At 47.4% G+C, this 125,858-nt stretch overlaps 1 protein-coding gene and 1 long non-coding RNA gene across 9 annotated transcripts; one reads left to right on the top strand and one right to left on the bottom strand.

Annotated features, from left to right (window-relative positions):
• Window positions 1-4,206: 4,206 nt before the first annotated feature.
• LOC140426828 (uncharacterized) lies at window positions 4,207-30,916 on the bottom strand. Its single transcript, XR_011948300.1, has 3 exons — window positions 30,825-30,916; window positions 30,176-30,302; window positions 4,207-6,050 (listed from the first exon to the last, which is right to left on the bottom strand). It is a non-coding gene; the product is annotated as an uncharacterized lncRNA (long non-coding RNA).
• On the top strand, window positions 6,579-122,115 carry LOC140426826 (lateral signaling target protein 2 homolog). 8 transcript variants are annotated; one of them, XM_072512052.1, is made up of 14 exons: window positions 6,579-6,669; window positions 83,985-84,123; window positions 84,823-84,963; window positions 92,672-92,809; window positions 99,325-99,527; window positions 104,353-104,442; window positions 105,454-105,543; window positions 108,737-108,838; window positions 110,626-111,492; window positions 112,966-113,117; window positions 115,617-115,736; window positions 116,672-116,779; window positions 117,587-117,690; window positions 119,175-122,115. In XM_072512052.1, the coding sequence occupies exons 2-14, from the start codon at window positions 84,112-84,114 to the stop codon at window positions 119,304-119,306; spliced, it is 2,259 nt and encodes a 752-aa protein (XP_072368153.1). In that variant the 5' UTR covers window positions 6,579-6,669; window positions 83,985-84,111; the 3' UTR covers window positions 119,307-122,115. The 8 variants fall into 8 exon arrangements, with proteins under 8 accessions (XP_072368153.1, XP_072368152.1, XP_072368157.1 ...); XM_072512051.1 differs by having other exon boundaries at window positions 6,579-6,691; XM_072512050.1 differs by lacking the exon at window positions 6,579-6,669 and adding an exon at window positions 31,057-31,697.
• The last annotated feature ends 3,743 nt before the right edge of the window (window positions 122,116-125,858 follow it).

Genomic DNA, 125,858 nt, shown 5'->3' with positions numbered 1-125,858 from the left:
GATTGCAATCTCTCATCATATCCTGGGAGCATTCCTCTCAGAAATACTTGGAGTAGACCCATCCTCAGACAGGAGCTCAATCACAGCAGGTGGCAATACCTTTTAGTATTTCTTGTGTACCACAGACTAGGATTTCCTCATTCATGGGATATGGGCATTGCTGGCTGGGCCAGAATTTATTGCCCATCAACTAAGTGGCCTGCGAGCGAGGCCATTTAAGAGTCTGCCACATTGCTGTGGATCTGGAGTCACAGTAGTGAACTGTGGTAGTACCAGGTATTGCGGTACCTGAGAGGCTGATGACCATTGGTTAGACCCAGGAGTCTACCATTGGCTGTATTACGTAGCTCCAGCCTGAAGGCAGGGTATACGAGATGGTGTCGTTCCTGCAGCCTTCACTTTCTGTATCGAAGCTGCTGGGGAAAGGTTCTAGCAGGTTAAAGCCTTCAGTTATGGAATCACTTCGTCTTGAGTGTAATTGATTGCGCATCAGGAACCAAATGAGTTTTTATGGCTATAAAAGCTCAGGAGGTCCAAGAAGATAAATCCAAAAGAAGTTCAATTTGACAACAAAAGTGAAGGCGCAACATGGCTTACAGTCCCAAGAGCGCAATCAGGGCTACTGCTCTCACCGATCCCAGTCTGGGCTGGCTTTTATGAGGCCATTTTATGAGCCACAGCTGATGGGTCTCCACCCACGAGCGGGGAGCTCGTATTCCACTCGTCCCACAGGGAGATCAATTGGGGTGCCCCCGTGGGTCTCGTGAGGGTTATTACATCCCTCTCCCCCAAAGTTCGAAGTTCCACCAGTAACCAGTTGCAAAAGGGATTTCCTTCACCATTATGCCCGTAAATGTGCTTCTTGCAACTGTAGGGTCAGGTCAGTGGGGGGGGGGGGGGGGGGGGGGGGGGGGGGGGGAGTGTATCATTTTGGGGAGCATCTTTTTTGTGCCAAAAGCCGAGGGCCCTGTCGGAGTCCGTCTCTAACCACAAAGTCCTCCGAGAGTACTGAGGAGTCTGTGGCCAGGTGACACGGAGGTTCCCGGTGGGAAGTGCACCTTGCATGCAGAATGGGGGGAGTGGGGAGGAGAGGTATCATTCATCCGGTGTTGCTCTCCCTGGGGCGGGCTCCATACCTTTGAGGTAGCTCACGTGCTTTCACGCTGTCTGTTCTTCAGTTTTGACCATGTAGGGGATTGGCTCCGTTCTCTCCACTACAGTCCCTGAAAACCACTGGGTGCCGTCCCCAAAATTTCGAAAGTGGACTGCGACCCCCAGGTTTAAAGCCTCTGACATGCGTTCGATGATCGTGATACCTCTTCTGGAGATCCTGCTTCTTTTCCACCTTCCCTGCCAAGGTACGGAAACGTCAAACTAAGGCCGGGTCCAGAGGCGTCGGCCCATCAGCAACTCTGCCAGCGTAGTCTGGTAAGTAAATTGGAACCACGCCAACTTTGTACCAACTGACCCTGCAGTCTGTTTTCTCATGCCCCGTTTAAATGGCTGGACTGTCCATTCCGTCAGCCACTTTGAAGATGGGTAAGATGGGGCAGTTTGGTGCATTTCACCCCATCAGTGCGCATAAATCCTTGAAATTCCTCATTGGTAAATGGGGTACTATTATCAGTGACAAGCAGCTCTGGAATCCCTTGGGTGCTGAAGGACGGGCGCAACTTCTCCACACTGCACGTCCAGGGGTTGGTTTGGCTCACTGGGCTAAATCGCTGGCTTTTAAAGCAGACCCAGGCAGGCCAGCAGCACGGTTCAATTCCCGTACCAGCCTCCTCGAACAGGCGCCGGAATGTGGCGACTAGGGGCTTTTCACAGGAACTTCATTGAAGCCTACTCGTGACAATAAGGGATTTTCATTTCATTTCCATTTCATCCGCTTTGAGTGGCCGTCGATCAGCAGCAGAAACATTGATCCGAAGAAGGGCCTGGCAAAGTCTGCATGCAAACGCACCCAGGGGCATCCCAGTCACTCCCACTGGTGGAGCGAGGCTGATGGAGGGAGCTTCTGGTGTTCCTGGCAAGCCACACACTGCTGCGCCATTTGCTCGATGTCGCCGACGAGCCCTGGCCACCACACGCAACTCCTAGTGAGCATCTTCATTTTGGAAACCCCATGTGTCCGCTAGGCAAGGTCTGCAATATGGTTCGCTGACCTGGCCATAGGATAACCATTGGGTTCTCCACAGGATGATGTTGCCCTCCACGCTGAGCTCCTGCGGTTTTGTCATGTAGGCCCGCTGTTCCTCTGGGAGTTGCCCCTGCAATCCACCATGTAGAGCAACGTGGTGCAGTTTTGCCAATGTAGGATCCTTTTGGGTCCACATGCAGATTTGTGTGTTCGTGATGGTTATTGTGTCCATAAAGTTTAATGCCAAAATGCTTCATCTGCTACTTGCGGGGGCAGAGCCTACAGACAGCGCGAGTCGACTAAGGGCATCCACAAGACGTGTGCCTGGATGATATTCAAATGTATATTCATACGTCGCCAACATTAAAGCCCATCAAATTCTGGCTGAAGCTATCGGCGGTATCATTTTATATTCCTTGAACAGGCCAAATAAGGGCTCATCATCCATAATTACTGTAAAAATGACGCCGGTAGACGTACTGGTGAAATTTCTTAACTGCAAAAATAACAGCCAGTGCTTCCTTTTCAAATTAAGCATAGCGGCGCTCCGCGTTGGTCAGAATTCTGGCGCATCGGCTATTGGCCTTTCATCCCATCATCCCACCGATGGGACAACATTGCCCCAATGCCATACTGAGAGGCATCACACATGAGGACGAGTGATTTAGACGGGTCGTAATGTGCCAACAGTTTTGAAGACGGCAGTTGCTGCTTTCACCCCGGCAAATGCTTCCACTTGCGGTGCTTCCATGCCCATTTCTGGTTCTTTTTGGCTAAGGGTCGTAATGATTCTCAATAAGTTAACGAGTTCGCTAAAGGATCTGGAGTTCGGGACGACCAGGTAGGTGAGGCTCTTGGTTACGCTGAATGTCAGGGCCCTACAGGTGGTCAAGAGTATTACCTTTTGCCAGTCATCTCCCAACAATACCATTTGCCTGGAAGAAATATCACATCCGTTCAGTATACTAGGCCCAATATTCTACGCCTTCTGAAAAGTGACATTTTAAAAGTCTCGCTGACCTTATTCTAGAGCTGGGGAATACTGGTGCAGTCAGGCTGTCCAGGATCACAGCCGTGGTTTTCCTCATCACCAGTATAAAAGCTCAGGAGGACGGGAAGGTAAATCCATAATTTGACAACTAAAGTAAAGGCCGCAAAGCGGGTTAGTCCCAAAGTCCCAATCTGGACTACTGGTCTCGCCAGACACAGTCTGGGCCGGCTTTTGCAAGACAATTTTTATGAGTCCCAGCTGATGAGCTTCCGCCCACTAGTGAGGGAGCTCAAATTCCACGGGTCCCACAGGGAGATCAATTGTGGTGTGCCCATGGGTTTCATGAGGGTTATTACAACAACAATCCACTATGGTTTCATGGTCATCCAGATTTTTATTGAATTCAAATTTCACCATCTTCCTACCTGGGATTCGAACCCGGGTGTCTGGACTACTAGTCCAATGACACCACTGTCTTACATAGAACTTTACCTTACAGAAATAGGCCATTCAACCCAATAGGTCCATGAATGTCTTTATGGGCCTCTCAAGCCTTCTCCCACCCTTCTCTCTGTACAGATGTTTGCAAAAGTAGTGTTTTTGTTATGGTGGTACAAATTATATGCTTGTGTTTTACTTCCAGATGGTCTAATCTTATCTGCGAATATAAGTGTATTAAATTAGAAGTGGATCACAGCAAATTCAGCATAGCAGTAGTGATAAAGGGTAATTTGTTTATAGGCTGGAAGGTCTTTCAATAAATAAAGAGCTCGGTATGCATTCTAATAATGGACACTGTAGCTGGGATACAACTAGCACATGAACTCGGCTTTCATTTTAATCAATCAAAAATCTTCAGTGGTTAAGAATCATATTTATTTTACCAACAAAATAAATATTATTGCCTTAAATGGAACTTTTTATTATGGCAGAGAATTCATAAATCAGGGAATATAAATTATACCTTTCATCTAACGTGTTCTGGAATACATAACCACGGGACTTATTGAAATAGAATGGGGAGAGAGTGTATTTGTGTGGAATATGTAGCAAAATCATAACTATTTATAAAGAATAGTTTTATAACTTTATTACATCAAATGTATAGAAGGCAAATTGCCCCCTGCAGCTAAATGGAATCAGTCTGTCAAAATGTTAGTTGGGCCAAATGACTTATTCCTGGACCTAAATATTATGTTCTAGAATGTAATAAAAAAGATTATACCACTGGTCCTTCAGTTCCTCCGTTCGTCTTAGTAGCAGCAAGAATTATATGCAATCATTAGTTTTCAACATATTTAATCATTGAAGAAATGCACTTGGGTATAAGGTTAATGCTAGAAATTAGTCACAAGGTTAAATTGAAACTAGCTAATAAAATATTACCCCTGCACAGAACTACAATCAAAGTTCTGTACAAACATGGTAATTTGTTAGATGTGGAATATGTTTTCCAGCTGGTTGCCAAAATTGACATATGTATGCACAAAATAATTTCTAGTGGAGATTTTATCCTTCAGCTTTTTTATATTAATGAACAAAGTAAGAGATTCATTATACATGACTTCCATTTCGTCTCTTTACTTCTTTGATAGGCCTTGTTTGACTATCTCTAATGCTTTCTAATACACATTGATGTGAATTCACGTTGGCTCTTCGTCACCTATTTCCATCTTGATTGATGGACTGGTCAGCTTTATGGTTCATTATTTTACATGCACAGTTTATCAAGCCATGCAACTTATTTTTTCCGCCCTGTTTTTCTGCATTTATTCTGTTTTTATCCTCTTTCTTCTGACTTTCATTGGTGTGTGCTGTTTTCACTTTTAGGTTCTATCATGTTATTGGTCTGCTCATTCCATTTTCTTTCCAGTTTTTGTCAGACTTTATTTTCACTAATGTCACCTCAACTAACTTCTCTAACCTCTGCCCCCTCCATTCACATTGTCCCCCTTTGCTAGTTACAGGTGTGAAAATTCCAAAGCGCCCAGTGGCAAGCTCTCTAAACAGTAGCCGTTCATAGCAATCACTTGCATTTTGCTTCCTTTGTTACTTTTCAATTTCTTTATTCCCACTGCTATATATTTATTTCATTCATCAACCTTCATTTATATATTTAGTTGTTAGTGAATTCATTCTTTCTGACTTATAATTGCACCCCTCTACATTATCTTAATTATATGTTACTGGTTAATAGCCATCAAAATTTAATATACATTCTACACATACTGAGGCCAATTACAACTTGCCGTAATCGGTGACAGTGAGGCAGAAATAAAACAATGTCCTGGCTGCCACTAATCTTACAGGGATCTACTGCTGGGCAGCCGAAAATGTTGCCTATTTCAGTCAGTAGGCCTCTTTGAATATGCAAATCAAGGTCATACAATGTGCATAGGGCCGTTATTGCCATTTTATGACAACTTCTCCAACCAATTTTAACCTGTGAAAGAGGTGAAAAGACTAAATGTTACCTTATTTTTAAAGGGGCGAGGAGGAGGAATGCTTTCCTGGACTCCACAAAAATGATCTGTGTTACTGCCACACCAAGATTCTCCCCTCTGATCTTGACCACCAAGCACATTTCCTTTCTGACTCCAGACCACCCAATATTGCACCAGGCCGAATCCAGCTGTGTGCGCTTCACTGGTTCTAGCAAGCCCAGATGTCAAAGGTCTCTTTGCTGCTGGATCAGGCTGCCAAAGTCCGCAGATCAAAAGTTAAACTCTTCCTCAACCCTTGAAAACGCTCACCAGACTTGAGTTTCCACCTTCAAGCTTTCAACAGTGAAAGGTGGCACTGCACTCTCATTCAAGCTCCACCCATTCTTAGGATAGTCATTCGGCTACTCCTTCGGGTGTGGGGTTGAACATAATCTTTTTCCTCCGCAGTTTTTCAGACAATATCATGTCTTTAGTCCTGGAAGTTCAGTTCAGATGTCAAAAAATGTTTAATTCTGGTACAAGGATTTGTTAAATTTAATCTAGTTCTGAAAATTACTGCCCTTTTAAAAAGGTCTCTGTTCCCCACCCCACCCCTCCAATGCTTTTAATTTCTGGTCATAAAATTGTGATTTTCTTGATCTATTTTCCACATTTTTTTATTCAGTAAGTACAATGGTTTAAACATTGAGAGAATTTGGGAGATGTGTTTTTGGCAATGATTTGCATTCTGCTTTTTTAACCATTTAACTTACAATACAACACAGCTAGACAGTGGAAGAGAGCCACTGGAAGATGATGGTGTGGTTGACTGTCAAATTGGTGAAGGATTAATGTTAAATATGTAAATAAAATTTACATCATCAGTGATGCAAGATAATATGACAATAAAGGTAAGTTAAAGTTGCCATAGTCCCAGATGACCATAGGCTGCTTTCCTCTTTGAGGGAGAGAGCTGACTGGAGGGAGAGAGCTGACTGGTGGTGATTTAATGTGAGGATCCCCACACCTCAAGTAAGGGGCAAGGTTGAGCCAGTACAGGAATTGAACCCACGCTGCTGGCCTTGCTCTGCATCCCGAACCAGCTGTTGAGCCAAGTGAGCTAAACCAGCCCCAACTGTGCGTTAACTATAGCTGGTTATTCAATTTGGATGTTGTTTGGGGAACAGGGGAAGTCTTACAGAGTCCAGGTATCATAGATGTATTTTGTAACAAGGGACATGTTCTGTTTAAACGGTGTGTGATAGTAATTCATACATCCTGATTGCATGAGTGTAGAGTAGTCCTGTTGTGTGTATTTGTCCTTACTTCTATAAATAGTCTTTAATAATTGTTACATGGTTTCATTCCTTGGGTGTAGGGTATTTGTGACTTTTGAATGCAAGGAGAATGAGAAACAAGTAAGAACTTGTTATAATAAGTAAGAAGGCTACAGAAAATGGCTCTTGATCCAGCTCGATCTTACCTGGGAGTAGACAATGTAACTGTAGCAAGTTTGGAAAGTGTGTTTAAAACCAAATTAATGGAATTGGCAGATAAATTGGAAGTAGCTTCATCTACAGGAGCCATGGCTGAAATGATTGAAAGCCTAGCAACACATTTAAATATACGTGAGGGTTTAGCAGGATCCAAAATTACAAAGAGACATAGAAATTAAGAAGTTAAAGATGCAGGAAAAAGAGAGGGAGAGAGCGTTTCAACGAGAACGAGAAGAGAGGGAGTTTAAACAGGAAATGGAGAAAGCTGCAGGGACTTTGCACACAGGCAGCAGCAACTCAAAGGTTAGAGCAGACGGCGGAGGAAGGTGGTTCGAGAAGGAAACCTAATGGGGAGATGTTCCAATATGTACAAGCTCCACCGAAATTCAATGAGAGAGATAGCAAAACATTCTTTTGTGCTTTTGAGAAAATAGCTGAACAGTTGAGATTGTCACAAGATTGTTTGACCCTTCTCTTACAGGCTAAACTTATGGGTAGGGCTTATGAAGTGTATTTGTCCTTATCAGAGGAAAGGTCTGGAGATTATGAGACAGTGAGGAAAGCTAAATTTGGGGCATAGGAGTTAGTATAGGAGTTAAAACCCCAGGGCGGCACAGTAATTAGCACTGCTGCCTATGGCACTGAGGACCCGGGTTCGAATCCCAGCCCTGGTCACTGCCGTGGAGAGTTTGCACATTCGTCCCGTGTCTTCATGGGTTTCACCCCCACAACCCAAAGATGTGCAGGTTACGTGAATTGGCCCTGTTAAATTGCCCCTTAATTGGAAAAAAAATTGGGTACTCTAAATTCATGAGGAACTAAATAAGTACTTTGCGTCAGTCTTCACAGTAGAAGACATGAGTAATATCCCAACAATTCAGGAGAGTCAGGGGGCAGAGTTGAATATGGTAGCCATCACAAAGGAGAAAGTGCTAGAGAAACTAAGAGGTCTAAAAATTGATAAATCTCCGGGCCCAGATGGGCTACATCCTAGAGTTCTAAAGGAGATAGCTGAAGAAAGAGTGGAGGCGTTAGTTATGATCTTTCAAAAGTGACTGGAGTCAGGGAAAGTTCCAGAGGATTGGAAAATCGCTGTTGTAACCTCCCTGTTCAAGAAGGGAACAAGAAAAAAGATGGAAAATTATAGGCCAATTAGCCTAACCTCGGTTGTTGGCAAGATTCTAGAATCAATCGTTAAGGATGAGGTTTCTAAATTCTTGGAAGTGCAGGGTCGGATTAGGACAAGTCAGCATGGATTTAGTAAGGGGAGGTCTTGCCTGACAAACCTGTTAGACTTCTTTGAAGAGATAACAAATAGGTTAGACCAAGGAGAGCCAATGGATGTTATCTATCTTGACTTCCAAAAGGCCTTTGATAAGGTGCCTCACGGGAGACTGCGGAGTAAAATAAGGGCCCATGGTATTCGAGGCAAGGTACGAACATGGATTGACGATTGGCTGTCAGGCAGAAGGCAGAGAGTTGGGATAAAAGGTTCTTTTTCAGAATGGCAACCGGTGACGAGTGGTGTCCCGCAGGGTTCAGTGTTGGGGCCACAGCTGTTCTCTTTATATATTAACGATCTAGATGACGGGACTGGGGGCATTCTGGCTAAGTTGCCGATGATACAAAGATAAGTGGAGGGGCAGGTAGTATTGAGGAGGTGGGGAGGCTGCAGAAAGATTTAGACAGTTTAGGAGAGTGGCCCAAGAAATGACTGATGAAATTCAACGTGGGCAAGTGCGAGGTCTTGCACTTTGGAAAAAAGAATAGAGGCATGGAATATTTTCTAAACGGTGACAAAATTCATAATGCTGAAGTGCAAAGGGTCTTGGGAGTCCTAGTCCAGGATTCTCTAAAGATAAACTTGCAGGTTGAGTCCGTAATTAAGAAAGCAAATGCAATTTTGTCATTTATCTCAAGAGGCTTGGAATATAAAAGCAGGGATGTACTTCTGAAGCTTTATAAAGCATTAGTTAGGCCCCATTTAGAATACTGTGAGCAATTTTGGGCCCCACACCTCAGGAAGGACATACTGGCACTGGAGCGGGTCCAGCGGAGATTCACACGGATGATCCCAGGAATGGTAGGCCTAACATACGATGAACGTCTGAGGATCCTGGGATTATATTCATTGGAGTTTAGGAGGTTGAGGGGAGATCTAATAGAAACTTACAAGATAAAGAATGGCTTCGATAGGGTGGACGTAGGGAAGTTGTTTCCATTAGCAGGGGAGACTAGGATATTGGGAAGGTGCAAGAGAGGACAGGTCAGCAACATCAGGGTGATTTCACCACAAAATACAAGAGTCTGTTGGAGGGGTGAGAGATAGGAAAAAGGTCAGATGTTTTGACTGTAAAAAACTGAGCCACCCAAAATCATTATGCTGGAGATTAAGGGGCCGGCTGGTTGGGGTTATCAATCGTAAACAAGAAAAAAGGAGCTTACACACTGAAGAACAAGAAAACCCAGCCTAATTGGAACCCCAAGAACAAGAGCAGACAACAGGGAGGAACGGGTGTATCCTTTGCGCAGGGACAGGTTGATCAGCAGGTGGCGGATGTGTTTAAAGATTCTGCGTGCACAGACTGTTGCCATGTGGCCAGGATAACCTGGAAAAAAATTGAGATACAGATGCAGGTCAACACCTAATGTTGCGGGGCAACAAAATTTGTTGTCCAGCAGGGATATTAACTGAAAAAGGTTCTAGTCAGCAGCATTCAAGGTGAAATGAAAGAAATTCCTTTAGTAAAAATAAGCTTACAGAGTGGTTTGAAGACAGGGGATGCAGTGGTGGGCTGGTAGAACCTTGCCAACTGCAGGCATTCAATTAATTCTAGGGAATGATATAGTAGGATCCCAGATGATAGTGATACCTACTGTAGTCGAACAGCCGATAGAAAATCCAGCCACCGAGAAATTACAAATATATCACTCTGGAATATTTCCAGATGATATAGTGACACAATCGCAGGCTCACAAGTTACGACAAAAGAGGGAGGAGTTGCGAGGTCAAGTTATCTGATACCATCTTTAGAAAGCTAAATGCTAGTAAGCCAGACTTCGAGAGTGAGACCAATGAGTGTTCAATTCAAAGAGGTTGATTGAATTGCAAAAGGGTGATTCAAAACTACAACAGCTTTATCAGGCAGCATACTCCACAGCGGAAGCTGAATGCATTCCTGAGCGTTACTATATACAGGAGAACATCTTAATCAGAAAGTGGCGACCTCCACATGTTAGTACAGAAAAATGAGCCAAGATACATCAAATTGTATTACCTTCCAAGTACAGGAAAGAGAATCTGAGGATAGCTCACGAGATTCCAATAATAATAATAATAATAATAATAGTCTTTGTCACAAGTAGGCATACATTAAGATTGCAATGTGAAAAGCCCCTAGTCGCCACATTCCGGCACCTGTCACAGGAACACTGAAATTATTTCCGGAAACGTTATTAACCATGAAGCCAGACGCTACCCTTCAATTTTCAGGGAACGATTGAATGGACCCTGTGAGGTGCCGAAAAGATATTTAAAGAGAGTCGAGCATGGAATGAAAACAAGGGCTGACAGGAAAGAAAGTGCTAGTGTTATTACCAGTGTCAGGCGAACCCGGAAAGCTAGATTCAGTGCGCTGTACCACATTGAAAGGAAATTGAGTGAGGTAAACTATCTGGTACACACCCAGATAGACTGTAAATTGCAAAAAGTGTGTCATGTGAACATGTTAAAAAAGTATTGGGTTAGAGGAGCTGAGAGTCAGCAGAAGATCTTGTTAGTAATGAAGCAGAGGGAAGACAAGTGGTCAAATTCTGACAGTGACTTCCTTCTAATTCATTTGGGCAATGAAGAAGAAGTACTGAAAAATTTAAACCAATGCTCAAGTCATCTCCCAGATGAGAGCCGGAGCAAACGGAGAGCTACTGCAGTCCTATTTGCGGAAATGCACTAGGTAGAACGGGGTTACCGACACCTGATGTCGATGTGGGGACGCCATTCCCATCAAACAACATCCACGCAAGTTAAATTCAGCTAAATTGTCGCAAGTACAGAAGGAAATTGAGTATATGCTCAAGAATAACATTATTGAATTGAGTTCTAGTCATTGGAGCTCCCCTATCGTCAAGGTGCCCAAACCAGGTGGAACCAGAGACTGTGTGTGAACTTTAGGCAGGTGAATGCTGTAGCCAAGTGGGATTTGTTTCCTATTTCAGGTTTGGAAGACTGCATTGAAAGCATCATAATGCACTTGCTAAAGGGTTATTGGCAAGTACCTTTGACTGAGAGGACAAAGGATATCTCCGCTTTTGGGATGCCACAAAAACTTGCCATTCCAGATTAATAACGCCTCCACAACTTTTCAAGAGGCTCATGAACAGAGTATCTCGTGGATTGAGTCACTGCACCAGATACATTGATGACTTGGTGGTGTTCAGCCAGAGTCGGGAACAGCACTTACCTAAAGAAACTCTTTGACCACTTAGAAGAAGCCAATCTAAAGAAGAACCTAATAAAAAGCAAATGTTGGGACAGATAGTGAAACTTCCCAGAACCCACCACCAGAAAAGCGATTTTAAGATTTCTAGGCATGAACGGGTTCTGCCGTAAGCTCGTACCAAACTCTAGCTGTGCGATAGCCCCACTCAGAGATCTTAAAGAAAAAGAAGCACTTCAACTGGACGGAGAACTGCCAAACGACATTCAACCATTTAAAAACCGCGTTGACCACAAATCACGTGTTGTGACGAGCAGTCTAAACTGGAGTGAATGCTAGTGACATTAGGGTAGGAGCTGTGTTATTGTCTTGTCTTGGCCTTGAGAAGCCACTGGGATATTACTCAAGGAAATTAAAATCGGCACCAGCAAAAGTATTCAACCATTGAGAAAGAGAAGTTAAGCCTGGTACCAGCATTACAACATTGAGATTTATGTTGTCAGCAACCCAGCAGAGACAATCCTATGCAAAGACATGTGTGTGGAGTTTGCACCTTCTCCCAGTGCCTGCATGGAATTCCTGGAAAACAGATTTTTGGGAGCAGTGGAAGATTTTCTGGTATATTTTTCTCTGTTAATGCATTCTTTAAAACTTTGTAATATTTAATAAGATGGAACTAAAAACAGGACGGTTTAAAAATGAAGCGTCTCTCAAATTAACACATATCATTTTTAAAATGGGGGAACCATGTCATGAGTCTGCCTAGAAACCCAGTAGTAAACAGTATTCAAAGAGACTCAATTGGTATGCATCTCTCCCGGTAACAAGTTTAAAATGGCAGTTTAGATAATAATCAAGTGTGAATAGTGAGTGCCTCCCGAAGGTGATAGGTGAAGATCAGATGAGGTTCGTGAAAGGGAGGTAGCTCTTTTCAAACATTAGAAGGGTATTGAATGTCGTTATGACACCGGCAGAGGGGAAGGAAACAGAGGTGGTTGTGGCATTGGATGCTGAGAAGGCGTTCAACCGGGTAGAATGGGGGTACTTGATGGCAGTTCTGGAGCAGTTTGGGATTAGACCAAGATTTGTGAACTGGGTAAAGCTACTATACAAGGCGCCGAGGGAGAGTGGTCCGCACAAACCACATCAGCTCGAGATACTTTTCTCTCCACCGTGGGACTAGGCAGGATGTCCTATTTCCCCCTGCTGTTTGCACTTGCGATTGAGCCGTTGGCCATCGCATTAAGAGGTTCGGGGATATGGAAAGGAATAGTGGGGGGGAGGATAGAGCATAGGGTGTCCTTGTATGCAGATGACTTGCTGTTATACGTGTCGGAACCGAGTGTGTCGATAGGGGGAAACATTGGAGCTGCTTTGAGTGTTTGGGTCTTTCTCGGGGTACAAACTAAATCGAGACAAGAGTGAGTATTTTGTGGTGTCTCGGATGGGGGTGGGGGCAGGGCTGCCATTCCGTAGGGCAGGGACTCACTTTAGGTACCTGGGGGTGCACGTTGCCCGGGGACTGGGGGGGGGGGGCTCCGCAGGTACAACATTTCTAGTTTGGTGGGGAGAGTGAAAGCTGATCTCGTGGGGTGGTCTCTCTCTGTCACTGGCTGGTCGGGTACAGGCGGTTAAAATGAATGTGTTGCCGCGATTTCTGTTAATTTTGCAATGCCTGCGAATTTCCTGCCAAAGGCTTTTTTCAGAGAGATTGAGGGAAGGATTACGTTGTTCATATGGGGAGGGAAGGTGGCCAGAGTTAGAAAGGTGCTACTACAGAGGGGAAGGCAGGCAGGGGGTTTGGGTCCTCCGTCATGCGAGAGTACCTTTAGGAAATGGATGTTTAAGCAATGTACCTTTAAGAAATGGAGCTGATCATATTACTGAAGTGATGTCAGAGGGTGGGGGGAGCTGAGCTCACTTCTGCTTTTTGAGTTTCAGTTTGAGAACGCAGCTGGGAGTGTCTGTGTTTTGCTGTGAGCTGCAGGAACAGAGCTGGTCTGTTGATTTCTGCAATCCAAAGACTATAAATATATTGAATGTAACCCAATGTGCTCCTATTTTTGAAGGTTTAAAGTCTTTTGGATGTTTAAAGGAACAGTCTGAAGGATTATTTAGTGTTGTAGTCTTTTGGGGTTATCTTTGAAGTAATGGGTGTTAAGATATTCAATGGTTGTTTTTAAAACGTTAACTTGAGTTCATAGAATAAACATTGTTAGGTTTTAAAAACCACTTGTCCATTTCTGCTGTATCACACCTGGAGAGTACGCCGTGTGCTTCCCGCACCACAATCTATTAAAAGTTGTGGGTTGGTTGAACTCCCATGAAACACTTTGGGGTTCTGTAAACCCAGACCCATAACACTTCCGAACCCGATGTATTACTACTGGGCGGCGAATGTGGAGAAGGTACGGAGCTGGGTAAGAGGGGTTGATTCCCAGTGGGTAAGAATGGAGGAAGGTTGGTGCAGGGGGTCGGGATTAAAAGGACTAGCAACAGCGCCGCACCTGATAGCCCCGGGGAAGTACTCAGGGAGTCCGGTAATAATAGCTTCATTGAGAATTTGGAGGCAGTTTCGCCAACACTTCGGGTTGGGGGCAGGGTCAAGGGAAATGCCAATTCGGGGAAACCACAGATTTGAGCCAGAGAGATGGGATGGAAATTTTTGGAAATGGGAGAAGGGGATTAAGACACTGAAAGATTTGTTTCTTAGGGGTCGGTTTGCAGGATTGAAGGAGCTGGAAGCGAAGTATGAGTTAGAGCAGGGGGAAATGTTTAGATACATGCAGGTTTGAGATTTTGCCAGAAAGGAGATACAGAATGCAACGGAGGAGCCGGCCTCCACATTGCTGGAGGAGGTGCTGACGACAGGGGGATAGTGTTGTACCATCAATTCACTGCAAGACGATGAGAAAGAGTGAACAGAGGTTTTATTAACCAAGAATTTGCCTGCCTGTGAGTTCAGTAACAAGTGCCGCCCACGGGTGGCCATGTCTATATACAGCCCCAGGGGAGGGGGGGGGGGGCGAGCCAGAGGCGGAGCCCACTGGGGCTCCTGTACAATACATGGTGGTAGATCGTATTACTATTTCCTGGTCATAGGCCACAGTACTAAACAGACAGTTTATACTATGGTGAATACATTCACCACATTCACCCCGTTAAAAAAATGAAGTCCGACGGGGGTGAAGTGAGGTCATCATATATTCAGTCTGTCTGGAGGCCGGATTGTTCTTTTGGACCTCCTCAGCTCTGGCGGTGCTTCGGGTGCGGGCGTTGCAGTTGATGACTCCGAGAGCGTGTTGTCTGGAGCTTCAGTCCGGCATGTCAGTGTCGGTTGAGGGGAGGGGTGGTGGATGGCGGCAATGTAGGCGCGGGACAGTACAGGAGCCCCAGGGGGGCGCAAAGATGGTGGGGGGTGGCGGTAGGTGGCGGGGGCCCGTTGGCCGGGGAACCTGCGGGCGCCAGGTCCCGTAGGGAGACCGTATCTTGCCGTCCGTCTTGGTGCGCGGCGTGGGCGTATCGGGGTTGGCGTGCAGCAGCTGGACCCTCTCGACCGGGGGGTCAGTCTTATGGCTCCTCGTATGCTTCCGGAGAAGGACGGGCCCTGGAGTTGTCAGCCAAGATGGAAGCGAGACCCTGGAGATGAACTTCCTAGGGAAGACAAACACACGGTCGTGAGGGGTCTCATTCGTGGCTGTGCAGAGGAGCGACCTAATGGAGTGGAGCGTGTCGGGAAGGACCTCTTGCCAGCGGGGAATTGGGAGACTTCTAGACCGGAGGGCTAGAAGAACGGCCTTCCATACCATCGCGTTCTCCCTCTCCACCTGCCCGTTTCCCTGCGGGTTGTAGCTCGTAGTCCTGCTCGAGGCGATGCACTTACTGAGCAGGTACTGACGCAGCTCATCGCTCATAAACGATGTATCCCGGTCACTGTGGATGTACGCAGGGAAACCGAACAGGGTGAAGATGCTGGGCAGTGCCTTTATAACAGTGGCCGAGGTCATTTCAGGACATGGGATAGCGAAGGGGAAACAGGAGTACTCGTCAATGACGGTCAGGAAGTATATATTGCGGTTGGTGGACGGGAGGGGCCCTTTGAAGTCAATACTGAGACACTCAAAGGGCCGGGAGGCCTTTACCAGTTGAGCCTTGTCTGGCCGATAGAAGTGCGGTTTCCACTCTGCGCAGACGTGGCAGTCCCTGGTCATGGCCCTGACCTCCTCGGTGGAGTAGGGTAGGTTGCGGGCCTTAATAAAGTGGGTAGGCCGGGTGACAGAGGTCATCGTGGATAGCCCGAAGTCAGTCATCTTGCGCACTGGCGCATGTGCCGCGGGCAGGGAATCTGGGGGCTCATTGAGCTCCCCAGGATGATACTTGATATCGTAATTGTAGGTGGAGAGTTCGATCCTCCACCTCAAGATTGTCATTTTTAATTTTGCCCCGTTGTGCGTTGTCAAAGATAAAGGCTACCGACCGTTGGTCTGTGGCAAGGGTAAACCTCGTACCGGCTAGGTCGTGCCTCCAATGCCGCACAGCTTCCACGATGGCTTGAGCTTCCTTCTCGACAGAGGAGTGTCGGATCTTGGAGGCGTTTAGGGTTCGGGAAAAGAAGGCTACTCGCCTGGTTGAGGGTGGCGGCCAGGGTGACATCGGACGCATCGCTCTCTACCTGGAAGGGGACGGACTCATCCACCGCGTGCATAGCGGCCTTGGTGATGTCAGCCTTGATGCGGCTGAAGGCAGAGCAGGCCTCAGCCATCAGGGGGCATACCGTGGCTTTAATAAGTGGGCAGGCTCTGTCCGCATAGTTGGGGATCCACTATGCCCCAGGTATCGTTTGAGGGCCTTGAGGCTGTGGGGGAGGGGGAAGTTCCGTGAGGGGGCGCATGCGGTCGGGGTCGGGCCCTAGGACTCCGTTTTCCACAACACAGCCGAGGATGGCTAACCAGGTTGTGCGGAAAATGCATTTCTCCTTGTTATATGTGAGGTTATATGCGAGGTTGAGGGATTGGGAGGAACCTCTGAAGGTTGGCGTCGTGGTCCTGCTGATCACGGCCGCAGATGGTGGCATTGTTCAAGTACGGGTATGTAGCCCGCAGCCCGTACTGGTCCACCATTCGGTTCATCGTTCTCTGGAAGACCGGGACCCCATTAGTGACGCCGAAAGGGATCCTGAGGAAGTGGGAGAGTCGGCCAGCTGCTTCAAAAGCCATGTAATGGCGATCTTCCGGGCGGATCGGGAGCTGGTGGTAGGCAGACTTCAGATCTACCGTGGAGAAAACCCAGTATTGCACGATTTGGTTGACCATATCTGCAATGCGGGGGAGGGGGTACGCATTCAGTTTACGGTTTGGCTGTAGTCCACAACCATCCGATTCTTTTCCCTGGTCCTGACAACTACCACTTGTGCTCTCCAGGGGCTGTTGCTGGCCTCGATGACCCCCTCCCTCAAGAGTCGCTGGACCTCTGACTTGATAAAAGTCATGTCTTGTGCACTGCACCGTCTGCTCCTGGTGGCGATGGGTTTACAGTCGGGGGTGAGGTTCGCAAAGAGCAGGGTGGGGATGAACTGAAGGGTCGCGAGGCTCCATACTACGAGAGGGAGTTGGGGTCCACCGAACTTTAGCGCAGGCTTCGGTGATGGCATTAGAAGTCTAGTCCAAGCAGTAGTGGGGCGCAGAGGTGAGGGAGGATATACAATTTAAATTGGATGTACTCGGAGCCCTGTATCGCGAGGTTTGCGATACAGTACCCCCAGATCTGCACCGAATGGGATCCGGAGGGAAGGGAGATTGTCTGGGACGCGGGGTAGATGTGGAGGGAGCAGCGCCTTACCTCGTCGGGGTGGACGAAGCTCTCGGTGCTCTCGGAGTCGAAAAGACAGGGGATCTCGTGCCCGTTGACCCGGACGGCCATCACTGAATTTTTCAGGTGCTTTGGCTGCGACTGGTCGAGGGTGACGGAGCCGAGCTGTGGGTAGTCTGCGTGGTCGGAGGTATCGGAGTCACAAGATGGTGAACCCCACAAGTCACACGTGTCGGGCTGAGTTGAAGATGGCTGCCCCCATGAGTCGCACGCATCAGGCTGCGTGAAAGATCTCCTCTCCCCCCCCCTCCCCCCCCCCCCCCCCCCCCGAGTTGCACAAACGCGTCTGAAGGGGGCTTTCCCGGCCAACATGCAGCCACATTGCGGGGTCTGTGGGCCTGTGAGTCCGTGGATCGGGCCTGGTACGCTTTAGACTTCGGGGCTTTATGTCAGGCCAGGCAGACTCTGGTGAAAATGTCCGTTTTTGCCGCAGTCGCTGCATGTTGCGGTGCGGGCTGGGCAACGCTGCCGGGGGTGTTGGCCCAGACCACAAAAGTAGCATGGCGGACCCCCGGTCTGGACGGGCAGCTGCGCGGCACAAGCCTGTGACGTAGTGAGGGCCGCGTCGGTGGTGCCCACGAGGGGTTCGCTGGGTCTGTGGGGAACGCGCTGAGGCTCTGGTAGGCCACCTCTAATGAGGTGGCTAGTTTTACCGTGTCCTGCAGGTCCGTGGCCCCTTTTTCCAGCAGTCGCTGCCTGACGTAGTTAGACCGGGCCCCAGCCACGTAGGTGTCCCTGATCTGCAGCTTCATGTACTCCTCGGCCTTCACATCCTGGTAGTTGCAGTTTCTGGCGAGTAAGCTCAGGTTCTCCAGGTACTCGTCCAGCGATTTCCCCGGCGCGTTTACGGCAGGTAGTGAGAAGGTGCCACGTGAACATCGCGTTGACAGGCTTCACGAAACGCTCCTTCAGCATCGCGACAGCCACATCGTACATGTCGGCTTTCTCAATCATCACGGAGATTCGATGGCTCACCCGGGCGTGGAGGAGGGGCAGCTTGAGGGCGTCGGAGGGAGGCGTTTCAGAAGAGTAGAGGTAGGCCTCGGAACAGCGGAGCCAGTGGGAGAAGATCTACTTAGCTTCTGTTGCTCGTGCGTTGAAGTCGAGTTTATCAGGCTTTAGAGCGGCTTCCATAGTGATGTCTTCGGTTAATAAATTGTTGTACCATCAATTCACTGCAAGACGATGAGAATGAGTGAACAGAGGCTTTAATAACCGAGAACTTGCCTGCCTGTGAGTTCAGTAACAATGAGTGCCACCCACAGGTTGCCAGGTCTATATACAGCCCCTGGGGGGGACGGAGCCAGAGCCCACCGGGGCTCCTGTACAATACATGGTGGTAGATCGTATTGCTATTTCCTGGTCATAGGCCACAGTACGATGCCTTTACCAGGTGGGCCTTATCTGGTCGATAGAAGTGCGGCAGTCCCTGGTCATAGCTCTGACCTCCTTGGTGGAGTAGGGCAGGTTCTGAACCTTGATGTAGTGGATAAGCCGGGTGACCCCCGGGTGGCAGAGGTCATCGTCGATAGCCCGTAGTCGGTCATCTTGCATGCTGGCGCATGTGCCGTGGGACAGGGCATCTGGGGGCTCGTTGAGCTTCCCAGGACTATATACCATATCGTAGTTATAGGTAGAGAGTTCGATCTTCCACCTCAAGATCCTATCGTTCTTGATTTTGCCCCGCTATGTATTGTCGAACATAAAGGCTACCGATCGTTGGTTGGTGACGAGGGTAAACCTCCTACCAGCGCCGTATGGCTTGGGCTTCTATTTCGACCGAGGACTGTCGAATTTCAGAGGAGGGGAGGGTGCGCGAAAAAAACGCCACCGGTCTGCCTGCTTGATTGAGGGTAGCGGCAAGAGCGACCTCGGATGAGTCGCTCTCCACCTGGAAGGGGACGGACACATCCACCGCGCGCATCGCAGCTTTGGCTATGTCCGTCTTGATGCAGCTTAAGGCCTGGCGGGCCTCAGTTGCCAGTGGGAAGATGGTGGCCTTGATTAGTGGGCGGGCTTTGTCCGCGTAGTTGGGGACCCACTGGGCATAATATGAAAAGAACCCGAGGCACCTCTTCAGGGCCTTGTGGCAGTGAGGGAGAGGGAGTTGCAGGAGGGGGCGCATACGGTCAGGGTCGGGCCCTAGGACCCTGTTCTCCACGACGTAGCCGAGGATGGCTAGTCTGATCGTGCAGAAAACACATTTCTCCTTGTTGTAGGTGAGATTGAGGGTTTGGAGAAATCCGTGGAGGTTGGCGTTGTGGTCCTGCTGATCATGGCCACAGATGGTGACATTGTTCAAGTACGGAAATGTGGCCCGCAGCCTGTACTGGTCGACCATTCAGTCCATCGCTCATTGGAACACCAAAACCCCGTTCGTGACGCCAAAGGGGACCCAGAGGAAGTGGAAAAGGCGGCCGTCTGCCTCAAAAGCCATGTAGTAGCGATCCTCCGGGCGGATTGGGAGCTGATGGTATGCAGACTTCAGATCCACCGTGGGGAACACCCGGTAGTGTGCGATATGGTTTACCATGTCTGCAATCCGGGGAAGGGGGTACGCATCGAATTGCGTATACCTGTTTATGGTTTGGCTGTAATCTACAACCATCCGGAACTTTTCCCCGGTCTTGACGACCACCACCTGAGCTCTCCAGGGGCTATTGCTGGCCTCGATTACTCCCTCCCGCAAGAGACGCTGGACCTCGGACCTGATAAAAGTCCTGTCCTGCATGCTATACTGCCTACTTCTGGTGGTGACTGGTTTGCAGTCGGCGGTGAGGTTTGCGAAGAGCGAGGGAGGGTCGACTTTTAGGGTCGCGAGGCTGCATATGGTGAGTGGGGGGCAGGGGCCCCCTGAACTTCAGGGTTAGGCTCCTGAGGTTGCATTGGAAATCTAGTCCCAATAGGAGAGGAGCGCAGAGGTCTGGGAGCACATATGATTCAAAGTTTGCGTACTTGGCGCCCTCTATTGCTAGGGTTGCGGTAGTGCACCCTTGGATTTGCACAGAGTGCGACCCAGAGGCGAGGGAGACGGTTTGGTGCGCCGGGAAAATTTGGAGCGAGCAGCGTCTTACCATGTCCGGGTGAATGAAGCACTCTGTGCTCCCGGAGTCAAAGAGGCAAGGGGTCTCGTGCCCGCTTACCCGGACTGACATCATGGAGCTCCGGAGGTGCTTGGGTCGCGACTGGTCCAGGGTGACCGCACTGAGTTGCGGGTAGCCGGCGTGGTCGGAGGTGCTGGGGCGTCTCGGCGATGGCTGCCCATGTCGATCGTACGCGTCGAGCGGCGTAACAGATGGCGGCCCCCGTTGGTCGAGAGTGGCAGGCGGCGAGGAAGATGGCGTCAAAGATGGCAGCCCCCATGGATCGCACGTGGCCGGCCGCGTGGGGGAAGGATGGCCAAGATGGCGGCCCCCGTGAGTCCCACGTGCTGCGAGGACTGGAAGATGGCTGCTTCCACGGATAGCACGAGGCTGATGAGGGGCGCGGAGTCGGCAGACACGCTGTTTGGAACTCTGTGAGTCGGAGGATCAGGTCTGTGAGTTAGAGTTCTTAGACCTGGCCACGCAGACTTTGGCGAAATGTCCTTTTTACTCCCGCAGCTGCTGCAGTTCACTTTACGGGCCGGGCAGTGCTGCCGGGGGTGTTGGGACTGGCCGCACAAATAGCAGGGCAGCCCCCCCGTGATGGGCTGGCGGCCGCGCGGCACTGGACTGGACTGGGGTAGTCGGTGGTCGAGGGTCCACAAGGTCAGCCGGGAATGCGGTAAGGCTCGAGAACGCTACTTCCAGAGAGGAGGCTAACTTTACCGTCTCATCCAGGTCCAGGGCCCCCTTTTCGAGTAGGCGCTGTCTCACGTAGTTAGACCGGACTCCCGCCATGTAGACGCCTCGGATGGGGAGTTCCATACGCTGGGTGGCCGTAAGGGCCTGGTAATTGCAGTTGCATGAGAGGGCATTGAGGTCGCGTAGGTAGTCATCTAGCGACTCCCCAGGACGCTGGCGGCGAGAGATGATTATGTGTCGCACGTAGACCTCGTTCACGTGCCGCACATAAGAGGCCTTCGAGCTTCGCGAGGGCATCTGCGTTGGAGGCCTCGTCGAGTTGAACAGAAATTCGATGGCTCACCCATGCGTGGAGGAGGCTCAGCTTCTGTTCGTCAGTGGCGGAAGGCGTGGAGGCGGCTGTGAGATAAGCCTTGCAGCATCGAAACCAGTGAGAAAAAATTTATTTCCCCTCCACGGCCTGCGGATCGAGTTCCAGTCGGTCAGGTTTGAGGGCCGATTCCATAGTTGTGTTTAAGTTGATTAAATTGATGCGACCATCAATTCACTCGAGACAAGAGTAAAAGTAAACCGTGGCTTTAATCAACTTAGAACAGTGCCTGCCTGCGATTGAAACAATACTGTGCGCCGCCTACAGGTTGACTGCTCTTTATACCCCCCTTAAGGGGAGGAGCCATGGGCTGAGCCCATACATGTCCAAACATGTTCCCCTATGGATGATGCCATACAATGGCCCATAGGTGGAGCTCACAAGGGCAACAACATAGCATAGATGCAAATACAAAGGCAAAGCATGGTACTGATACAATGGTGGATTATTGGTGTAATACATTCACCACAACCAGGGAAAAGACTTCCCAGATTTGAGTATCAATGTGTGGTAACTATAGCTGGTTATCCAATTTGGATGTTGTTTGGGAACAGGGGAAGTTTTACAGATTTCAGGTATCTAGATATACAAAGAAAACAGCACAGGAACAGGCGCTTCGGCCCTTCAAGCCTGCGCCGATCATATGATCCTCAACCTGGAAACGGCCTCAACGGACCGGAGTGACAGAACCGTCACCCTGGAGGCGGAGGTAAAAAGGTTGGTGGCAGCCCAGGGGAACCGGAGGGGAAAAGTCAAGGACCACAAGAACAGGTCCCGAAAACACAACATCAGGATCATGGGCCTGCCAGAATGCATTGAGGCAAAGACCAGAAGGACTACATCGCCCAAATTCTGTGCAGCTATGGTTCGGAGAGACAGCTTCCCCAACCCCCATGAGCTTCTACCATGGACAACCTGACCAAAGACCCACAACCATAATGAAAGAGTCAAGAAAGATGAGGAAGGATATACCACCATGGCCACAGTTACAAGAATGTCATTTGTGACTGATCAGGGCTGTTTCAGTATGGTGGTAGGGGAAGAAATTTGATTGGGCAAGTTCACCAAAGTTCGACCAGAGATTGGCACAGGTTTGGGAGGCAACAATATGTTCAAGGACTTTTGGAGAGGTTGGATATGGGACAACAATCAGTGAGGACAGAAGAGTCAGTGGTAGAAATGTTAAGAATTCAGGACATGGATGGGAGCCTTGAAGGAGAGAGGAACAGTACCCGAGGAGAGAGGAAACCATTTACAATGCCAACTAACATGAAAATCACAAATGTAAGTTTGGTGGTCAGCAATTATTCAAAATTGAGTCAAGAGAGCTGCAGGTGCTGGGGCTTAAGGAGATCAGACTGAAATGTTCGGTGTTTCAGAACTTCCCTATCTTTGTCGCCTTATAAGTCTTTTTTCGGAAAGTCAATGGGCCGATCTCTGGGTTGGTGTGTGTGGGTAAGGCCCTGAGGGTGCGGCAGACTTTTTTTTTTTCTTTTCTTTTTTAAAAAAAAATATATTTTATTAAAGTTTTTCGATCAAACAAAAACTAAAATGTCCCATTTTACAACTTTGTAATAATATATACATTGATCGTTTTTGAAATAAATAATATGCTAACTAACGGCAACTGCCAACAACAAAATAAGAAACAACAGAAATAGTAACTTTGTAAAATCTAATATAAATAACTAATATATAAACACACACATAAAAACCCCCGAGGACCCAAATGAGTCCTCCCCTCCCCCCTGGGTTGCTGCTGCTACCGTTCCTATTTTCCCTTATCGCTCTGCGAGATAGTCGAGGAACGGTTGCCACCGCCTGGTGAACCCTTGAGCCGAACCTCTTAGTGCGTACTTTATCCGCTCCAATTTTATGAACCCTGCCATGTCGTTTATCCAGGCCTCCACGCCCGGGGGTTTAGCTTCTTTCCACATAAGTAGAATCCTTCGCCGGGCTACTAGGGACGCAAAGGCCAAAACATCGGCCTCTCTCGCCTCCTGCACTCCCGGCTCATCTGCAACCCCAAATATAGCCAACCCCCAGCCTGGTTCGACCCGGACCCCCACCACCTTTGAAATCACTTTTGCCACACCCACCCAGAACCCATGCAATACCGGACATGACCAAAACATGTGGGTGTGGTTCGCCTGGCTTCCCGCGCATCTCCCGCACCTATCTTCCACTCCAAAAAATCTACTCAGCCTTGCTCCAGTCATATGCGCCCTGTGTAGAACCTTGAATGCACCGTGTAGAACCTTGAATTGTATCAGGCTGAGCCTGGCACAAGAGGACGAAGAGTTTACCGTACTTAGGGCATCTGCCCACAGCCCCTCCTCAATCTCTTCCCCCAGCTCCTCCTCCGATTTTCCGTTCAGCTCCTCTACCATCGTCTCCCCCTCGTCTCTCATTTCCCTATATATATATATATCGGACACCCTACCATCACCCACCCATGCCCCCAAAATCACTGTCCTGGATCTCCTGCGCCGGGAGCTGCGGAAATGCACTCACTTGCATATAGCGAAATGCATTCCCAGGTGGCAACCCATATTTTTCTGTCAGTGCTCCCAGACTCGCGAATGTCCCGTCTAAGAACAAGTCCTTCAATTTTGCAATTCCTGCTCGCTGCCAAGATTTAAATCCCCCATCTATCCTTCCTGGGACGAACCTATGGTTGTTCCTTATCGGGGACCACACTGAGGCACCCGTCACTCCCTTATGTCGTCTCCACTGCCCCCAAATTTTCAGAGTTGCCACCACCACTGGGTTTGTGGTGTATTTTCTCGGGGAGAACGGCAACGGCGCCGTCGCCAGTGCTTTTAGGCTAGTTCCCCTACAGGACACCATCTCCAGTATTTCCACACCGCTCCTTCCCCTTCCCTCATCCACTTACATATCATTGACACGTTGGCGGCCCAATAATAATCACTTAGACTCGGCAGTGCCAGTCCCCCTCTGTCCCTACTGCGCTGCAGGAACCCCCCTCTTTACTCTTGGGGTCTTTCCAGCCCACACAAAGCTCATAATACTCTTGTCCACCTTCTTAAAAAAGGCCTTTGTAATTAGTACAGGGAGGCACTGGAACACAAAAAGAAACCTCGGAAGGACCACCATTTTAACCGCCTGCACCCTGCCCGCCAATGACAGGGGCGCCATGCCCACCTCCTAAAGTCCTCGTCCATCTGCTCTACCAGTCGTGCCAAGTTAAGCTTATGCAAGGTTCCCCAGTTCCTGGCCACCTGGATCCCTAAATACCGGAAATCCCTTGTTACCCTCCTCAATGGTAAATCGTCTATTCCCCTGCCCTGTTCCCCGGGCTGCATCACAAACAGTTCACTCTTCCCCATATTCAATTTATATCCTGAAAATTCTCCAAACTCCCTAAGTGTCTGCATTATCTCAGGCATCCCCTCCACTGGGTCCGCGACATACAACAACAAATCATCTGCGTATAATGACACCCAATGCTCTTCTCCTCCTCCAAGTACCCCCCTCCACTTCCTAGAGCCCCTCAGCACTATGGCCAGTGGCTCAATTGCCAACGCAAACAGTAACGGGGACAGGGGACATCCCGGTCATGTACCCCTATATAGTCGGAAGTGGTCAGATCGTTGCCTATTTGTAATCACACTTGCCACCGGGGCCCTGTACAGGAGCTGAACCCATCTAATGAACCCCTCTCCAAATCCAAATCTCCTCAGTACTTCCCACAGGTAGTCCCACTCCACTCTATCAAATGCTTTCTCTGCATCCATCGCCACCACTATCTCCGCCTCCCCCTCCGGTGGGGGCATCATCATCACCCCCAGCAGCCTCCGTATATTAGCATTCAATTGCCTCCCTTTAACAAACCCCGTTTGATCATCATGCACCATCCCAGGGACACAGTCCTCTATCCTCGTCGCCATCACCTTGGCCAAAAGCTTGGCATCTATGTTCAAGAGGGAAATAGGCCTGTATGACCCGCACTGCAGCGGGTCTTTGTCTCTTTTCAGGATCAGCGATATCGTTGCCTCCGACATCGTCGGGGGTAATGCCCCCCTGTCCCTAGCCTCATTAAAGGTTCTCGTCAGAAGTGGGGCCAGCAGGTCCACGTATTTCCTATAGAACTCCACCGGGAAACCATCCGGTCCCGGGGCCTTCCCTGCCTGCATGTTCCCAATTCCTTTTACCACCTCCTCCACCTCAATCTGCGCTCCCAGTCCTGTCATCTCCTGTTCCTCAACCTTCGGGAACTCCAGCTAGTCTAGGAAACGCATCATTCCCTCTTTCCCTTCCGGGGGTTTAGCCTTATATAGCCTCTCGTAAAATACCTTAAACACCCCGTTCACCCTCTCCGCTCCCCGTTCCATCTTTCCCTCCTCGTCTCTAATCCCTCCGATCTCTCTCGCCGCCCCCCTCTTCCTAGGTTGTTGGGCCAGCAGCCGGCTCGCCTTCTCTCCATATTCATACTGCACTCCCTGTGCCTTCCTCCATTGTGCCTCCGCCTTACCCGTGGTCAACAAATCAAAGTCCGTGTGCAATCTCCGTCTTTCCCTGTGTAGCCCTTCATCTGGAGCCTCCGCATATTGCCTATCCACCCTCAATCTCCTCACAACTCTCTCCCTTTCTTTACCCTCTTGTTTCCCCTTATGGAGATCAGCTCCCCTCTAACCACCGCCTTCAGCGCCTCCCAGACCACTCCAACTGGACCTCTCCATCTTCATTAATCTCTAGGTACCTTTCAATACATCCCCTCACCCTTACACATACCCCTCGTCCGCCAACAGTCCCATATCTAAATCTCCAGAGTGGGCGCTATTCCCTTTCCTCTCCTGCTTCCAGATCTACCCAATGTGGGGCATGATCTGAAATGGCTATAGCCGAATACTCCGTTCCTGCCACCTTCGGGATCAGCGCCCTTCCCAGGACAAAGAAGTCTATCCGGGAGTATACTTTGTGGACTGGGAGAAGAAGGAAAACTCTTTACTCCTTGGCCTAGTAAATCTCCAGGGATCCACTCCTCCCATCTGCTCTATAAAGCCCTTAAGCACCTTGGCCGCTGCCATCCTCCTCCCGGTCCTAGATCTGGACCGGTCCAGCCCTGGGTCCAGCACCGTGTGTGAAGTCCCCCCCCCCCCCCCCCCATTACCAACTTTCCCATCTCCAGGTCCGGATGCGCCCCAACATACGCTTCATAAAGTTTGCGTCATCCCAGTTCGGGGCATATACATTCACCAGCACCACCGCCTCACCTTGCAATCTGCCACTCACCATCACATATCTACCCCCACTGTCCGCCACTATGGTCTTCGCCTCAAACAATACCCGTTCCCACCAGTATTGCCACCCCTCTATTTTTCGCATCCAAGCCCGAGTGGAATACCTGTCCCACCCATCCTTTTCTTAATCTGACCTGATCCGCCAGTTTCAGGTGCATCTCCTGAAGCATGACCACGTCTGCCTTTAGCTTCTTTAGGTGCGCAAGTACCCTTGCCCTCTTAATCGGCCCATTCAACCCTCTCACGTTCCACGTGATCAACCGGGTTGGGGGGGCTCTTTACCACCCCCCCCCTCGTCGACTAGCCATCCCCTTTTTTAGACCAGCTCCTCACCTGGTTCCCACGCACCCGCTTATCCCTCCGACGCGCCCGCTCCGTCCCGACCATCCCATAACAGCTCCCCCTTCCCCTTAGCAGCAGCAACCCGGTTAACCCCCCCCCCCCCCCCCCCCCCCCCCCCGCGCCCCGCCAGATCCCTCTCTAGCTTAGTTGCTCCCCCCATATTGCTTCCGGAAGTCAGCAAACTCTGCTGACCTCTGCGTCCCCCGTTTATCCTTAGCCTCCCATCATCAGTGAGGCCCCCTCCTTTCCTGCGCCCCCTTTTCGCCCTCCACAATTTCCATAGCACGGGAACAAAGCCCGCGGCTTCCCTCTCGGCCCCACCCCTGATGGCGCAGCTCCCTCTCTCCTTCCCCCTCCCCTTCCCCACCGGCGCCCACATTTCTTCGTGTATGTCCCCTTCGAGGGGAAAGAAAATTTTTCCCCCATCTGATTCACAGTCCCTTGCCACCCACCTCACTACTTCATTTCAAACACTCTTCTCCAATCTAGTCCAACTTCTCCTCTGTCAATAAATGTCCACGCCTCTTCTACCGTCTCAAGTAGTGGTGTTTACCCTGGTGTGTAACCCACAGTCTTGCCGGTTGCAACATTCTGAACTTCACTTTCCTCTTGTGGAGCACCGCCTTGGCCCGATTGAAACTCGCCCTCCTTCTCGCCACCTCCGCACTCCAATCCTGATACATGCGGATCACCGCGTTCTACCACCTGCTGCTCCGTGTCTTTTTCGCCCATCTCAGGACCATCTCCCTGTCCTTGTAGCGGTGGAACCTCACCACTATTGCTCGAGGTATTTCTCCTGCCTTTGGTCTTCTCACGAGGACTCGAAACGCTCCCTCCACTTCCAGGGGGGCCCGTCGGGGCCTCAGCTCCCATTAAGGTATGGAGCATCGTGCTCACATACGCCCCCAACATCCGCTCCCTCTGCCCCTTCGGGAAGACCCAAGATTCTTAAGTTCTTCCTCCTCGAGCTATTTTCCAGGGCTTCCAGACTCTCCATACACCTCTTATGCAGTACCGTCGTGCGCACCACCAAGCCCTGTACCTCGTCCTCATTTTCGGCAGCTTTTGCCTTCACTCCACGGAGCTCCTTCTCTTGGGTCTTCTGCGCCTCCTTTAACCCCTCATCGCCTGCAGCATCGGCGCCAGCACCTCCTTCTTGAGCTCCTCCACACATCGCCGGAGGAACTCCTGCTGTTCCAGGCCCCATACCAACTGGCCTCCCTCCGCCGCCATCTTGCTTCTCACTTCCCTTCTTTGCCGCTGCTCCAGAGGATCCTCCGCAATCTGGCCACTATTATCTCTTCTGTCCATTCACATCCGGGGGGACTCCCCCCTATGTCGCCTCACAGTGGGTTTAGCCTTCGAAAATTGCCGTTGGGAATCCCGATAAGAGCTCAAAAGTCCGTTAAAACGGGAGGTGCCGAAACGTGCGACTTAGCTGGTCATCGCCGCACCCGGAAGTCTTTTTTTGAATGGGGGGGGGGGGGTGAGGAGCTGGCGTTGCCAGATTTGATAAATTAGTATTGGGGGGGGGGGGGGGGGGAACTAGCGTTGCCGGATTTGATCAATTAGTTTTGGGTGGCCAATATTGTGATGGTGAGGAAGTGGGCTGTGGAGGATAGGTTGGTCTGTGGGTGGGTGGAGGCAGCGTTGTGTAGGGGAATGGGTTTGGAGGGCACTTTTGTTGTTGCCTTTGCCATTACCGCCGACCAGGTACTCTGAAAGCCCAGTGGTGGTGTCGGCTTCAAAGATGTGGGGGCAGTGTAGGCAGCATTTTGGGCTGGAGGATACGTCGTTGTGGGAGCCGACCTGTGACAATCATAGGTTTGGGCCAATGGGGCTGGATATGAGGATTCAGGGGTGGCAGCAGGTGGGGATTCAGTATTTCAGGGACTTGTTTATCGGGGGCAAATTTGAGGGCTGGAGGACTTGGAGGAATTGTATGAACTGCTCAAGGGGAACGGATTTAGGTACCTGCAGGTGAGGGATTCTGTGAGGAGAGAGGTACCTTCTTTTCCGGGCCTGCCGCCTCTGGTGTTGCAAGACAAGCTGTTATCGGAGGATGAGATAGGGGAGGGGAGGATGTTGGACATTTACAAGGAATTGTTGGAGAGGGAGGGCACCCCAGTGCCTAGGCAGGGAGGTACGGGCCGGGACGTGGGTGGAGGCCTTGCAGAACGTGAACACATCCTCCTCATGTGCGAGGTTAAGCCTCATCCAGTTTAAAAGTACATATGGCCCACATGACGGTGGTGAGGATGAGCAGATTCTTTGCGGAGGTGGAAGATGGTTGTGAGCAGTGCGCGGGGGGGGGGGGGGGGGGGTGAATCACAATGGGTTCAGAGAGTCAAGTTTGGTCCAGTGAACTAGGGGAAGAGATAATGTGTCAGCTGAATGGTCTCAAAAAAATACTGGTGACAAAAAAGTCCATGGGCTTCTCACACTAGTAGGGGAGAGAAGCTTAAGGGGACAATCAATAGTGCAGAAAAGGCACAATGGCTTTTATTCACTCAACGGGATGTTACTACAGTGCTGAGCAGTTTTGAAGGAGAGCAAGGCTCTCTAGTGTTTTATGTAATCTAGCCAAATCTGATGGCACATGACTAAACCATTTGTGTCCATTGCTCTAGTCAAAATTAGGCAAAATAATGAAGGTGGACAATGGTAACAAAATACCTGAAAGGGGAAAAGTAGAAGGTGTCATAGGAGGTTGGCAGGAGGGAAGGAACCAGGAAGATCAAGAAAAGAGAAAGAAGTAAGCAGCAGGTCCAAGGAGCAGCTGTATGGAGGTAATTGGCAAACAAGATCAAGGGCAACAGCAGCAGGAGCTTGAGCTGATCCAACCCAATCTGCTGAAGAGTGATGAGAAGTGGTGGAGGATAAGTGAGTTCAACAGGAAACATGGAAAATCGCAAGGCAAAACTCATGGAGCAGAATACAGAGCAAGTTGGGAGGTAGGAAGAACAGATCAGAGCTACTGCAGCAAAAGGGGAAGAATTTCCAGCAAATGAACAGAAAACCAAGGATGAGCGTTTGACACAGGAGGCTACAACAGCTCACCTTCACACTTGAAGTAACCGAGTAGCAGAGCAGAGTCATGTCCGGTTGTCCAGCGCAGCAGTGCAATTCTTATAGGGAAGGAATCCAGGAGCCCAGGATGTTGAATTTGGGCAAAACTGCGACCGTTCTAAAGAGCAGACAGAATGAGCAGGATTAGGATATTTCTGTGGTTTTAGAACAGTTCTTGACATCTTAATTGTCAATTGAGACAAGGATGTTATCAATCAAAAGCAATTGAGCAAAAGGGGGCACACGCAGAAAACTCCAAACATTCATTAAAAATAAAGGAAAACTTCATACACGAAAACAGAATATTATTCCCCGTGTCGACAACGGACTTCAGCCCCCCCCCCCCCGGGGGGGGGGGGGAGGGGGTCACACTGGGTTTGCACTGCATATGTCCAAGCCAGGAACATCATTAATACGTTTCCAGACTCACGCTGTGTGTGTGTTTGACCAATGTGTTGGAAAGACGGTGGTACACAAGTCTAACCCGGCTGTGCTCCTTTTGAAGAGGTGGAATTGGCAGAAATAGATGAGGGGCTGACTGCAGTCCCGCACGCCCACCCCCGCTTTCCCGGTGGGTCAGCCTCCCAGACACGCGCCCGTGGTTTCCAGCTGAAGGGGAAGCCCTTGTCAAAGTACTTACCGCTCCGAAATGGTATTGGCGCCGAAAGCTGGAGTGACAGACGGGCTTCGCCGGTAGAGGCGGTGAGGGTTCGCCTTTGCGCCCTCACCTGGACGCGCCGTCTCTGGGCGGGATTCACAGCCTGGTGGGCGGCAGCCCCGCACGACAAGGCGGGGCCAAGCTGGCCGCGTCAGCGCGTAAATTATGATTGAGCCAGGTAAGTGCGTCAGGTGGGCAGCGAGAGCCGAGGGAGGCAGGACGGGGGACAGGAGGGCGCGGAGAATGGGAGGGCGCAGGCGCAGGACGGAGGTGGAGTGAGAGGCCAGGCTTGGACACCGAAAGTAAACTTTCTCAGCTGGAGGAGACATTGCAGTGCCTGAGAAGGGAACGGCGGAGTCCTCGGAGGAAGTGAAACCCCTCCCCCCACCTCAGAGAAGGACATGTCTGGTCAGATCAAGCGTTACTAACCTACCCCGGGAAAAGTGATGAATAATTGTTTGCCTGCTCAAGGAAGAGGGTACGGAGTTGTTTAACCTATTTGTATGCGTGAGAGAGAGGACACCGTCTGTTTGCCCTTTGTGAAAGTGAAGAGTTAGTCAGCAGCGTGCCAGAAAGTGGTGAGATCAGCCTACCCATGGAATGAAGTGAGTTGCCAGCCTTTATCTGGTGTAGAGGTAATCAACGACCTGCTGAAGTCAGATAAGCAAATGGGGTGTGACTGAGAAATGTCATCATGCTTAAAGAAGTGCACAAAAAACATTGAAGCGGATCCCAAGCAAAAGGAATCCGGACTGTGGATCCAGCGACTTGAAGTGTGGGATTTGAATGCGCAGCGTCTCTGAGCAACTGAATATGCTGCCTGCTGCAGTGAAGAGATGGCTCCACAAACCTAAAGTAAGAGGATATTTGGCTGTAAATCCGGCACTCTTAAACTTCCCACTCTTCATTCCATTCATCTCGGCTATAATTTTAAAAGCTTCTGATATTTTCTGTCCGCCCCCCGCCCTTGGCCTTTCAGCTACTTTTATTCTCAAACCTACAATTAGCGTTCTGATCTGTAGCAGTCTATTAAAATAGTGACTTAATTTTTATTTTGTATTTGACAGCTACAGAGCAATTTAATGTTTTGTTTCATTCTCACAACAAAGTTTCTTCAAATTATTATCACTTGCACGCTCTACTAAGTGGGCCACGCCAGCCAGAGACTATTGAGTCTCTGATTCTTATCTGCCTCATTTTCTCCTGTTGGGAAGTGCCTGGAATACTTTCAGCACATTCACTTTGGCTACTTGCTCTGTAATGCATTGAAACACCAGCATGCTACATCACCAGGTGAGTGATAAATTAAATTGGCAAATGTAATTAGTTTATTTTAGGAAGACATGAAGTCAATTAAGTGTATCTTTCCTCACATGAAGTTGTAATTCACAAAATAGTATTCCTAAATTGTGGAGGTAATGTCTCATCTGGGAACAGGCAACAAATAAGGAGGAAGGGGTTTCAAAATGACTAACTGGAACCCTCCTATATCCATATTTCTATTTGGTTTGCAATTAAATGACTATTGCATCTATGTCTTTCTTAATCAGTTCAGTTGCTTGCTTAATACAAATAGAAATCATGCTGTGGTGTCAAAATATGAATTATATCACATTCATTTTTTTTTAATAAACAGTTTATTGAGGTAGTTTTGGTATAGAAACAACAACAAAATAGACAAGATAAATGAAACCATAAACATAGTGCAAAAACCGTTTACCTTTCATACAGGTCTCACCCTTATTGACCCCCTACTCTAACCTACCATCCCACCCCCGTGTCTGCTGACGATTAATTTTCCGCAAGGAAGTCGACGAACGGTTGCCACCCCCGGGTGAACCCTAACAGTGAACCTCTCAAGGCGAAATTAATTTTCTCCATACAGAGAAAGCTAGCTAGGTCTCCGACTTCGGGGGCTTTAGGTCCCTCCATGCCAAAAGTATCCGTCTCCAGGCTACCAGGGAAGCAAAGGCCAGAACATCCACCTCTTTCTCCTCCTGGATTCCCAGATCTTCCGACACCCCGAAAATCGCCACCTCGGGACCCCGAAAATCGCCACCTCGGGACCCAGCGCCACCCTTGTTTTTAAAACCTTGGACATGACGTCTACCAACCCCTGCTAAAATCCTCGAAGCTTTGGACACGTCCAAAACATGTGGACATGGTTCGCTGGCCCTCCTGCGCATTTTGTGCACCTGTCCTCCACCCCAAAGAATCTGCTCATCCGGCCGGTGCACAACCTTAAATTGTATTAGGCTGAGCTTGGCACATGTTGCAGACGTGTTGACTCTACTCCACGCGTCTGCCCATAAACCATCCTTTATCTCACCTCCCAGCTCATCCTCCCACTTATGCTTCAGCTCCTTGGTCTGCATCTCCTCCGACCCCATAAGCTCCTTTTTATAGATGTCCGAGATGCTCCCCTCCCCTACCCACCCCCTGGAAATGACCCTGTCCCGAATCCTCCTCAGCGGTAGGAGCGGGAAGGTTGCCACCTGCTTACGAAAGAAGTCCCGTACCTGCAAGTATCTGAATTTGTTTCCCCTCGCCAGCCCAAACTTTTCCTCCAGCGCCCTCATACTCGGGAAACTCCCCTCTATGAACACATCCCCCATCCTCTCAATCTCCGCCATACCGGGAACCCCCCCCATCCATACTCCCCGGGGAAAACCGGTGGTTATCACAAATTGGGGCCCAGACTGATGCTCCCACATGCCGCCTCCACTGGCCCCAAACTCTCAGGGCCGCCACCACCACGGGGCTGGTGGAGTACTGCAGGAGCGGCAGAGGCGCAGTTACCAACGCCCCCAAACTGGTGCCCTTACAAGAAGCCACCTCCATTCTCACCCACGCCGACCCCTCCCCCACCACCCACTTCCTGATCATTGCTATGCTAGCCGCCCAGTAATAATTGCTAAAATTTGGCAGTGTCGGCCCACCCTCTCCCCGGCTCCGCTCGAGCATTACCTTCCTTACCTGTGGGGTCTTGCCCGCCCAAACGAAGCTCGTGATCACCCTGTTGACCCGCTTAAAAAGGGACTGCGGAATAAAAATGGGGAGACATTGAAATACAAATAGGAACCTCGGGAAGACCGTCATTTTCACCGTTTGTACCCTCCCGGCCAGCGACCACGGGAGCGCGTCTCATCTCCGGAAATCGTCCTTCATTTGGTCCACTAGCCGGGCCAGATTCAATTTATGCAGCCAGTCCCATTCCCATGCCACTTGAATGCCCAGGTAAACTACTCCCTACTGACCTAAATGGCAGCTCCCCCAGTCGCCCCTATTGTCACCTCATCTGAACCACAAACATCTCACTCTTATCCATAGCTTTATACCCCAAAAACCAGCCGAATTCCCCTAAAATTGTCATGATTTCCTCCATCCCCTCTACCGGGTCTGAAACGTACAGAAGCAGATCATCTACATAGAGCAAAACCCTGTGCTCCACCCCCCCCCCCCCCCCCCCCAGCCGGACCAGTCCTCGCCAGCCCCTTGAAGTTCTCAGAGCAATTGCCAACGGCTCTATAGCCAGCGCAAACAACAGTGGGGCGAGGGGGCATCCCTGTCTCGTCCCCCGGTACAGTCTAAAATAGTCCAATGTTGTCCTGTTCGTCCGCACACCTGCCACAGGAGCCTGATACAGTAATCTGACCCAGTTAACAAAGCCCCGCCCAAATCCGAACCATCCCAGTGCCTCCCACAGGTAGTCCCATTCTACCCGATCAAAAGCCTTTTCTGCATCCATTGCGATCACAACATCAACCTCCCTACCTTCTGGGGGCATCATGATCCCATTTAACAGCCTTCTTACATTGGCCACCAACTGCCTACCCTTAACAAACCCCGTCTGGTCTTCCCCAATAACGTCCGGAACACAATTCTCAATCCTGGAGGACAAGATTTTGGCCAGGAACTTGGCATCCACATTCAGCAGGGAGATCGACCTGTAGGACCCACACAGCTCCGGGTTCTTGTCCTGCTTGAGAATCAGCGAAATCATTGCCTGTGACATCATCGGGGGGCAGCACCCTCCCTCCCTTGCCTCATTGAACATCCTCAACAACACTGGCCCCAATATCCCCGAGAACTTGTTATAGAACTCTACTGGGTACCTGTCCGGACCCGGGGCCTTACCCGCCTGCATGGCCTTCAAGCCCTCCACTATCTCTTCCAGCCCAATTGGGGCCCCCAGCCCTTCTACTCGCTCTCCATCCACCGTTGGGAAATTCAGGCCCTCCAAGAAGCACCTCATCCCCTCCGGCCTCGCAGGGGGTTCCGACCTGTACAGCCTGCTGTAAAAAATCTCTGAGCGCCTTATTCACCCCTACCGAATCACCAACCAGGTTCCCCTCACCGTCCTTTACTTTCCCTAGTTGCCTCCCTCTTCCTAAGCTGCTGTGCGGGCATTCTGCTGGCCTTCTCCCCATGTTCATAAATCGCCCCCCCTCGCCTTTCTCAGCTGCTCCACCGCCCTCCCTGTGGTCAGCAAACTAAACTCCGCCTGCAACCTCCACCGTTCCCTTAATAGCCCTGCCTCTGGGATCCCCGCATACCTCCTATCAATCTGTAGTATCTCCTTTACCAGCCTGTCCGTCTCTGCCCTGTCAACCCTCTCCCTATGAGCCCGGATCGAGACCAGCTCCCCCTTACCACCGCCTTCAGTGCTTCCCAAACCACCGCTGCCGAATTTTCCCCCGTGTCATTGACCCGCAGGTAGTTCTGAATGCATTTCCTCAGCCGCTCGCACACCCCTTCATCCGCCAAAAGTCCCACATCTAACCTCCAGTGCGGGCGCTGATATTACATCACATTCATGGTCCTGATCATAACTCAATAGCAAGTTCACTCATGAATTTTCACATCAACCCATTTGGCAGATTTGAATCATCTTTCATTCTTGTGTCTTTGTATGATGAGTACTGGGGAAAGCTTTGTAATCTTAGGCTTTTGGAGAACATGGGTTGGATATGTGCAAAAATTTGTTGACTGTGTCTGCTGTTCTCTCTTGACCAGTGCACATGTAAAATGTATGGTTAGTTTGTTGTTTCAAATTAACTTAAAGTAACTGTTCTCTCAATGCTTTTTCTCCCCTCCCATGAAATTGTAAACTCTTGGTTGGCAGAGTTTCATAAGAAACAAAAGACTCGCAGTACCTTCGCTAACTACGTTTTTGTGTGTTTTTTAAAAAATAATAATTCAACGGATATGGGTTTCATTGACTAAGCCAGCTTTCACTGCCCATCCAAATTTCCCTTGAGAAGGTGGAGGTAAGCTGCCTTGAACCGCTGCAGTGCATGTGGTGGAGGTGCACTCGCAGATGGTGCTGTTAGGAGGGAGTTCCAGGGTTGAGACCCAACCACAATGAAGGAACAGTAACATATTTCTAAGCCAGGATGGTAAGTGGCTTGGAGAAAAACCTCCGGGAGGTGGTGTTCCCACGCGTCTGCTGCCCTTGTTCTTCTAGGTGATAGTGGTTGTGTGTTTGGATGGTGCTCGCTAAGGAACCTTCGACGTGGATGGGTCTAAAAATAGGGAGGCCTTGCTAAAACTATACAAGGCACTAGTTAGACCACACCTGGAATACTGTGAACAATTTTGGTCCCCTTACCTGAGGAAAGATATACCGGCATTGGAGACCGTGCAGAGGAGGTTCAGTAGGTTGATCCTGTGTATAGAGGGATTTTCTTTTGAGGTAGGTTGAGCGAGTACTCTTTGGAATTTAGAAGAATGAGAAGCAACCTAATTGAGACATTAGGATTCTTAGGGACTTGCCAGGGTGGACGTTGACAGATTGTTCCCCTAGTGAGAGACTCTAGGACTAGAGGGCATAATCTCAGAGCAAGGGATTGCTGATTTAAGATGAGGAATTTCATTTTGAACGTAGTGAATCTGTGGAATTCTTTACCACAGAGGACTGGAGAGGTTGAGTCATTAAGTATGTTGAAGACTCTTCATCAGAACCTAATCCCAAACCCTGTTATTGCCCCTCACCTACAGATTCTGTACTTTGCAGTTGGTACGATTGAATAGCATTTGAGAGCTTATGTGATTTGTTTTCCCTTTATTGTAGGGATGATGGGGCCAATTTAGGGTGTGCCTTTTGAAGCTGGACAAGTTGCATTCCAATTCAGTCGAAGTAACATTTCAATAGATTTTCTTAGTTGGTCCATAATTAACCTACTATCATTTATTATTTACATACAGAATGAGAGAAAGGAAAGTAGAGAGGAGTCGGTGATGTAGTGGTATTGACGTTGGACTAATAACCTAGAGTTCCCATGCTCTGGGAACCTGGGTTCAAATCACGCCATGGCAAATGGTCAAATATGAATTTGATAAGCTGGAATTAAAAGTCTAATGACCATGAAACTATTGTCATTTTTAAAACAAACATCTGGTTCACTAATATCCTTTAGGGAAGGAAGTCTGTCGTCCTTACCGAGTGTGGCCTCTCATGTGACTCCAGATCCACAGGTTGACTCTGAAATGCCGTCGGGGCTGGGTAATAAATGCTGTCATGGCTCAGCCAGCAACGCCCACATCCCATGAACGAATAAAAAAAAAGTATATTTTAATTTTGTTTTGATTCCTACTTTTATTATAACTTGCATAATTCCTATACAAGCAAGTAGGATGTATTACTCATTTAATGTAATGGTGTTTATGAATCACCTGAGGAGGCAATAATCAATCATATGTTTTGACTTGTTTTGACTCTCAATCCCCTGTCAGCGTTTGCTATTTCAAAACAATGCATTCTCTCTATCGGTTGCTGCACAAACATGGAGAGATGTTTTGATGACCTTTCATCAGACCCTAAACCGTAATGACCAAAGGCCAATTATCTTATACATTAACTCTGTTTTTTCACTCGGATGCTGCCAGGCCTGCTGAGTATTTACAGCATTTTCTATTTTTTGATTTTGGGTGTGTACAAAAATAATTGGTTTCTTATTGCAATAAATCAATTGCAATGTGCTAAGACCAGGGTGCATTGCTGCTGCTCTTTTTTTCACAGTAGACGGCTGCACATACTTTTACAGCCGGCACAGACTTTCCCTTGATAGTTGGAAAAGTCAGAAATGGAAACCTAAATTTTCAGGTTGGTCTTTTAACCAACTGAGCACCATAATTTACTCATTTTGCATCGATTATGCTGCTCCCAAATCTGCACTGCTATGTAAATGAGGTGCATTCCTGAGCATGTAGACTATGTTGGATATTCAAAAGAAATGGGCTGCACGGTGGCACAGTGGTTAGCACTGCTGCATCACCGCACCAGGGACCTGGGTTCAGCTCTGACCTTGGTGACTGTCTGTGTGGCGTTCGCATGTTCTCATTGCGTCTGGGTGGGTTTCCTCCGGATGCTCCGGTTTCCTCCCACAGTCCAAAGATGCGCAGGTTAGGTGGATTGACCATGATCAACGAGTGGGATTTCAGGGATAGGGAATTCAGGGAAGTGGGCCAAGGTAAAGTGCTCTTTTGGAGAGTCTGTTGTTACTCTATGGGCTGAATGGCTTCCTTCTGAACTTCAGGAATTCTATGAATATTGCACCATTTTTCCAATATTGGAGTTGTGATTCATAGTTTTTGGTAAATTGTGTGAGAGAATGGAGCCACGTTCATATACTAGAGTCAGCATGCACCTTTTATGGGTCTGATAACTCATTAGTAGCAAAAGTCACCCTACCCTTCACCAACAAAATGATGCCTTTGGTGGGCGGCACGGTTGCATAGTGGTTAGCATTGTTGCTTCACATCGCCAGGGTCCCAGGTTCGATTCCCAGCTTGGGTCACTGTCTGTGTGGAGTCTGCACGTTCTCCCTGTGTCTGCATGGGTTTCCTCCCACAAGTCCCGAAAGACGTGCTGTTAGGTGAATTGGACATTTTGAATTCTCCCTCTGTGTACCTGAACAGGCGACTAGGGGATTTTCACAGTAACTTTATTGCAGTGTTAATGTAAACCTACTTGTGACAATAAAGATTATTCTACTCTATTAATTTCAAGCAGTAAAGAGCACATTCTAGCTAGCGAAAGATTGCCACCAATGGACATGGCTCCAGCCTGATCCCCATCATCTCAGGACATAGTCTCAAAAAAGGAGATCCAAAACACGAATAGCTTGGGGTAGGACCAGAACATGTGTGAATGGTTCGTCGGCCTCCTTAGACAGCACTCACATCTGTCTTCTATTATGAGAAAGAACCCACTCATGCGTGCTCTAGTTAAGTTTGCACTGTGAAGGGCGACACAGTGGCGCACTGGTTAGCACTGCTGCCTCACGGCACCGAGGACTCTGGTTCGATCCCGGCCCTGGGTCACTGGATGTGGAGTTTGCACATTCTCTCCTTATTTATGTGGGTCTCACCCCACAACCTAAAGATGTGCAGGGTAGGTGAATTGGCCATGCTAAATTGCCCCCTAATTGGGGAAAAAAGTAATTGGATACTCTAAATTTATAAAAAAAGTAGGTTCGCCCTGTGAACTATTTTGATCTGTATCAGTCTGGCACAAGAAGAGGTGCAATTCACCCTGTGCAAGATCTCGCCGCTCCTCCCACTTTGCCTTTACTTCCTCTAGCAGTGTTCTCCCCGTCTCCAACGACCACCCATACATATTGAATATCTTCCCTTCCCCTATCTCATCTAGAGATAGTGGGAGGGATTCTCCAATAATGGGGCTATGTCCCCACGCCCACGCGAAAACGGGCACGAAGCACTCCGGACTTTTTTCTAGAAAGTCCGGGGTGATTCTCCATTTTGAAAGGGGCATGTAGGGCCCCGGAGCGCTCCACGCAGTTCCGGCTGCTGATATGGGGCCTTGCACGTCCGGCCGTGGATTCGCGCATGCGCGCGTGGGCCAGTGCCGCAGGTCGGACCCACACAGCGGCCCAGCGCCAAAGAAGTAGACCCCCCCCCTCCCCAAGATCGCGTGGGCCTGGCCATAGTGGAGCCCCCCCCCCCTCTCCACGGTGACAGATCCCACCCGCCCCCCACCAGGACGGCCATCGCAGCCGCCACTCCGAGCTCCCGGTGGGTGGAACCATATGTGAACCACGCCGGCGGGAACTCGGCCGGTCGTCCGCAAAGAATCGCTGCGGGGGCCTCTTTCAACATTCCCCCCCGACCGGCGCCACGTCGACCGCGTGCGACTGGTGGCGATTCTCTGGTCGCGGGAAGGCGTCACGGGTCCAACACCCATTCTCTGCCCCCCGTGCCGGGCACGACTGCGGCGTGGAGGCTCGGAGAATCCCGGCCAGTATCTTGTCCAAAAGTGTAGATCCTGGTAGCGAAGGGAACAAAGACAGATCCTTACAAAAAAAGTTTCACACCTGCAAACACCTAAACAATCTCTTCCCACTCCCTGCCTCACTCCTTGGGATTTGACATTATTCCTCCTGCCCCGCAAACCTACCCTTCACAGACAAATCCCTGAAGTTCTCGACCCCTTCCTCTTCCAAATCTTATATATTCCATACAAACCAGATGGCACAAACCTATGGTTCCCACAAATTGGTGTCAGTAGTGGCATCACTCCCAATTTAAAATGCTGCATGAATTGGCTCCAATTTTTAGGGGACGTCACCACCACCAGGCTCATGGTCAGAGAGAACGTAAGAGGGTCCGTAACCAATGCCCTCAGACACGAACCTACACAGGAAGCCTCCTCTACCCTGGCTCCTTCATCCCCCGCCCAGTAATAATACATCAGATTCAGTCGCACCAGCCCTCCCGATTGTCTCTCCCTCTGCAGGAAGGCTTTTCAAATCCTGGGAGGCTTACCTGCCCAGACCAAGGCTGAGAATAACTTCTCAACCCTAATGAAAAAAGACTTTGGGAGGAAGAACAAGAGACACTGCAACACAATTAAGAACCTAGGCAACATGTTCATTTTGACCACCTGCACTCTCCCCACCGAGGATGATGGGAGGGCATCCCACCTCTTCAAGTTCCCCTTCCACCAGACTGGCCAAGTTCAATTTATGTAGCATGGTCCAGTTAGCCATCTGTATCCTTAAATACCTGAACATTGTCCTGGCCAGCTTAAACAGCAGCCTCCACAAATCTGTTTCCATCCTTGGGGCATTCATCGGAAAGATTTCGCTCTGACTCCTATTCAATTTGTATCCTGAAAAGGAATCCAAGTTCATCAAGAGGTTATCCTTCCCACACTAGCGAGAGGGTCTGAAATGTATAGCAACAAGTCGTCACATAAATGGACACTTTATGTTCCTGGTCCTCGGAGATAATGTCCAGTAATCGCCCCTCCAGATGCATCACCAACATCTTAGTTGGTACTCAACAGTGAGATACGCTTGTAAGACCTACACTCCAAGGGATCCTTCTTCAGGATCAAAGAGACCAACATGCTGGCAACCCCCCCCCCCCCCCCCAAGACAAAAATTAAACATCCCTATTTTGGAGTGATGTCACTAATGTGTGGCGCCAACAAGACCGCCAACTGTTTATAGAATTCCACCGGGAAGACATCCGGCCCCGGTGCCTTCCCCGACTGCATGGAGCAAATACAGTCCACAATCTCCTCTATCCCCTGCGGTGCCTCCCACCCGACTCCCTATCCACTACTGGGAATTCCAACCCATCCAAAAACTGCTTCATCCCCAAGTCATCATCCAGAGGCACAAATTTGTATAGCCACTGGTAGAAAGACTCAAATGCCCCACTGGCTGGAACAGTGACCAGCCTCCTTCCCCCTCCCATCTCCCACGCTGCCACCTCAACTGATCAGCCTATACCCAGCTGGTCGTCTTGCCATACTCATAAGATGCCCCTCGCGAATGACAACGTTGGATGACTGGCTTCCCTGTCAAAACAAGCTTGAACTCCTTCTGTAGCTTACTCCATTCCGATAACAACTCTGCCGTCGGACCCATGGAGTATTGCTGGTCCATCTCCAAAATGGAGTCAATCAACTTCTGCCTTGCCACCGTTCCAACCTTATTCCTGTGGGCATTATACAAAATATCTCCCCATGACAACTGTCTTCAATGCTTCCCAGAACGTGGAGGGTGAAACTTCCCCGTTGTTGTTAAATCCCACATAGTCCCCAATGGCCGAAACCACTCTTATCACAAAACCCCTTCTGCAGTGTCCAACCTCCACTGGAGGCGTTGGACATTGGTTGATCTCCAGTTGCATATCTACGCAGTGTAGGATGTGGTCCGATATTACAACCGCTGAGTACCCAGCCCCCACCACCACTGGAAATAACTATTTCTCCACCACAAAAAAATCTAAACGGGAGTAGTCCTGGTGCATGTGCGAGAAGAAGGAAAACTCCCTTTCCCTTTGGTATCTAAAGCTCCACGGATCCACCCTCCAGCCCCCTATTTCCCCCATGAACACTGCCAGCTCCTTAGCCATCCCCAAAATTGCAAAGAACTTGGGGCTCGAGTACAATTACAATCTCCCCCTATGTCCAATTGATCCAAATCTAGCTCGGAGATGGCGGCCAACATCATAGATTATCATAGAATTTACAGTGCAGAAGGAAGCCATTCGGCCCATTGAGTCTGCACCAGCTCTTGGAAAAGCACCCTACCCAAGGTCAACACCTCCACCCTATCCCCATAACCCAGTGACCCCACCCAACATTAAGGGCAATTGTGGTTACTAAGGGCAATTTATCATAGCCAATCCACCTAACCTGCACATCTTTGGACTGTGGGAGGAAATCGGAGCACCCGGAGAAAATCCATGCACACACGGGGAGGATGTGCAGACTCCGCACAGACAGTGACCCAAGCCGGAATCGAACCTGGGACCCTAGAGCTGTGAAGCAATTGTGCTATCCACAATGCTACCGTGCTGCCCAAACATCATCTTGATAAATTCTGCCAATTTGGCACATATATGTTCACCAACACTACAGCCAATACCCCACTCTTATCATGTATTTTCCCCCCAGGGTCCGTCAAAATACTGTCTCCTGTAAAGGCCATCCTCCTGTTAATCAACACCCCCCCCCCCCCCACCCCCTCGTCCTTGCATCAAAATTTGAGTGAAACCCGTGCCCCACCCATCCCTTGCTTAACCTCGTCTGATCTCTAACCCTCATGTGTCTCCTACAGAAAGATTACATTGGCCTGCAAGCTCTTCAAATGGACAAACACTTGGGACCTTTCACGTTCCATGTAACCATCCTAACTGGGGACCTCTGGGCACCCCCTCTACTAAATTCAGCCATACACCATCTGTGAGCAAGTCCAACAAGACCTACCCGATTCCAGGCCACCTACGATGGCCACCGTCGCCATCCCCACACCAATCCATAAACCAAGAAAGCTACATCGCTAGCACTCTACGTTCCTTGCTAAAGTTGATATTGAAGCCAGAATACCCAAGAGAAGAATGTAGTTCTGTTCCTCAAAGTTACATTGGAAGGGACTTCCGGGTGCGGCGATGACCAGCTAAGTCGCACGTTTCGGCAGCTCCCGGTGGAACGGACTTTTGGGCTCTTGCTAGGAGCCCCAACGGCAATTTTAACGGCTAAAAACACTGTGCGGTAAACCAGAAGGGAATCCCCCCTGGATATGGATGGAAAAAGGAGAGGAAAGCGGCCGGATTGCGGAGGATCCTCTAGAGCAGCGGCAAGGAAGGCAAGCACAAAGCAAGATGGCGTTGGAAGGTGGCCGTCTAGTATGGGGCCCTGACCAACAAGAGTTCCTGCGGCACTGTGTGGAAGAACTTAAAAAGGAGATGAAGAAGGAGCTGCTGGCCCCGATATTACAGGCGATTGAAGGGCTAAAGGAGGAGCAAAAGACCCAGGAGCAGGAGCTTCGGGTCGTGAAGGCAAAGGCCGCTGAAAATGAAGACGAAATACAGGGCCTGGTGGTGAAGACAGAGATGCACGAGGCACAACACAAAAGGTGTGTGGAAAGGCTGGAGGTGCTGGAGAATAATGCGAGGGGGAAGAATTTAAGGATTCTTGGTCTTCCCGAAGGCACAGAAGGGGCGGACGTCAGGGCATATGTGAGCACGATGCTTCACTCATTAATGGGATCGGAGGCCCCGACGGGCCCGTTGGAGGTGGAGGGAGCTTATCGAGTTATGACGCGAAGACCGAGGGCTGGAGAAATACCTCGAGCCATAGTGGTGAGATTTCTCCGATATAATGATAGAGAGATGGGCGAAGAAAACTCGGAGCAGTAGGTGGGAGAACGCGGTGATCCGCGTATATCACGATTGGAGTGCGGAGGTGGCGGAAGGAGGGCAAGTTTTAATCGGGCCAAGGCGATGCTTCACAAAAGGAAGGTCAAATTTGGAATGTTGCAGCTGACAAGACTGTGGGTCACACACCAAGGGAAGCACCACTACTTTGAGACGGCAGAAGAGGCATGGACATTTATTGTGGAGGAGAAGCTGGAATTGGCGGGCCAGAAAAAGAACGTTTGGGACAAAGTGGTGGGGTGATTACGTGGGGTGAAGGGGGGGAAAAAGGGGGCAGGGATGATCTCTCAAGTTGTTAATCTTGCGACCCTGTAACTTTTCGCTCTTCCCCATGTCGTGGGGGAGAGGGGGGAGGGAGGATAAGGAATTGTGGGTGCTGGCCATTAGGGGTGGGGCCAAGTGGGAAACGCGGGCTTTGTTCCCACGCTATGGTAATCATGGCGGGAACAGGGAAGCAGGAAGGAGGGGGCCTCGCACAGTGGGGGCCGAGGTCACGGGGGGGGAAGCCGAGGTCAGCCAGAGTTTGCTGACTTCTGGGAGCAACATGGGGGGTGCAATTACGCTAGAAAAGGATCTAGCGGGGGGGGTTAACTGGGTTGCTGCTGCTGGGGAGAAGGGGAGCTGGTACGGGGTGGGGTGGTCGAGGCGGGAGGGCGCCGTCGGGGGGAGATATGGCTACGTGGGAACCGGGTGAGGAGCTGGATTAAAAAAGGGGATGGCTAGTCGACAAAGGGGGGGGGGGGTAAAGAGCCCCCCAACCCGGCTGATCACGTGGAATGTGAGCGGGCTGAACGGGCCGATTAAAAGGGCACGGGTACTCGCACACCTAAAGAAATTAAAGGCAGATGTGGTTATGTTGCAGGAGACGCATTTGAAACTGATAGACCAGGTCAGACTACGCAAAGGATGGGTGGGGCAGGTGTTTCATTCGGGGTTAGACGCAAAGAACAGGGGGGTGGCTATATTAGTGGGGAAATGGGTACTGTTTGAGGCAAAGACCATAGTGGTGGATAGTGGGGGTAGATACGTGATGGTGAGTGGCAGATTGCAAGGGGAGGCGGTGGTTCTAGTGAACGTATATGCCCCGAACTGGGATGATGCCAATTTTATGAGGCGTATGTTGGGACGTATCCCGGACCTAGAGGCGGGAAAGTTGGTAATGGGGCGAGACTTCAATACGGTGCTGGACCCAGGGCTCGACAGATCGAGGTCCAGGACCGGGAGGAGGCCGGCTGCAGCTAGGGTGCTCAAGGACTTTATGGAGCAGATGGGAGGAATAGACCCCTGGAAATTTAGCAGGCCTAGGAGTAAGGAGTTCTCGTTTTTCTCCTATGTCCATAAAGTATATTCACGGATAGACTTTTTTGTTTTGGGAAGGGCGCTGATCCCGAAGGTGACAGGGACGGAGTACACGGCTATAGCTATCTCGGACCACGCTCCACATTGGGTGGACCTGGAGATAGGGGAGGAAAAAGAACAGCACCCGCCCTGGAGAATGGACATGGGACTAATGGCAGATGAGGGGGTATGTTTAAGGGTGAGGGGGTGTATTGAAAGGTACTTGGAGCTTAATGACAATGGGGAGGTTCAGGTGGGAGTGGTCTGGGAGGTGTTGAAGGCAGTGGTTAGAGGGGAGCTGATATCTATTAGGGCACATAAAGGAAAGCAGGAGGGTAGAGAAAGGGAGCGGCTGTTGAAAGAACTTCTGAGGGTGGCCAGACAATATGTGGAGGCACCGGAGGAGGGACTGTACAGGGAAAGGCTACATGTAGAATTTGACTTGTTGACTACAGGTAATGCAGAGGCACAATGGAGGAAGGCACAGGGTGTACAGTACGAATATGGGGAGAAGGCGAGCCGGTTGCTGGCCCACCAACTGAGGAAGAGGGGAGCAGCGAGGGAGATAGGGGGGGTGAGAGATGAGGAGGGAGAGATGGAGCGGGGAGCGGAGAGAGTGAATGGGGTGTTCAAGGTATTCTACAAAAGATTATTTAAAGCTCAGCCCCCGGAAGGGAAGGAGAGAATGATGTGCTTTCTGGATTAGCTGGAATTCCCGAAGGTGGAGGAGCAGGAGAGGGCGGGACTGGGAGCACAGATTGAGATGGAGGAGGTAGTGAAAGGGATTGGGAGCATGCAGGCGGGGAAGGCCCCGGGACCAGACGGATTCCCGGTGGAATTTTATAGGTCGTATATGGACTTGCTGACCCCGCTTCTGACGAGAACCTTTAATGAGGCTAGGGAAAGGGGGCAGTTGCCCCCGACTATGTCAGAGGCAACGATATCGCTCCTCCTAAAGAAGGAAAAAGACCCGCTGCAATGCGGGTCCTATAGGCCCATTTCTCTTTTAAATGTGGATGCTAAGATTCTGGCCAAGGTAATGGCGACGAGGATAGAGGACTGTGTCCCGGGGGTGGTTCATGAGGACCAAACTGGGTTTGTGAAGGGGAGACAGCTGAACACTAACATACGGAGGTTGCTAGGGGTAATGATGATGCCCCCGCCAGAGGGGGAAGCGGAGATAGTGGTGGCGATGGATGCCGAGAAAGCATTTGATCGAGTGGAGTGGGATTATCTGTGGGAGGTGCTGAGGAGATTTGGCTTTGGAGATGGGTATATCGGATGGGTACAGTTGCTGTATAGGGCACCGATGGCGAGTGTGGTTACGAATGGACGGGGGTCTGATTATTTCCGGCTTTACAGAGGGACGAGGCAGGGGTGTCCCCTGTCTCCGTTATTGTTTGCACTGGCGATTGAGCCCCTGGCCATAGCACTGAGGGGTTCCAGGAAATGGAGGGGAGTGTTTAGGGGAGGAGAAGAACACCGGGTATCTTTGTATGCGGATGATTTGTTGTTGTATGTGGCGGACCCGGTGGAGGGGATGCCAGAGATAATGCGGATACTTGGGGAGTTTGGGGATTTTTCGGGGTATAAATTGAACATGGGGAAAAGTGAGTTGTTTGTGGTGCATCCGGGGGAGCAGAGCAGGGAAATAGAGGATTTACCGCTGAGGAAGGTAACAAGAGACTTCCGGTACTTGGGGATTCAGATAGCCAAGAATTGGGGAACCTTACACCGGCTTAATTTAACACGATTGGTGGAACAGATGGAGGAGGACTTCAAGAGATGGGACACGGTGTCCCTGTCACTGGCAGGTAGGGTGCAGGCAGTTAAAATGGTGGTTCTCCCGAGATTCCTCTTTGTGTTTCAGTGCCTCCCGGTGATGGTCACGAAGGCTTTTTTTAAGAGAATCGAGAAAAGCATTGAGTTTTGTGTGGGCCGGGAAGACCCCGAGAGTGAGGAGGGGGTTCTTGCAGCGTAGTAGGGATAGGGGGGGGGCTGGCACTACCGAGCCTAAATGATTATTGCTGGGCCGCCAATATTTCAATGGTGTGTAAGTGGATGGGAGAAGGGGAGGGAGCGGCGTGGAAGAGATTGGAGAGGGCGTCCTGCAAGGGGACCAGCTTACAAGCAATGGTGACGGCACCGTTGCCGTTCTCACCGAAGAAATACACTACAAGCCCGGTGGTGGTGGCAACATTAAAAATTTGGGGGCAGTGGAGACGGCATAGGGGAAGGACGGGAGCCTCGGAGCGGTCCCCGATAAGAAATAACCATAGTTTTGTTCCGGGGAGAATGGATGGGGGATTTGGAGCATGGCAAAGAGCTGGGGTAGTACAATTGAGAGATCTGTTCGTAGATGGGACGTTTGCGAGTCTGGGAGCGCTGACGGAGAAATATGGGTTGCCCCAAGGGAATGCATTTCGGTATATGCAACTGAGGGCTTTTGCGAGGCAACAGGTGAGGGAATTCCCGCAGCTCCCGACGCAGGAGGTGCAGGATAGAGTGATCTCAGAGACATGGGTGGAGGATGGTAGGGTGTCGGACATATACAGGGAAATGAGGGACGAGGGGGAGATCATGGTAGATGAGCTGAAAGGGAAATGGGAAGAAGAGCTGGGAGAGGAGATTGAGGAGGGGCTGTGGGCTGATGCCCTACGTAGGGTAAACTCGTCGTCCTCGTGTGCCAGGCTAAGCCTGATGCAATTCAAGGTTCTACACCGGGCGCATATGACTGGAGCACGGCTCAGTAAATTTTTCGGGGTAGAGGATAGGTGTGGGAGATGCTCGAGAAGCCCAGCGAATCACACCCACATGTTCTGGTCATGTCCGGCATTACAGGGGTTCTGGCTGGGGGTGGCGAAGGTGCTTTCGAAGGTGGTGGGGGTCCGGGTCGAGCTAAGCTGGAGGTTGGCTATATTCGGGGTTGCAGAAGAGCCGGGAGTGCAGGAGGCGAGAGAGGCTGATGTTTTGGCCTTTGCGTCCCTAGTAGCCCGGCGCAGGATATTGCTTATGTGGAAGGAAGCCAAACCCCCGGGCGTGGAGACCTGGATAAACGACATGGCAGGGTTTATAAAGTTAGAACGGATCAAGTTCGTATTAAGGGGTTCGGCTCAAGGGTTCACCAGGTGGTAGCAACCGTTTGTCAACTACCTCACAGAACGGTAGAGGGAATGAAAAAGAAAGAAAGACAACAGCAGCAACCCAGGGGGGAGGGGGGGGGGGAGGATCCGGGCGGGCTCTCAGGGATGTCATTGTATATGTATAGACATTTGTTATAGGTAATGTATATTGGACTGTTGGATTATATCTTTGGAGAGTAACTATTTTTGACAAGGCAGTTGCCATTTAGTTTTGTTTTTGTTTCTGTTTATATATTGTTTATTTATTTGTTTAAAACTGGCCACTGTTATTTATATTGCTTTATTGTTGTTTAAAAGAAAAACTATGTACTGTTATGTTTGGCCAAAAAATCTTGAATAAAATATATATTTTAAAAAAAAGTTACATTGGAAGTCAGAGTGGGAGGGGAAATTGCAAAGCAACAGAGATCGACCATGTAAAAATGGTAAGGGACATTTCAAGCTTGGTTAATAAAGACTTCGTGAGGAGACGAGTGGGAAGCAGCACTAACACAGCCAAAAAGTCCTGGGAAAGGGCTTCAGTCAGAGTGTTCGGCATATCTACAAAATGATAGGTGTGACCAAAGTCCATGTGGATTTCCATAGCAGGATCTTTTGATTTGGAGGAAGTGTACAGATTTTCAAGTAAGAACCAGTTTAGCCAGGCAGACTAGTCTAGTTGTGTTTAGGATTGGTTGGGCGCCTGTTGAAAGCAGAAATGGAGGGCCCTCTGGCTGAAGGTATAGAAGAAGAAATGTATAACCATAGTCAAAAATAGATGTGGATCCAGAAAGAGGGAGAGATTATCAGAAGAATGATGTAGGTAAGTAAATAGGTCATGAAAAGTTGTTTATTACACTTAACTTCAAAAACACGATGGCAACTCTAAGGTGAACTAGTCAACCAATACTGGGAATTTTTGGTTGATCATCATGAAGTCTGCAGAGTAGGCATTCTGATAATTACCAGTCTCTTGTTGTTGCACAGGTTCCAACAATCTTATTGTCACTATGGTAGAGTAATTACTCATGTTACCAGATGGTGCGGAGATTCTTGAAACGCCTTGGGGTATAATCTCAACCTGCCACCTGGGGACAGGCTGGGGTGGGGGGAGGTGTGGAAAATGCAAATCTAGTATGAGCCAGTGAAATATCAGGTTGAAGTACGATGAAAGCCAGTCTGTTCATTTTCATTGTCAGCCCACTTGTCGGGAAGGAAGGGCAAATGATTTGGGTTTATCATACTTTCCACCAGTGTAATCCATAGATGCTCTGTCAGACTGGTCAGAAGAACATGTTAAGTCAATTGAATGTACATTTTTTTTCCCTGTGTGGAAGGTATTCTCTATAATACATACATAGATACATAGAATTTACAGTGCAGAAGGAGGCCATTCAGCCCATTAAGTCTGCACCGGCTCTTGGAAAGAGCACCCAACCCAAGCCCACACCTCCACCCTAGCCCCATAACCCAGTAACCCTACCCAACACTAAGGGCAATTTTGTACACTAAGGGCAATTTAGCATGGCCAATCCACCTAACCTGCACATCTTTGGACTGTGGGAGGAAACCGGAGCACCCCGGTGAAACCCACGCACACACTGGGAGAACATGCAGACTCTGCACAGACAGTGACCCAAGCCGGGAATCGAACCTGGGACCCTGGAGCTGTGAAGCAATTGTGTTAACCACTATGCTACCGTGCTGCCCGTTGCTTTAAAAACTTGTATCATGAAAAGTTAAATCTGTCACATAATTTCAGTCTCCTCTCCTTATCTGTGCAATGGGAAGATACTTGGCGGCCTCATACAATTTGGGGTTATTTTCCTCATTTGACTACGTGTCATCTTTACGCCTCCCTGAACGCATAAATTGAACATGTATCATCTTTTGCATGAACCAAATTCAAATCTTTGAAACATGAAAAAAAAAAAATAGACACAATTTATTTGTTAAAATAACAATTCTATCATTGGAATTTGGTTCCATTTCATCAAAAATATTTAGAAAATCAACATTTATGGACAATTGGACAACACGCTGGCTAACCTTATTTTCTTCAAATGTAAACTTGGGATATGGCTTGCACGGGCAAAGTCAACATTAGAAGGCCTTGAGAAAGTAGTGGTGAGCCTTCTTGTATCTCTGCAATTTGTGTGATGAAGGAACCCCCACAGAACTCTGACACCTAGGTGCGAATCCAGTTCAGACCTGGTATAAGATGTTGGCCTTGTATAAAACTAGTTTGGGTAATTTAAAGTAGCGGCACGATAGTACAGTGGGTAGCACTGTTTCTTCACAGCTCCAGGGTCCTAGGTTCGATTCCCGGCTTAGGTCACTGTCTGTGTGGAATCTGCACGTTCTCCCCATGTCTCCGTGGGTTTCCTCCGGGTGCTCCGGTTTCCTCCCACAAGTCCCGAAAGACTTGCTGTTAGGTGAATTGGACATTGTGAATTCTCCCTCCGTGTACCCGAACATGTGCTGGAATTGCCCACTAGGGAATTTTCACAGTAACTTCATTGCAATATAAGCCTACTTGTGACAATAAAGATTATTATTAAAAGAACCAATAATGCTAAATCATTTGCAGTGGTCGTTAAATTGGAAATCTCATTCAGAGAGGTCTGGTAGCATGGCTGATGTGAGCAGAAGTAAGAATCAGAGGAGCATCTTCTTGTAAGATAACTGACCTGGAGCTCTGCCTGATCTTGAAATTAGTTGAAAACATTCAATTTCTGAAAATTGAATATTCATCAATCTGGGCATAACATTTTGTTTTGCTGTACTTTGAACTGAGGGGAGAGGTAGCTAGTTGACACCTCTGGCGATAATACATGCTGGTTTTTTTTATTTGTTCATTGGACCTGGGCGTCGCTGGTTGGGCCAGCATTTATGGCCCATCCCTAATTGCCCTTGAGGGGGCAGTTAAGAGTCAACCACATTGCTGTGAGTCTGGAGTCACATGTAGTCCGGACTAGGTCAGGATGGCAGATTTCCTTCCCTAAAGACATTAGTGAACCAGGTGGGCATTTACGACAATCAACAATGGATTTCATAGTCTTTAGACTTTTAGGGTGGCACGGTGGCACAGTGGTTAGCACTGCTGCCTACGGCACTGACGACCTGGGTTTGATCCTGGCCCCATGTCACTGTCTGTGTGGAGTTTGCAGATTCTCCCCGTGGCTGCGTGGGTTTCACCCCCACAACCCAAAGATGTGCAGGTTAGGTGGATTGGCCGCGCTAAATTGCCCCTTAATTGGAAAGAAATCATGTTTTAAAAAAATTAGACTTTTAATTTCCGATTTTTATTGAATTCAAATTTCATCTCTGCAGTGGTGGGATTTTGTACAGAATGATTGATCATGCAGAGAAGGAAATGTTTACAAATGCAAAATAGAGTGATTGTTGAAAATACTCAGCGGGTCTAGCAGTGTCTTTGGAGAGATAAATTGAGTTAATGTTCCAAGTCTGTAATCTTTTCTCATGAATTTCTGATAAAACATTACCCACCTGAAAAGGATATAGTTCTCCCTTTTCAAACCACTGTGCGTACCTCTTTGTAATTTTGTATAGAGGGACAACTTTTGATCTGAAGACTATACAGCCATGAGTTGGTGGTGATTTTCTCAAGTACGTGAAAATGGGAAAGCTCTCTCAAATAACATGGGCCTGTTAGATTCTGATGGCTGTGATCTCTGCTGTATTGCACTGCATTCACCCTAAAGCCTTTCAACTAAACAGTATCTGTAAAGCAATATATTGCACATAGGTGCTAGATCTGTATCATGAAGTGCAGAGAGATTTGAGCAGTATTAATTTTAAGCGAATAGGTTAGCAAAACAGGTGGGTTTTACCTCTGCGATTTGATGATGTTTTCCTTCTCGTCTGTTTATGACAGCATTTTATTCCAGCTTGCTGACGAACAAAGTATGTATTTTTAGAATTGGGTGGAACTGTAGTAAGGGTGTGAATTTGGGTTACTATGGTGTGTCTGTTTTACGTCAGAAAGATAGCATTGTGGATACTTTACGCATTCAGCTGATCTCTGTGCAATGATGCTTAACATGATTGTTCCAGACTTTTTAAAAGACCCAGGCGTTTACAAATAGCTATGAAAAGATAATGGTTGCAACTAACTTGAAAAGCACTTCTGGTATGCTGTGAAGAAGCACATCTTGAAGTAGAGCATGCCTTTGTCCCACTAATTATTTATCAACTCTGGAGTATTGACATAACTTTTTTAAAAACTAAACTTGATGGCTTTCTTAAATCATTATTAAGGTTGTAAGATTTTTAATAGTCATTCCTCTCCACCAGCACCAAGAATACTGAGAGGGTTATATTGCTGTATTTGGGAAGCTTCTTCTACCATGCAGGGCACAGAAGAGGGCCAGTAGAGTAATTCTCAGTCTGAAGCATATTAACTATCGGTAGAAAGAGTTGTGACTCTGCACCTTAGAGAAGCTAGGACTTGGGGTGGTCTCAGGGAAGCTTATAAGATGACAACAAGAATAAATTGTGATGGTGTGTTCCAGTGAAATGGGCTAGAGAAGGTCACAGATTGCAATTATAAATAGTGTATGACCAGATCTAGGTTAGATGTCTGGAGTTGGTTCTTTTTCCAGAGAATAGTGCATCTCTGGAATTGGCTAGCATCTTGTTCAGTGGATGCCAATTTGCTTGAGTAAGAGTTCACTTTTTTGTCCTGTGGTGTGAATATCACCTCTTGTGGAATGCGCGGCGCTGGACTAGTTTCAATCACCTCGAAGGATTGAAGAGAAATTTTCCACATTGCTTGTCTCCAAATTGACCTGTGGTTTTATCTATCTTCAAATCTCCCAGGAGATCACGTGGTTTTGGGAAGGGGTGGGTGGAGAGAGTGATGCACAAGGTGTTGCAATTGTATGGGATGGGTTGGCCAGACCTGTCCATCATTGTTTGTACGTCTGAGGGGGAAGATGCATCCAGATATCTGACTTTGATATGTTTGGTAGCTTGCTATAGTGACTAAACAGTGAAAACTCATTCATGCCCTGCCACTCTGAGATATGCTGGATAGTACACCATGCAAACACACAACTGTGTTCGTTGACACAACCTTGGGTACAGATTCGTTCTAATCAAAATTCTTCTCCGTCTTGACGCACCTTTCTTCTAAAATATTAAGCCTGCTTAAACTTTTCTTTATTTTACTTAAGGGAGGCTCTGTTTCTTTAGTAGTCTCCTAAAGCCTCTCATATGTGAATGTACCTACACTACATGGACTGGAGCGGTTCAAGAAGGTAGATCATTACCACCTTCTCGGAGGTAATTGGGGATGGGTAATAACTGTTGGCCGAGCCAGCAGTGTCCACATCTGTAAAAGAATAATAAGAAATAACATTTTGGTGAACCTCCTCTGCACCCTTTCTCTGGTATTTACATCCTTCCAAAAGTAAGTTTTCCCAAGCTGGATGCAATAGTCTAACCATGGCTTAACCCATGGTGTAAATTCAATGATAATCTATGATTAATCTAGGACAAAGGTTCGGCACAACATCGTGGGCCGAAGGGCCTGTTCTGTGCTGTATTTTCTATGTTCTATGTTAACCCATTAATTTTAAGTAGGGGGACCTTGTATTAAAAAAATCTTGAATGATTTTTCAGAAGTTTATCAACTCGTCCTCATACTTTTTACAAAGCTTTGTGTCTGAACTCGTAAATAACAATATTGTTCTGCCTCATTTAAGTCTGATCATTAGTAATATGGTGCAATTAGGTATGTCATTTCCGATGTAATCTTTTGATACTGGTTTCATTGATTGCATGCTTTAGATTCTGATCCCGTATAGGGTGGCTGTTGTTTTTTGTATAGGTTATTCATTGATGCCAGTGATCACTGATTACAAAGAGTGTATCTGTTCTGTTGCACAGGATGGTACGAAGGTGTTGCTGTGCACCAAAGAGGTCCTGTTTTTAATGGGTGCGGCACAAGCTGTGAGTTTTAAAGTACCAGCTAGATGAATTCAAAAGGAATTGTTATCTCTATATCAGGATCTTTATGATTTATTTAACTCCCTTAGTGATGATCTATGCTCTGCACTGGCACCTTGTACACACAGTAAGTAGTATGAGAATTCCAAGAGAGTTGTTCATATCCAAATTAGATTATCTTCTTGCAGAAGGAGTCATGCACACAGATCATTGGACAAAGACCCCTGGACTACTTTTCACACTCTTAAACTCCTTGTTGTTGGATTACATAAGACACTGGTGTCAACCTTCCGAAGTACTCGAGGAAATGGCTTGTGGCATATGGCATATACTCATCCTTACTTAGGACGTTTTGCAGTCTGGTGTTTTGAGTCCCATCATTAAACCTGTGGAAAGAGGCTAGCACTTTCTAACTGGCTAGTGCTAGCCTATGTGTGATTCTTCCAGTGTGTCCAACTGCACAGTTTACAGTTTTACTTCGGCTACAACGTACTGTAATGTGATGAATGCAAGGAATTTATTTTTGAAGTCATGTTATTAAAAACTGGGTCAAGATACATATAAACAGTATGACTGCGAGAGTCTTGATTAACGTGTCGTAAAAGTGAAGTTATCATTGAATTGCAGGTGAAGTGTTTTGCTCATAGATCTTGAGAACCATTTACTTGTTTGCACATAGCTAGTTATGGAACATTGTTTATGTTTGAAGGGCACCTGGGGTGTCATAATTTATGAGGGGTATTATGTTTGGTCCTGGGTAAATAAGTCAAGGGGCATCTTGGAGTAAGAAGAAACAAAAGAATGCCTTATGCTTTGGGTACAGACGATGGACACGATTCTCAGGAAATATTTCTGTGTGGTAACGAGCGGGAACTGCTGCGAGATTCCCAGCGCTTGGCCCAGCGAGGCCAGAAACTCTGTTCAACATTAATTGGTCCACTTAATGAGGCCTCACTGGCATCACACCGCAAATTAAAGCTCGCCAGCTGATTCACCAGGACTGCACTCGCCAGGCATCCGCTAACAAGATCAAGCAGGACTTAAACAGCACTGCACAGGCAACCCTACCCAGCTTGCAGCCCTGGCGCCGAGATGACCAGCCCAAGGTTTGGAGACGCGGACCTGGGGTGGCTCATGGGTGTGGTGGAGGCCAGGCGGGATGTTCTGTTTCCCCCGAGGATCGCCACAGGGCAGCCAGTGCCACCTGGGATGGAGTGGCAGTGGCCGTCAGCTCGGGCAGCGTGACGAGGAGGACTGGCCTCCAGTGCCACAAGAATATCAACAACCTACACAGGGCAGCATGAATGAGTTGACACACCTCCACACCTCTCCCCCTCCCCCCCCCCCCCCCCCCCCCCCCCCCCCCTCACATACACACACACACCAATGTGAGCAAACAAACCCTCAGTGTCTCCACAGGAGAAGCACTCCCACAATTGCCGGAAGAGGGCCCAAACGGCGGACGGGTGCTGGGCATAAGTGTCCTCACGACCTTCGAGGAATGGGCCCTGGAGGTTACGGGGGTGGCCGAGGACAGAGCGGTCACCAATGCAAAGGTCAGTACACGCCGCAGAGGTGAGGATCCACTGGGCCCCACCCGGATGAACTGTCACACGTGTTGTTTATTGCCATATAGACTGACCCATCGCTGCCACTGACCACGTGTCCGTTCTCCCGTAGATCCTCCAGTCGAATGCGCTGGCCCATCCGGGGTGATCCCCCTCACCTGCCTCCCATGAAACCACCTCGGAAGAGAGCTCCGAGGATGCCACAGTCAATGCATCACATCTGTCATCCCCCGTCCCACCCTCTACCAGCACAGATACATGCACCTCAATGGGCAACGTTAGTGGACAGATATCTGGAGCACAGATATCAGCCACACTCCAGGTCCATAGCAAATTAAAGGAGTCCCAGAGACTACGGGTGCAGGAGATGTCACCAGCAATGCATGGCACCAAGGTCAACACTGCTAGGGTGGCGACCACAGTAGAGAAGTCTGGTGCATGACAACGGCACCGTGAGTGAAGGTATCCAAGTCATTATGCAGCCGGTGAAGGCCACGGCTGAGGGCCTCAGTAGACTGTCCGACTCAAGGGGGACATGACCCAGTACCAGGCTGATCTTATGTCCTACTCTCAGATGGGAATGGCGAAGGTGCTGCAGAGCTTGTCCCAGTCATAGGTAGGCATTGCTGAGTCACCAAGGGCACCAACACAATAGTGCAGTCATTGGGGCGCCACCAGGGCTGACGGGGCCAGATGATACAGGGGCAGCCGAGGCTTGAACCAAGTGACTCTCTGTCCCGAGGTGAACCCCAGAGCCCTATGTGCACCAACCGGGAGGAGGGGGCACTGGGTGGCAAACCAGGCCTGTACAATGGATTGGCGATGGTATCCACCAGCTCCCTCGAGTTCTGCCCCTCTGATGAGGCCACGTCATGCAGCCAGCACCGGTAACAGAGTGGCACGGCTGTGCATGTGCCGCTGGCAAGTGCGCCGAGGTCCTCTAAACCCAGACAATGCCCGCCAGGGGCATCGAAGGCCACAGGATATGGTAAACAACTGGCTGCCTCCACCTGTGATGTAATCCTGGGGATATACCTAGACGTAGCGCTAGAGCAACGAAGACCAAGCATGTCTAGGATCACTGAGGACACTGGAGGGGGAGGGTTGGGCGAGGGTAGGTGGGGGAGGTAAAGAGTGGAATGTGTATTGGGAAGGGGTAGGGAGCATTTTGGGGGTGGGGGAAAGGGGGGAGGATGAAGATAACTGGGGCAGCATTATTGGGACAGTGGGGCAGTGATGTACACTATACGAGGCACGTATGACGCCTCTGGGTCTTTGTCCTGCAATGCAGGTCGACCATCAATCCCATGGCCCAGCCCCACTGACATGGTCCACCCGACACTTCCTGCCCACACAACCCCAGCATGTGCCAGGGGCTGGGGCCCATCCCCTGGGTTATCGAAGATTGGCTGCTGCGCCTGTGGCCCTGCCTCCCGCAGTGTTCAAGCAGAGTGTCCAGGCATCAAGGTGTGATTGGGGTGCTAGGCAATGAGCCCCATATGCTCCACCCAGGGGGATCCACTTAGGTTATGGGAAGTGCTCACTTAACTACGATTGCCAATTCCCTATTAGCAATAGCCTTCAGCCGCATGACCAGAGGCCTCTGCGGTCGGTGGGAGTTATGGGTGGTCCATCGCATCACAACCTGTTTGCCGCCCAGCGTGGTTCTCGTTTTTGGCCTCTCCCGATATTCACTGGCCTCGTTGCACTCTCGCTTGAGCGAAAAGAGACCAGAGAATCGCGCACGATATAGCTAATGGGAGGAGCAAGGTCTGTCCGAAGAGTCAGTAGGTCCTAGAACTCTAACCTGAACAGAAGTGTTTCATTTTGGTCCAAAAAAAAGCAAGTAGAAACCTGGTTCATAATTTTATTCAGGAGTGGTATTTAATATGTATCTGTTTGATTAATTGGAATACCATGGCAGATTTGGCAATTATTCTCCTTTTACTTCAGAACTGTGAACTGTAAAGCTGTTTCTCTGTTGCTAAATGTGGTTAATTATGGCTATGGTGAGAGGGCCCTGCCGGGGGTATGGTGACAGGGGAGCAGGTTGTGTGGCAAGGTGACCCACCCCTCCCTCATAGTACTGGGGCAGTGTCCAGCCACGGACCGCCATTGTGTGGCCTGCAAGGCAGCCATCTTGACCATCTACCTTGACCCCTGGTTCTGCACCGGCCTTATGGATGCCTGTACCCCACCCTCCGCCATAACCCACACCAGCCACCACCTGGGGCATCAGGCAGCCCACCCCTGGCAACGCCCACAGCAGCCCCTGTTGTGGCGCTGGGCGGGGCTACTGAGCGTACCGCTGGCAAGGGCAGCACCAGCCAATGGTAATACTGGCAGCAGGGACGGGTGCTGGGCACCAGGGCAGGGGTGCAAAGATGAGTGGGGCATGCAAGGGCAGAGCCTGCAGTGCCAACGGGGGCCACCATGTAGCCCGGTGGACCTGGTTGGGCATGGGGGGTACACACCATGCTAACATGTCGGCCTTTCGCCTCCTGCAGACCATGGATAATGGAATTCAACCAGAAATGGTGGTCTCCCTGCTAGTTGCTGCAGCCCTGGGGGATGCCCTGCAGCTGTACAAGCTGGAGGAGCTGGAAAGGCTCTTCATCAGGCCTCATGTGAACTGGCAGCGCCTGTCATTCGAGGACCTGCTGGACTGGACATGCTGGAGACTCAGGCTGGGCAGGGAGTCAGTGCGACATATCTGCCAGATCGTGGCACACCTGGCATCGCGGGCTTATGGTGGAGAACAACCGGTCCCAAAGACCGTCAAGGTGACAGTCGCCCTGAACCTTTACATCACAGAGTCCATCCAGGCGCCGCGTGGGGACCTGTCCGGTATCTCGGAGCTCGGTGCACAGGTGCATCCATTTTGTCACAGAGGCCCTATGTGGACAGTCAACACCATACATCTATTTCAATGTGGACTGAGCCCACCAGGATGCCCGGGAGGCGGGGTTCGCCACCATTGATGGGAGGCCCCGGGTCCAGGGGTAATTGACGGGATGCATGTCCCCCTTTTCAGCACCTGCAGATGACGGGCCACTGAGGTACCACTCGATGAAAGTGGAGCTGATGTGTGACCATCAGATGCCCATAATACATGAGTGTTCACAACGCCTTCATCCTGGCACACTCGACAATTCCTGACATGTTCGAGATTTCCTCCCGACTGGGGACTTGGCTTCTTGGTGACAGGGGTTATGTACTGTGATCATGGCTGATGACGCCTATCTGGAGGCCACTGGCCGATGCCAAGACCCATTACAACGACACCCATGCTGCAACCAGGAGCGTGACCGAGCGATGCATCAGCCTCAAGATTCGGTTCAGGTGCCTGGACCGCTCTGGAGGGGCCCTCCAGTATGACGCTGAGAGGGCTGCCCGCATTGTGGCGGCCTGCTGCGTCCTCCACAACATCGCGCAGCAGACGGGCACCGTGCAGAAGGAGGAGGATGATGAACACCAGTTCTCGTCTGACAAGGAGGATGGGGGGCGGGCGAGGATGTGTAGGACATGGGGGCCCAGGCAGGCACGGGAGGCTGCACGGCGTGTGCTCCAGGGTCAACGCGTACGGGACGCTCTGATCGCCTCCAGATTCACTGACTAGGCAGGGGGGGAACTGGCCAGGGACACCGCATCCCCCCCCCCCCCACTTGAAACCCCCTCTGTGATGCATACCTGGGTGCGTACACTGGTTTGTCAGCAACAGTGGCTCCATGGGATGGAGGACAATGACAGCACGCTCTTGATGAGCTCTCATGCTTTGGATCGTTTGACAATATCCGACTCCTGCGCACGGTAGCACTTTCCACCGTCTGCCTGGGTGATCCCTGCATGCGAGCTGGTCATTCCATCACACGGTCCCATCGGATCCTTGGGGTGATGGTGGTGGGATGGATGGGGGCGTGGGCAGAAACGGTGGGGAGGCTAGGCTACTCACAATGTCTGCCCAGACTATCACACCCATTTGGCAGAGCACCAAGGCAGGTTGTAATAGTGTTATCAGTTGTGTAATGCACACACATATTTACAGATATGTGCACGGGCTTTTGCAACCGTGCCGACTTAACTGGTGTTTAAATTTCTGGCCTTAGGAGCCCAAACTCTACATTGAGGTGGATCCCCAGATAGTACATCAGGAGTGGAGGCGGCTTGCGGTCATTCCCGCCTTGCGGTCATTCCAGACCTGCATCCCCATTGGCGGTCATCTTCTGGGACGACTGGGCCTGGATGGGCCCGGCTGCTGCTCAGGTGTCCCAGGTTGCATGGTGCCGCCCTGTTCTGCCCACTGCCTGTCAGGAGGGGTGAGGGGCGGAGTCCGAGGTGCTGCAGTCTTCAGCATCTCCTCTGCAGGAGTCACCGGCACGGGGCCCCATTACCTCCTCGGGTGCCTGGTGACCCCTGGGCTACTCCATGGGACGGGGGTGCAAGCGGAGCTAACCCCGAGGCTCCTTTGCCACCTGGCGCTTCCCACTCTGGTCTCGACCAGGGTCTGCATGCTGGTGGCCATGGAGCATGGAGTGGACCATCGCCTCTGGCACTGTGCCACATCACCCATTCGCTATGCCACCACCTTCTGGGTCTGTCCTATTAGCCAGTGGCTGCGCCAGTGGCAACCATGTCCTAGGTCTTGGTCAGTGCCTGCACAAAATGCCCCAGGCCTTGGACATGATGATCCATAGCGAAAAACCCTCGCCCCCAATGCCTCCACCACAGACACCACCCTTGCGGTGTTGGCTTGGGTGGCATGCATGGTCGGCACCATCTGCTTCTGCACAGGGTTGGACTCCTCCAAGTACATCTGCAGGTACTAGATGCTCGGCGACAACCTAACATAAGAACTAGAAGCAGGAATAGGCCATCTGGCCCCTCAAGCCTGCTCCACCATTCAATGAGATCATGGCTGATCTTTTGTGGACTCAGCTCCACTTTCCAGCCCGAACACCATAACCCTTAATCCCTTTATTCTTCAAAAAACTATCTATCTTTATCTTAAAAACATTTAATGAAGGAGCCTCTACTGCTTCACTGGGCAAGGAATTCCATAGATTCACAACCCTTTGGGTGAAGAAGTTCCTCCTAAACTCAGTCCTAAATCTACTTCCCCTTATTTTGAATCTATGCCCCCTAGTTCTGCTTACACCCGCCAGTGGAAACAACCTGCCCACATCTATCCTATCTATTCCCTTCATAATCTTATATGTTTCTATAAGATCCCCCCCTCATCCTTTTAAATTCCAACGAGTACAGTCCTAATCTACTCAACCTCTCCTCGTAATCCAACCCCTTCATCTCTGGGATTAACCTAGTGAATCTCCTCTGCACACCCTCCAGTGCCAGTACGTCCTTTCTCAAGTAAGGAGACCAAAACTGAACACAATACTCCAGGTGTGGCCTCACTAACACCTTATACAATTGCAGCATAACCTCCCTCGTCTTAAACTCCATCCCTCTAGCAATGAAGGACAAAATTCCATTTGCCTTCTTAATCACCTGTTGCACCTGTAAACCAACTTTTTGCGACTCATGCACTAGCACACCAAGGTCTCTCTGCACAGCAGCATGTTTTAATATTTTATCATTTAAATAATAATCCCTTTTGCTGTTATTCCTACCAAAATGGATAACCTCACATTTGTCAAAATTGTATTCCATCTGCCAGATCCTAGCCCATTCACTTAGCCTATCCAAATCCCTCTGCAGACCTCCAGTATCCTCTGCACTTTTTGCTTTACCACTTATCTTAGTGTCGTCTGCAAACTTGGACACATTGTCCTTGGTCCCCAACTCCAAATCATCGATGTAAATTGTGAACAGTTGTGGGCCCAACACTGATCCCTGAGGGACACCACTAGCTACTGATTGCCAACCAGAGAAACGCCCATTAATCCCCACTCTTTGCTTTCTATTAATTAACCAATTCTCTATCCATGCTACTACTTTCCCCTTAATGCCATGCATCTTCATCTTGTGCAGCAACCTTTTGTGTGGCACCTTGTCAAAGGCTTTCTGGAAATCCAGATATACCACATCCATTGACTCCCCGTTATCTACCGCACTGATAATGTCCTCAAAAAATTCCACTAAATTAGTTAGGCACTACCTGCCCTTTATGAACCCATGCTGCGTTTGCCCAATGGGACAATTTCTATCCAGATGCCTTGCTATTTCTTCCTTGATGATAGATTCCAGCATATTCCCTACTACCAAAGTTAAGCTCACTGGCCTATAATTATCCGCTTTCTACCTACCTCCTTTTTTAAACAGTGGTGTCACGTTTGCTATTTACAATCCGCTGGGACCACGCCAGAGTCTCATGAATTTTGGTCAATTATCACTAGTGCATTTGCAATTTGTCTTGCCATCTCTTTTAACACTCTGGGATGCATTCCATCAGGGCCAGGAGACTTGTCTACCTTTAGCCCCATTAGCTTGCCCATCACTACCTCCTTGTTGATAACAATCCTCTCAAGGTCCTCACCTGTCATAGCCCCATTTCCATCAGTCACTGGCATGTTATTTGTGTCTTCCACTGTGAAAACCGACCCAAAAAACCTGTTCAGTTCCTCAGCCATTTCCTCATCTCCTATTATTAAATCTCCCTTCTCATCCTCTAAAGGACTAATATTTACCTTGGCCACTCTTTTTTGTTTTATATATTTGTAGAAACTTTTACTATCTGTTTTTATATTCTGAGCAAGTTTACTCTCCTAATCTATCTTACTCATCTTTATAGCTTTTTTAGTAGCTTTCTGTTGCCCCATAAAGATTTCCCAGTCCTCTAGTCTCCCACTAATCTTTCCTACTTTGTATGCTTTTTCCTTCAATTTGATACTCTCCCATATTTCCTTAGATATCCACGGTCGATTTTCCCTCTTTCTACCGTCCTTCCTTTTTGTTGGTATAAACCTTTGCTGAGCACTGTAAAAAATTGCTTGGAAGGTTCTCCACTGTTCCTCAACTGTTTCACCATAAAGTCTTTGCTCCCAGTCTACCTTAGCTAGTTCTTCTCTCATCCCATTGTAATCTCCTTTGTTTAAGCACAAAACACTAGTGCTTGATTTTACCTTCTCACCCTCTATCTGTATGTTAAATTCCACCATATTGTGATCGCTCCTTCCAAGAGGATCCCTAACTATGAAATCCTGAATCAATCCTGTCTCGTTACACGGGACCAGATCCAGGACCGCTTGTTCCATCGTAGGTTCCATTACATACTGTTCTAGGAAACTATCGCGGATACATTCTATAAACTCCTCCTCAAGGCTGCCTTGACCGACCTGGTTAAACCAATCGACATGTAGATTAAAATCCCCCATGATAACTGCTGTACCATTTCTACATGCATCAGTTATTTCTTTGTTGATTGCCTGCTCCACCATAATGTTACTATTTGGTGGCCTATAGACTACTCCTATCAGTGACTTTTCCGCCTTACTATTCCTGATTTCCACCCAAATGGATTCAACCTTATCCTCCATAGCACCGATGTCATCCCTTATTGTTGCCCAGATGTCATCCTTAAATAACAGAGCTACACCACCTCCTTTACCATCCACTCTGTCCTTCCAAATAGTTTGATACCCTCGGATATTTAACTCCCAGTCGTGACCATCCTTTAACCATGTTTCAGTAATGGCCACTAAATCATAGTCATTCACGATGATTTGCGCCATCAACTCATTTACCTTATTCCGAACACTTCGAGCATTCAGGTAAAGTACACTTATGTTCTGAATCTTAACACCTCGATCAGTAACCTCTCCTAAGTTATATTTCCTCTTAACCTTTCTCCTAATTTTCCTTGTCGTTGAACCCATGTCTTCATGTAACAACCTGCTGCGTCGCTTACCATTAATGTTTTCACTTCCCTTTTTATTCCTTTTAGTATTCCTGGTCCTATTCACTGAGCTCCCCTCAGTCACTGTCGCCCTTTTTGATTTTTGACTATGGCTTCTCTGCCTTACACGTTCCCCCTTACTGCCTTTTGTTTCTGTCCCTGTTTTACTACCTTCCAACTTCCTGCATTGGTTCCTATCCCCCTGCCACATTAGTTTAAACTCTCCCCAACGGCTCGAGCAAACACCCCCACCCTAGGACATCGGTTCCAGTCCTGCCCAGGTGCAGACCGTCCGGTGTGTACTGGTCCCACCTCCCCCAGAACCGGTTCCAAATGCCCCAGGAATTTGAATCCCTCCCTCTTGCACCATCTCTTGAGCCACACATTCATCGTACCTATCCTGACATTCCTACTCTGACTAGCTCGTGACACTGGTAGCAATCCTGAGATTACTACCTTTGAGGTCCTACTTTTTAGTTTAACTCCTAACTCCCTGAATTCAGCTTGTAGGACCTCGTCCCATTTTTTTACCTATATCGTTGGTGCCTATGTGCACCATGACAGCTGGCTGTTCACCCCCCCGCCCCCCAGAATGTCCTGCAGCCGCTCCGAGACATCCTTGACCCTTGCACCAGTGAGGCAACATACCTTCCTGGAGTCTCGCTTGCGTCCGCAGAACCGCCTGTCTATTCCCCTTACAATTGAGTCCCCTATCACTATAGCCCTGCCATTCTTCTTCCTGCCCAGCTGCGCAGCAGAGCCAGCCACGGTGCCATGAACCTGGCTGCTGCCGCCTTCCCCTGGTGAGCCATCTCCCTCAACAGTATCCAAAGCGGTATATCTGTTTTGCAGGGAGATGACCGCAGAGGACACCTGCACTGCCTTCCTACTCTTGCTCTGTCTTTTGGTCATCCATTTACTATCTCCCTCAGTACCTTTCACCTGCGGTGTGACCAACTCGCTAAACGTGCTATCCACGACGTCCTCCGCATCAGTGAGTCCATCCGCAGCTCCATCGCCGTCAACGGTCTAACAGGAGCTGCAACTGGACACACCTCTTGCACGTGAAGGAGCCAGGGACAGTGGACGTGTCCCTGAGCTCCCACATCGCACATGAGGAGCATGACACGGGTCTGAGATCTCCTGCCATGTCTTAAACCTTCGGTTAACTTCAACAATTACAATTTCCCCCCCCCCCCCCCCAAAAAAAAATATCAAATCAATAAATAAACAACGAAGAAAAAAATAAATAAATATACCAATGAAAAGAAAACAGAAACACTACTTACCAGTCACTTACCAGGGATAAAAAGCACTTCCTCCCCACCCAACATTGAATTCCCACCTAGATTCAAATTCCCAAACTCACTCTTGGTTCTGTCTCACTCTGGCTGTGTCTTCTCTGGCGTGAGATAGAACCAAGAGTAGTCCCTAACTCTGCGATGGCATCTCAACAATCGATGGGACAGTCCAAAACCGATCTGGAAGCCAGTTAGTTCCTGGGATCATCCTGTCCTCCGACCATCTGCTGCCTCAGGAGTTCCTACCTCCACCTGATGTGGACCATGCTCTGTGATGAACACCAGGAGCCTCTTCACTAAAGTGCCCAATTCGAGGCGAGTGTCTCTGGAATGATGGAGGGTGTTGGAGACAGCTGTGACAGGAAGTCCGTGTCCTCTCCGGACTCGAACTCCGGGGTGTCTTGGGTCACAGGAATATGGGTCCCATCCGTGATGCTCTTCTCATCGCTGCTCGGCACAGAGGGATGGTCTGTCTGTTGGATGGAATGGTGTGTGTGTGGGGAGTGCAGTGTGTAAATGCTTGTCAGCCACCTGAGTGTCATTCATGAATCCGGCGAATCCAGCACCATTTCTCATTGCAATCGATTTGTCTTCCACATGGTGCCGGTGCTACCCCTCAACAGTCCCCAATTGGTCCAGGTGCGACGCCAGTTCTGCTGTCGTGGAAGTCCATGAATTCTGCACCGGCATAAACATTTAGTCTCCGGAACGGAGAATTCTGCCCCCAGTCTCCTCAAACCCGCCTCCTTGCCATCCCAGGAATCAGTCTAGTGAACCACCGTTATATTGCCTTTTATGACGAACATATCCTTCCTTGGGTAAGGAGATCAAAATTGCATACACTACTCCAAGTGCAGTCTCACCAAGATTCTGTACAATTGAAGCAAGACATCTTTATTCCTATACTCCAGTCCGCTTGCAATAAACCTCCAACAGCCATTTCTGCCCCTCTTCTATCCAAGTTTCCGTGATGGCCACCACATGACATGAAATGACCTTATTGTCACACGTAGGCTTCAAATGAAGTTACTGTGAAAAGCCCCTAGTCGTCACATTCCGGCGCCTGTTCGGGGAGGCTGGTACAGGAATTGAACCGTGCTGCTGGCCTGCCTTGGTCTGTTTTCAAAGCCAGCGATTTAGCCCTGTGCTAAACCAGCCCCTATATGAACATGTGTAACTTCATATTTTTCACATTCCATTCCATCATATTCGTGCCCACTCATTTCGCCTTTCTAAAGCTCCTCGAAATGCTCCTCACAACTTGCATTCCCACCTAGTTTTGTGATATTGGCAAACTTGGATATATTGCATTTGGCCCCAACATCCAAATCATTGATATAGATTGTGAATAGCTGGGGCCCAAGCATTGATCCTTCCGGTGCCCCACTAGCCACAGCCTACCAACCTGTGAATGACCCATTTATCCCTGCTCTTTATTTCCTGACCATTAACAGTTCTTAACCCATATCTGTAAATTATCCATAATCCCATGTGCTCTAATTTTACTTAGTAACCTCTTGTGTGGGGTCTTATCGAAAGCCTTCTGAAAATCCAAATGCATCATGTTCAATGGTTCCTAACATCCTCAAAAGAAAACTCCAACAGGTTTGTCTAACATGATTTCTCTTTCATAAATCCACGTTACCTCCCCCCAATCTCATGATTATTTTCTAGGTTTCCAGTTATCACATTCTTTCGAATCTATTCCAATCACTTCCCCGGTTACTGATTGCCCCAATGGACCCTTTTATACAAACTGTTTCAGTTTGAGTTAAAAATACAGCAATGTTTTCATCATGTGATTATTGAAACCAAGTAAACTAAAGCTTTATAATTTGACACAAACCAGTGTGTTTCATTGCAACTTTTAAATGCTGAATATAACATCTGTTTCAAAAACAAATATGCCGACATACATTGTATTCTAGCCAATTGGACATTGTTCTCTACTGTATTTTAAAACTTTGTTAAGAACTTTAAACAAAGTAAGAATTTATTCTAAAGCAATTGAATCAAGTATATATTTTGTATAAAGATTATGGAGGTAGACTTCTTATTATTCGAGTATGTCCAAGCTGTAGGTGACTTCATTGTCTTCTGTGAGTCTCGTCCGGGCTGAAGGGTCCAACACGTGATCGGCATGGAGGTCCACAGAACTGATAGTTCATGTTTTCATTGTTGGTGTTCAGGGGAGACCGCTACAGCTGTGAAACATCTAACCTTCCTCTGGGCACGTTGGATGTTATGAGATTGCCGTAGATGGTTCTCTAAGCATGCTGAACCAAATTTCCGTGCTTCCTTCCGCGAGGGGGCTGGTTAACTGCAGAGAGGTTACTAGCAATGCAGACGTTTGTCAGCGCCTTATTTAGGGTTTCCCTTTATCATCTGTACTGACCACCTTGATGTTATTTACATGAAGAGCAAATATTGTATTTCCAAGCTGTGGAACTTGTATTTCAGCAGATCCCAAAGTCTTTTTCCAATCTAATATGTTGTGGGTCATATAATATTTTTATGGCAGGCTCAAAAACATCACCAACAACATTGAAATAAAAGTCTTGAATTCATGTAGCGCCGTTCATTTAAAAAACATTTTTTTTAAGAATGCCCAATTAATTCTTCCCAATTGAGGGGCAATTTAGCGTGGCCAATCCATCTAACGTGCACACCTTTGGGTTGTGGGGGCGAAACCCACACAAACACGAGGAAAATGTACAAACTCCACACGGACAGTGACCCAGAGCCGGGATCAAACCTGGGACCTCGGCGCTGTGAGACAGCAGTGTTAACCACTGCACCATGCTGCCATTCATATAGCACAATTCATGAATGACCTCTGGACATCTCAATACTTTAGAACCAAGTAAATAATTTTTTAATTGTGGACAGTGTCAAAACCCCATAACTCTCTTTTTAAAATAGTGCCATGAGATATTTTATCCTATCTAAAAAGGTGGACAATTTAATATCTCATCCACGAGACAACCACCTCCAATCATGTAGTACTCCCTCAATACTGCACTGTAGTTTGTTTTGGCTCCAATGAAATGCTCCAGTCACTAGAGTAGAACATGACCTCGCAATCTTATGACTTCAAGATAAGAGTGTTGCTACTGATGAGGAACCCTGATGATGATGGTTAACTTGGTCAAAACTAATAAGAACATTGTTTTGGGATCAATGCTAGGATGAACACAATTATAAATCTTTACAAAAAGTAAGTTTGACATCTTTTTCTATCTAAAATCCTGGAAGCTCCTAGTTTATTTCCTGCTGTGATTATATTGCTTGAACTGCACTAGTACAATGTCACTGCCAAGATGTTGCTGGTTAGGGCAGCACGGTAGCACAAGTGATTAGCATTGTGGGTTCACAGTGCAAGGTCCCAGGTTTGATTCCCTGCTGGGTCACTGCCTGTGCGGAGTCTGCACGTTCTCCCAGTGTCTGTGTGGGTTTCTTCCGGGTGCTCCGGTTTCCTCCCACAGTCCAAAGACGTGCAGGTTAATTGGATTGTCCGTGATAAATTGCCCTTAGTGACCAAAAAAGGTTAGATGGGGTTATTGGGTAATGGGGATAGGGTGGAAGTGAAAAACCCTCACCGACAAGTGGGTCGGTGCAGACTCGATGGGCCGCATGGTCTCCTTCTGCATTGTATGTTCTATGTTATGCTCATTTACGCTGCTTCAGATATTTTGATAACTGTTTAGATTTTTAATGCATTTTGGGAGGATTAACAAGGCAAGGTAATATACAATGAATGTAGGACCCTAGGAAGTATAGAGGATCAGAGGGACATTAGTATGCATGTCCATAGATGCCTGAATACAGCCAGAAAAGTAGATAAGGTGGTTAAGAAGGCAAATGTGATACTTGCCTTTATTAACCGGAGCATAGAAAAATAAATCAGGGCGGTTATGATGGGGCTACATAAAACTCTAGTTAGACCACAGCTGGAGTACAGTGTGCAGTTCTGGGGTCACACTATAAAAAGAAAGGGATTGCACTAGAGAGAGTGGAAAGGAGATTTACCAGAATGTTGCCTGGGCTGGAGCATTAAAGCTATCAAGAGACTGGATAGGCTCAGTTGTTCTCCTTGGAGCAGAGAATGCGGAGGAGAAACCTGATTGAGGTGTATAAAATTATAAGGGGCAGAAGAAGGAACTTTTCCCCTTTAGCGGAGGGGTCAATAACCACAGGACATAGATTTAAGGTAATGGGCAGGAGGTTTATAGGAGATGGGAGGAAAAACATTTTCTCCCAGCGGATGGTGGGAAACTGGAACTCGCTGCCTGAAAGGGCGGTAAAGGTGGGAACCCTCAACGTTTGAGATGCATTTAGATGAGCACTTGAAATGCCGTAGCATACAAGGCTAGAGGCTAAGTGCTGGGAAATTGGACTAGAGTAAATAGGTACGTAATTGTCGGCGCAGACACGATGGGCCGAAGGGCCTCTTCCGTGCTGTAAAACCTCTCTGACTCTCAAGCATTTTACAGGAGCAAAATAGAGCAGAATTTGACACCAAGCCACAGAGAGATATTGGGACAGATGAACAAAAGTTTCATCAAAGAAGTAGGTTTCAAGAAGTGTCTTCAAGGAGGCCAGAGAATTAGTTGGGGTGAATATATGAAATAGCAATGGGGGCAGGCCATTTAGCCCCTTGAACCCGTTCTATTATTCAGCAGGATCATGGGAAATCTTTTAACTCCGTATCCCAACATCCCTTAATTCCCATAGAACCCAAAAATCTATCAATTTCTGTCTTGAATATACTCAACAACTAAGCATCCACAGCCTTTGTGGGTGGAGAATTCCAAAAATGTATGGCCCTTTGAGTGAAGAAATTTCTCCTCTCAGTGCTGAATGGCTGGCCCTTCGTTCTGAGTTGGTGACCCGGTATTCCAAATTTCTTAACGAGGAGAAACATTGTCTCAGTGTCTACCTTTTGTTCTTCAAGCTTGGACTTATTACGATCCCAGACCAGCCCTAATCGTGACTAGGTTACTGGACCAAACCCCAATATTTTAGTTTATTTTGTAAAACTGTGAAGAAAGAGTACTTCACTCCAGGTGTGATTGCATGAAAAAATACGAATAAACTAAACTTTATAATTAACACAGTATTAAACTCTTTAACCTCACACCCAAAAATAGTTTACAATTATCCCTTAAAAGATACTACTAAATATAGCAAATACAATATCCTTAATTAATATCTCTATTCCCAATTAAACAACAAGAAAGGAAAAACGCACAACTCTCAATCCATCCTACATCTCATTGGCACAAAGCAATACATGCTTTCCAAACAGATTTAGCTCTTGTTAGAACCCCTGAAGTCTCTGGCTGAATGTCTTCAAAAAGCTATTTCAACTGGTTTGTTTCAACTCTTACCCGCCCCCCCCCCCCCCCCCCCCCGCCCCCCACTCCGTGTCCTCTGACAAGTCTGCACTGCTTTAAATACTATTCACCTTTTTTTAACTATCCTACTGTGAGAGCAAAATACCTCCTTACTTGTGGACTCTGTGTTAGCCAGATCTGAACTCAACTCAAAATCTTTCTCAAAGTCTGAATAACTTAGCTCCACCCAGCAATGACATCATCTCCACCAGCTGAACAACTCCCCAGGCTGAAAACACATTAACAGCCAGGGACTCCCCCTAGTTAAGCAACAGTGCATTAGGGCAGGCATTTACGATGGTCAGTTTTACCTCCGTCTCCTAAAAGCTTTCTGATCGTGCAAAAAATATGGCTACTACAGTCAAACATGCTCTAACCCAGGCTTTTAATCGTTAAATTGCCAAATGTTGATAATCCAATATATCTAAAATCCTGCATTGTCACAGACTGATCGGGCAGTAATTGGCTGGGTTGCATTTGTCTTGCTTTTTTGTAGACAGAACATACCACGGCAATTTTCCACATTGGTAGGTAAATGCCAGTGTTCTATCGCTTCTCTGCCTTTTGGCTAAGATCAGTATGCCTCTCTTGTGGGGACCATGAATTGGATTTAATTTGAATTGTTTTTTGGAGCAGACAAGAAGCTGGATTAGGGGTTTGCCCTGTCCACCCTCTCTGAGCTCTGGCTTTGTAACTGATAAAGTAATTGGAAAAAAAATTGGGAAAAAAATGCCAGTGTTCTACCTGTATTGGAACAGCTTAGCTAAGGGTGCAACTAGTTCTGGAGCACAGATCTTCAGTACTATTGCTATTATGGTGTCGGGGCTCATAGCCTTTGCAGTATCCAGTTCCTTCAGTCTTTTCTTGATATTTCGAGGTGTCATATCTGTTCAAAATCTATTCCATTTAGCACCGTAGTAGTGCCACACGATACAATGAAGGGTATCCTCAATGTGAAGGTGGGACTTTGTCTCCACAGGGACTATGCGGTGGTCACTGTTATCGTTACAGTTATGGACAGATGGGTCTGTGACCAGTAGATTGGAGAGGCCGAGGTCAAGTAGGCTTTCCCCTCTTGTTGGTTCCCTCACTATTCATGGCAGACCCACTCTAGCAGTTATGTCCGTTAGGACTCAATCAGTGGTGCTGCTACCGAGTCACTCTTAGTGGTGGACATTGAAGTCCCCTACCTGCTGTTGCATTCTATGCACTTACCACCTGAAGTACTTTTTCCAGTTGGTTTTCAATGGAGTACTCATTCAGCTGAGGTGGTAATCAGCAGGAGGTTTCCTTGCCCATGTTTGACCTGATGCTATGAGACTTTATAGGGCCCAGAGTCAATGTTGAAGAATCCCAAGGCAACTCCCTCCCTCCCAACTGTATACCACTGTACCACTACCTCTGGTCAGTGTGCCTGCCAATGGGAAAGGACATACCCCAAAATGGTGATGTTGGCATCTAGAGCTTTGCCTGTCATGTATAATTCCGTGAGTATGGCTATTACTTAACTAGTCTGTGAGACAGCTCTCCCAGTTTTGACACAGGTCTCCAAATGTTAGTAAGGGGTACTTCTCCGGCTTGAGCGGGGACCGTGTTTGCTGTTGTAATTTCCAGATGCCGGGTGGTCCACCCAGTTTACTTTTAGTCTTCGTAGTGATTTGATAGAACTGAATTGCATGTTAGGCCATTGCAGAAGGCAGTTAACAGTCAACCGTGAGTCTGGAGTCACATGTAGTCCATATGAGGTAATGTTAGCAGACTTCCTTCCTTAAAGGGCATTAGTGGACTTCCGGGTGTGGCTATGCAGAGCTAGGTCGCTTTTCGGTAGCTCCTGCTTGGAACGGACTTTTGGGCTCTTTACAGGGCCCCCACGGCATTTGTTTGACATTTCCCGTTGTGGGAAGAAGACTGCAACATTCCCCTGACAGTGTCCCCCAGGAATGATATGTCTCTTGGTTACCAGACCCGGCAGAAACAGTAAAAGATTTAGCTGTAACTGCAGGGGAGAGAGGGGCCTCTTCCAGCATGCAGGCAGGGGAAGGGCAAGCTTAAAGCTGCAAGCTGACTTGAGGGCCTTTATGAAAGGTGAATTCTAGCAGCAGAGGGAACAACTGTGAAAAGATCTACCAAGGCCATTGAAGAAGCGGGGACGAGGCTTCCGGTGGCGGCCATGGAGGAGTAGGTCGCGCAGTCGGCAGCTCCCGTCTGGAACGGACTCTCAGACCATTTTCAGGAGTTTCCACAGACTTTTTTGGGCCGATTGGTGAAGCGAACACTGCCAAATGGATTCCCTCTCGAGACTTCTGGTTGCGGCTATGCGAAGCTAAGTCGCACATTCGGCGGCTCCCACAAAAATTGACTTTTGGGCTCTTTTCAGAGCCCCCAAGGGCACTTTTTTGACGTTTCCCGGTGTGGGAAGGAGTTAATAATAGCTCCCCGACAGTATATGGCTTTAACTAGGAGCAGAGTGACAAAAAAAGTGGTGGTGGACCAGAAGAAGGGAGGGAAGAAGGACAAAATGGCGGCGGGTGGAGACCAGGCAGCGTGGAGGCAGTGGGCGGAGGAGCAACAGGAGGGTATCCAGTACTGCCTTAGAGAGATTAAAACGGACCTGCTAGAGCCAATGAAGGCTTCTATTGATAAGCTGCTGGAGACACAGACGGCCCAGGGGTGGTGATCCGAGAGGCTCGACAAAAGATCTCTGACAATGAGGACGAGATCTTAGGCCTGGCGGTAAAGGTGGAGGCGCATGAGGCGCTCCACAAGAAATGGCAGGAGCGGTTCGAGGAGATGGAGAATCGGTCGAGGCGGAAGAATCTGCGGATTCTGGGCCTCCCGGAGGGGCTGGAGGGGCCGGACGTGGGGGCCTATGTGGTCACCATGTTGAACTCGCTGATGGGAGCGGGGTCCTTCCAGGGCCCCTGGAGCTGGAAGGGGCCCATAGAGTGCTGGCGAGGAGGCCCAAGGCTAACGAGCCTCCGCGGGCGGTGCTGGTGCAGTTCCATCGGTTCGTCGATCGGGAGTGTGTGCTCAGGTGGGCCAAGAAGGAGAGGAGCAGCAGGTGGGAGAACACGGAGGTTTGGATATATCAGGACTGGAGAGCGGAGGTGGTGAAGAGGAGGGCCGGGTACAATCGAGTGAAGGCGGTGCTCCACAGGAAGGGGGTGAAGTTTGGCATGTTGCAGACGGCGCGACTGTGGGTTACCTGCAAGGACCGGCACCATTATTTTGAGTCTCCGGAGGAGGCGTGGGCCTTTGTTCATGCCGAGAAGCTGGACACAGACTGAGGGTCGGGGTGGGCGATTGGGGACTGCGATGGATATGTTATGCCTATTTTTGGCTCGGGGGGGGGGGGGGGGGGGGTTGCATTGTTTTGGGTTTCTTTTTCTCTGTGTTTTTCTCTTTCGGGTTGGGGAGGGTGGATGGGGCGGTTTGGGCACTGTTTTGGTTGGTGGCGCGGCCTGGTAGGTGGAGAGTGCGGGCTTTTTTCCCGTGCCGAAGACTTGGGGGGCGGGGCCGGGACAGGGAAGCGAGTATTGTTTCCCACGCTTAGAACGGAGGGGGGGAGGGGAGGGCCTGTGGATGGGGAGCGGGAGAGGAGGGTGTGCCACACAATGGGAGGAGTCGAAGGGGAGGCGGGAGTGGTCGGGGTCAGCTGACTTGCGGAAGTGCAATGGGGGGAGTAAACCAGCTAGGATGGGTCCTAGCCGGTGGGGGGTGGGGTGGGTGGGGGGGGATCTAGTTGCTGCTGCTAAGGTCAAGGAGGAGCTGGAGCGAGTGGGGGGGGTCGAGACGGGGGTATGCCGCTGTGGGGAATGGGCTGGGTGTGGGGTGCGGGCGTGTGGCTGGCCGAGGAGGGGGTCATGGCTAGTCGGCGGGGGAGGGGGGCGGGTCGCCCCCTGATCCGGCTGATAACCTGGAATGCAAGGGGACTGAATGGGCCGGTTAAGCGGGCCCGCGTGTTCGCGCACCTGAAGGGGTTCAAGGTGGATGTGGTTATGCTCCAGGAGACACACCTGAAGGTGGCAGACCAGGTAAGACAGAGGAAAGGGTGGGTAGGTCAGGTGTTTCACTCTGGGCTAGATGCCAAAAATCGAGGGGAGGCGATCTTGGTGGGAAAGAAGGTGTCATTCGAGGCGTCGAGCATTGTGGCAGATAATGGCGGTAGGTACATAATGGTAAGTGGTAAGTTGCAGGGAGAGAGGGTGGTACTGGTCAATGTGTATGCTCCGAACTGGGACGATGCGGGTTTTATGCGGCGTATGTTGGGTCGTATGTTTGAAATGGGGGGCCTGGGGTTCCGGGTGCGGCGATGACCAGCTGAGTCGCACGTTTCGGCAGCTCCCGGTGGAACGGACTTTTGGGCTCTTGATAGGAGCCCCAACGGCAATTTTAACGGCTAAAAACACCGTGCGGTAAACCAGAAGGGTGTTCCCCCTGGACACGGATGGAAAAAGGAGAGGAAAGTGGCCGGATTGCAGCGGATCCTTTGGAACAACGGCAAGGAAGGCAAGCAGAAACCAAGATGGCGTCGGAAGGTGGCAGTTTCATATGGGGGCCCTGAACAACAAGAGTTCTTGAAACGCTGCGTGGAGGAGATAAAAAAGGAAATGAAGAAAGAGTTGTTGGCCCCGATATTACAGGCGATTGAAGGGCTGAAAGAGGAACAAAAGACCCAGGAGCAGGAGCTTCGGGTCGTGAAGGCGAAAGCAGCAGAGAATGAGAACGATATACAGGGCCTGGTGGTGAAGTCGGAGATACAGGAGGCACACCAGAAACGATCTGTGGAGAGGTTGGAGGCACTGGGAAACAACGCAAGGAGGAACAACTTGAGGATTCTTGGCCTTCCTGAAGGTGTGGAGGGGGCGGACGTCGGGGCATATGTGAGCACGATGCTGCACTCGTTAATGGGAGCGGAGGCCCCGACGGGTCCGTTGGAGATGGAGGGAGCATACCGAGTTATGGTGCGAGGATCGAGAGCAGGAGAAACTCCCAGAGCCATAGTGGTGAGATTCCTCCGTTTTAAGGATAGAGAAATGGTCCTTAGATGGGCGAAGAAAACTCTGTGTAGTAAATGGGAGAACGCGGTGATCCGCGTTTATCAAGATTGGAGTGCGGAGGTGGCGAGAAGGAGGGCGAGCTTTAATCGGGCCAAAGCGGTACTTCACAAAAAGAAGATAAAATTTGGAATGCTGCAACCGGCAAGACTGTGGGTCACATATCAAGGGAGGCACCACTACTTTGAAACGGCGGATGAAGCGTGGACTTTTATTGTAGAAGAAAAATTGGAATGATTGGATTATGAAAATGAACGTTTGGACAAAGTGGTGGGGCGAAGAGGGGTTTTATGTTTTAATCCTGCGGTATGGTAACTTTTCTTTCTCCCACAGGTGGTGATGGGGGGAGGTGGGGAGGGAGAGGAGATGGGGCGTTGGCCATGGGAGGCGGGGCCGAGGGAGAGGCGCGGGCTTGGTTCCCGCGCTATGATAATTATGGCGGGAATAGAGAAGCAGGAAGGAGGGGGCGTCGCACGGTGCGAGCCGTGATCACTGGGGGAAGCCGAGGTCAGCCAGAGTTTGCTGACTTCTGGGAGCAACATGGGGGGAGTAATTACGCTAGCGGGGGGGTCTAGCAGGGGGGGGGGGAGGGGGGAATTACTGGGTTGCTGCTGCTGGGGAAAGGGGGGAGTGGGTACGGGAAAGGATGGGCGGGGGGGGCACCGTCTGGGAGAGATACAGCTGCGTGGGAACTGGGTGAGAAGCTGGAAAAAGATGATGGCTAACCGGCAAGGGGGGGCGGGGTGGGAAGCCCCCCAACTCGGCTGATCACGTGGAACGTGAGGGGGCTTAACGGGCCGATAAAGAGGGCACGAGTACTCGCACACCTTAAGAAACTTAAAGCAGATGTGGTTATGCTACAGGAAACGCACCTGAAACTGATAGACCAGGTTAGGTTGCGCAAAGGATGGGTGGGGCAGGTGTTCCATTCGGGGCTGGATGCGAAAAACAGGGAGGTGGCTATATTAGTGGGGAAGCGGGTAATGTTCGAGGCGAAGACTATAGTGGCGGATAACGGGGGCAGATACGTGATGGTGAGTGGCAAATTACAGGGAGAGATGGTGGTTTTGGTAAACGTGTATGCCCCGAACTGGGACGATGCCAACTTTATGAGGCGAATGCTAGGACGCATCCCAGACCTAGAGACCGGAAAGCTGATAATGGGGGGAGACTTTAACACGGTGTTGGAACCAAGGCTGGATAGGTTGAAGTCCAGGACTGGTAGGAGGCCGGCAGCAGCCAAGGTGCTTAAGGATTTTATGGAGCAGATGGGAGGGGTGGACCCGTGGAGATTCAGTAGACCTAGGAGTAAGGAGTTCTCGTTTTTCTCCTATGTCCATAAAGTCTATTCACGCATAGACTTTTTTGTGTTGGGTAGGGCATTGATCCCGAGGGTGAGGGGAACGGAATATACAGCTATAGCCATTTCGGATCATGCCCCACACTGGGTAGACTTGGAGATAGGGGAGGAAACAAGAGGGCGCCCACCCTGGAGAATGGACATGGGACTAATGGCGGATGAGGGGGTGTGCCTAAGGGTGAGGGGATGCATTGAAAAGTACTTGGAACTCAATGACAATGGGGAGGTTCAGGTGGGAGTGGTCTGGGAGGCGTTGAAGGCGGTGGTTAGGGGGGTGCTGATATCAATAAGGACACATAAAGGGAAGCAGGAGAGTAAGGAACGGGAGCGGTTGCTGCAAGAACTTTTGAGGGTGGATAGACAATATGCGGAAGCACCGGAGGAGGGACTGTACAGGGAAAGGCAAAGGCTGCATGTGGAATTTGACTTGCTGACTACAGGCACTGCAGAGGCACAATGGAGGAAGGCGCAGGGTGTACAGTATGAATATGGAGAGAAGGCGAGCAGATTGCTGGCACACCAATTGAGGAAAAGGGGAGCAGCGAGGGAAATAGGGGGGGTGAGGGACGAGGAAGGAGAGACGGAGCGGGGAGCGGAGAGAGTGAACGAAGTGTTCAAGACATTTTATAAAAAATTGTATGAAGCTCAACCCCCGGATGGGAGGGAGAGAATGATGGATTTTTTGGATCGGCTGGAAATTCCCAAGGTGGAAGAGCAGGAAATGGTGGGACTGGGAGCACAGATCACGGTAGAAGAAGTGGTGAAAGGAATTAGGAACATGCAGACGGGAAAGGCCCCGGGACCGGACGGATTCCCAGTTGAATTTTACAGAAAATATTTGGACTTGCTCGCCCCGCTACTGACGAGGACCTTTAACGAGGCAAAGGAAAGGGGACAACTGCCCCCGACTATGTCAGAAGCAACGATATCGCTTCTCTTAAAGAAGGAAAAGGATCCGCTACAATGCGGGTCCTACAGACCAATTTCCCTCCTCAATGTGGATGCCAAGGTCCTGGCCAAGGTAATGGCAATGAGAATAGAGGAATGTGTCCCGGGGGTGGTTCATGAGGACCAAACTGGGTTTGTGAAGGGGAGACAGCTGAACACGAATATACGGAGGCTGTTAGGGGTAATGATGATGGCCCCACCAGAGGGTGAAACGGAGATAGTAGTGGCGATGGATGCCGAGAAAGCATTTGATAGAGTGGAATGGGATTATCTGTGGGAGGTGTTGAGGAGATTTGGGTTTGGAGAGGGGTATGTTAGATCGGTGCAGCTGTTGTATAGGGCCCCAGTGGCGAGTGTGGTCACGAATGGACGGGGATCGGCATATTTTCGGCTCCATAGAGGGACAAGGCAGGGATGTCCTCTGTCCCCATTACTGTTTGCACTGGCGATTGAGCCCCTGGCGATAGCGCTGAGAGGTTCCAAGAGATGGAGGGGAATACTTAGGGGAGGAGAAGAACACCGGGTATCTTTATATGCGGATGATCTGCTACTATATGTGGCGGATCCAGCGGAGGGGATGCCAGAAATAATGCGGATACTTGGGGAGTTTGGGGATTTTTCAGGGTATAAATTGAACATGGGGAAGAGTGAGCTGTTCATTCAGGTACATGCAATTGAGGGCTTTTGCGAGGCAACAGGTGAGGGAATTCCCGCAGCTCCCGACACAAGAGGTGCAGGACAGAGTCATCTCGAAGAAATGGGTGGGGGACGGTAAGGTGTCGGATATATATAGGGAAATGAGGGATGAAGGGGAGACTATGGTGGACGAACTAAAAGGGAAATGGGAAGAAGAGCTAGGGGAGGTGATCGAGGAGGGGCTGTGGGCAGATGCCCTAAACAGGGTAAACTCGTCGTCCTCGTGCGCCAGGCTAAGCCTGATTCAGTTTAAGGTATTACACAGGGCACATATGACTGGAACACGGCTCAGTAAATTTTTCGGGGTGGAGGATAGGTGTGCGAGGTGCTCGAGAAGCCCAGCGAATCATACCCATATGTTTTGGTCATGCCCGGCACTACAGGGGTTTTGGATGGGGGTGACAAAGGTGCTTTCGAAAGTAGTAGGAGTCCGGGTCGAACCAAGCTGGGGGTTGGCTATATTTGGGGTTGCACAAGAGCCGGGAGTGCAGGAGGCGAGAGAGGCCGATGTTTTGGCCTTTGCGTCCCTAGTAGCCCGGCGCAGGATATTGCTAATGTGGAAAGAAGCCAAGCCCCCGGGGGTGGAGACCTGGATAAATGATATGGCGGGGTTCATAAAGTTAGAGCGGATTAAGTTCGTCCTAAGGGGGTCGGCTCAAGGGTTTACCAGGCGGTGGCAACCGTTCGTCGAATATCTTGCGGAAAGATAGATGGGGGAAAAAAGAAGGCAGCAGCAGCAGCCCAGGACTTGGGGGTGGGGGGGGGGGGTGTGGGGGGGGGTGTGGGGGGGGGGGGGGGGGGGCCTGAGACAAGGCAGTTGCCAATTAGGGCTAGTTTTTATTTTTGTTATTTAATATCTATTTATTTGTTGTTGTTTTCTTTTGTTCTTGTTTAAATAAAAAAGGTCATTATTATCTGTATTGTTATAATGTTGTGTAAAGGATGCACAATGTACTGTGTTGGTTGACCAAAAATTTTCAATAAAATATTATTTAAAAAAAAAAAAGAAATGGGGGGCCTGATAATGGGGGGAGACTTTAACACGGTGTTGGATCCGGCATTGGATCGCTCCAGGTCTAGGACGGGTAGGAAGCCGGCGGCGGCTAGAATGCTGAGGGGATTTATGGACCAGATGGGAGGGGTGGACCCTTGGAGATTTGCAAGGCCGGAGGCTAGGGAATTTTCATTCTTCTCGCATGTCCATAAGGCTTAGTCTCGAATCGACTTTTTCATTTTGAATAGGGCGCTGATAGCTAGAGTAGAGGATACCGAGTAATCGGCAATAGCCATTTCGGACCACGCCCCGCATTGGGTGGACTTGGAGATGGGGGAGGAGAGGGACCAGCACCCGCTGTGGTGCTTGGAGGTGGGGCTGTTGGCAGACGAGGAGGTGAGCGAGCGGGTCCGAGGGAGTATAGAGAGGTACTTGGAGACCAACGACAACGGGGATGTCCGAGTGGGGATGGTATGGGAGGCACTGAAGGCGGTGGTGAGGGGAGAGCTGATCTCCATTAGGGCCCACAAGGAACGGAGGGAGCGGTGGGAGAGGGAGAGGCTGGTGGGGGAGATGGTGAGGGTAGACTGGAGGTATGCGGAAGAGCCTGAGGAAGGATTGTTGAGGAAGAGGCGCAGCCTCCAGGCCGAATTCGACCTGGTGACCACCAGGAAGGCGGAGGTGCAGTGGAGGAAGGCCCAGGGGGCGGTCTACGAGTATGGGGAAAAGGCAAGCCGGATGCTGGCGCATCAGCTTCAGAAGCGGGATGCAGCTCAGGAGATCGGGGGAGTTAAGGACAGGGGAGGGAGCGTGGTGCGGAGTGGGGTTGGCATCAATGGGGTCTTCAGGGACTTCTACGAGGAATTGTACCGATTCGAGCCCCCACGGGAGGAGGGAGGGATGGGCCGTTTCCTGGACCAATTGAGGTTTCCAAAGGTGGAAGAGGGACTGGTGGCGGGACTGGGGCCCCCGATTGGGCTGGAGGAGCTGATCAAAGGGATAGGAAGCATGCAGGCGGGGAAGGCACCGGGGCCGGACGGTTTCCCGGTCGAGTTCTATAAAAAATATATGGACCTGTTGGGCCCGCTGTTAGTTAGGACCTTTAATGAGGCAAGGGAGGGGGGGGGGGCTTTACCCCCGACGATGTCCCGGGCACTGATCTCCTTGATCCTGAAGCGGGACAAGGATCCCCTGCAATGTGGGTCTTACAGACTGATTTCCTTGCTAAATGTAGATGCCAAGGTGCTGGCGAAGGTCTTAGCCACAAGGATTGAGGATTGTGTGCCGCAGATCATCCATGAAGACCAGACGGGGTTTGTGAAGGGGAGACAGTTGAACGCGAATGTGCGGAGGCGTTTGAACGTTATGATGCCGGCAAGGGAGGGGGAGGCGGAGATAGTGGTGGCGATGGACACTGAGAAAGCCTTCGATAGGGTAGAGTGGGGGTACCTGTGGGAGGTGCTGAAGAGGTTCGGGTTTGGGGAGGGGGTTGTCAGGTGGGTTAGGCTGTTGTATGAGGTCCCGATGGCGAGTGCGGCCACAAATAGGAGGAGGTCCGAGTACTTTCGGTTGCACCGAGGGACGAGACCGGGGTATCCCCTGTCCCCCCTGCTCTTCGCACTGGCGATTGAACCCCTGGCTATGGCTCTGAGAGAGTCGAGGAATTGGAGGGGGTTGGCGCGGGGTGGTGAGGAGCATAGGGTGTCGCTTTATGCGGACGACCTGCTGCTGTATGTGGCGGACCCGGTGGGAGGAATGCCAGTGGTAATGAGGATCCTTAGGGAATTGGGGGACTTTTCGGGGTACAAGCTCAATATGGGGAAGAGCAAGCTGTTCATAGTTCAGCTAGGGGACCAGGAGAGGGGGATTGGCGAGCTCCCACTAAAAAGGGCGGCGAGGAGCTTCAGATATTTGGGGGTCCAGGTGGCCAGGAGCTGGGGGGCCCTGCATAGGCTTAACTTTACAAGGCTGGTGGAGCAAATGGAGGAGGAGTTCAAGAGGTGGGACACGTTGCCGCTGTCCTTGGTGGGTAGGGTGCAGTTAGGTAGGGTGCAGTCAATCAAAATGACGGTGCTCCCAAGGGTTTTGTTCCTGTTCCAGTGCCTCCCCGTGTTTATCCCGAAGGCTTTTTTCAGGCGGGTTAACAGGAGTATAATGGGGTTTGTGTGGACGCGAGGGACTCCGAGGGTGAGAAGGGTGTTCCTGGAGCGGAGTAGAGATAGGGAGGGGCTGGCGCTGCCCAACCTCTGTAGGTACTACTGGGTCGCCAATGCGACGATGGTGCGCAAGTGGGTGATGGAGGGGGAGGGGGCTGCATGGAAGAGGCTGGAGACGGCATCCTGTGTGGGTACGAATCTGGGGGCGCTGGCAACGGCGCCGCTGCCACTCCCTCCAAGGAGGTATACCATGAGCCCGGTGGTGGTGGCGGCCCTCAAATTTTGGGGCAGTGGAGGCGGCATAGGGGGGAAGCTGGGGCCTCGACGTGGACCCTATTACGGGGGAACCACCGGTTCGCCCCAGGAAGAACAGGTGGAGGGTTTTCGGGGTGGCACAGGGCAGGGATACGAAAGTTGGGGGACCTGTTTGTGGACGAGAAGTTTGCGAGCTTAGGGGAGCTGGAGGAGAAGTGCGGGCCCCCCCCGGGGAACACCTTCAGGTACGGGCGTTTGCCAGACGGCAGGTGGTGGAATTCCTGCAGCTACTGCCACACACAGTACAGGACAGGGTGCTCTCGGGGGGGGTGGGTGGGAGTGGGGAACATCTCGGAAACTTACCAGGCGATGCAGGAGGAGGAGGAGGCCTCGATGGTGGAGTTGAAAGGTAAGTGGAAGGAGGAGTTGGGAGAGTAGATCGAAGAGGGGACGTGGGCAGATGCCCTAGGGAGGGTGAGCCGCAGCCTCATACAGTTTAAGGTGCTGCACAGGGCACACATGACCGGGCCAAGGATGAGCCGGTTCTTTGGGGGTGAGGACAGGTGTGTTAGGTGCTCGGGGAGCCCAGCAAATCACACCCATATGTTCTGGGCATGCCCAGCACTGAAAGAATTTTGGCAGGGCGTAGCGAGGACGGTGTCGAGGGTGGTAGGATCCAGGGTCAGACTGGGCTGGGGGCTCGCAGTATTTGGGGTGCCAGAGGAGCCGGGAGTGCAGGAGGCGAAAGAGGCCGGAATTCTGGCCTTTGCGTCCCTGGTAGCCCGGCGAAGGATTCTCCTTCAGTGGAAAGATGCGAGGCCCCCAAGCATGGAATCCTGGATCAGCGATATGGCAGGGTTCATTAAATTGGAGAGGGTGAAATTTGCCTTGAGAGGGTCGGTACAAGGGTTCTTTATGCGGCAGCAACCGTTCTTAGACTTTCTGGCAGAACGATAGACATTGGTCAATGGCAGCAGCAGCTCGTGCGGGGTGGTTTACTTTATTTTTGTTTGTTATTTACACTGGAGGGTCTGAGGGGGTGTATACACCTGTTGTGTTAAGTCGGGGTGTTAATGTTAATGTATTTATGACGGGGGAGGGGTTTGGGGGGTTGCTTTTTTGGATTGTGTTTTGTACTTAACCCTGTTGGGTTCTTTTTTCTTTCTCATATTGTTATTGATATTTTATGAAAACCGTTAATAAAAATGTTTTTTTTTAAAAAAGGGCATGAGTGAACCAGATGGATTTTGACAACAGTGGACAATCACTGAGACTAGCTTTTAATTCCAGATGTATGAATTACATTCAAATTCTACAAGCTGCGGTAGTGGGATATGAAGCCCTGGGCCGCTAGATCACTGGTCCGCTGACATTACTACCGCTGTAAGAAGTTTTATAATACCAGGTTAAAGTCCAACAGGTTTGTTTCGATGTCACTAAATACAAACCTGTTGGACTTTAACCTGGTATTATAAAACTTCTTACTGTGCTCACCCCAGTCCAACACCGGCATCTCCACATCATTACTACCACTGGCCACGATCTCCGCATCATTAACAATTTCATATATTGTAAGAATAATCGTAATCATCTTTATTGTCACAAGTAGGCTTACATTAACACTGCAATGAAGTTCCTGTGAAAAGCCCCTAATTGCCACATTCCGGCGCTTGTTCGGGTACACAGAGGGAAAATTCAGAATCTCCAAATTGCCTAACGGCACGTCTTTTGGGACTTGTGGGAGGAAACCGGAGCACCCGGAGGAAACCCACGCAGACGCGGGGAGAACGTGCTGACTCCGCGCAGACAGTGGCCCAAGCCAGAATCAAACCTGGGACCCTGGAGCTGTGAAGCCATAGTGCTAACCACTATGCTATCAGTATGGATGTATTACTTGGAGGTTTTAATTTTTAACATGCTGTTAATTTTAAGGGTACAGAAGTCGATTGACACCATCCTAAAGAGGAAGTAAAAATCTGAAATTTTAAATACTGAAAGAGTCAAAAATGTAGGTCCACGTCTGTGAAATCTAACTGAACTGCAGATTTGGCATCAGGAAATGAGGAGGAAGGTAAAACATGCACGTGTTTAAATTTTGTTATTTAAATTTCTCATTGAGTTTTGGTTTTTATTTGTACATTGGGATTAAGGGACGCCTATTTTTCTTAAAAATAATTGCTTGGAGGGAGCTATAATTATCTTATCTCTTGATCAAAGTGATGTTCACACACAAACGCACTGATTATTTGCATTGGTTACGATTGCTGTTACATTCCTTTGATTCAGTTAATTTTGTTTTTGTTGCTTGAGAGTTGGCAACTTAGTATAAATGGGTAACATTCTCTACATTTCCATTTGCTGAGGCAGTCTTCTGAAAAGACTGGCAGTCCATCCGTTTCGATGATTTTAGTTGAATGGTAGCGAATAATTCACCTTTTCATAAGGTAGCAAACCATCAAAAGCTCTACTTAAAACTCTGGATCAAGTTACTCTTCTGTAGGCTGTTATTTGGAAAATGCATAAAATGTGTATAATTGTGTGCACAAGGAACTCCCAAACTAGTTGTAATTTATTCTTTTTTTTTACACTGCTGCAAGACAAATTCTAATGAGCCTGTTTGGCTGTTCTCTGAAGAGTCAGGATCCTATGGCTATGAATTACGGCTGGAGTTTAAATGTCTTTTCATGTGCTCCAATAGGATGTTGTAGTGGGATGTTCCCGCTGGCCCATTTCTGTATTTTGACACTGGTACTTTTGTCTGTTTTCACAGAGGTCCAACCCACATCCATTGGCTCAGTTCTTCTATGCGGATAAGGAAGTGACTCAAGTGTTGACTGAGCTGAATAATGTGAATCTGCACAATGACCCCCAACAATATATCGTCCAACTAAATAATCTTCGGGCCAGACAGGTCAGTGACTTAGGCTTGGGCTCATGCAGACAGTCTTGTGTGGTAGAGCAAATCTAATTTTTACCTTGAACGTGCCAGAAGCAATTTGTGTTTGCGTCTCTGGTAGTTGCAATGGAAGTTCACCCTTGGTTATATTGAATCAGTCATTAAATGCATGCAACTTATTTTTTTGCCAAGCAATATGCCAAAAGAAATGATAATGGGAAGTTGAAATATTTCCGAGGATAAACCTAAACATAATACAAAAGCCTAGTTGAAGTATTTCTAATAGTACCTCTTGCACATCCCAATTCAATCTAGTTAGGCAAATACACCATCATTACATGTTTAAAAATTCAGATCTTCGTACTTCCTCCCAGTTCATATATTTTTCATTCCTCTTTCATCAACTATGTTTTCATAACTTTATTATTTTAATTAACTGGGATTGATCTAAGGTTTGCCTGGTGCTACGTTGCCGAAAGTCGTAGAGTAATCACGGTACAGAGGTAGCTATTCAGCCTATCAATTCCATGTTGGCTCTCTATAAAGCAATCAGTCCTCTTTTTGTAAAAAAAAATGTTGTTGCAAATTACAAATTGCTGAAAATCAGCAGAAATAGCAGAACATCTAATTGTGTCTCTTGCCATTCAGTGGCTTGCCATCACTAAACCCCTCCTAGAGTTACCATTGATGAGAAACTGAACCAGCCATATAAATACTGTGGCTACAAGAGCAGACCAGAGGTTGAGAGTCCTGCAGTGAGTAACTTGCCTCTGCAAAGCTTGCCCACCCTTTGCAAGGCACAAGCCAGGAATGTGATGGGATACTCTGCACTTGCATAGATGAGTGCAGCTCCATCAACACTCTAGAAGCCCGACACCATCCAGGACAAAGTAACCTGCTTAATTGGCATCCCTTCTGCAAACATTCATTCACTCCACCACCGACGTACAATAGCAGTAGTGTGTGCATCCTGATGTGGAACGATAACAGTGTTCCTTCACTGTTGCTGGGTCAAAATCCTGGAACTCTCTCCCGAACAGCATTGTACCTACACCAAACGAGCTGCAGTCTTTTAAGAAGGCAGGTCACCACCAACTTATCAAGGGCAGTTAGGGATGGACAATAAATGGTGTCTTAGCCAGGGTCGCCCGCATCCTGTGAGAGAATACTTTTTTTTTTTAATTGCTGGATCTGTACAAAAATAGTTACAAGTTACAAATTATTCAATTTATTCAATCGTGGGCCTGAAATCATGGACTGGATTTTATGGTCCCATCATCAGGTGTGCCTTTGGCTGGAGAGCACATGAAATCCTAAGGAGTGGCAGTGGCAAACCATCTTCCCGCGCACCCACAACATGATTGACAATATAGTGGGATGATTCACGCAGAAATTGACTGCTCATCTGGCATTTTAAATAAATAATTAATGGGCAACTGAGCTTGTTACGCAGCCAATTGACCTGGATTTTGTATGGTCTACACCATAAAATGATTGGTGTGGGTGTGGTGATATGCCTGTAAGCAATATTTTAGATGGCTGGTGGTGCGACCTCCAACCAGCCCGTCGCGGTACAGACCCACCATGCGGTCCAAAGTCAGTGGTCATGTGACAAGGCACTCGGGTATAAGTGCGGGCACATCTGGTGATCGAGAGATGGTTATAAGACGTACAAGTGGACAGTCATGCCTAGGGGTAGTTCCAGGGGAGTACAAAGGAACTCCATGATACCTTGCTCTGTAACAGATCGCTATCTTCCCACATGTGAGTTAATAAAGATCTTGGTTTGGACAAGTCACAAGTTGTTCGGTAGATTCCTTGCTAGACAGACAAACAGAAGCAATGAGCCAGCTTCTGGGGGGGGAGAAATGTAGAGGCGGGAGGGGCGTATTCAAGTAGTGGATTGTGTATCGGAGGCACCCTGCCTCTCCAAGATGTTTATCCACCCCCAACTTTTTAAAAATTCCTCCCCGTCTGGCCTCCAAACACCCCGCTCAGCGTTGCGTGTCCTATCCTTTCCCACCCAACAGCCCACCTGGTTCTGGCACCATCCTCTCTTCTTCGTGAACCTGCCTGCAGTCCCAGCAGCACCCACTGGTTGGAGGGAGGGGGGCGGTCTGTTGGCTGCTAGTTGATTCTTGCAATGCTAGTGGGGATAGGATGGAGGGAGCAGTTTGGAAGAAATTTTATTGATGGATGATAGATATCTTGTTGTCTCTTTTGATGCCATGGGCAGGATTTTCTGACCCTTCGCGTTGACAGGATCTTCTGGTCCTGAGCCAGGCTCCCTGGTGTCAGTACGGGCAACCCATGCAAAATGCCATAGACATTCACAGGTCTAGAAGATCCTTCCAGAGGCCAATAGTGAGCTGACTCCTCAGTCAGAAAATATGCTGCAGGCATGATGCAAAATCCTGCCTCGTTAGCGGCCAGCTGCTTTTCTGAATGGACTATATCAATTTTCTGTCGTTTTCTGAAGCTTGATCATATATTTGGATTGAATTAGCTTATCGGGGTAGATTTTGTTAAAGTTTGGAGTTGAATAATTTTCATAAACTTTGACCATCATTGCCATGTTAAAAGGATTCTGCTGGTGTTGGAGGGGAGGCATTGCCTATCTATCCACAGAGAATTATCTGAGAATTAATTTAGAATGGAAGGTTGCTACTCTGGTTTCGATACCAAGGTGCTAATATATAGTATAGAGCTAACAGGCCAGGGCATAATGTATATTCTCACAAATACACAACAGAAAAGTCACTTCAAGATCTCAATGGGCTACACCTTTGTGTGGTGCCAAGGAGACACCATAATTGCAATGGGTGGTGCTCAATTTCTTAATCACCCAACTTAACTGCACAGCAGTTGCAAGGTGCCTAGATGTTATTGCACATCAGAATGGAATAACATGTTTGTGATGAGACAATACATTATATCCTTGTGTTAAGTAGCTGAATATCAATTTATCGAATCAGGCAGTAAAAGACATGGTGATTCACAGCTGTTTTATTCTGATATTATAGTTCATTACTAAGACTTGTTTCCAACTTCTCCCTTCTGGATCCTCTCTCTGTCCAGAAGCTTCCCCCACTGTGGAAAAACCCAGCTCTTTAAATGCAAGCTTCATTGAGCATCATCTGCTCTCTGTTCACTGTGAAGCTCAACCTGGTTTACAGTTTTTTTAGGAGCAATTTAGCGTGGCCAATTCACCTGCTTGATTTTGATTTGATTTATTGTCACATGTACCAAAGTTCAGTGAATAGTATTTTTCTACGGCCGAGGAACGTACACAGTACGTACGTAGTAGACACAAGAATAATCAACAGAGACGATTGACAAATGGTACATCAACAAAACAGTGATTGGTTACAGTGCGGAACAAGGGGCCAAACAAAGCAAATACATGAGCAAGAGCAGCAAAGGGTGTCGTGAATAGGTCAAAAAAACTGAACACCCACCCTTGCGGGGCTCCAGTGTTGAGGACTATTGTGGAGAAGATGCTGTTGCCTATCCTGACAGATTGCGGCCTGTTGGTGAGGAAGTCGAGGATCCAGCTGCACAGGGAGGCGTCAAGTCCAAGATTGCGGAGTTTGGTTATTAGTCTTGTTGGGATAATGGTTTTGAAGGCAGATCTGTAATCTATGAACAGCAGTCTTACATAGGTGTCCTTGTTGTCGAGGTGTTCGTGTGTTGATTGCAGAGCCAGAGAGATAGCATCTGCTGTGGACCGGTTGCGGTGATAGGCAAACTGCAGTGGATCGAGACCGTCCGGGAGGCTGGCAGTGATCCGTCTCATGACTAGCCGCTCGAAGCATTTCATGCTACCCTGCACATCTACCCTGATCACCTACCCTGCTCACCTTTGTGTTGTGGAGTGAGACCCACGCAAACACAGAGAGAATGTGCAAACTCCACCAGGACAGTGACCTGGGCCGGGTTCGAACCCCAAGTCATCAGCGCTGTGAGGCAGCAGTGCTAACCACTGTGCCACCGTGCTCCCCCCCCCCCCCCGTCTTGGTTTACTTTTAAAGAGATTTGAATTTCTAACATTGACACTTGTGCCCTGTGGAATAGTTTAAAATGGATCAAACCTCTGGGGCTGGAATTTTGTTGCTGAGGCAAGTAGCTCGCATCAGCAAATTTCCCAACTCGGTGAACCTGTGCTGGGGTAAAAGTGCCCCAAATGCCACCATTAACTGCAGCGAAGGGTGTGGCATAGAGTCGGGACTGCTGCCCCAGGTGCAGATCTGAGATGGGCACAGGGCCTGCCGAGTGCCAAGGCATACTGTTTAAAAGGCCTTCTTGGTTACCTGGGACTTTTGTCTGAGTTTTCAGAAATGTTAGTGAGGGGGCATCTTCATGTTGAAGCCCTAACCCCATGTATATGTTCTGATCTTATTTTGCTCTGTACAAAAATTAAATGTGATTTACATTCCCTACTTTTTACTTCCTACTTTGCTGGCTGATAATTCCTCAGCTGATTGGCTGATCAGCCTCCCTACAGTCTGCTCTCTTCCTGGACAGCGCAACCACCTATGGAAATCATTAAATTCAAACTGGCCGTGGAATAGAGGAAGTTGCACTCTGTGGTCCACTAAAACTTTTCTGAATAACTTTTATTAATATCAGTGATTGACGGCATTCCTGTGCCGCTGACTGCAAAATCTGGCTCCTTTTAATGTTTGGACTTCTTAACCTTGAGTAGGTGAAAAAGTGGACTTTGTCTGAATAAAAAAGCTTTTTATTTTATTGTGGGTCCAAACACCAGACGGGAAGCAGTTTTATGTTGTATTTAGCAGTATTGCTTTTCTTGCGAATTGTTACAGCCCAGTCGAAACCAAGAGTTTTCTAAACTAAGCTGGATTTCCCAGGTACGAATGGACAAGATCACCAATTTAAGACTTTTTTTTCTGTAACAAACAAACTAAAATTAAACACTACTTAACAATGCACCAACTTAAATAAAAGGTACTTTGCATTAACTAATGCCTACAGTGCAGAAGGAGGCCATTCGGCCCATTGAGTCTGCACTGACCCTTCAAAAAGGCACACGACCCATGTCCACCTTACCCATAACCCCATAACCTAACCTGCACTTCCCTGGACACTAAGGGGCAATTTAGCATGGCCGATCCACATATCTTTGGACAGTGGGAGGAAACCGGAGCACCCGGAGGAAATCCCCGCAGATTGGGAGAATGTACAAACTCCACACAGGCAGTGATCCAAGGCTGGAATTGAACCCAGCATCCCTGGCGTTGTGAGGCAGCAGTGCTAACCAATCAAAATATGGTGCACGGCACTTTACGCCATGTTTCTGACTAATGGGTAGCAATACAAGATTAAGTCTCAAGGTACCCTTCCTTCCAGCATGCTTACTGCTCTGAGCCATACCAGGTCAAATCTTCCAAGTCCCAGCAGCCCTGTCTCCTTACTTTTGAACAGAAAACCAACTTTCACAAGCAATCTGCTTCGTTATTAGACAAAAACTGTCCATCTTGCTCTTCGTAGCAGAAGCTGCTGCTATCCACGTCCAAAATGTCCTCCTTTCTGTCTTAAGGTGTGAAAACTGTGGGTTTTGGGTCATTTAGGTTTGGATCACATGGGCCTGTCTCCAACCAGAGTAAGTTTGATCACCAACCCTCTCTATCCAGGACATTCTGCTTTACCTTAAGTTGAAAAACAAAATTGTCTTGTAAAGACCCACATTCATAATAATTGCTAAAGCATTTTTTTTTTTAAATTTAAAGTACCCAATTCATTTTTTTTCCCAATTCGGGGCAATTTAGAGTGGTCAACCACATATCCTGCACATCATTGGGTTGTGTCGTGTTAGGTACACTGGTCTAACACTGGCTGCAACTGGATGCAGCATAGATCAAAAAGATACTCCAGACCTTAAAGTTAGTTCAATCAGGTTTATTGAACCAATAGCACAGTTCTCGGTGAGTTCGACTCTCTGCTAACTTAAGTGTGGTTACTCTGTCTGACTGAACCAGACTAGCTCTTAGCCACGTGGTGGGGGTGTGAGATTGTAACAACACCCTTGACTGACTCTCTAGATGTTCATCAGTGGAAAGAGGCGGAGTGTGAGTGCCTCGTGTCTTTTATAGTCAGATCTCACCCTGAGTGTCCTGCCTGCTTATAGGTCATGTCCTGTTCTCTGTGTCCATTAGCTGCTTGTCTCTATATCATTGCGTGTGTCCGCATGTCATGACAGGTTGTGGGGCTGAGACTCACGCAGGCACGGGGAGAACGTGCAAACTCCACACGGACAGTGGCGGGATGGAACCCGGATCCTCGGCGCAGTGAGGCAGCAGTGCTAACCACTGAACCACCATGCCGCCCTAACTGCTAAAGCATTCTAATACTTAGTGTTACCACTGTACTGACTGTGTAGATCACAGCATTTCAGTGTAAACCAGAGGTGATCAGTGCATTATTGATGCATTTTTTTAAGGTTTCAAAATATGAAGCTGAACAAGTGACAAGGGAGCAAAATCTTTGGCACTTGTAGGACTTCCTTCAATTTTGTGGAATATAGCTACTCAAAATCTTCCAACAAGTAGGGATTCTACCCCTTTTGAAATGTAAATATTTTATAATGATTGTGCTATCCATTGCATAAAATCCCCGATCAATGACTGCTTAATTAAGCTGCAATTATCTGTCCTTACCAGTGCTCATCTGAATAGTTACTGGTGATTAAAGGATATGCATTGAAACCCCATGCCACAACCCTGACTGGTTTTGCTCATCAAGCCCGTAAGACTACAGGGTGTGGAGCACTCATTTGGGATCCTTAATTAGCGGTGGAGTTACCTCGCAATATGACCCCAGAACAGATTTGCACGATCTTGTTTATGCATTACATAACCTCTCTCAGTGTACCCAAACAGGCATCGGAATGTGGTGACTAGGGGCTTTTGACAGTAACTTCATTGCAATGTTAATGTAAGCCTACTTGTGACAATAAAGATTATCATTATTGTAATCTGATGAACGTTTGCCACCGTTTGTATAAAATGAACACCGAGGGATTTAACTCTCTTTTTCTTGCCTGTGTGTAATGTATATACGATTATTTAATAAGGAGAGGCTAAATGTGTTGCAACATGATGTCTGAGACCAAGGCACCGCAATGTTGGGAAATGCATAGCTAGTGAGTCAGCACCTATAGATGGAAAAGTCAAATTGATTCCAAAACACCAGTGCGTCTTTAGAACACAGTTCAAAATGTATTCTTTTGTAAGGCTAAAGGATTTATCACTCTCAATCATTACAGTGGTAATGATTTACTTGAGCCATGAAGAAGGGAATATATTTCCTGCGATTGCTGTCTGTTGAAAAACTGGAAATATATGCACAAAGAATGCATTTATCATAAGCCTTCCTGCTTGGAAGATTGTTTCTATCCGTGGAAATAAAATTAATGGTCAGGATTTCACAGCTTTGCCACGGCGTGCCTCTGAACAGTAGAAGTGGCAGGCCATTTATACTGCCGTTTACTTCCCGTGGGTCTGGAGGGGCCGTAAAATCCTGGCCAATGTTTTGTTCAGACAATGTGTTGTCTAGTTGAATGATGCAGTGGAAACTGAAGGCTAGTTTCCCCGCTCTCCTCTCTTTTCCACCACCACCACCAACCAACTAACCCTGTGCTACCTTTCCAATATCAACCTAAATAACCCTTTGGTTCAACTTGTGTATTTCTTTTACTTTTCAGGACCACATGCTACAGATAATTAATCAGATCATGGATGACTGCATCCCCAATGAGCGACCAAATCGAGATTTCCACATCAAGTTTCCAGATGAGGTTTTACAAGAACACCTAGGAGTACAACTGTGGTTTGCTGCTGAGGTAGGTCTTGAGGCCGGGTGGGAGGCAATGTGGGCCTTCAAATTGCAAAATGACCATGTATGCCTGCATAATTTTGGATTGCTTATTTGGAATTGCCCCTGGTCGACCTGACTTCCGAGGGGATAACTTGCTGGCTATAGTTTTAAGCGATCGGCACTGGCTACACAATTTTTGGGTGTCAGTCATGGCTTCTCATTACGGTTTGAGTGCTGGTTAAAACTGCCAGTTTCGTATGGGAGAAACCTGCACCAAACTAAAATCAATAGCTAAGCTTATATAATTACCATGTGGCTGGCAATCAAAGGCTATCTGAAGTGTTGAACAATTTAAAAAAAAAAAAAAAAACTCTTTGGTTCTTCAACCGAACATCTAGCCACAGACCAGGGGCGTCATTCTCCGACCCCCCGCCGGGTCGGAGAATGGCCGTTGGCCGCCGTGAATCCCGCCCCCGCCGAAGTCTCCGCTCCCGGAGATTGGGCGGGGGCGGGAATCCGGCCGTGCCGGTTGGCGGGACCCCCCACTGGATTCTCCGGCCCGGATGGGCCGAAGTCCCGCCCAGGAATTGCCTGTCCCGCCGACGTAAATCAAACCTGGTATTTACCGGCGGGACCAGGCGGCGTGGGCGGGCTCCGGGGTCCTGGGGGGGGGGCGCGGGGCGACCTGACCCCGGGGGGTGCCCCCACGGTGGCCTGGCCCGCGATCGGGGCCCACCGATCCGCGGGCGGGCCTGTGCCGTGGGGGCACTCTTTCCCTTCCGCCTCCGCCACGGCCTCCACCATGGCGGAGGCGGAAGAGACTCCCCCCACTGCGCATGCGCGGGAAACTGACAGCGGCCGCTGACGCTTCCGCGCATGCGCTGGGAAACTGACAGCGGCCGCTGACGCTCCCGCGCATGCGCCGCATTTCCGCGCCAGCTGGCGGGGCAACAAACGCCATTTCCGCCAGCTGGCGGGGCGGAAATCCCTCCGGCGTCGGCCTAGCCCCTCAATGTTGGGGCTAGGCCGCCAAAGATGCGGAGACTTCCGCACCTTTTTGCCGGCTTGATGCCCGCCTGATTGGCGCCGGCTTTGGCGCCAGTCGGCGGGCATCCCGCTGTTGGGGGAGAATTTCGCCCCAGATGTGGATTCCAATGTCATGGATTCTTTCCAACTTGGTGAATCCTAGACAGAAAACTAAAAACAAAGTTGATCCTGAAATGTAAGTAAATTCCATATTAACCTAGAAAAGCTGCAGGGAATCTATTCAATAATGGGGTGGAATTTTAACAGTCCCATCATCACAGGGCGAGGCTGTGATATGCGGCGGGTTGTTTAAAATTCCGTTTATTCGGCGAGACTGGAAAATCCCACCGGTATAAAATTCCACCCATGCAATGTCCGTTAGTTAACCCTGATTGAATGCATTCCACAACTTGGTCTACCACTTACTCTGTGGTATGTTTTAAAGCTCGTCTATAAATAATAAGACATCTACATTTCATTAGTATGTATACACTCAAAAGTTTTGATTTTCTCATTCCACTCCCACAAGCATTTAAAAAAAATTGCCATATGCATTTCTGGAGTCGTAATTTTAGGAATGATCCCCTTTAAAGGGATAAGATGAGGCATCCTCTCATTCTCCTTTGAATATCGACACAATACAATCTACATGTGACCAGGAGATTCAAATAATGGATGAAATGGACTTCTATTTACACCTGTGTTATTGTGCTCTGGAAATTAAGTCAGCTTCGTAATATTCCCTCTACCTTTACATATAAAGTGAAATTTTAGTATGATCCCTAAACAGTCTATTAACTATCACATACTTGTAATGTGTAGCTAAGTTTATATGATTTAACCAGCTTCTTTCATGATGTCAGCTCCATAAACATTTTTCATATTTCATATTTGTATCATAAACGAGCCACTGAGAGAGGGAAAAACTAGATTGGCAGGGGGATGGGAATCCAAGGGCAACTTCATAGCTGGGTACAGGAGATGGAGAATTAGTGAGTGACTCTCAAAGACAGAAGAAGCACAGATTTAAAAATGTACAGCATAGAAATTTGGCAGTATTAAAAAGTATATATGTAAATGCAAGGAGAACAGTAAATAAAGCCGATGAGCTGAGGGCTCAGATAGACACGTGGCAACACGATATCAGGGGCAAAAATGACAGCTCAACATCCCTATGTGTGAGTTATTAGGCAGGAGAGAGAGGGGATAAAAAGGTGGCAGTGGAATAATATTGGTTAAAGAATCAAATTACTGCTATGAGGAGGGATGATGGACTGAATGAGACATAAAATGAGGCCATAAGGGTTGAACTCAGAAATAAAAAAGGGGCAGCCACTGTTAGGATCTCCAATGAGAACCCAACTATTTGCAATTTGTAAAACTGAGGAAATGTTACTGCAACACAAGCTGACTACATTGACCAATAGGTATCTTGTATGTTTAAACAAACTTTAATTTAAATACAGAATTAACCACATTAGCAACAAATAAATAGCTTTGCAGTTAACAGATACAACGTGTCTTGCATGAAAGAGAACACCTTAACTTAAATCTGCCACCATATTCCAATGAAGCAAACCAATCAATTTCAAATACCAACTCCTGAAGAAAGTTAACAATCCGGTTTCTACTTGCTTTTCTCTGTGCAGAATCTTTGGAGAGAGAAGGTTTCAGGACCAAACTGAAAAACCTCTATTCAGATGAGAGTCTAGGATCAACTGCCTTTTCAGACAGACCTGGCTGGTCCCATAAACTACATCTGTACCCAAAGCATAAGGCATTATTTTGCCTCTTCTGAGAAGATGTCCCTTGACTTGTTTAGACAGGACCACACAATATCCCTCATAAATTATCTACCCTCCAGGGGTCCTTCAAGTGTAAACAATATCCATTAGGTAGCTATCTGGAAACAAGAAAATAATTCTCTGGGTCTATGAGCAGAACACTTCTGCAAATCATTGATTACCTCACTTTTACGACACCTGAATCAAGGCTCTAGCAGTCATAATGTCTGTATGCATCTCATTCCAGGTTTTAATAACATTACTGCAAGAAGATATAAAACATGACAATTTCTTACACACGGCTCCGACTGGACTATAGATCCCCAAATAGTGAAAGGGCAAATGTGTAGGCAGATTTCTGAGTGCAAAAACAAAGAGCAGTAATAGTTGAGGGCTTGAAAACCCTGAATATCAATTGGTATGTGAACAGTGTAAAGGGCACGCAAAATTCCTGAACTGCATTCAAGAGAAATGTTTTAGCCAGCATGTAACCAGCCCTGTGAGAATGGGTGCAGTTCTAGATTTAGTCTTTGGAAATGAAGCTGGTCAAGGGGATTGAATAGCTGTGGGGGACCTTTCTAGAGATAGTGACTATAATATACTTAGATTTAGCATCATTATGGAAATGAACAAATTGGGGGAAGGCAAATTTTACAAAGCTGAGAGGTGAGTTGCCAACAGTGGACTGGATACAGCTATTTGAAGGAAAGACTGTGTCACAGCAGTGGGAGGCATTCAAAGTATTTATTTATGGGATGTGGGCATCGCTGGTAGGCCAGCATTTATTGCCCAATCCCAGTTGCCCTTCAGAAGGTGGTGGTGAGTTCCTTCTTGAACTGCTGCAATGCTTGAGGTGCAGGTGCACCCACTTTGCTGTTGGGGAGGGAGTTTCAGAATGTTGCCCCAGCAACAGTGAAGGAACAGTGATATATTTCCATATCAGGGTGGTGAGTGACTTGGAGGGGAACCTCCAGGTGGTGGGGTCCCAGGTATCTGCTGCTCTTATGCTGGTGAGATTCTATGGGCAGAGTGTAAACAAGTCTCCATAAAGAAAATTTAGAACTCCCTAGGTTATCTAGAAGAATAAAGGGTAAGATAAAGCAGAGAAAGAAAGCTTATAATGTACACAAGATTTAATACTGCAGAAAGCCTGTTGGAATATAGAAAATAGAGGTGAAGTAAAATGGAAAATAGGAAAGCAAAGAAAGGATACCCAAAAAATTGGCAGGTAAAATCAAAGAAAATCGTAACGGTATTTTACCAATACACTAAAATCAAGAGACTATCTAAGGAAAAGGCTGGACCTATCAGAGATGTACATGATAACTTGTGGGTTAAGTCAGAAGATGTGGGCATGGTTCTCAATGAGTACTTTATCTCTGTCTTCATTATGGAGAGGGATCATGTAGACATTAAAGGGGAGGAATGTGAAATATCAAATACATTAAGAGTATTGAGAGAGGAAATACTGGAGGGACTGGCATCCTTGAAGGTGAATAAATACCGAGGACCAGATGGATTGTACCCCAGGCTGTTGAAGAAAGCCAGAGAGTAAATAATGGATGCTCTGAGGATAATTTTCCAATCCTCACTAGATATAGGTGAGGTACCAGAGAGTTGGAGATCTGCAAACATTGTTCCATTATTTAAAAATGGTGTGAGGGATCAGAGGTCAGAGAATTGTACGTAGATCAGCCTGACTTCAGTGGTGGGAAAATTATTGAAGACAATTCTGAGAGATTGGATAAACAGATTAATCAGGGATAGACACGATGGTTTTGTTAGGGGAAGATTGCATCTGCCTAATTTAATATAGTTTTTTGAGAAAGTAACATGGAGGATTGATGGAGATAGTACAGTGGATATTATCTACATGGATTTCAGTAAGGAATTTGAGAAGATTCCACACATGGCAGACTAATCAGAAAAGTGAGATCTCATGGGATAAAGGGGAAATTGGCAGGTCTGATCCAAATTGGCTCAGTGACGGGGAGCAAAGGGTAATGGTCAATGGATGTTTTTGTGACTGGAAAACAGTTTCCAGTGGTGTTCCATGAGCTCTTTCTGTTTATTGTATATATTTAGACTTCACTGTAGGTGGCACGATTTGGAAATTTGCAGATGACACAAAATTGACCCCGTTGGATAGCTGTCGACTCCAGAATTATATCAGTGATTTGGTTGAGTGGGCAAAGAAGTGGCAAATGGAATTCAATCCATAAAAGTGAGTAATGCAGATAGGGAAGGCAAATAAAATAAGGAAATGCTCAATAAATGGGAAGATGGTGAGATGGGTTGAGAAAGTAAGAGACCTTGGAGTGAATGTCCACAGGTCCTTGAAGGTGACAGAGCAGGTGGATAAGGTGCTCAATAAAGCATATGGAATGCTTTCCTTTATTGGGCGAGTACAGCATACAAAAGCTGGGATTGTGGTGATATGCATCACTGTAGGTACACAAGGGGTTAATGTAAATACACTGGGACCGAATAAACACTAGAGGGCGCACCAGAGACATCATGACACACAGACATTCAACCAATAGGTCAGTAAGATAAGACACGAGCAATGGTCGGTCAAGACACACCCAGAGGTGACACTACGACAAGGGGGGTACCCATATAAAAGGACAGGGCACACGTGCTCTTTCTCTTTTCCACAGGCGACACTCAGAGAGACAGGGGCAGATCAGGAAGCATCACACCCACCACATGGATTAGAGCAGATTGGTTAGTTAGATTGAGTTACTATAGCAAGATCAGCAGGAGAGTCGAACTCCAGTAGGAGAATTGTTAACTGTTCAATAAATGTGTTAAACCTATCTCCAAGTCGGAACCTTCGTTTGTCAGAGTATACATCAAGGAAGCAGCTTATGCTACATGAAGAAGCATAACACAACAGGGATGTAACAATGGATCTGCATAAAACGCTGGTTAGGCCACAGCTGGCATTTAGTGTGCAGTTTTGGTCACCAGTGGAAGGACAAAATTGCTCTGGAAAGAGTGCAGAGACGATTTACAAGAATGTTGCCACGGCTTGGAAATTACAGCTATGAAAAGTGATAGGATAGGCTGGGATTGTTGTCCTTAGAACAGAGGAGGCTAAGGGGTGACCTAATTAACCTGTATAAAATTGAGAGGCCGAGACAGGAAAAACCTATCTCTCTGAGCTGGGTGGTATAGATTTAAGATGATTGGTATAAGGATTAGAGGGGATGTGAGGAAAACCTTTTCACTGAGAGGATGGTAGGTATCTGGAAATCACTCCCCCCATTGGTGGTTGAGGCTTAAATGTTCAACTCATTTAAAAGGTACCTGGATTTGCATCTGTCCTGCAAGGCAGAACTCCAGAAACTGGAAAATGGGATTAAAATGAGCGCCTATTTTTTTTTTCTCTCTCTTTTTGCTGCCGCGGACACAATGGGCTGAATGGCCTCTTTCTGCGTTGTAACCTTTCTTTGGAAAAGATTCTCCCTACTTAAAGCGGAACATTTCATCTGCATCAGCCTTGTTCCTAATTATGACTTTATTTATTTAATTACATAACCTAGGCAAAACAAAAGGTGAGGTGCCATGCCATCAGCATTTCATAATTATAATCTGCACCGGTGGGAAATTATGACCCAAATACCTGCTTTGTGTTTTTTAATCTTAGTAGTCGCCATGTAGGGAATGGAGATGTATTTGCATGCAAGAAAGCCACAAAGAATTAACTTGCCTCATTTGTACTTAGTGTTTAGTAGCTGGTTCCCTCATCGAAGCACATGAATCCGAAATGCTTCTACTGCAACCTCTGGCAGAGGACCTGCTGCGTAGTCTAGAGGAGGTGCGCTATCTACTCCGTGAACACTGTTTCTCTGATTACACCATCTATACAGATGACATCAAAGCAGCTCTTGTTCGGTTTGATAGGCTCTTCGCAGAGTTTGAGTTAAGGTAAGGGGTAATAAAACAATAAACTCAGAGTCACAAGTATTTGTAAATGGCATTTTCAGCCTCTGTATGAAATTAAGCTAAGACAGAGGATGTAATATTTTCTTTGACCAAGTGTTGCAGTAATAGCTCTGACCTATATTGGTAAATCTGTCTGAATTCTCAAGTGTGGCAGAATGTTGGAAGTGACTTTGTGTCAGTGATGCTGTGTCTTCCACATCTCCTCCAAGTGACAACAGCTATTACCACCTCCTTTGCAGAAGCAGAACTGCTCCATAACATTTTTAGGGCAGTTTCACTTGCAGTGTATGCAACCTTTGTCAAGACACAAAAAGGGTCCAAAAGTATGACCATTGTAAATGCTAAATAAGTTGTATGTATATTGAAAGAAAACACATTTTTACATTGGTTCAGGTGATGTGAGCAATGATGGCCAGGCCAGTATGTGTTGTTCATCCCTAATTTCCCTGAAGGTGGTGGTGAGCCGACGCCTTGAACCTTTGCAGTTTGTGTGATGTATGTACACCCACGGGTGTTACTATTTTGTAGTGCTTTGATACAACTGAGTGACCATTTCAGAGGACAGTTGAGCATCACAACATTGATGAGGACTCTTGCATAAGCCAGACCAGGGTAGAATTGCCATTTTGTGCACATAAATCGGTGATCCAGGTACTAATTTCATCCATTTTTTTTCATCCAATTTTCTATTCCTTTTCCATTCTGACTCAATTGCATGTTGCCAAATGGTACAATCGCTTGCCGTGAATCAGCAGGGGCATTGTTTTAAAATAGATTTTTTGTTGTTGTTGTTGTTTTAAAACTTATTCCCGCCTCTGCCGTTCCCACCGGCGCGCTTCTCCACCAGTCCTGTAGTGGTGAAGGCCCTTCGGATCTGGGGACAGTGGAGGAGGCACATGGGAGCATTGGTCTGGTCCTCGATATGTGACGACCATCAGTTTGCCCCGGGGAGGTTGGACGGGGTGTTTTGAGTATGGTGGAGGGCGGGGATTGAGCAAATTGTTTTTGGAAGGGAGCTTCCCTCGCTTGAGGGCACTGGAGGCCAAGTTTGGGTTGACGAGGGAGAATGAATTCCGTATATTCAAGTGCGGGACTTTTTGCGTATGCAGGTGCCATCTTTTCCACTCTTGCCACTGAGGGGGATCCAAGGTAGGCTAGTGTCTAGAGGATGGGTGGGAGAGGGAAGTGTCTCGGATATTTACAAGGAGCTCATGATGGCAGAGGAGTCGCAGACCGAGGAGCTGAGGCATAAATGGGAGGAGAAGTTCGGAGGGGAGATTGAGGAAGGCCTGTGGGTGGACGTGCTGAGCAGGGTCAATGGGACTGCAACATGTGCCAGGCTTGGCCTGATTCAATTTAAGGTCGTCCACTGGGCCCACATGACAGTGTCCCAGATGAGCAGATTCTTCGACGTAGAGGACAGAGGTGTGTAAAGTGCCTGAGATGACCGGCAAACCATGTCCACATGTTTTGGACTTGTCCAAAACTTAGGAGATACTGGCAGGGATTCGATGATGTCATGTCTAGAGTACTGAACACGAGGGTGGCAATGAGTCCAGAGGGGTGATTTTGGGGGTTTCAGAGGCCCCGGGTCCAGGGGGAGAAAGAGGCTGATATCTTGGCCTTTGCTTCCCTGGTAGCCCGGAGACGGATACTTCTAGTTTGGAGGGACTCAAAGCCCCCGAAGTCGGAAGCCTGGCTGTCATGCATGGCGAGTTTTGTGGGCTTAGAGAAAATCAAGTTCGCCTTGAGAGGGTCGTTGTCAGGGTTTGCCCGGAGGTGACAACCATTGAGTGACTTCTTTGCGGAGAATTAATCGTCAGCAGGGGGGAGGGGGCGGGGCGAGAGGGTTAGGGGAATGTAGTATAGGGGGTCAATTAGGCAGATCTGGGTGGGGCGGGCTACGGCAATTCCACTATGTACTTTGTTTACTGTACAGTTCTTTTGTTTTCTCGTTCTGTAATTCTACTGTTTACAATGCCAAAAAATACCTCATTAAAATTGTTTATTAAAAAAAAAATTATTCCATTATTATTAGGATTAGTAACTTGGGTAAGTTTGTGATTAATCCACTTTCAGTTTTATCAAAAGAATAACCATTTTGTCAGCATTGATCCAGGGTCACCCTTGAATATCCTGATGATTTTTCTTTTTAACAATTTGGGAACACTTTTAAAGAGACATCCTAGTTACATTTGGGTACAGTAGTCAGTTTATTAGTAGATTCAAAAACATTTATATTCATTTTTGTTTTTAACAAGTTCCTATGTAGAGCCCTTTTGACATTAAGAGCCAACTTAATTTTAGAACCTGAAGGCCCACAATGACCAGAACGCTCAAAGAACAAAGAACAAAGAAATGTACAGCACAGGAACAGGCCCTTAGGCCCTCCAAGCCTGTGCCAACCATGCTGCCCATCTAAACTAAATTCTTATGCACTTCCGGGATCCATATCCCTCTATTCCCATCCTATTCATGTATTTGTCAAGATGCCCCTTAGACGTCACTATCATCCCTGCTTCCAGCACCTCCTCCGGCAGCGGGTTCCAGGCACCCACTACCCTGTGTAAAAAAAAAAAAACTTACCTCGTACATTTTCTCTAAACCTTGCCCCTCGCACCTTAAACCTATGTCCCCCAAGTAATTGACCCCTCTACCCTGGGGAAAAGCCTCTGACTATCCTCTCTGTCTATGCCCCTCATAATTTTGTAGACCTCTATCAGGTCGCCCCTCAACCTCCGTTGTTCCAGTGAGAACAAACCGAGTTTATTCAACCGCTCCTCATAGCTAATGCCCTCCATACCAGGTAACATCCTAGTAAATCTCTTCTGCACCCTCTCTGAAGTCTCCACATCCTTCTGGTAGTGTGGCGACCAGAATTGAACACTATACTCCAAGTGTGGCCTAACTAAGGTTCTATACAGCTGCAACATGACTTGCCAATTTTTATACTCAATGCCCCGGCCAATGAAGGCAAGCATGCCTTATGCCATCTTGACTACCTTCTCCACCTGTATTGCCCCTTTCAGTGACCTGTGGACCTGTACACCTAGATCTCTCTGACTTTCAATACTCTTGAGGGTTCGACCATTCACTGTATATTCCCTACCTGCATTAGACCTTCCAAAATGCATTACCTCACATTTTGTCCGGATTAAACTCCATCTGCCATCCCTCCGTCCAAGTCTCCAACAATCTAAATCCTGCTGTATCCTCTGACAGTCCTCATCGCTATCCGCAAGTCCAGCAACATTTGTTGTGTCTGCAAACTTACTAATCAGACCAGTTACATTTTCCTCCAAATCATTTATATATACTACGAACAACAATGGTCCCAGCACTGATCTCTGCGGAACACCACTAGTCACAGCCCTACAATCAGAAAAGCACCCTTCCATTGCTACTCTCTGCCTTCTATGATCTGGCCAGTTCTGCATCCATCTTGCCAGCTCACCCCTGATCCCATGTCACTTCGCCTTTTGTACCAGTCTGCCATGAGGGACCTTGTCAAAGGCCTTACTGAAGTCCATATAGACAACATCTACTGCCCTACCTGCATCAATCATCTTAGTGACCTCCTCGAAAAACTCTATCAAGTTAGTGAAACACGACATCCCCTTCACAAAACCGTGCTGCCTCTCACTAATATGTCCATTTGCTTCCAAATGGGAGTAGATCCTGTCTCGAAGAATTCTCTCCAGTAATTTCCCTACCACTGACGTAAGGCTCACCGGCCTGTAGTTCCCTGGATTATCCTTGCTACCCTTCTTAAACAAAGGAACAACATTGGCTATTATCTAGTACTCCGGGACATAACCTGAAGACAGTGAGGATCCAAAGATTTCTGTCAAGGCCTCAACAATTTCCTCTCTAGCCTCCTTCAGTATTCTGGGGTAGATCCCATCAGGTCCTGGGGACTTAACGACCTTGATATTTTTCAAGACGCCCAACACCTCGTCTTTTTGACGATTGATCAACGATGATCGATTCATCCTGGGGGTGTGGCTAGTTTTGTGGGCTGGATTTGCAATATTTTTTTCAAGTAGCAGAAACTTAAGTTACATTGAATGTAGTGTGAGCTTAAAATTCATCATGTTATAAACCGGTTCTGCTGATTTAGGAGCAATTTCACAGAGGGGAGAAAAACCGCAATAGAGTGCAAAGGCCAGGTCACAATGGGTAGACTTTTCTAACTATCTGGATGGGAGGGTTAAATCTTTGAGAATTCAGTCTTTGTTGAATGCCTGGCTGCATATTTGTGATTCCACCTAACAGCCAACCAAACGTCTGTATCCCAGGCTTTGGACGTTGTGTGAAATACAATACTATATTTCCTTTTTTAAAAAAAAAAAATGTTTGCACTAATTAAACCGAGAATATCACTGCTGCACAGGTGAAACATTTTGATTATGTCAAATAATTAGAATTTGGTGTTTGAGTCTGAATTTGAGACAAGTGACCTCAAAGTTATTTTTCTTTTGCTTTCTGCTATTCTATAAGTGACATCATGTATTAAAGGCCCCAGAGACAGCAATTGAATTTACCAGCTTGTGAATCGCAATATTAATGAAAAGGCATTTGGGTTAACCTAGTTTGAGTTTGGAAGGAAAAAAAACTACAATTGAGAGTGAAGTGTTGATTTGTTGTTGTTGTGATTTAGTTGCATCATACACTTGCCAAACATGTTTTACTATTTGTAACGAATACCTTTACTTAAAAGCTTAGCAAAAATAAATTATTCTTACACACTAATCAATCTTCCATATAAAGTTGAAGCTTGTTTTGTAATGAATCCTTTCTATTCCAGATATGTTTCTGCAGTAGTGCCCATCAAATCTCCCAAGGAGCTCTACAACCAGCAACAGATTATTGTGCTCTTTTGTGAAACTGTAGATAGGTCAGTATCCCTGAATTTTCATATTCCTTCGCATAAATGCCCAGCCATCCATTTTAATCTCCTGCAATTGTCTGTCGGTGATGTGTTTAGTTGAAATTTCCCTGATGAATGTCTGGATGAGACATGTTTTTCCATGGTTTTGCTCACTCTGAATTGAGAGTGGGACAGTATGGAATCTGTAAATTCTATCACCAGCATATTGCCAATATCTTGATGCGGAGACAAACTGAAGGGTTGACCTGAACTAACCGTCTGCTCTCTGTGGATCAGTGAAATGTAGTGAGGACGTGCCTCTGGGTTAGAGGTGCCATCTTTCAGATGAGATGTTGAGCTAAAATCTGGCGTCCCCTTCAGGTTGACGTAGAAAGATCATCTGGGTCTATTTGAAGAATAGCAGAAAAGTATACAAACCAACAGATATCTATAAACCAGTATCACCAAAAATAGTTAATCAGATCATTAATCTGATTTTTGTGTAAAGTTGACCACCATGTTTGCCTGCATAATATCAGTAATCACAACTCAAAAGGAAGTACTTCATTGGGTGCTAAGCACTTTGAGACACCCTTGAGGTCAAATTCTTTCATATGCCAGTTTTCTTTTAAATTATTTTGGCATATCATCAACACATTGAAATGTCTCCCTGTTTTACATTTGTAAGGAACTTTGAGATGCTTGCAATACACCTCCTGTGTACAGGTCATTTATGTAGACGAGAAATGGGGGTAGAGACACTGACTCAACTTTTCTCAGAAATATTGTTTCCTTTTTGTCTTATCCAGTCCTATGACCCACCTTGTATTTGTGTGGTTTTACATTTAATTAGTCTTTCATTTGTAACTTACTTGAATTCAAAGGGTTCTCTACTAACTTTAAATGTAGAATCCATCGTTCTTGCTGCATTTGGATATGGATATGGCTCCTCGACGATTTCATACTTACTCTGTCAAATTACATCTCTCTTTCCCCCCCCCCCCCCCCCCCCCCCCCACCCCCCACCCCCCACTGCAGGGCATTGAAGCTGGGTTACCTGACACAAGACATGATTGATGGTTTAGAGCCTGTAGTGATGTTTACCATTCCGCGCCTCGCTATAATTTGGTAAGGAGCTCAGTTTTCATGAACATTGGAAATATTTTGGTCCCAACATGTACAGCAGAGCTAAATTCCAGAGGTGAGGTGAGAGTAACTTTCTGTGACACCAAACCAATCTTTCACCAAGTATGGAATCAAAGATCCCTGGTATAACTGAAGTCAATGGCAATTACCTAGCTGAAAGGAAGGTGCTTGCTTGTTGGAGACCAATAATCGCAGCATCAGGTTATTCTGCAGGAGTTCCTCGGGGTATTTTTTTTAAAATTCATTTTTACGGGATGTGGGCGTCGCTGGTTGGCCAGCATTGATTGCCTATCCCGAGTTGCTCTTCAGAAGGTGGTGATGAGTTGCCTTCTTGAACCACTGCAGTCCTTGAGGTGTAGGTACACCCACTGTGCTGTTAGGGAGGGAGTTCCATGATTTTGTCCCAGCGACAATGAAGGAATGGCGATATATTTCCAAGTCAATGACTTGGCTGGGAGCCTCCAGGTGGTGGGGTTCCCAGGTATCTGCTGCTCTTGTCCTTGTAGTGGTAGTGGCCATGGGTTTGGAAGGTGCTTCCTTGGAAGGAACCTTGGTGAGTTACTGCAGTGCATCGTGTACATGGTACACGTGGCTACCACTGTTCATCGGTGGGGGAGGGTTTGAATGTTTGTGGAAGGAGGAGCAATCAAGTGGGCTGCTTTGTCCTGGATGGTGTCAAGCTTCTTGAGTGTTGTCGGAACTGCACTCATCCAGGCAAGTGGAGAGTATTCCATTACACTCTTAACTTGTGCCTTGTAGATGCTGGACAGGCTTTGGGGGGTCAGGAGGTGAGTTACTCGCCGTAGGATTCCTAACTTTTGACTAGCCACAGTATTAATATGGCTAGTCAGTTCAGTTTCTGATCAATGGTAACCCTCAGGATGTTGATTGTGGGGGGTTCAGTGATGGTGATGCCATTGAATGTCAAGGGGCGATGGTTAGATCCCCTCTCATAGGAGATGGTCATTGCCTGAGACTTGTGTGGTGCAAATGTAACTTGCCACTTGTCAGCCCATGCCTGGGTATTGTCCAGGTCTTGCTGCATTTGGACATGGGCTGCTTCATTATCTGAGGAGTCATGAATGGTGCTGAACATTGTGCAGCCATCTGCAAACTTCCCCAATTTTGACCTTATGATGGAAGGGAGGTCATTGAAGCAGCTGAAAATGGTTGGGCCTAGGGCACTACCCTGAGGAACTCCTGCAGTGATGTCCTGGAGATGAGCGGATTGACCTCCAACCACCACAACCATCTTCCTTTGTGCCAGGTATGACTACAACGAGTGGACAGTTTTCCCCCTGATTCCCATTAACTCCAGTTTAACTAGGGCTCCATGATGTCATACATGTATTGTCCTAGGTCCAACCATCTTCAGCTGCTTCATCAATGTCCTTCCTTCCATCATAAGCTCAGAAGTAGAAATGTTTGCTGAAGAGATTGCACAATGTTCAATACCATCTGTAACTCCTCACATAATGAATCAGGCTGTGCTCACTTGCAGCAAGACCAAGACAATCTTTGAGCTTGCACTAAGTTGCAAGTAACATTTGTGCCAAACAATGATTGTCTCCAACAAGTGAGAATCTAATCCCCTTTCCTGGACATTCAATGGCATCAGCTTCACTGGATAGCTCCTACATCCCACTATCAAAATCCTAGGGATTACTATTGACCAGAAACTGAACTGGATTGAATAAACTCGGTTTGTTCTCACTGGAACGAAGGAGGTTGAGGGGCGACCTGATAGAGGTATACAAAATTATGAGGGGCATAGACAGAGTGGATAGTCAGAGGCTTTTCCCCAGGGTAGAGGGGTCAATTACTAGGGGGCATAGGTTTAAGGTGAGAGGGGCAAAGTTTAGAGTAGATGTACGAGGCAAGTTTTTTACGCAGAGGGTAGTGGGTGCCTGGAACTCACTACCGGAGGAGGTAGTGGAGGCAGGGACGATAGGGACATTTAAGGGGCATCTTGACAAATATATGAATAGGACGGGAATAGAAGGATACGGACCCAGGAAGTGTAGAAGATTGTAGTTTAGTCGGGCAGTATGGTCGGCACGGGCTTGGAGGGCCGAAGGGCCTGTTCCTGTGCTGTACATTTCTTTGTTCTTTGTTCTTTGTTTTGTTTGGATGAACCATATAAATACTATGGCTGCCAGAGCTTGTCTGAGACTGAAAATTCTGTGGTGAGTACCTCTCCTCCAGACTCCCAAATGCATGTCCACCATCTACAAGGCAAGTCAGGAGCGTGATGGAATACTCTCCACTTGCCTGGATGGACGCAGCTTCAATAACACTCAAATTCAAGGCCATCAGGCCAGATCAGCCCACTTGATTGACCCCATCCACCATCTTAAACATTTATTTCCTCCACCACCAACACACAGTGGCAGCAGTGTGTACCATCTACCTGATGCACTGCAACAACTCACCAAGACTCTGTCAACCGTATCTTCCAAAGCTGTGACCTCTACCACCTAGAAGGACAAGAGCAGCAGGTTCATCACCACCTCCCATTTCCCTTCCAGATCACACATCATCCTAACTTGGAACTATATCGTTGTTCTTTCACTGTCACCAGGTCCACATCCTGGAACATCCTCCCTAGCAGAATTATGGTGTACCTACATGACAAGTCCTGCAATGGTTCACAGAGATATCTCACCACCCCCTTCTCAGGGGCAATTAGGGTGGACTTTAAATGCCAGAACCCCAAGAATAACCGTTTTAAAAGTCACCTTGTGCCAAGCACCTGATTGTTGCATGTGGCGAGTGTTTAACGTGACAGCTGGACTTAAAATGCAAACTTCCAGTTCTTTGCTGTCATCCAGAATGGTTCATTAATATTATCCTTTCCATTTCAGGGATCTGCATTCCATTTAGTTCAAATTGGTTGGAATGGGACACCAGTTATAGAAAAGGCCTGATTTTTCTTTTTGTTTTCACTTCCAAATGGGAAATGGAAATGGAATGGTTTCTGTAACTGGCTGCTGATCTGCAATCAATGGCAGTTTTACATTGAGCAATTAGTTGAAAATCTACTGCCTGCCATCTGGCATCTGATTTTTGGGTGACAATTAGACATTTAATGCAGCTTGTCACTATAGTTCGAAATTATGCCAGAAGCTTCCATCCAGCTCAACCAATGCAGAGCCACTTTTGTTTCTATTTGCAGTGGGCTGAGGATCTATCCAGAAGGACCGCTCAACCTAGAGCAGCAGCCAGATGACATGTCCAAGCTTTTTAAACCTTTCTACACCCTCCTGCAAAAGATAAGGTAAAGTGTACATTGTCTAGTTTTTGAAGAAAGGACCTTCTTTCACTTTATGTTAGGTGGACCATAACCAGTTAGAAGAGAACATGCTGAAAACATCTAGTTTTTGATTGATATCAGAAAGAGAAAGATGGCATTGGGCTAATGAAATGTACAATGCTGTCACTGAAAATAGGCACCAGGCTGGAAGTGGATGTGGAAAGTTTTTGAAAGTGCTTAAGTCTGATCCCTGGTTATATTTTCCTTTGACTCTGTCAATGCTGGTAGGTTGGCAGAACAGCTCATCTGAGGCCATCTTGCTCCCTGTGAACTCTGTAGCTTGGATATCAATGTAAATGTCTTTTTCGATTTTAAGACTAAATTGCTAGTCAAACTAGTGCTTGGTGACCAGAGCCTCTGTCTGTCCCATGGATCTTTTTCTCATCTTCCTTTTTATATGTTCCCGCCTGCAACTTAAGTCAATTACTTTCACTTTGTCCTCTTTGGGGTATTGGGTGCTGGGGAATTATCACCCACCTCTCCCTCTAGTGCATGGTTTGCACCAGATTTTGCTACTTTTGGCCTGCCATCTGCAGCTCCATTTATCGTGCCTCATCCTCATTTGATCATCACACTCACTCACGGCCATCTCTCAGTCTTGTCAAATAGCCACTTCCATGACCTCAAATTTGCAAACTCCGAAATACCTATGTGGCCATGTAGTTCATCTGCATATCTGGCTTGAACTTATTCAATGTAGTTCTATTTTCCTCGTTAAATCTGCCTGGAAACAACTGCAAACTTGTATTGTTTGTTAACCATTTTTCCACTCTCTTAAGACTGACTAAATCTATGGAAAATACCTTGCACGATGGAAAAGGGGAATAAATGAATGTAAACAAAGTAAAAAGCATTCGACAAGCAAAAGATTTAGTCAGACAAGTATCAAAAATAAAAGACTAAACATATGAGAGACACCTATTGGTCGAATTCCTCCAGTGTACAGAAATTCATTTTTTTTTTTTTTTTTTACCATACACCCTTCTGATTTGGGTGGTTCAAAATCCCAAAATGATAAAGACCAGTAATTCTAAAAACAGAATATAAATATATCTTTTGGTCTATTCAACCATTTTGCAATCCGATTATTTTATTTGCCGCTGAAAGGAAGCAGAACTGTGATTTTTACAAATACACTTAGAACCACAGAATTCCTACAGTGCAGAAAGAAGCCATACGGCCTACTTGAGTTTGCACCAACCCTCTGAAAGAGCACCCTACCTAGGCCCACTTCCCCACCTTATCTCAGTAACGCCATCTAACCTGCACATCTTTGGACATTAAGGGACAATTTAGCATTGCCAATCTACCTAACCTGCAATTCTTTGGACTGTGGGAAGAAACCAGAGCACCCGAAAGAAACCCACACAGATACAGGGAGAAAGTGCAAACTTCACACAGTCACCCAAGGACGGAATTAAACCCGGGTCCTTGGCACTGTGCCACCCTGCTGCCCTTGTTCAGACTTCACCAAGTATTTGGGATAATGCCCATGCAAGTGATTGGGCTGCTTCAAGTATGTAATTGGATCAAAGTTTGATTGTTTTAACTTAATTTGGTTGAGCACAGTGGGCTAAACAGCTGGCTTGTAATGCAGAACAAGGCCAGCAGCGCGGGTTCAATTCCCATACAGGCCTCCCTGAACAGGTGCCGGAATGTGGCGACTAGGGGCTTTTCACAGTATTTTCATTGAAGTCTACTTGTGACAATAAGCGATTATTTTATTATTTAATTTTCTACTTTGCCCCTAGGGACTTACTTTATGTCCTCACGGAAGAAGAACTATCTATCTTGGAGAAGAGCCTTTGTGCTGTCGAAGCTGAAGATTTCTTCAATGCCCATACAATGTTGCCCAGCCTTTCACCCCTTCACAACAGCATACTGAATCATGAAGGACTTGATGAATATGCCGATGGGGTTTCGCCTATTACATCTGATTCGGAGGAGCCTGACCGCTTAAAATTGATCAAACACCAAGCAACCAATGAAATGTATTCACAACAGTCTAACTCCAATGTGTCCAATTCACTCCAACGAGCTCCAAATGAAATAACAGGTTCTTTGGAAGCTTCCATTCGGGAGACAGAAAATGAAATATGGCAACAAGAGTTTGGACGAGGCACCCACGGCAACATGCTGGCGAATGCACTGAATCAAAATAAAACAATCTTGGGGGATAGTCCCGAGTCGTCTTTACCTGCTTTCACCGACAGCTTGACTGATTTCAATGTCTTTCAGCACTGCACTGTTGCAGAAAATAACCTCACTTCAGAAACAGACCAGCAAGAATTAGTTGGTGGGCTTGAATCAACAGGAGCATCCACATTAAATGCTGTCCAAACCCATTATTTTTCCGATATTCCAGATACAAGCTGTGTGCCAACTACTTCTGAACAGGGCCATGTTGTCCCTTCATTAAATGTTTATTCTTCTGGTCGGGACACTCTGAAACAAGAAGCTGGGGCTTCATCTTTTCTGGAAGCAAGTAAAGAGCATGTGGAAGGAGCTGAGGAGCAAAATAAGATGAAGATCACCAGCTCTGAAATTACAAAACAGTACAGTTGTGATGGAAGAACCTCAAATACTAGTATGGTGCCTGAAGATCCACATAATATCAGGTGAGGTGTAAAAGGAATTTAGGATATTTCAGGCATAATAACCAAAACCAGGCTGAATAAGAATTATGGATAGCTCAGAAGCAGTTTTAAGACTAAGATTTGTGAGGTAAATAGTTAAATATAACTAGAATATTTTGTCCCTTTCCTGCACTCTCAGCTGCCATAAAGCCTAAAGGAAATTAAAATCCACCAGAACACACAATAATATTCAAAGCTGAGTTAGACAGGTGAGGTACAGGATGGAGAGATTTTCTGTGTATTAAGAAATTCCTTCCAAAACTAGCAAGCTACCTTGGGCATAATTCCTGAAGAGTAACCAGTGCTGGATGAATGGAGCAACCAATCCTTTAAAGCAAATAAAATGTGCTTTTTGGATCAAAGAGATTCTTGCACATTCGGTCAGAATAATGCAGAATTAGGAAACCAGAAAGGGGACAGCTTAGCCTGGTCTTCCTGGACTTGAATGGTGAACCAGTCACATCTTCCTTCACTTTACATAACCTATATTACCGTGACCTATGAGCTCCAGGACGTCTCATATGGGGGCTCCCCGAAGGTCCGCTGGGGACCCACCCAGAAGTTCCTATCTTCCCTGCACTGAGAAATATCCAAAAATTATGATTTAAATCGCAAACTGATGGTTCTGACTGTTACATCAATAGTTACCCAGAAACCGCTCAAAGACTTAACCACTTTGAGCTTCTGGGTTACTATTGGAGAGATTCACACCACCAACCTCACAATGGGACTGCCCTCGCTGCTGACCACATCCATATACTTGCCTTCGGTTACCTCCTTCATGGCTTGTCAAAGACCTTTAAATCTGGCTGGACCTTTAAACCCCCCTGGTTTATGGCAACCAGTGCAGTTTTCTTTTTTAAAAAAACGGTGCGTGCCGTATTTAGCTGTGACTCTACAACCCTCGATGCTAGGCCCCAGGGACATGGTGCACTGCCCAGATCTCACCCGGTCTGAGTCGGAAGGCCAGGTGAGATCAGATCGGCTGGATTTCGAGATGAACAATTTCAAATGGAGTGGCAATCCGACTCAATTGCCACTCCATCTGAAGTTATGGACCAATTTATTTTTCCTAGCTTACAATTGAGGTGGGCTCCTATTACTAAATTGAGGGGAGGTAAAATGGTCCAAAATCATTCTTGGACTGATTCAAAGAACTGGTTCTATTCAACCATCAATATGTCTGTCAGATTTTAGCATTTTGAAGGTAATTGTTTCATGACTGTTGAGTCAGTCTGCAGATTTTATTCAGTTTTTTCTCTACAGGTTTTTAATGATTTCGAAATCTGAATGAAATGTATTAACTGGGAAAACTCCAGATTTTAATTTGCTCACCACCGAACAATTTCTGTAAAAGGCGTGTTTCGGGCACTGCTAAAATACTTGTCACATTTTCATAATTATGGAAAACAAATTAGATGCTGTAACACACTGATTTGTACACTTCACTCGCAGAGTGACTGAAGGAGAGAATGAGTCTCGTGTCATGGATCATGAAACAATAAAGCACGCAGTATGGGCTGTGAGGGCGGCAGTAAGGGAGGAAATCAGGGCACGGTACCGCAGCCGTAGTGATATGCTTCATCGGCTCTTTGTTTGTATCTCAGGTATGTTATTCAGGATTTTAAGGCCAGTGTGCAACATTGCAGCTTTAATGTGTGGTGCCAAAGAGTGCTAAAAATACTGTTGATTTTCTTAAAGCCTCTCATTCCATTGACTCCTTGACTGTGACCATGTTCCCTTAAATGGAATACTGGAAAACCCAAAGGAGAGTTTCTATGCACGTCTTGAAAACCAGAGAGTGGAAAACCATCTAATGTGTGGTGTAGGGCAGTGTTTTTCAAACTGTTTTTCCCGGGACTCACTTTTGCCAAATGCCCGACCTTTGAGATCCATGCTGGCTGAACTTTGTGACCTACGCCAGCTTCCGTTCATTACACACGCCACCTGAATGGTTTGCTTACCTGAATGCGAAAAGGGAGCCTGCTTGGTCCTCATAATCTTTCTCCAGTCAGTTCCACAGGAGGATAGGAAATGCACATTTCAGGTGCAGAGTTCAGCCAGCTCTTTTGTGTCACCTTCATTTTTCTGAACACAGAAAGTCCAACCTTGCGCATGTCGGTCATGAAGGACAATAACAACAAAATTCCGCTTTTGCTCAGCACTGGATACTCCTGGGATATGTTACTCCAGAATGCTGACAGCCTCATGAACCTTTGGTGCATTTTTAATATGCTGTCACAGATCAGGTACAGCAGCTTAATCTTTTCATTTGGAGTCAGCTGTACATTAATAACTGACTGCCGTCTCAACCTCAAAAGGAATTCTTCACCCTCCACATTTCTTTCAGAATCTGAAACAACTTCTTCTCTCATTTTCCAGTACTCCCCTGCATATAAACACACATGGGTTTTTCATCCTTATTTACATTGGCACAATTGACAAAACCATACCTTAAGAAATACTGCTTTATTCCCGAGTTAAGTTTCTTCTTTGTAGGCTGTTCACCAGAGGCCCTGATGCGGTGTACCGTCTAAAACTAGCACTGCTCTGTCCTGCCATGGATTCTCCAGAGCAACGCTCTCCAGCAGATTGAGATGTAAGATCCTGGCCAGTAGGTACACTGCCTATTTGTGTCTCTGGCCGACTCTTTCTTGTAACAAAATGATCCATCTTCACAGTCCTCTTGACTTGCTTGCTAGCAGCTAGAAAATGGAAGAAGTTCTCCTCTAATTTGGCACCAAAAGCACGTACGTACAGGGTACTTGACGTCAAATGTACATGTAGGGCGTGTGACCTGCTCACTGCTGCCACTTGTGGTTGGAAGAGTGTGTACAGCCTCATTTCATTCTCATTTATAAGTCAGCAGTGGCCGCCTATCTCAATTTAAATGCCGGTAGCAGCTGTTGGGGGCTTCTCCTGCAGTCGATACCATCGCGGGAACTCCATGACCAATTTCTCTGTGACCGGTAGCACGGTAGCATTGTGGATAGCACAATTGCTTCACAGCTCCAGGGTCCCAGGTTCTATTCCGGCTTGGGTCACTGTCTGTGCGGAGTCTGCACATCCTCCCCGTGTGTGCGTGGGTTTCCTCCGGGTGCTCCGGTTTCCTCCCACAGTCCAAAGATGTGCAGGTTAGGTGGATTGGCCATGCTAAATTGCCCTTGGTGGCCAAAATTGCCGTTAGTGTTGGATGGGGTTACTGGGTTATGGGGATAGGGTGGAGGTGTTGACCTTGGGTAGGGTGCTCTTTCCAAGACCAGTGCAGACTCGATGGGCCGAATGGCCTCCTTCTGCACTGTAAATTCTATGACCCTCCCAACACCCACTTGGGACCCACCCGTGAGTTGCAACTCGCACTTTGAAAAATTCTGGTATGGGGAGTCTGGGGAGTAGGTTATGATAGCCTCGTGCTTATGGTACCAGACTAATAAACTGATATTGTGGGTTCAATACCCACTGTGGCAAGTATAATTCAATAGGTCTGGTAATTTGTGAGCTAGACACATGGGAACACCTGCAACGTCTCCAAGCCACACACCATCCTGACTTGGAACATATCACAAGTTCCTGAACACCTTTCCTAAAAGCACCATGAGTATACCTAGACCAGTTGGACTGCACAGGTTCATGAAGGTGGCTCACTGCCACCTTCTCGAGGGCAATTGGGGATGGACAAAAAATGCTGGCCTTTTCAGTAATGATAACATCAAATGAAATATATATATATTTTTTAAGCTCTGCTGTCGACTATGAAAATACATAACTATGAAATAATCTTGATTTCAAAAGATTTTTAGAATCTTTTTTGAGATTTATTTCTCTTGATTAAAAATTGGCTTTGAAACCTATAGTCGAGATGTTCTCACACTCATGTAATGCTAGCTGGAACGGGTTGCCAGGGAAGGTAATTAAAGCATAGGCACTGGATTCACTTGAACAGATAGATGTGTAATGGGAAAATGAGTTCGTTATTCTGAAAGTAAGAGGTAAAAAAGACTGAAGAACATTTGTCATCGAAATCAGTCTTGCCTATTTTTATTTTGTGTGCACTGAACCCCAACTTGCATTAGAGTTATGAATCTTCTTGGCTGTGTTTGGAACAGGTGTAGCAGATCAACTTCAGACCAACTTTGCAGGAGACCTGCGGCGGATTTTAAAAACTGTCTTCGAGATTGCAACTTCAACCCCAGAAAAGAATGAAGATGCTATAGAAGAGGAAAAAGGTATACCGGATTTCACTTCTAGCTCTTCACTGTTCACCTTCAATTGTAGTCCCTGGTATAAAGATTAAAAGGACATATAAATACCAAGTATCTTTCTCTGCTCAAATGAGGGCTTTTATAGCCCTGTCTATCTGTAAACCCCACAGAACCGTAAATAATGGGATATTATATATACGGGCAGCACTGTAGCACAAATGGATAGCGCCAGGTTCGATTCCCTGCTGGGTCACTGTCTGTGTGTAGTCTGCACGTTCTCCCAGTGTCTGCGTGGGTTTCCTCCAGGTGCCCCGGTTTCTTCCCACAGTCCAAAGACGTGCAGGTTAGGTGGATTGGTCTTGATAAATTACCCTTAAGTGACCAAAAAGGTTAGGAGGGGTTATTGGGTTACGGGGATAGGGTGGAAGTGAGGGCTTAAGGGGGTTGGTGCAGACTCGATGGGCCGAATGACCTCCTTCTGCGCTGTATGTTCTGTGTTCTAAAAGACACCAGCTGGTGCACATAAATGAAATAGACTTGTTTTTTCTTGAACCTACTGCAGTGGGGGGAGGAGGAAAACCTGAAATACACCCCCACCCCTGCCCCCCTCTGCTGACCTGTTGACAGGAGACTATACAGAGTGGGGAGGCATGGATTGGCCATGAGTTGTAAGTAGGTCGCAAAGGGAAAGCCCTTGCGTGGCTCTACTCTCAGGTACCGCTACAATGAAGAAATTATTGCCACAAATGCAGTTAAAGGTGTGCAGTTCAGTGGGGAGGTAATCCAAGAAAGAAATCACTGTTCAGATGCTGAGCCCCTGCAAAATGCAACATCCTACGCACATTCTGGTCTTGTGGCGTATTTTAATGGAACTTAGTACTAACACTTCATAAATTGAAAAATGTAAATCAGTTGTGTATTGTAATGGCTTCCTTTTCTTTACCTTTTGCTTCTTGCAGAGGAGGAGAATGTTACTCTGGAACCCACCTTGGAAGATTGTGTGCTGTGTCAGGAATCCCATTCCTATCCATCTCGAACCTCCAATTTAGACAGCACAAAACTGGAAGGTACATCAAATTGCTATTGTACTGGACATAACTATGGCTAGCCTCTAATTAAACATCTCTATTTAATTGTGAAAATGTTGGTGTCGGACTAAGTTTCCATGAAGGCCAATGTTCAGCTCATTACTGGATAAAAATACATTTTCAATTTATCAGTTAGCTATTTAAAAAGTCTTTATTTTACAAATTGGGTTTTTCAGCAAGTTGATCAATGTGTAAAAAAAAAAACGTACTGCCTGCCAGTTGACCAAGGAACTAGTTGTGCAAATCTTTGTACCTTCATTAATGTATGCCTTTGGCACTCTGGCCAATTCTACCACTTTTACAAGAGACAGAAGAAGAGTATTTGTAAAAGCAGGTTTATATGTACACTTTTTCACACTCACATTTCACCTCTCCTCTCTTGCTCCTCGGTAAATTCAAAGTCCAAATTTTAAAGCTTATTTCCTGCTCATGAAGGTTAATACATAGATACATAGCTACATAATGTTTCTTCATTTGGTCTTCACCAATCACTCACTCCCATGGAAGAATTTTTCTGTGAAATGACTATTCTGTTGTACATTTTACTGTTGCCTTTCTCTAACACCGGATTCACCTTAATCAGCCACCACATAATTCAATTTCTCTCTCCATGCCTTCTTGCCACATCAAAGTGGTTGACCCTGTAGAATATCCTGAAATGTCTATCTGGGTTGGGAAGACTGGTCAGAAGGTCAAATTATTTGTATGCCAGCAAAATGGTTCATTTTTCAGTTTCTGTAGCATACATGCAAGTAATTACTTTGTTTTTACCCCTCCCAATTATAGTGCCCCCAGAGTGGATTGCAGACTCCGCCTGTAATCAATGCATGTCTTGTAAAGCACCATTTACAATTATCAGAAGGCGCCATCACTGCAGGAACTGTGGAAAGGTTTGAGTTTTAAACATTGGCATGTAAAACTACAATCAAATATGAAGTGTTGATCGCATGGAAGGGAGTAATTGACACTGCAATCTGGAATATTTGCAGCTATAACTGTCAGTGGTTTCAGCCAGTGTCCTACACCACAATTGTAGTACTTTGGGTTCGCCAATGTTATATTCCACCAAAGTATAGTGCCGTGTTTTGTACACATGATTCACTGAGGACTCTGTTCTCATTTCACTTATAGATTTCATTCACGTGATTGACATTTTACTTCGCTGTTTTTCTACATAATTTTGTTAAATTAAGACCAAAAAATTGAAATGAGACCTTTGAGCTGAAATATGTTTTTTTTTCAGCTACCCGGAAGGCATGTTTTCCATCAGTTTGGCACAATACTCTGATCAACATGTTAGCAAGTGATTCATTCCAAATGATCATTGCAGAGAGATGGATCCTATTTTAGTTACTCTTCCCTAATCCCTTTAGTTTACTACCATACCTCCTTTGCGCCCTCCTTGTTACTGAGATTATACCTTAATTTTTGGTGTAGGCAAAACCCTTTGTAGAATTTCAATGAGGCACATCAACATAATATGTCACCTGGCCACTGTTACCTTTTAAATGAAGTACTGAAAGCATATAAATAATACAATGCTTGTGATCAAATCAAATGCAGTTACTATACAGTATGTACATAAGTAATACCCATAGGGCAGCATGGTGGCGCAGTGGTTAGCACTGCTGCCTCACAGCACCGAGGACCCAGGTTCGATCCGGTCCCTGGTAACTGTCTGTGCAGAGCTTGCACATTCTACCTTTGCCTGTTTGGGTCCCGCCCCCACAACCCAAAAAGATGTGCAGGATGGGTCATGCTAAATTGCCCCTTAATTGGGGATAAAGAAAGAATTGGGTATCTAAATTTATATTAAAAAAATAAGTAATAGCCATGAGGATATTGGAAAGCATATGCCCCTTTTTGATTGTAACATTGTTTTCCAGAATTCCTGTCTCTTTCTGTACAATTGACTGCTACATCTCCTATAAATACACTACATAAATGCAAGTTCTTTTTAATGAAAGATCTTTGCACAATGATACTAAACAGGATAAATCTGAATGGCACTAATATTTAGCTCATGGGCGCATGTATATGAGCGGAGTACAGTAAAACATACAATATCAACATCAATTGTTGAATGTATGTTAGTGCCAACATCCAGAAACCCCTGTAGGGGAACAATCTTCAGATTCCAAGCCAGAATACCATGGCCGATTTATTTCCCATCCTTGCTGGTTCACTTACTGTGTGTACTGCCATTTCAGACTTTAGGTGAAAGCAACTTGTAGCATTTAATGTGAGTTTTGGATTGCTGGGATAAGATGCTTGCAGTATACAAAGAGAACTATTCCAGCTCCCTGTAGTGTTGTTCTTCACCAGGATGTTTGATGTGCTGGAAAAACTGAAAGTCTACTTTCTTTTGCTTCAGATATTCTGTTCCCGCTGCTCTTCCCAGTCTGCACCATTGCCTTGGTTTGGACAGATGAAGCCAGTCCGTGTCTGCACCCATTGTTACACAGTTCACCTCACTCCCTGCTACTCCACTACATCTGCATGTTAACCTGAAGCTCCAAGCCAGTGAGTCTCACCGAAGAACATCGGAATAAACCCACTATAATGATTATGTCGGGTCCCTGTGAACAAGAGGAGAACCATCTTCAAATCATCAACTGCAAAGAATTCAATTGTTCCCAGTCCAACTCTGTAGTCTCAATTCAATGTATTAACTCTGATACCATTGCAAATCTATAAAGAACAGCAGTTAATTGTGAATTATTTCTGCAGCATCCTCTGATATAAAAGATGTGCTTGGTAACTCTGGTTATTTAATGACAACTGTGTCGATGATTTCTTCTCAATGGATAAAGACAATCAGCAAAATGTTTGTGTAATTTTACGGTAGGGATCATCAACGAACCTAAATTTTCTATTACTTTGTTTCATCAACATAATTTGGTACTGTAAATTGCTAATGAGCACACATGGGAATGAAAATAATGTTAATATGCAAAAACAGTATCACATCCCAGAAGTGGGGGAAAGAATCAAATCTTCCTGATTCAATTGGCATCTTTTGTTACAATTTTTGTTTACAATGATCCATATGCATAGTCTAGCTTATTACAATTCCAGTTAAGCGATCTGGATTGTTAACCTCAGGTAAATTGCATTAAAGTGATGTACTTCAAAAGCGGGCACTTTCTGAGACAATTTTTGTTTTGGCCCAAAAGTAACTTGTGTGAAAATCTTTAGATTAATATTTCAGAATAACATCAATTTGATTTCTAGAGAATTGTTTTTTGTCCACTCTGTATTAATTGTAATAGCAGGAACTATACATTTGTTATTGACTATGCAAATTGAAGAATAATTGCGCAAATTGAAGAATAATTGCACAAATTGCTGCTGCTCCTATATGTATAAATTTCAGTAATCTTATTTTGGAAGCAAATGGAATACTAAATTTGGCACTTAACTTCTGGATGTTTTGTGAGACCAAAGAGATTCTTGAAGGTTTTGGTTTCCTTTAGCTCATATTTTCACTGGAATTAATTCTGGGAGTTGGCTAGTCTGTAGTTCTGGAATTATGGTCATGCTTATGTGCACTTATAATCACTAATTGCATTTGTGTTTCCATAACCGTATGCTCCAGTGACACACCTATACGTTGATTTCAGCCTTTGCTATCAAATGAGCATGCTTCAAGATTTTAATTGATAGAATGTGGATGGGCTTTCACACCAATGTATAATGTTTAGATGTGACCATCATCTACAAAATCTTGGGCCATGTTGTCACTATTTATTGGTCAGGTTAGCAACAACTTTCAAGTCCTCCCTGTCTCCAAAATGAAACGGACTGAATAAAAGGTTAATGAGCTTTTCTAAACTTAAGGTTTGTGCAATCAATGTTGAATGCATTATTGAATAATGTATTTTGCACTAACGCATGCTTCAACTTAAGCCATGCTTTATAAATGTAGTCACCAAAGATGGGTTGACTCCTATTAAACATGTTAATTTACAATATAGTACATGAATATATAGTTGTTCAAAAACCATGCTGCAATTACATCGCGATTATATTTGCAGTACTAAGTTTAAATTGAAAGTCACATTACAATTTTTTTGTATACTCTGATATAATAGTGATCCTTATCTTTTAGGGAAGAAAATGCACTTTTGTACAAATAATTAACTGGATGTTCTGAGTGAAAGGTTTACTAAAGGTCAGGGGAATTCTATACTTTATTTTGGTCAGTGCAATGCATATATAATCTTTAGACATAGATAACTTCAGCATTTTTCAGTCGCTGAAAACTTCCTAAATTGCAATGAAAGGCTCACAAAACAAACAAATGTAATTTTAAATTGAGATTTAAATGTAATCTTCTGTCTTTTTTTCACGAAAGCTGAATAAATTCATTCTCCATTCTTCAGTCTGGATTTCGTGCTTGATAAAATTGGAAGAGATCGTGGATTAAAGTAATGCCTGGTTTTATAACCGCTTTCAAAATCTTTTATGTTCAGTTGGGAACAGTGATCGCGGTTTCATTTTTCTGAAGAAAGCCAGCTACTTCTCGGCAAAATTTGGTTGTTGGGGGAATACCACATTGTTTACCTCACTCCAACTTCACTGACCCACTTTGATTGTCATCTGCAGACTGCAGTGCAATATCGGTTACATTTTTGTTGTTGATACTCTTCTGAATAATACCAAGATATGCTTTTGCATACCTCCAATCTAATAATTTAAAGAAACTGAAAATACTGGAAAAACGTAGCAGATCTGGCAGCATCTGTGGAGTGAGAAACAGTTAGCTTTTCTAGTCATTATAACTCAGTATTTGTTTTTGATTGCTCATGTTTTTGGGGAAATAACCACTGTTTCGAGAGAAGGGAAAAATATTTGTGTCATCGTTGTACATAGTAAGTCCCTCTCTCCATCCTTCCCTTAATATGTAAACTCTTCCGCTTATCCAATAACTTCACCTTTGGATTATTTTAAAGGGAGAATATATCCCCCCTCCCCCCAAAACCTATAGAAGTGTGCACAGCCACATATCTCATCCTAAGAATGTTAACTAATACATTTTAATTTCAGTGATCCAAACAGAACCATCCGGTGAATGCCTTGCCTTTATGAGCTGTGTGTCAGTCTGCACTGCAACTGAAACCTCCAACTATAATGGTAGAACGTTGATCATAACAATTGGTTAATCATCTTTCTATTTTATTGGAAGTGATTAGAATTACGTTTTATCATCTTGGCATTTGCCACAAGCATATGTATGTTGACATTTTAATTTTTTTGTATTCTATGCAATTCAAATGAATCTTCACTGCTTTCAAATAAAATGTGACAAGTTATCTTTAGGGTGCTTTTATTTTTTTCTTTCAAATTTATCACTGGTTTCAGGTACAGAATTTGCTCATGTTGAATTGGATTGTCTATGTGAGAGACTGGTGATGGGACACACCTTGAACATGTTTGATGGCTGTGGGTTGGATCTGGTTATGATTTTCTGCTTTACTGACTGTCAGAAGTGCACCATTTGACTTTATACAAACAATTCTGTTCCATTCTGTAGCAACAAGCAATCACTTCAGAGCAATCTCTGAAGTTTTAACTTGGAGCATTTTAAGTTCAAAATGGTTAATTGGGAAAAAGAGGTGTTAAACATAAAATGCCCAAATACTTAGAGAATGAAATGGCCCAATTGGAGTTAAAAGAACAGCTATTGAATCGTGCGCATTGTCTCATATATTTAGAAAAATTGTGGAGAAAGCCAGGGAACAATCTAGAATCGAAAACCAAGGAACCATCTGGAATCAAATTCTTGCGTGGAGGAGGACTATTTTCAGTGAATTCGGAGGGATCAGGCTGAGGGAAAAAGGGGTTGATGAGTGACAGGCAGAAATTAAATGATACAATGAGTCGTGTTTAAAGAGATGGTTTAATTACAGCCTAGATATATTATATCTGGGTGGGAATTTGCAAAAAGAAGATAATCCGAGATCCCTGGATTAAAATGACAGAGGACAAGTGAAAAATTAAATAAGAGGGCCAAATATATAGTACTCAAATAGATTTGTGACTATCATGGAAGGTTCTTCTCTAGGCATATTCACAGTAAAAGGGTTGTCAGAGGAACTGTTGGACTAATTAGGCTAGGGATCAGAATGGAGATCTATTGGTGAAGGTAAAAAGCATAGGTGAGGTAATTTTGAGATAAACGTAGATGGAGATAGTAGAAAGGTTAACAATACTTGATGGGATGCATCCAAGGTTGCTGAGGGAAGTACGGTATAAATAGCAATTTTAAGTATTCCAATCCTCAGATGTGAGGGATGGTGTCAAAAGAATGGAAGGTTGTAACCCTTTGGGAATTGATCCCTTATTCAAAAAGGCAAAAGGATACACCTGACATTTACAGGCTCATCCGTTTAATGTCTGTGGTGGGGAAGCTTTTATGCACAATAATTCAGGAAGAAATCATCAGTAACTTGGGCAAGCAGGGAAGGGCCAACTGCAGGTAAGGAAGGGCTGGGTGGGACAGACCTACCATTCCTGCTATGGGATGAGAGCCCGGGGGATAGCCGTACTGATAAGTAAGAGGACGGTGTTTACTGTGATGCGGAGAGTTATGGACGCAGGGGATGGTATGTTGTGGTCAGTGGTGTCCTGGATGGCGTGCCGGTAGTCCTTGTCAACATGTACACTCACAACTGGGATGATGCGGAATTTATAAAGAACATCATTGCGGAAATCCCCGACATGGATACACATGACTGATCATGGGAGGAGACTTTAACTGTGTAAAGGACTCATGACGGACAGGTGGAACACCAGAATGAGGAACATGACAGGCATGGATGTCAGGTTGGCGATGGGTCGTACCCAACACCCCACATGGAGGTTAGACACGGCCCTCGTGGCCAACAAGGTCTTCTGGCAGAAAACATCACAGGTCATAGGCGAGTACGTTGTGAACAATCAGGAGGCATTGAAGGCTGTGATTACGTGGGAGGCATTGAAGACTGTGATTAGGGGAGAAATGATCGGCTGTAAGGCTCGCAAAGACAAAGAAGAAAGGGAGGCGAGGCAACAACTGACCTCCATTCTGGAGGTTAACAGACGGTACTTCGAGAGCCCCGACTGTAGAGTTTCTGGTGGAGAGTAAAAAGCGGCAAATGAGCTTTAAGGGGCTGTTTAGCACAGGTCTAAATCGCTGGCTTTGAAAGCAGACTAAGGCAGGCCAGCAGCACGGTTCAATTCCCATAACAGCCTCCCTGAACAGGTGCCGGAATGTGGCGACTAGGGGCTTTTCACTGCAACGGCACTGGCCCTGCACCTGCGTAGATGTTTGCAGACTGCTTAGAGAGGGGCACCCTGCCTTCAACGCTAACACAGGCCGCCATATCGCTGATACCCAAAAAAGGTAATGACCCAACCAAATGCGGATCATACCGACCCATTTCACTGCTCAATGTAGACGCAAAGATACTCACAAAAGTCCTGGATAAGTGACTGGAGAACTGCGTACCAGAGGTGGTCGCAGAGGACCAGACTGGCTTTGTTAAGGGTAGACCGCTTACTGTGAACATCAGACGATTGCTGATAGTGATAATGACCCTATCTGGGGAGAGAACACCAGCAGTGATCATCTCCCTGGATGCTAAAAAAGCCTTCGACAAGAAATACATCACGGGTACGAGAGCGGTTTGCGTTGGGACAGGGTTCACCTCATGGGTGAAACTTCGATACAACGACCCGAAGGTGAGCGTCTGGACCAACACCACCACTGGACCAACACCACCAGCTCTGAATACTTCCAGCTGTGCATAGGCACAAGGCAGGGAAGCCTGCTGTCCCCACTCTTGTTCACTCTGGCAATTGAGCCATTGGCGATCACCTCCAGAGTGGCGAGAAGCTGGAAGGGAATCCAAAGAGGAGACAGAAAGAATAGAGTCTCGCTCCATGTGGATAATCTGCTCCTCCACATCTCTGACCCACAAAACGATATGAAAGGAATCCTGAAACTCCTGAGAGAGTTTGGAGCCTCGTCCGGTTACAAACTCAACCTGGGCAAAAGCAAAGCATTCCTGGTGAACCCAAGAAGGGGAGGGGCAGAGCTGAAGGGACTGCCATTTAAAATAGCCCGAAACAAATTGTGCTATCTGGCCCTTCCGAACCTGCAATACTACCACTGGCAGCCACGGCAGAAAGAGTGAGGGGATGGGTGAAGTGGCCAGACATGGACTGGGTGAGGATGGAGGAGACGTCTTGTACAGGAATGACCCTCTGGGCCCTTGCCACGGCAGCGCTCCCATCCCTGCCAACAAAACATTCAACAAGCCCAGTGGTGGTAGCTCCCTGAGAACTTGTAATCAGATGAGGCAACACTTTGGTCTGAACAAAATGTCCATAATGGCTCCCATCTGCGGCAGCCATTGGTTCATACCAGCCATGCTTGACGCCACCTTTAAGAGGTAGAGACAGGACAGGAGGACACTGATGGTTAGAGACATTTACACTGAGAACAGACTAGTGACCCTGGAGGAACTGACGGAGACACTGGAACTCAAATGAACAGGTTCTTCCTGGAGGTGGAGGACAAATGTGAACAGTGCCAGGGAGCCTCTGCCAACCACTCATATATGTTCTGAGCATGCCCCAGACATGTTGGGTTTTGGACAGCCTTCTTCAAGGCAATGCCCAAGGTGGTAGGAGTGAGGGTGCCCAAGAGTGGCAGTCTTCAGGGTATCCGACCAGCCAGAACTATCTATGGGGAGGAGGGCCAATGCCCATGCCTTTGCTTCTCTAATTGTCCGCCGGAGAATCCTGCTCGGCTGGCGATCAGCACCACCCACATTTGCACACTGGCTGGCAGACCTGTCGAACTTTCTCCACCCGGAGAAGATCAAGTTCGCTAACCGAGGGTCGGAGGATGGCTTCCACAAAGCAAGGAGGCCATTCACCAACTTGTTCCAGGACCTGTTCAAAACCAACAGTCAATAGAGCAAGAGGAGGGGGCGGGGGGGGGGGGGGTGCACAGGAGCCAACGGGACCACAGGGAAGGGAGGAGAGTGGGGGGAAGTGGGGTGGGTGG

The sequence above is a fragment of the Scyliorhinus torazame genome, chromosome 7 (genome assembly GCF_047496885.1).
Source record: "Scyliorhinus torazame isolate Kashiwa2021f chromosome 7, sScyTor2.1, whole genome shotgun sequence".
Classification (NCBI taxonomy): domain Eukaryota; kingdom Metazoa; phylum Chordata; class Chondrichthyes; order Carcharhiniformes; family Scyliorhinidae; genus Scyliorhinus; species Scyliorhinus torazame.
This window is presented reverse-complemented; position numbering and strand designations above follow the sequence as displayed.

What these genes read in the sequence shown, in the direction of transcription:
- LOC140426826 (XM_072512049.1), top strand. Translation starts at nt 31,629, where the DNA reads ATGCGCAGCGTCTCTGAGCAACTGAATATGCTGCCTGCTGCAGTGAAG. An exon ending in TTTTGTGAAACTGTAGATAG is followed by an intron (nt 104,443 to 105,453) that starts GTCAGTATCCCT and finishes CCCCCACTGCAG; the next exon opens with GGCATTGAAGCTGGGTTACC. An exon ending in GCTCTTTGTTTGTATCTCAG is followed by an intron (nt 113,118 to 115,616) that starts GTATGTTATTCA and finishes TGTTTGGAACAG; the next exon opens with GTGTAGCAGATCAACTTCAG.